Source organism: Neoarius graeffei, chromosome 15 (assembly GCF_027579695.1).
Source record: "Neoarius graeffei isolate fNeoGra1 chromosome 15, fNeoGra1.pri, whole genome shotgun sequence".
Taxonomy (NCBI): Eukaryota; Metazoa; Chordata; class Actinopteri; order Siluriformes; family Ariidae; genus Neoarius; species Neoarius graeffei.
Window position 1 is genome coordinate 46,537,346 of NC_083583.1, and position 139,950 is coordinate 46,677,295.

At 42.9% G+C, this 139,950-nt stretch overlaps 1 protein-coding gene across 3 annotated transcripts; it reads right to left on the reverse strand.

Moving 5' to 3' along the window:
• Positions 1-1,194: 1,194 nt before the first annotated feature.
• tle2a (TLE family member 2, transcriptional corepressor a) lies at positions 1,195-101,350 on the reverse strand. Of its 3 annotated transcripts, none has more exons than XM_060941490.1 (20): positions 100,649-101,350; positions 66,769-66,929; positions 32,433-32,496; positions 25,462-25,506; positions 19,681-19,743; positions 17,043-17,084; positions 10,900-11,116; positions 10,730-10,746; positions 9,896-9,988; positions 9,682-9,726; positions 9,438-9,599; positions 9,231-9,357; positions 8,569-8,768; positions 7,546-7,625; positions 7,195-7,444; positions 6,474-6,721; positions 6,213-6,360; positions 5,939-6,089; positions 5,770-5,846; positions 1,195-2,100 (listed from the first exon to the last, which is right to left on the reverse strand). In XM_060941490.1, exons 1-20 carry the CDS (start codon positions 100,670-100,672, stop codon positions 1,993-1,995), a joined length of 2,322 nt encoding a protein of 773 aa, XP_060797473.1. In that variant the 5' UTR covers positions 100,673-101,350; the 3' UTR covers positions 1,195-1,992. The 3 variants fall into 3 exon arrangements, with proteins under 3 accessions (XP_060797473.1, XP_060797472.1, XP_060797471.1); XM_060941489.1 differs by having other exon boundaries at positions 17,010-17,084; XM_060941488.1 differs by having other exon boundaries at positions 16,980-17,084.
• Between the last annotated feature and the right edge of the window lie 38,600 nt (positions 101,351-139,950).

A 139,950-nucleotide genomic window follows, 5' to 3' on the forward strand; every position in this document is an offset into this window, starting at 1 on the left:
CGGGCTTCAATAACACCTTAGCAGTGCCACAGGCTGATTGCTTCCATGCCACACCGCATTGATACAGTAATTCGTGGTAAAGGAGCCCCAACCAAGTACTGAGTGTATAAATGAACATACTTTTCAGAAGTTGAACATTTCTGTATTGTAAATCCTTTTTTGATTGATCTTAGGAAATATTCTAATAATTTGAGATACTGGATTTCTGATTTTCATAAGCTATAAACCATAATCATCAAAATTGAAACAAAAAAAAAAGACTTGAAATATTTCACTTTACATGTAATGAATATAGAATATATGAAAGTTTACATTTTTTAATTAAATTATGAAAACAAAATGAACTTGTTCACAATAATCTAATTGAGATGAACTTGTATGTTCCACCCAAATCTGGAAATGTTTCTTTCTTTCTAATCCAGCCTTGGCTTCTTGTAAAGATCATGTCGGGTAAGGAGTAAACTTAAACTCTGTTTTTACCACCGTCAGTCTGACTAAAAATATCTAAACCCTCACTGGCCAAGTCTGATTTAATCACACCGTGAATGTCATGCTTTGTTGGATAATTACATGCTATAGCGAAACCGACATAAGTGTAATCAATTCAGTTTGTAATCAGATACCAGCTGTCAATGTCTGCAATGCTCCTGCACAATCATCATCAAAGCAGAGAAAAGTGCTTACACACATATGGAACAAACTTTTGAAATTTTCAAGAACAACGCAAAAGTGAACAGTGAACGGTTTAATCATCATGACTGACTTACCTCGGGTGAAGAGATGAGACACTGAGGTGGATGATGCTGATAACGAATGTGATTACACAGTTATTATCTTCAACTCATTCCTTGATAAAAAGGTTTAACATGTAAAATAACAATAAAATACTGTAAAAATATTAATTTAATGTTAAAACATTACCAATGAATCCCTTATTTCATCTAAACAGTTGTAAAATCAGTTATATCGATCATATTGCCAAATGATAAAGTAGGCCAGTTTTAAAAATAGTCTTAAATGTACAAATAATAAAATAATCTGAAAGATGCATAGAACATGATAAATAACAGATTAAGCCATGACGTTTGCAAAAGTCTACAAGTCGCTGAGAAAACCCATTTGGAGAACAGACGTTTATTTGGATGCACTTTTTTTTTTTTAACTGAGCATACAAATACAAATTTATGTACCAAACATTCCCAGGTCTTATTTAAAAGGATTTTAGAGGAGAAACTACAATTTTTAGAGAGTTTTGCTTTTAAGGAGCTTTATTTACAGTTCATACACACCAAGTATCCAACAAAAGCCAAAATACCAGTCATTGTGAGCAGACATACAGCATACACAAGAAACGTGCTAAATGTGGACCATGTCCCTGAAGACGGTTAAAATAAAAACCAAAAAAAAAAAAAAAAACCCAAAAAACCCCATGACCCTTTGTTAGCCCGAACCTGACATTTCATTATACAGTTGTACTGCTGCTTACTCAGAGATCATTTTTACACGCTCAGGGCTGCCAGTACAGACTGGATGAAAAGAAATGGCAGATATTCTGTCATATTCTCTCCTCTCAAAACCCCCTGTACCTGCTCAGTGCACTGCTGCTCCTTGACTGTCCGTTTCCACATGGAATTATTTTTTCCAGAGGCTAAAAAAAATATTCTCTTTGCTATTTCATTCACTACAGAGAATTCATCTTGTTCAAAAAGAACAAAAGGAAAAACAATAAAGCAAAAGAAGTCTTTGGAGGAATCCTGCATCTCTGAAGCTAGCTTTCTCACAGCATTAAAAAAAGAACAAGGTCAGTCCTCTTCTGGAGCTCCACAGTCCTGCCTCATTGCCTGTCCCTAACGGACATCAAACGAAAAGGCGTAGGTGCTTTTCTCCAGCTCCGTGTCCACCACTCTGCTCCAAAGTCAAAGTCAGATCTCGCTTTCCGCTCTTCCAGCTGCATGGCACTTCTGCTCTTCCGGGATCCAGTCTGCAGCTGGTTTAGTAAATGACTTCATACACAGTGGCCTTCTTGTCTCCTGAGCCGGTCACGATGAACTGGTCATCAGGCGAGATGTCACAGCTGAGGACTGATGAGGACTCCTTTGACTGAAGACAGAAAATGGGATTTGGAGAGTTAGCACACAACCAGGGAGCAAAATTCATTAAACACGGTTAAAACAGCGAAAGCTGGTCAAAGTGATCATAACGAGGACACCGAGGACATTTTTGTGATATCAATATACAAAAGAAACAATCACTCGGAACCCTCATCACCCGATTCAAAACACCTAAAATATTTCAGAATGCTGAATTTAAGGGAAACTGAAGTCATTTTTAAACTTGCCTTATTTCTTAATTAACGTGTTCTTCAGTTACATTTTTGGTTTTATTGTGACTGAGGTCACGACCAGTTCTGATCGAGGGAGTCGAGGTGGAGGCTGTGGATTCCTACAAGTATCTCGGGCTGTGGCTGGACAGCAAGCTGGACTGGACTTGCAATACCAACCAATTGTACAGGAAGGGACAGAGCAGGCTGTACTTCCTGAGGAGGCTGCGGTCCTTCAACATCTGCAGGAAACTCCTGTGGATGTTCTATCAGTCCGTGGTCGCCAGTGCCCTGTTTTACACCGTGGTGTGCTGGGGGGGGGCAGGACATCCAAGAAGGACACATCCAGGCTGGACAAACTGATCAGGCGGGCCGGCTCTGTGGTCGGCATGAAGCTGGACTCTCTGGTGGCGGTGGCAGAGAAGAGGACTATGGACAAACTACTGAACATCATGGACGATGCCAGTCACCCTCTGCACACCGTCATCAGCAACCAGAGGAGCCTGTTCAGTGATGGAATGCTCCTTCCCAAGTGCAGGACTAACAGACTCAAAAACCCCTTTGTCCCTCACGCCATCAGACTGTACAACTCCTCTCTGGGGGGGAGGAGGGGTAACAGGAGGACGGGAAGGAGCAGTAGCCTAGTCTAACAATAAGCAATACATATATACATACACACACACACACACATACACACACATATATATACACATATATATATATATATATATATATATATATATATATATATATAAATACTTCATTTAATTTATCTAGAAGTTTTCTCCATTTTCTATTTTCTGTTTATCCTGTAATGATGCTGCTGGAATTTTAATTCCCCTGAGGGAACCCGCCCAAAGCGATCAATAAAGTTCTATCTAGTCTAATCTAATCTAATCTTATTAACCTTATATCGTGACTCGTATTGGCGTATTATATTACGCTTATCGGCCTTTTCGTTTTTTAGCCATGTTGACTGTAGTTCGTTTGGTCCACGGCAGGCGTTGCTTATCCGCGTGATCTTCACGAGACTTGTGCGAGACTTCAAACATGAAGTGTCAGCACCGCCAATTTGAAAACTGTTTACACAGCAGCCAGATCGCCATATCATTCTAATTTAGATTCATTTGGAGATCTGCCAGCTTCATCAGTGATGGAGATTATTCCATACGACCTCAAACCAACGTGGAGTAGAGAAGAGTTGGAAAGACGACAGGATAAGGACGAGTCCGTCGCGCTGGTATTTATGTTGTTACTGTCGCACAATTAAAACGTGTCAGATCAGGCGGCTGGTGGGTTTTCAAAATAATAAACACGTGCATGTATTTTTGTGATAAATCCGTATTATACTGAGCGCATTTCCCACATAATCCTCACTAAGGTTTCGGACAGCACTACAAAATGGCGTCCACGCTATATAGTGCCCTATATAGTGAGTAGGGGGCGATTTTGGACACAGGGAAAACTTCCGGCTTGATTACGTCAGCATTCGAAAGAGGGTGCGTGCGTCTTTTGACGACATTGGCAGATGTTGGTCACTTTGATTTGTGCTGTACGTTTTACTTCCGTCCTATGACGTCTTGCACAGGTCTCAGCGAATCTTGTTTACAGCCATTGCTTTGACATATGGACTGATATATTACAGAGCATATTCCAAACACTCATAACTTGCTACAGCAACGACAAAATAGCTGTCAGAAATGCATTCCTACATTTTATAAAATGAGATAAACAGAATTTTGATTTTTTTAAAAAAATTACCTTCAGTTCCCCTTGAAGGCTAATCCTATTTTATCACATTTGTGATTTTTGGCTTCCTCGTTTAATCAACTGTCATTGTAGTGAAAATTACATACAACAACAAGTACATTTAATAAGGAAAGGCTCATTCTTGGTTGCACTCTTGCAGCACATTTATTTATCTATTCATTCATTCATTCAATCCAATTTTGCTAATAATTGAATTTTTTCATTTCCGTTTCCGGTTGAGAGTACGTCGTGCGCGTTCTGGCTGCCGCTTCTCACCGGAGCTCTTTATTTTATTTCTTTTTCTATTTTTTTTTCTTTCCTGTGTGTTTGTGTAGTTTGGTGTTTGTTTGAGTGTTTTGTCCGCCGGTTGTGGTGTAGCTCCGGACCCAGTTTGGGGCGTCGGTTCCCTCCAGGCCTTGGTTCACCGTGGGTGATGCCTGTGCTCCCAGCTATGGACTGCAGTGAGCCTGTTGCTCAATTTACATCGTGGTTGTCCAGCGCTCTGTGCTTTAATGCTTGGCGTGATGTTCCGAGCGATGTTGCTCGGTGGCGTCGCGGCAGCTGTGCAGGCGGTTTGGGACACACCAGCGTTCTGCGTGGCGGAGCTTCTCTGCTCGCTGTGTGGATCCACGGCGTGGTGTTCGAGCGACGTTGCTGACGGCGTCACGGCGGCGGTGCTGGAGATGTGGGACTTGTTTTTGTGCGCCTTTTGGTGGGACTGTGGCTGCTACACCACGGGAATTACATCCTGACCCCTACTCGGTGGACTTTTTACTTTTTATTATATTTTTATTTATTTATTTATTTATTTTCTTTCCTTGTCTATAATTGTAAAGCGTCCTTGGGTTTTTTGAAAGGCGCTATGTAAATTTAACATTATTATTATTATTATTATTAATATTTAGCATTGTTAAAATTAATGACAATAAAGATGAATTTAGCTTTTAATTTTTTTTTCTTAAATAAGTGAGATGAAGGGACAAAAGAATAAAATGTGCAAAAAAAAAAAATCCTGTCTGCTGAATTAAAACGATTCAAGTGCATGATGTGTAGTGGTCTGACAAAACCCACTGGATATAGTTGTGGCTGAAATCAGGACCAAAAAAAACCCTCACCACACACAAAAGGAAAATATTTGTTTATGCCTAGAACATTCTTTAATACCTCAGGTTTTAGAAACAAGCAATATAGTTCACTAAAATCACACACAGATGTTAAAAAAAAAAAATCACTTCAATTTTTATTTGTCTACTGCTTTCAACAGCAGACATCTCAAAGTTGTTGTAAGTGTAGATTTTAATCCCTAATGAGCAAACAAGGCGATATTGCCAAGAAAATCTGAGATGACACAAAAACTTAAGAGGAACCAGATTCTCATGGAAACAAACAATCACACAGCTCTAGTTAAGGTTTTAAAGGGGGGCTGCAAAAGAGTGAGCAGTCTAATGCTCAGTGACCCACCATCAGCACCTTCACACCAACAGAACAGTACATTATTCACTTGCTTTTTTTTTTTTTTAAATTACAACTAATGCAGGGGAAAATGTACCTCTCATACAAATTAAATTGAACCTTAACCTTATTTAATTAGTGACGCTTAATACAGATCAGTGCTGCAAGAGTATTACAATTCTGTGTGGCTTGTTTGGATCAAGTCCTTGAAAGTAACTGGTCAGAATAAAACTGAAACATGGCAGTACCTGGAATATGCTGGAGCCATACGGAGTTCGCCAGGCGTTCAGGAGGTTATCTTTACCTGTGCTTACAAACCATTTACCTGCAGATAAAATACACTCATAAGAGACGTACAGCACATTCGAAGAACCCCATTGGAAATGATGTATTATGAAAAATCAAAAGTACTCGTACCACAGTAGGCGAACTTGAGTGACAGCACACAGCTCTCGTGAAGGTGCAGCTGGTACTTGTCTGGTTTGGAGACATGCAGTACTTCCACATTACTGCTCTCCATGCCCACTGCCAGCCACTCTCCTGTAGGACAGTAGCCCAGGGAGAAGATCTACACACACACACACAAATGGGAAACAACTGAATGACCAAAAAACCCCAAAACCTGCAACTGACATATCTTCACTGTTCTAAGTGAAACTTCATTTCCCATGATTCCCTGGTGCTGCAGTACCTGGGAGGTGAAGTCGTGCTGCTGAAGCTGTCGACCCTCTCTCAGGTCCCAGCAGCGCACCGTGTTGTCAAGTCCCCCAGTCCACAGTTTGGTCCCGTCGTTGGAGATGTCGATGCAGCTGGCTCCATCAGTGTGGCCCTGGAACTGCCTGTGGAGTAACACACGCCAAAAACCACACCCACCATCAAACCATCACACCCATAAATCATCAGACGCCACATCAGTGCGTTTAATCACTCTCTGATAATCACAACTCCGTACCTGACGAGCGTCTGGTTGTGAAGGTCCCACACGACGATGTTGCCGTCGCTGCAGCAGGAGAAACAGACCTTGTTGTCGGGACTGATGGCCAGCGCGTAACACGCTGGAGCTGAGGACGTCAACTCCGCCTTGATGCGTGGAGTGGGCGTGGCCAAGTCCCAAATGGACAGAGTGCTGGCTTCACCTCCAACTATCAAAGTTCTCCCGTCTGGGAGGAGCTTGCACGAGCGGATATAGTTGTCCCTGTTCTGATTGGATGAAACGAGGGGAGAATTTAATCATTATTCCATTGATTCCTCTCGTTAAACAACTCGAGTGCGTTTGCATTGATTGTGAACTTGTGTTACAACATGGGAAAGCAGATACACAACTGTAAAATAAGTTAGCTAGTGAATCGGCTGACATGTTAGCTAGCTCAGGTGTAGATTTTCAAACTCTAAAAATACAGTGACGGCAAAACAAAAACTCATCAAGAATTTCGGCATTTCCCTCAGATTTCTTAGGAAATGACTAAGACTTGATTAATATTAGACTGCAATTTCACTTAGCTTTGACCACAAACCCGATCTACGATGGGTCCCACCATACTGAGAAGAGTCAATGTCACGTTAACTAGTGTAGCTACACGGAAATTTCAACTTCTGAAGTCGTAAATACCAGAAGAATCAGATACACAAAGTGTTTTTGTAAAGACGGTAAACACAAACATTTTGAAACTGACCAGACAGTCGAGTTGGGCCATGGGGCTCTTGCTGCCCGGCTGGCTGATGTCCCACACTTTGACGCAGCCTTTGCCGCCAGTGTAGACGTGGCGAGTGGAGGTGCTGATGGTGACGGCACACACCACCTCTCCGTGGCTGAGTGTGTGGATCTGGCGGGCGTGGCGCGGGATGCCTGGGCCCAGGAGAGCATCAGGTGGGAAGGGCACAGGCTGCATCTGTCCATCTGCACTCACGTGGAACGAGTACGCACTGGGGAGGGGACAAAACCAATAAATCCATTCAGGATCAACCATTTAGGATCATTAAAGAGGGAATCATTTGAGATCTAATACAAGAGATGGAAGACTCACGGCTTTCCTGAGGCTGCAGGCTGGAGGCTAGCAGGAAGGCCAGGGACCCTCATGTGTGGGTGAGGAGACTCATAGCCCACCTAAAGGATACAAAAGCATAGTCTGGTTAAAAAAAAAAAAAAGTGCTATGTCACTAGATTTGTGATGTACTGTACTCCTTTAAAAAAAAAACCGACACTTTCCTGAGAAAAAAAAAAATCTGTTAATTGTCTGCAAATGAATGTGTTTAATGGTGTCTCTTGAAATATACGTGTTTATAGACATAACTTAAAATGAACTTTTTCTTTAAAAAAAAAAACCTCAGCCAATCCTAATCAATTGTAAAATATATACTGTGAGCTAGAAGAACCCAGTTAAAGTGGGCAACTTGTTTCAATTATGTCCATGCTGTCTAATAAAGTGAGCTGAAACTAAAACTTACTGCTGTCTGATTTTAGAACATCTCATCTCATCTCATTATCTCTAGCCGCTTTATCCTTCTACAGGGTCGCAGGCAAGCTGGAGCCTATCCCAGCTGACTACGGGCGAAAGGCGGGGTACACCCTGGACAAGTCGCCAGGTCATCACAGGGCTGACACATAGACACAGACAACCATTCACACTCACATTCACACCTACGCTCAATTTAGAGTCACCAGTTAACCTAACCTGCATGTCTTTGGGGGAAACCGGAGCACCCGGAGGAAACCCACGCGGACACGGGGAGAACATGCAAACTCCACACAGAAAGGCCCTCGCCGGCCACGGGGCTCGAACCCAGGACCTTCTTGCTGTGAGGCGACAGCGCTAACCACTACACCACCGTGCCGCCTGATTTTAGAACATTTCAAATAAATTAACCAATAATGTTAAAATATAGGGTGCTCGAAAACTTGTAATTGCACACTGGATTGTCCCCCTGTCTCCTACGCTTAATTTCATAACTAGGCATGTAATGCTCTCTATAAATGCACTAAAATAGTAAAAGTCATTTGAAAACAGATCCAGTATTATTTTTCAAATCGTGTTAAAATGCTGTCTCACCACAGAGGAGCGTCCGTATCCAGCAGCGGCAGCGGCTACAGCGGCGGAGCCATTCATCTGTGGTGAGACGAGGTGGAGTCCAGCGCCGTATGCTGCTGCGGCTGCTCCAGCAAGCTCGCCGTTCACCCCTGGAGGAGGCAGACCGAAAGCACCAGGAGGATACACACCCTGCACCGCCAATGGGTTCCTCACACCCAGAGCTGTGGAACAGGAGACAGAGCAGTACGGGCTTCCGTTGAGAACCATTTATCTTTTTATATATAGTGAGGATGCTTTTAAGTGGCAGGATCTTGTGCTGTTTTAGGATAAAGGATGATTAGGCACTACAGACATTCAGAGTAGGTCTAAATGCTTCAAACAAGCAATGATACTTAACATTTCAGTTCTAGAACATGCTTTAAAATGACAAAATAAAAACTGAAATGAGAAACTCTTTAGCACAAAAACATGTTACACATGACTACAGAAAACAGCCAAACTGTAGTGATGCAGCTGAACTAGCCATCAGACTGCAACCCACAAACAATCATCACTACAAAGAATAGCAACAACAATGAAGATCACTACTGCCCTCTGCTGGTCCACTGCTCCACTAATGAAGACATCTCTGACACATGTATTTCACTCCCTACACCACTACACTACAGCGATTTGGGACTTACCCAGAGGGTCCACAACTGCTTTACCCGGGACAGAGCGGAATTGTGGTGGGCCACTGGGGCCGGGGGTGGAGGAATCTTGAGACATGGGCGTGCCTGGTTTCAGCCCTGGGGTACTAGACTTTTCCCTCTAAGAAGATTGACAGAAAATGATATGGAGGTGTGTGTACTGGAAGTGTGTGTAAATGCTAATAGAGCACGTGTGCTTACTGGGGGAGGCTCTTTGTTGCGAGAGGGTGAGGCGCTGCTGGAGGAGGATGTCAGGGAGGTGGGGCTGGCCTGAGGCAGAGGCTCCTTCCTGGAGGGGGGTAGCTTGTCCAGACCATTCTCTCTGGAGGAGTACGAGTGCACGCTGCGTGGAGACGAAGGGTCCTACGCACACACACACACCTTTACTTCAGCCTCTCAATTCCTGTTCCACACAAATGCAGTGAAAACAAACAGATGATCTCACCTCATCCACTACCAAGTTGTCATCACTCTTGTCAGCGTCACTACCCTGTGGGACGGGCCAAAGCCTTAGAGCTGGATTTACATTTTAATTCACGTTTCAAAAACTTGAACAGTTCATTACTTATCACAAAGGTCCTTTAAAAAAAAAAAAAGCAATGCTTGATGTGCAACACATTCAACAATATAAAAATTCATGTGGAGAAACGCTCTCTCACATAGTCTGTGAATTCCTTCTCATCTGATTTCCTTTTCTTTCCATTACTGAGGTAGTCTGATGGCCGGCCTTTGTCTCCATTTGATAAGGAGCTCTGAAAGACAGAAAGGCAGATGAGGCAAAAATCAAATCAGCTCCATAAGTTCTGGACCCAAGGGCAATAAAGCAGGTTAATGCATGCCTGCCTGCTGTATGGGCTCCAGTGTGAGACAGCAAAGAAGGTGGAGGCACCAAACAAAGCCCTCCCTCCACTGGACACTGCAGCAAGACCGCAAATCCGTGAACCACGTTTTGTTTCCATTGGCCAAGTTACTGGTATCATAACTAGGTACCAGCATTGAATTTAGTTGGCCAGAGTACCAATAGTGCACATGCAATAATCACGGAACTGTGAAAAATACACCAGAGCGCCAGAATCGCTGTTTGTACAGTACAGCACTCTTCAGTAAGTATGTCTGATATCAAGTACAATAGAAAACCTAAAATTTCTGTTTGGTGGGTGGATTAAGTGTCTCCATAAAACCTAAAGCAGAGTAAAGAGTAAATCATACCTTCGAGCTCTTCAGCTGTTGCTAGAGGTGTGTGGGAAATTATATCACTAGCCCAAAACCTACTTTCACAAATACAGAAACTTGACTGGGATTCAAGCTGTATTGCATTTTCCAGCACCAAAGCAACAAGAGAGCACTAGGATGAGTGGAAGGAGGATGTGATGCAAGTAAAAGAAACATGAAAGAAGAAGAGGAGCGGTGATGGCAAGTAGGAGCACAAAGACAGCAGGAAGAGAAAACGAACAAGTGTAAAATAGAGGAAGAAGGGGTGAAGTAATACTCACTGGTCCCGCCTCACGGTCTGGATGAGTCACGGTAGACGCATGTCCCCGCAGCCAATCGAAACAGACACATAGTTACTTATCGACCCAATAATGTATAACAAAGCGCATCAATCAGGTTAGGATTAAACAGAATGCGAAGGAGATACTGTAGCTCGGGTTATGGCTCTTACCTCGGTGGTGCTCGGCAGCAGCCGCCGCCGCTGCTACAGCCTCCAGATGTGCTCTTTCATCCTTGGCAGCCAGCTGTGCCCCAAGTGCCCCCGACAGAGCCAGCAAGCCCGAGCTGCCCCCCAGAGCCAATCCCGGGTGGGGCAGCCCTGATGGGTGAGGAGCCATGGGCAGAGCCTGAGCAGCATGCTGGGAAAGGTGCTGAGCCTGCAGCTGTTGCTGGAGATACAGACAGACAGAAAAACAAGCCAAGAGATTGAAGGATCAAACTGAGTTGAGAGGTGGTGCAGCAGAGGGAGTATGCCCATGGAGAGAAGACGCTGAGGCCAGGACAGCAAGGGTAGCCTCACAACTGGTATAGCGCTACAGACCAAACACGGACGCATGGGTGAACAAGAAGCAGAATCTTAGCATAACTGAATGACAGGCTGAGAAATTAAAATGTCAAAAGAAAAGAAAAGCTGGCAAAAATGTCTGAGACAATTTCTTCTCACCTCATTATGGATTGTGTGCTTCAAATCCTTTAGATCCAAACATGATTCTGGTTTGACGCGTGTTCTGGACTACAAGTGGCATTTGTATTATAACTGCATAAAATGGCTATCTTCAGGATTAAATAAATAAATAAAAAGTGCATGCATGGTTCTTTAGGAGTGCTGCTGTACCAAGCTCATCTTACCATGAGCCGGAAATGCTCGATGCTGCTGCTTGTAATTCACATTAGGTATGACTCAGGCATCACGCAGAGCAGCATGGAGCTTTATTCTTGTGCTTCTTCACAAGCGCTCGCCAAGCAAATGTCTGTCCTGACAGTCAGATTATTAGAAATCTGCATTCCCTCTGTATGACCAAATAAAGTTGATCATCAGCCCGGTGAGATTTTCACTCCTGATTATGGTTACTGCTGCTCTAGTAAATCAAGCGCATGGGTTATTTTGATTATGGGTTTAGACTGAACAATACAGCATGAAGATTGTATTTTGTACCGTTTCTACCTCACTTGGTGTGTAGCATATGGTAAGCATCTCCAATACAAGAGATGATTTACAAACAAGCACACAGCAAACAGAGCCTTAAGTAAAATAATCTTAAGTTTTACAACCCCGATTCCAAAAAAGTTGGAACAAAGTACAAATTGTAAATTAAAATGAAACACAATGATGTGGAAGTTTCAAAATTCCATATTTTATTCAGAATAGAACATAGATGACATATCAAATGTTTAAACTGAGAAAATGTATCATTTAAAGAGAAAAATTAGGTGATTTTAAATTTCATGACAACAACACATCTCAAAAAAGTTGGGACAAGGCCATGTTTACCACTGTGAGACATCCCCTTTTCTCTTTACAACAGTCTGTAAACGTCTGGGGACTGAGGAGACAAGTTGCTCAAGTTTAGGGATAGGAATGTTAACCCATTCTTGTCTAATGTAGGATTCTAGTTGCTCAACTGTCTTAGGTCTTTTTTGTCGTATCTTCCGTTTTATGATGCGCCAAATGTTTTCTATGGGTGAAAGATCTGGACTGCAGGCTGGCCAGTTCAGTACCCGGACCCTTCTTCTACGCAGCCATGATGCTGTAATTGATGCGGTATGTGGTTTGGCATTGTCATGTTGGAAAATGCAAGGTCTTCCCTGAAAGAGACGTCGTCTGGATGGGAGCATATGTTGCTCTAGAACCTGGATATACCTTTCAGCATTGATGGTGTCTTTCCAGATGTGTAAGCTGCCCATGCCACACGCACTAATGCAACCCCATACCATCAGAGATGCAGGCTTCTGAACTGAGCGCTGATAACAACTTGTGTCGTCCTTCTCCTCTTTAGTCCGAAGGACACGGCGTCCCTGATTTCCATAAAGAACTTCAAATTTTGATTCGTCTGACCACAGAACAGTTTTCCACTTTGCCACAGTCCATTTTAAATGAGCCTTGGCCCAGAGAAGACGTCTGCGCTTCTGGATCATGTTTAGATACGGCTTCTTCTTTGAACTATAGAGTTTTAGCTGGCAACGGCGGATGGCACGGTGAATTGTGTTCACAGATAATGTTCTCTGGAAATATTCCTGAGCCCATTTTGTGATTTCTAACCTTTTTATTTCCACTCCAAGATGCTCTTTTTATACCCAGTCATGTTAATGACCTATTGCCAATTGACCTAATGAGTTGCAGTTTGGTCCTCCAGCTGTTCCTTTTTTGTACCTTTAACTTTTCCAGCCTCTTATTGCCCCTGTCCCAACTTTGAGATGTGCTGCTGTCATGAAATTTCAAATGAGCCAATATTTGGCATGAAATTTCAAAATGTCTCACTTTCGACATATGTTGTCTATGTTCTATTGTGAATACAATATCAGTTTTTGAGATTTGTAAATTATTGCATTCCGTTTTTATTTACAATTTGTACTTTGTCCCAACTTTTTTGGAATCGGGGTTGTATTACAAGGATTATAACAGTAACTGGGAGTGTGAGAGAATATAATTGTCCCTGCACGCTGGGTGGGATCACAGCGTCTCTTGCCAATCAGGAGTGACCGTTGGATCACATATACAGAATATGACATTTAGTGCACTCCTATAAACATGCTGAACTGCACAATAATGTTGAGTATTATATCATATAGTAGCATACATGTCTTTCTCCATGGAGACCGAGACAGCATATGATCTGGCAACAACTAAATTTGCAAAAATGGGTTTCCAAAAAAGTGGCCGTTTTATACTGGAATGTGACTTGTAGCAATTTCATTACTTAAGTGAAAGTACAGATCCCACTGGTCAAATGTTACTCCGATACAAGTGAAAGTTGTCCAGTCAAATTTTTACTTAAGTACTTGCTTTTAAAAATACATTAGTATTAAAAGTAAATTTTCTGTCAACGCATTGTTGTATTATTGCCACAACGCTGTTACCAAAGACAGAAATGTGAATTCACAAAATGAACGCATGCTGTGCCATCATGGTGGTTTAATGTTAAGCTAGCTAGTCAGTGAAACTCCACCTGACATGCTAGCAAACTCTTTTCAAACTCAAAATCATATTGGGTAGCTAAGGCCACACCAATTTAATTAGTTGTTTCTCGGATTTTTTCAGGAAAAATATGAAGCGAGCGAAATAAAAATAAAATTTAAAAAATGCTCTGATGGTAAAATTAGCGGTGGAAATAGACCAAACAATACAGTCAAACCAGTAAACAGATAGGCTAAATAAACGACTGAATTACAGTCAATTGAACATCTACAATGCACAGAAAAAAAGATTTGACCAGGAGTAGGCTACTTCTGATGGCTAAATACTTCGAATGATTTTTTGTTTGCCCCTCACATCAATCAATGAAATATATAAATCAAACCCACCTCCACAGAGTTGTTGTCCAAGTTGGCACATCGCAGGGTAACAAGCTCACGGCATCTTGAGTACAACTGTGCAAAGTTTACCCCCTCTTGAATTTCGACACACCTGTCAAAGATTTTACGCTTCTGTTCGCTGAATATCCTAACAATCACAAACACAGGCTTTGCAGGATTCCCCTCCACAGGCATGTTTCTTCCACAAGTCTTTATCAAAAGTGAAAGGGGCGATTTGATTGGTTTTCGATGTCACGTGACCTCAACCTGCAGTCTTCAGTATTTTGAACCATCAGCCACGATGTTTTTCTGTTGGTGGGAGTTTGATTTCGATTTTTTTTTTTCATTTTGCATTTTCTTCAAGCGGCGATTCCGAGAACCAACTAATCGAATTGGTTTGGCCTAACGCTACTAGAAAAGAAAGATTTCTACATTCTGTCTATTTGGCAAGATTATGCTAAAACATATTTCTGAAAGGACTTCAGATAAGTTAACGTTATTCATGTTAGCGTAACTCCGTTTTTACATGCTAACTAACAGTGTCCAAGTTAACTAGCTATGTGTTAACGTTAGCCGTGGACAAGGCTACGGCAACTTGGCAGGAAAATCCATAGAAAGTCATTTGACTAACCAGACTGCATAGCTATTGCAATGTTATCGCTAGCTCTAAAAGCACAGACAACTTCGTTGCAAGCTTTCTCTTGGAATAAAACATTTATATACCTCAATATTCTTCCGCAGGTCAGACGGCGAGTTTTTATAGGCCGTGATGTGGTTCGTTTTTGGCAAACAAAGCAAACATTTAAAACGAAACGAATCTTTAATCCTTTCAGAAAATTGAAACATGGGTTCATGGGCCATGGGTGCGTGCATTCTCCAGAAGAACCGCCTCCTTCCATTCTGCCATCAACTGATCGTGTTCAAATAATGCTGCGGAGAAATCATTAAACTTGATTTTATACAGTCTATGGATGTGACGTGACCCTAGTGATACTGATAGGCTGTCTCAGTGTCACCTGCGAATAAACCGATCACCTTTTAGAAAAAAAAAAAATCAACTTTCAAAGCTGCTTCATAGTAACTAGGACCTTGATAGAAATGTAGTGGAGTAAAAAGTAAGATGTAAGCCTTTCAAATGTAGTGAAGTTAAAGTCATAAGTTAAAAAAAAAATTATACTCAAGTAAAGTACAGATACTCAAAAAGTGTACTTAAGTACAGTACTCAAGTAAATGTACTTTGTTACTGTCCACCTCTGCTTGTAGCCCAGAAAAATATGACATTCATTTGCATAAGACTAAGCACCGTAATGTACTGCTGCTATACAAATAAACTTGACTTCATGTGCTATCAGTTATACTCAATGTTTTCAACTTATTACATATTTCCCTCCAAAATTATTGGAACAGCAAGGCCTTGTTTTTGCGACACACCGGAGACACTGAAGGGTTTGAAATCATTTGAGATATTTGATTGCACATCCCTTGCTTGCAAAAACCGCATTAAGCCAGCAACCTGCTGACATCACCAGACTGTTGCATTCTTCCCTTATGATACTTTACCAGGCTTGTATTGTAAAACTCATCAACTGCTGTTATTTTCCTTGTTTAATGTCTGGTTATTTGTACACAAATGGTTTTTTAGGCCATTGTTGTACTAATGCTTCTACAACGGCCCTGACTGATTTTCTCTCTTTTTTTTCAGCTTCAAAATGGCTCGCTTTTCTCCTACAGACAGCTCCCCGGTCTTTGTGTTGGTTTATCCTTTTTAACAAATACTGTCTTCAAACAAAAAGGTACCAAATAAAAAGCAAAATGGTTGCAAAAGGTGCCAAAAAACAAAAAGTTGTGTTACAATTTCGATGTAAACATCAGGAAATGAAAGCTGACCTTCTGATCCATCATCTATTCATCTTTTGATCTCAAACCCAAATGGCTTCAGTGAAGAGCAAAAACAATAGGATTGGCCTTGCCATTCCAATACTTTCAGAGGGGACTGTATTTCAAAATGGTGGAACAGTTTCAGTGACCGATGGTAGGCGTTAATTTAATCCACTAAATATTACTTGCTTTTGGTAGTCAACAATTAGACCATAAACTGATTCATAAAAGAGTGCATCTGCCCCTGGTGTAAACCCAGCTAGGAATGGGATGGGAAGGATGACCCTTCTACACTCCTGTGCAGAGCTCAGTATCTCCAGCCAATCATGAATGACTGTTAGCCAACACATACAGAAAATGGAAGTTACTGCTCTCCCACAAGCGTGCTGAACTACACTATGAGGTTGAGTCAGCTCAAAACTCTATAGCGGCTTTTTGTGTCTCTCGGACTGATATCTTGTGTGACCTATATTTAGCAATGGCTAAATCTGGAAAATATGGCGCTAATAATTTCTTCCGGTGTATTTTATACTTGAATGCAACTTGTAGTCCAGAAAACATAGCATTCACTCACATAAGACTAAGCTGAAAAACAAGGTGCTGCATTCATGTGCGATCGTAATTATCGAGCAGGTTTGCTAATGATACAGTGTTAGTGGTGCACCTGAACACAGATTTTGCATTTATGACTTCACGTGCAGGAAACAGACTAAATGACAGCACAGCAAAACCCCAACCCACTGGAATCCTGCTGCTCTTGCACCACAATCCATGTCTGATACTTAATCAAGCAACATAACAAAAACAAGCAAAAATAATGCAAAAAAAAAAAAAAGTGGATGAGAAGATGGAAGTACACACTGTGTGAGGCAGAGGGGGGAGTCCACGTACCCCTATCGACGCATTCAACTCCCCCATAGTCACCTGTTTGGCGCGTTCCATGGCCTGGACCACCTGCTGCTGGTGCTGGGGACACAACACAGGAAACAAGACCGCAATCAAATAAAACTTCAGTATATACCAAAAAACCCTGTGCATTAATGAACCTCATTAGAAGAGTCAACTGTAAGTGCCTGTGTGGAAAATATGTGAAAAGGGAAGGGGCTGAGTTCAGACATTCTGGCATCCTCAGAAAATGCACTGCAAATGTGCTGTCATCATTGGGGTGTGTTTGGATAGAGGTTCACGTTTTTGGTTTTTTACCCTTGAATGTAAACACAAATCATTGACACATGGGTCTATGACGCATAACCAGGGAGTCCACAGAAACAGAAATCACAAACCACCATTATCTTACAGTTTTTACACTTGGTCTGTTTGACCTTGAATTTTAAGGCTGTAATCTAAACCTCAGTAGCTCAGAGAAGTGAGCCCTGACTTAAATAACTCAGACCTAATGTGTTCATTTAGTAGAAGGAACAGGAATAAAGCTCTATAACTCTACAACCCCGATTCCAAAAAAGTTGGGACAAAGTACAAATTGTAAATAAAAACGGAATGCAATAATTTACAAATCTCAAAAACTGATATTGTATTCACAATAGAACATAGACAACATATCAAATGTCGAAAGTGAGACATTTTGAAATCTCATGCCAAATATTGGCTCATTTGAAATTTCATGACAGCAGCACATCTCAAAGTTGGGACAGGGACAATAAGAGGCTGGAAAAGTTAAAGGTACAAAAAAGGAACAGCTGGAGGACCAAACTGCAACTCATTAGGTCAATTGGCAATAGGTCATTAACATGACTGGGTATAAAAAGAGCATCTTGGAGTGGCAGCGGCTCTCAGAAGTAAAGATGGGAAGAGGATCACCAATCCCCCTAATTCTGCGCCGATAAATAGTGGAGCAATATCAGAAAGGAGTTCAACAGTGTAAAATTGCAAAGAGTTTGAACATATCATCTACAGTGCATATCATCATCAAAAGATTCAGAGAATCTGGAAGAATATCTGTGCGTAAGGGTCAAGGCCGGAAAACCATACTGGGTGCCCGTGATCTTCGGGCCCTTAGACGGCACTGCATCACATACAGGCATGCTTCTGTATTGGAAATCACAAAATGGGCTCAGGAATATTTCCAGAGAACATTATCTGTGAACACAATTCACCGTGCCATCCGCTGTTGCCAGCTAAAACTCTAGTTCAAAGAAGAAGCCATATCTAAACATGATCCAGAAGCGCAGACGTCTTCTCTGGGCCAAGGCTCATTTAAAATGGACTGTGGCAAAGTGGAAAACTGTTCTGTGGTCAGACGAATCAAAATTTGAACTCCTTTATGGAAATCAGGGACGCCGTGTCCTTCGGACTAAAGAGGAGAAGGACGACCCAAGTTGTTATCAGCGCTCAGTTCAGAAGCCTGCATCTCTGATGGTATGGGGTTGCATTAGTGCGTGTGGCATGGGCAGCTTACACATCTGGAAAGACACCATCAATGCTGAAAGGTATATCCAGGTTCTAGAGCAACATATGCTCCCAACCAGACGACGTCTCTTTCAGGGAAGACCTTGCATTTTCCAACATGACAATGCCAAACCACATAGTGCATCAATTACGGCATCATGGCTGTGTAGAAGAAGGGTCCGGGTACTGAACTGGCCAGCCTGCAGTCCAGATCTTTCACCCATAGAAAACATTTGGCGCATCATAAAACGGAAGATATGACAAAAAAGCCCTAAGACAGTTGAGCAACTAGAATCCTACATTAGACAAGAATGGGTGAACATTCCTATCCCTAAACTTGAGCAACTTGTCTCCTCAGTCCCCAGACGTTTACAGACTGTTGTAAAGAGAAAAGGGGATGTCTCACAGTGGGAAACATGGCCTTGTCCCAACTTTTTTGAGATGTGTTGTTGTCATTAAATTTAAAATCACCTAATTTTTCTCTTTAAATGATACATTTTCTCAGTTTAAACATTTGATATGTCATCTATCTTCTATTCTGAATAAAATATGGAATTTTGAAACTTCCACATCATTGCATTCCGGTTTTATTTACAATTTGTACTTTGTCCCAACTTTTTTGGAATCAGGGTTGTAATAAACAGGTAGAATACTGTTCATATTGAGGTTAATATTTGAAACTGATTATGTTCAGAAAATAAATATGTACTGAGGGGGTCTGTGAAATTTATGTTACAGAGCTCTCTGTCGGCAAACAGTTTGAGTACCCCTGTCCTATCAGCTGGTGAATGGGCACGTTCGCGTTTGTTGCATCAAAAAAAATTCAACTAAGATGAACTTTTTGAACAAATATCAGTGTTATTTTTATATATTGTCACGTATTGGTGCATGCTACCCATCAGTACATTTTCCTCACTGTAATCAATGGCAAAATGTGCGTTTGATAGATAGCAAGATGCCCTAATATAATCAGCCAATCAGAGAAGAGACGTGCATCATTAGGAACAATAATATAGCAAAAAGACTATAAAAATACGAGAGAGAAAAAGAATATGTGAAAGAGACAGAAGAAAAGATGTCAGGAAATGAGTGTGTTTCAAAAAGGAGGAGTATGACTCAGTGGTGGTGGTGGTGGTGGTGGTGGTGTGTGTCTTACCTCCTGTGAGAGAAATGGGATGAGCTGCGCACAGATCACATTCAATCGCTTAGCAATCTCCGTCTGGGGGTGAGGGGAGGGGAGGGGAGGGGAGGGGAGGGGAGGGGGGGAGAGAGAGAGAAAGAATGAGCAATTGTATGCGAGAGAAAAAGGGCAAGAAGGCATGAGGGTGAGGGAGTGAGACAGCCAGAGAAAGATAATGAGAGGGAGACAAAGAGAAACCAAATGAATGTGATTGTGTGAAGAAGAACGAGTGAAGAAACAAGTGTAAGAGATGGTGTTAGGTGTTAATACGCAAGAAGGACAGATAGTGTCCCACTTCCTCTGTGTACACACACACCTAGTAAATATTTCAGCTCTGCACATCTGGTTAAGGCTAATTGCTGCACAGTGAGCAGGGGAGGTGTGTAAAATATTCATGCCCAGCATCTGCTGTCCCTCTTCCAGCACAGAGAGCCAACCTCCTCCCCGAGAGCCTTGCTGTGCTCCAGCTCAGTGTGGCTAGCGTCCATGGAGAAGACACTATCAAAGCTGGCCACCTCAAAGCCCCTTCTTACACTGACTTGCCGCTTATGTAGTGACTTACCGCAGTTCAACTGCAAAAAAAATTGGTTTTGTACACTGCAAAAAAATTTGGTTTTCCAGCGGCCAAAATAAGCTCGGCTTTAAAACAAAAAAAAAAAAACGCTGCTTGTCTGGAAGCAAGAACCAGTGGCTTGTTGCCATGACAACAAGATCAAAGATGGTTATGCTAATTACATTAAAATAAGACCATGCATGGGATTTGAAGATTATTGTTGAAAATAACATGCTACAGGCTCCCATGTGGTGAAACAGAAAAAAAGAAAAGAAAAAAAAAAAGTTCGCCCTACAGCAGGACATTCAAATCCCAACAATACAACAGCTATTCCATGGCTGGAGTCCAGACAGCAAAATTGCCTGTGCTCTGTGCGTGGGAGGGATGAGATACTCCCTCTCGCCCGTCAATCACTATTACACTAGTGAACTGTGGGCATGTGTGAGGTCATGTATGTGGAAGATGGTAGACAGCACTTTCCTCAGAGTGTGTAATGGTGCCCCGATACAGCATGAGCAGCAGTTTGAAAGGATGCCATGGCTTCACATTTCCCAGAAGAAGCACCGCTGGTCATGTGATAGTGGTGAGCTCGTGGGTGAGAATTGGCAAATGACCAAAATTGAGAGCAAATTGTATTTTAAAAACCCCACACAAAAGTTTTACCACTGATTACGCTGAACTTGGAGTTACATTACTAATTCCAATACCAGAAAAAAGCATCCTAGTCAGAGAATAAGGTGCTTCAAGCCATTAAAATGTCTGTTAGAACAAAGAGTCAATCATAAAATGATGGATTCTCAGATTCCAAGCACTACTGAATCAACTCCAAAGCTTTAGGGTCAGGTTTTGATTCCTAAAAGATTTAATTGTACCCAAGTGTGAGAGCAGAATTTTCTGTTTCGCCAACTGACAAATATCTTCTCTCAGTCCACACCCCAATTTTGATCCATCCATCCACCTTCGTGCGGTGTGGAGACACTAAAGGATTTGACGTTGGAGGGTAAAATAGGCTTTAAAAGCCAGAGGTAAAACACTCCAGGTCGGTTGTGTGTTGAGAAATGTCTACATCTGATCATCAAATAGTTTGGGTCTCCAGTGCAGCACCAGCTTCGTGGAGAAAACAGCACATCAGCGGCACTTTACCACAGCGAGAGCAGACGTGCTGGAGACCTGTGTGCGCACAGGCTTTGTTGTTTATCAACAGACTAAACAAGTGCTCCACTTGTTCATTTCTGTCCCTCTATCCATCCATCCTTCATCACCCTGCTTCCCATTTCCCAAAGGACATAATCACTGCTTGTTAGAAAATGGCAACTACCAAAAGCAGATGACGGGGGGGAAGAAAGCAGGAGGGGCTGAATGCCAGAGGAGAGGAGGAGGAGGAGAGAGAGAGAGAGAGAGAGAGAGAGAGAGAGAGAGAGAATGAGCGTACATGCTAGAGGAAGAGTGGAAGGTTTTGATGGTTTTATTAGCAGAGGGATTTGGGTGATGCACTTGGGCGAGCAGAGCGAATGAGCAGGTCAGTGAAGAGAGGATGAGAATATGCGAGTGTGTGAGAGAGAGGGGTGGGGGAAGACACTGGGAGAGCAGTGACCTGATTTAAAGTGAAAATCGGCAGGGGGCAACAAAAAAAAGTCTAGCAAGGTCAGAAAATGCAGATGCACAGCAAGACCTCACACACAGACACAGAGAGACACTGTGTGTGTGTAAGATGCAAGATGCTCTTGCTATGCATCCGCATGTCCTGCAGAAACTCGGAACATAGTATGTCAAACGGATATAACCAGATTTTAACCAAATGCAAAAAGAGTTGTTGTTTTTTTTTTCTGGGGGGGGGATCACATGGCATTTTCATCAAATACCATAGATATCACTAACAAGGTGCACACAATCCAGCTTTTTCTTTCAAAGTGTACCACTATCTGTGTAAAAAAAAAAACGCAAGGAAAAAGAAGCAAAATAAAGCATTCAGTATAAAATGATCGTGAGTGTTTTAGAAACACTAAAGATACCCACAACTAGCACAAGAGAAAACTATTCAACCTATGGCCCAGGATATCAAAAGTTTGACTGCCACAGAGCCATCCGTGGCCGGGAGTCAAGGGATCAAAAAACTGGCCGTGCTCTCTGGGTGGGAGGAATGGCATACACACACTCTCCCCTGTCAATCACAGTGACACCAATCATGGGCGTTTGTGAGCTCATGTATGTAGAAGAGGGCAGACAGCTCCTTCCTCCGAGTGGGTTATGCTACCCTGTGATGCTGCGTGAACAGCAGTTTGTAAAGATGCAACTGGCTAGCTTCACAAGTCTCAGAGGAAAAACGTATTGGTCAGTTGCTGTCGTACGACAGAAGAGAGCTGGGTGGTGAGGGCAACTGGCAGGTCACCAAACTGCCGATAAAAAGCCACAAGAGCACAGAAACATGTTTTGTGAGATCACAATATCAGCCATTCCTGTTCAGAAGGTAAGAACTGTTATACAAAATGTACAAAACTTAAAAGAACCACTGCACAAACAAGCTAAAGTCATAATTTGCCCAAAATAATACCATTTTCCTTTTCCAAACGTAGTCGATCATCCAGGATGTGTGTTAAGGTGCATCAGCTGCCCCCTAAAAATGAAAAGTTACTCTAATCATGATGCATTTTTGTTTTTATGTTCCTTTTGGTAAGAAAACACACTGGGTGAAATATTTTGACAAAATCCAAAACTTTAATGGTGGCACCAGGAGCTCAAAGTTATGGAAAAAGCTGCTATTTTATGACTTTTATGACAATTTCGATCACTTTTCATGAAACATTATGGCACCTTATAGAGTATACCAAATATCTCAGATACACATTTTCAGTACATATTCTAAATATATTATCAAGCACAGCTTGAGTTTTAGCTGTTCATTGAATCATTGTTCAACTACTTTTAAACAATACAAATGTATTATGAATCACATTAATGCTTCTCAATCCCTTGCAAAGGTTCTTAAAGGACATGGGACATGAAACATAAATGCACGCTATATCAGTTTCTTTCCATTAAAAATATGAAATAATTGCATCAACAAATACAAAATTATCTATTAAATTCAGCAAAATCGTTATATTCGTGATGATTATATGGCATTTCTGCTCGAGCTCCGATATGCATATTTTACAACCGGAAGAGCCGCTGTCACGTGATCATACGTCACAAAAACTTTCGGGTACAGCACAAGCGGGTAGATGAAAATGGAGAAGTGTGAATCGTGATGATGACAAATGCGACAAAATAGTTTTTGTGTCTTGGATGACAAGAAAATTTTTTTCGTTTTTAGAGTGTTTAACGTACATTGAACATCATGGTGTATTGCGACCTCCCAGTCAGTCAGACGCGCTGTCACTCCTGTTAGCAATGTAGCTAGGCTCAGTATGGCCAATGGTATTTTTTGGGGCTGTAGTTAGATGCGACCAAACTCTTCCGCGTTTTTCCTGTTTACATAGGTTTATATGACCAGTGATATGAAACAAAGTTCAGTTACACAAATTGAAACGTGGCGATTTTCTATGCTATGGAAAGTCCGCACTATAATGACAGGCGTACTAACACCTTCTGCGCGCTTCGGCAGCGCATTGATACCTTCACTCGGAGTTGTACCATTATTTTTTAGACAGGGCGGACGGACCAGGGCATTCGCCCGCCTGGCCGTGCCCGACGAGGAGCGCTCTCGGCCGGCTTGGGAGGCAGACGGCAGCCCCTCCTGGAAGTGTGGTTTTACCATGGGCCTCATGTGGTAAGGATTAGTATTATAATTTGGGGTGTATCAATTATTGATTATCATAATTCTGACTCGTTTCGCCATTTTGAATGTTTTCATCTCGGACTCTGGAAGCATTGTATCTCAATCAATCTCGAAAAATATCAGCAAAAAAAAACTAGCTTGCAACGGACTTTAGCTAGATCTATGATGAACTTTCAATGTATGATACAAAAATAATACTTCTTTCAACAGATCATTAGCCTTTGAGCAGAATTGTTTTTAACTTACCAGGATGTGTTATCCAGCCGACCGCTTTCAGTTTCATGGGGATTGAATGAACTCTCACTCTCAGAATCATCTGACCCGTCAGAGTAAAGACAAGATCCATGTTCATGTGAATTTCCAGCTATCGGTTCGAATTGATAGGGTCTAACTTCACATCTCTGTGAAACATCGGGAATGTCACTGTCGATGGTGTCCATGTCGGTAACCTGTTTACATTAGATTCCCAAGCGCTGGCTCCTTGGAAAGTTTTTGTGACATCATGGGTCACGTGACCGCCTAGCTAATTAACGAATCATTGTTTTACGCTGATGTATAAAAAAGTTGAATAATGTGATGATTTTCACATTTTTGACGCCCTGCAGTGATTTAGATGGCATTTCTTATGTCCTTTATACATAATTATACCCAGAAAAAAATCCATGTCCCATGTCCTTTAACATGATCTCTGGGTCACAAGAAATCAATAAATGGAGTCCAACATTGTGATTCAAACCTTACGCGAAAACATAAAATAAGCGTTTTTTTTTTGGCAAAAAATGAACCTCATGGTGCCACCATTAGACTTTTGAATATGGTCAAAACATTTTACAGGATGTCTTTATTGGTGAAAAGGAACACCCGAACAAAAATGCATCAGATTTTATGAAAGTGAGGGCCACTGATGCACCCTAATGTGTGTGGTATGTGATTTTGCTGTTGTAGTATTGCACTGGAGCGACCTGAGCTAATGATACAAACACTCAAGTTAAGCTTACATGCACGAGATGAGCACCGTGCAAAAACTCACCATTTAATTCGGACGCTATTGAGGAATGGTACCCGAGTGAGTGGGGTTTGTGCTATGACTGATGTTTAGTTCTATACGTTTTTAATCGCCAACAGTGTGCAACATCGGTAAGCAAATACGCACGTCTAAAATACTGAACAACTTGATACAGGATGAGTACTAGATTACTTATGATGCCAAACTGGTAGTCTTGTTGTTCCAGTGCAAAACTAAAGAAGCACAAAGATGTGGTACCTCACAGTAAAATTTCATTTTGGTCCAAAATGTTCCCTCAAGAAGTAATTAAGCAAATTATTCACACGAGAAACTGAGCAAACGCTACTACCAAGCCAATCTTTAGAACAGAGACTTCCAGAAATTAAGTCACAATATATAAAATCATGCAGCCAAACTCACCTGTTTGTGCATCTCAATGTTCAGGCCATAGGACATTTCATAGTACTGAAAAGAAGAAGGAAAAAAAAATCTATTTAATTAACCCTTTTCCACTTACAGGAGTAAGATCTGACCTGGCAGGAAACATGACTGACAGGCAAATAGACACACCTCTGTCCTGATTGGTTGATTATTGGCTGTCGCTTTTTTTTCTTCCGTTTGTGGATTTTTTCGACTCTGAACAGATATTTTATTGACAGATGCCAGTACGGAAGAGTGGCTGACCCAAACTAAGTGGTGCAAATGGTTCTGACTGTGAAAGAGGACAGGAACAGTTTGTGTGCGCGCATGTGTTGATAGCTCAGACATGCAGAATTAGCATCCGTTTGGTCAGGTGGCTATAACACACACACACACACACACACACACACACACAGAACTGACGTGGGCCAGGAGAGAAGCATGTTTGTATAAGACAGCGAGAGGGGAAAATGGGCTCAGGCAATAAAAGAAGCAGTGTGACAGCTGTCTGTCATACACCCCTGCCTCACCAAAACCCCACACTGTTGCTAGGCAACACCAAGTCTCCAAAAATTATGAGCCAAAGAGAAAGCGCAAGAGAATGAAAGAAATGCTGGAGTTTGCACACAGATCTGTGCTGGACTAGGTTACCATGAACTGCGTGCGATTATAATTATTCTCAAGCAACCTGATGCAAAGCTTCGAGCTGTAAATAACTGTGTGCGTGTGTACGGTTCTGTATTTGTGTGGTTTTTGGGGGCTTTTTTTTTTTATTTGTATGTGGTTTGCTTGCATGTTATATATTTTATATACGTGTGTGTCCGCCAGATTTTCATACCCGATGCTCAGATTATGGATTTTGAGTTATACCTGCTGCATTACACTACCAAGCCTCCGTATGCAGGAAATACAAACCAAAGTGAAACTGGACCGAGGGAAGTTACTGTAAATCTGACATGAAATCATGTACGCGCAATAGGGTGCATCAGTTGCCCCCTAAAAATGAAAGGTTCCTCCGATCATGATGCATTTTTGTTTTTATGTTCCTTTTGGTAAGAAAACACACTGGGTGAAATATTTTGACAAAATTCAAAAGTTTAATGGTGGCACCAGGAGCTCAAAGTTATGGAAAAAGCTGCTATTTTATGACTTTTATGACAATTTCGATCACTTTTCATGAAACATTATGGCACCTTATAGAGTATACCAAATATCTTATGCCGCTTTTCCACTACCAACGCGGCTGAGTCGGGCTGAGCCGTGCCGTGCTGAGTTGGGCTGAGTCGAGCTGAGTGGGGCTGTTGGAGTTGCATTTCGACTACAACCGCGCTGAACCGTGCTGGCTGGAAGTGGGTGGACACATTGGGTGGAGTTAGCGAAAGTGGGTGGACGTCACGTGATGTCGTTAGGCGGCGCAAACAGTGACATCAGTGATCTTTTAAGCGGTAGTCTCACGACCCGGATAGTAAACAATAAACATGGAGGACATGGAGTCGTTAGTGTTGCTGGTCTTGGTTCTGTGGCTTGTTGTCACCGACAACGCGGACAGATACTGGCAAGAGCGTATAGATGAGGCGAGGCACATAAGGCTTCAGAAATTCTCGTAATTCGTAATTATTCTTCTTCCGGGTTTACGGTGTTTACAGATCCCAGCGTGCTCGCGGGGTGTGTGTGGGCATGTGAGGACACTCCTCCTCACCAATCAGTGCACAGGGGAGTGTCTCCTCACGCCCCTAGCCCCACTCGGCTCAGTTTGGCTCGCTTCAGCCCCACTCCAAAACCGTGCGAGTTTTGGGTGCTGAATAAGGCTGAAGCGAGCTGAGTCATGCTGCTCTGAGGTAGTCGAAACGCGAGCCGTGTCGGGCTGAAGTGAGCTGAAAAAGGGTAGTGGAAAAGGGCCATTAGATCCACATTTTTAGTACATATTCTAACTATATTATCAAGCACAGCTTGAGTTTTAGCTGTTCATTGAATCATTGTTCAACTACTTTTAAACAATACAAATGTATTATGAATCACATTAACGCTTCTCAATCCCTTGCAAAGGTTCTTAACATGATCTCTGGGTCACAAGAAATCAACAAATGGAGTCCAACATTGTGATTCAAACCTTACGCGAAAACATAAAATAAGCGTTTTTTGGCAAAAAATGAACCTCATGGTGCCACCATTAGACTTTTGAATATGGCCAAAAATTTTTACAGGATGTCTTTATTGGTGAAAAGGAACACCCAAACAAAAATGCATCAGATTTTATGAAAGTGAGGGCCACTGATGCACCCTAGCGCGCAACATTAAATTGTTCACTTTCCAGGCAGAAAGCTTTCAAAATGTCCATGACGTTTCAGCTAGGTCTAAAGTATATTTTTCGACCAGAAAGACACTACTTTTACTATGGATTTTTTTTTTAACCTAAAGTGAAACAGCTATAGGTAATTTAATTCAATGCCTCACTGATTGGTTGGCATCATGCCACATTCATTTTTGGCACTGTGCCAATTATGTCAGAATATTAGTCACCAATAGTCTGTTTCTAAAATGGGACCAACTTTAACCTGTACAAAATGTTACCGACAAAGCTAGAACTGCTGCTGATACAAGATAGTCAGTCATACAATGTGGTTTTGTTCTTTCGAACCTCTGAGCATGCAGTGTTGAAAACATGGAGACCAGGACTCAGGATCAGTCAGCACATGGACAATGAATGGATGCTGTCGAGTGTTGACTCATTTCCGGTTCTGGGCAGGAACGACATGGTAGTCATTTTAAACGAGTCCCTATCTCAAGTCCTCTAGAAGCAGCCTCAGTCCAACACAGGCATGGATGATGTTAACAGTGGTAAATGCATCCTGAAGGGTCACTATTGAAGTGATTATTCGTTGATCGTTATTGGATCAGCGAGCAAAAATGGTGCAAAATATCGCACACTTTTCAGCGCCATGTGAACGCATTCTGTAAACCGTGCATCTGGTACAAAAATCCCGTAGCACCACACACACAGTACTGTGCAAAAGTCTAAGCCACCCCATTTGTTTTTCATACAAACTTCGCTGTAGATTTCTATTTTATGACTTCTACATTATCGAGTCAGAACAAAAACATTTTAGAGTCCAAACGTTCGTTTTCCAGCACAAAATTAAATGTTACAGGGGGAAAAAAAGTTTGTATCTGAGCAGCATAACAGACACTTTTCAGATGAAAAAAAAAAAAACATAATGAAGGCTGCTGGGTTTTACTGCAAAATGAAGAAGCGAGTGTGACAGTCAGTGTCCAGAAGACCTGTGGCTGGTTCTGTAAGATGCTCCGTAAAACCTACAGCTCATTTCCTTACAAAACTGCACTCACTGTACCTGAGACTGCTTTTGTTTGTTTTTTTAAAGCAAAGGGTCGTCTCACACCAAATATTGACTTTGTTTCATTTATTATAGCTTATTGCTGTTTACTGGGGTTTTTTTCAATGTTGAAACATTTCATTTTATTATTTTAAGCCATTTTTGGTCTACAGCATTTCTTTACATATGCCAAGGACGGACTTTTACTGGGAGATACACCACACGTATTTTTCATACAAGCTACAGCCACATAAATAAATCAACCACAACATAAATCTAGGATATTACACAGCTGCACGAAGATATGAAGTCAACACGAGAAGATAAGCATCATATCTTTGCACCACTGTGTAATGTTTATATTATATGGAAACAGCCACAAAAATAGGGCGGAAGGGCGGCCCGGTGGTGTAGTGGTTAGCACTGTCGCCTCGCAGCAAGAAGGCCTGGGTTCAAGCCCAGCAGCCGACAAGGGCCTTTCTGTGCGGAGTTTGCATGTTCTCCCCGTGTCCGCGTGGGTTTCCTCCGGGTGCTCCGGTTTCCCCCACAGTCCAAAGACATGCAGGTTAGGTTAACTGGTGACTCTAAATTGACCGTAGGTGTGAATGGTTGTCTGTGTCTATGTGTCAGCCCTGTGATGACCTGGCGACTTGTCCAGGGTGTACCCCGCCTTTCGCCCGTAGTCAGCTGGGATAGGCTCCAGCTTACCTGCGACCCTACACCCTGGACAAGTCACCAGGTTATCGCAGGGCTGACACACAGAGACAAACAACCATTCACACTCACATTCACACCTACGGTCAATTTAGAGCCACCAGCTAATATTACATAGATTAGATTAACTTTATTGATCCCACATCGGGGAAATTCACGTGTTACAGTAGCAAGAAAATGTCATACAGATAACAGAATAAAACTGAAATAAAAATTAGACGAACGAAAGATTAAATACAGAGGGCTATTTGCATTATCTACCGTGAAAAAGTATAGAAATATTGCCTTATTGAGAGGCTCGGAAAAAATTGCACATTACAGGTAGACTCTGTGTGTATATATGCATAAAAATAGTTTAAGGCCTATATTATTGCACATAATAATTGCATTGATGAGAGATGGCAGAGGTAGTAGTGGTGAAGTAGTGCAAATATAACGACAAACAGGTTATTGGTGCTACGTTACAAGTTGTGGGTGTTATACAGTCTGACAGCAGTAGGTATGAATGACCTGCGGTATCTCTCCTTCTTACACCGTGGGTGTAGCAGTCTCCTACTAAACGAGCTGCTTAAAGCCCCCACAGCCTCATGTAGGGGATGAGAGGGGTTATCCATGATTGATGTCCGCTTGGTTAACATCCTCCTCTCACCCACCTCCTCAATGGAGTCCAGAGTACACACACATACAAACAATACATAACATACACACTTTATTAGGAACACCTGTATATTCATGCAATTATCTATCCATCCATCCATTATCTCTAGCCGCTTTATCCTGTTCTACAGGGTCGCAGACAAGCTGGAGCCTATCCCAGCTGACTACGGGCGAAAGGCGGGGTACACCCTGGACAAGTCGCCAGGTCATCACAGGGCTGACACATAGACACAGACAACCATTCACACTCACATTCACACCTACGGTCAATTTAGAGTCACCAGTTAACCTAACCTGCATGTCTTTGGACTGTGGGGGAAACCGGAGCACCCGGAGGAAACCCACGCGGACACGGGGAGAACATGCAAACTCCGCACACAAAGGCCCTCGCCGGCCATGGGGCTCGAACCCGGACCTTCTTGCTGTGAGGCGACAGCGCTAACCACTACATCACCGTGCCGCCCTTGCAATTATCTAAATCAGCCAAATCTTGTGGCAGCAGTTTGTACACCCCTACTCATTCATAGGTTTTTCTGTATTGTGACTATTTTCTACCTTGTAGAACAATACCGAAGACATCAAAACTATGAAATAACACATGGAACATATATGGAATTATGTGGTTTAAAAAAAAAAGTTTCATATTTTAGACTCTTCAAAGTAGCCGGCGTTTACCTTGATGACGCTTTACACACTATCGGCGTTATCTTAACCAGCTTCATGAGGGAGTCACCTGGAATGCTTTTCAATTAACAGCTGTGCCTCATCAAAAGTTAATTAGTGCAATTTCTTGCCTTCTTAATGCGTTTGAGATCAAACAGTAAATAATAAAAATACAGTAAATAGTCCTATTCCACATCTATAGTAATCCATATGTCAAGAAGCGCTCAACGAAGTAAAGAAAAACGACATCCATCATTACTAGAGTGCATCAGTTGCCCTCACTTTCATAAAATCTGATGCATTTTTGTTTGGGTGTTCCTTTTCACCAATAAAGACATCCTGTAAAATGTTTTGACCATATTCAAAAGTCTAATGGTGGCACCATGAGGTTCATTTTTTGCCCCAAAACGCTTATTTTATGTTTTCACGTAAGGTTTGAATCACAATACTGGACTCCATTTATTGATTTCTTGTGAGCCAGAGATCATGTTAAGAACCTTTGCAAGGGATTGAGAAGCATTAATGTGATTCATAATACATTTGTATTGTTTAAAAGTAGTTGAACAATGATTCAATGAACAGCTAAAACTCAAACTGTGCTTGATAATAGCCTGGGCCCGCCCATCCTAAGCGTGACGCAACACGAGGGCCTGTTGCGAGCTTAGTCTGGCCAGGCAAGCTATCTACAGCGCTTCCAAGCTCCCGAAAAATCGGGAGCCAATCAACTTTGAGCATCTCCAACGGCCCTGGGTAGAGGCGTGTTCAAGGCACTGACGTAGTAGAACTGCGACCAGAAGCCATAGATTGTTTACAGAATCTATGCCGGAAGCGCTTCATTCACGCTTCCGCATCTATTACGCATAGATGCTGTATTGAAAGCATTCAACGGGAAGTTCTCATTGAAAACGGAGCAAAGAGCAGCCCTGGAGGTATTTATTGAAAGGAAGGCCGTTTTCGCCTTGCTCCCGACCGGCTTCGGTAAGAGTTTAATCTACCAGTTAGCCCCGTCGCGTCGCATACGTCAGAGGAAAGAGTGATGTGATTGGTTTAAGCTTCGTCACAACCTTTTCTGGCTTCGACCAGTAGCAAACTGAGGCATTTCAGGGAGGCGGGTCAACCACGGGCTCTGGGAAACAGTTGGGCTGAATATCTTTGCCAGACCAAATGCTCGCAGAGCTTTGAAGTCGTGTTAGCCAGGCTAGCTTGATAATATATTTAGAATATGTACTAAAAATGTGTATCTAAGATATTTGGTATACTCTATAAGGTGCCATAATGTTTCATGAAAAGTGATCGAAATTTTGTCATAAAAGTCATAAAATAGCAGCTTTTTCCATAACTTTGAGCTCCTGGTGCCACCATTAAACTTTTGGATTTTGTCAAAATATTTCACCCAGTGTGTTTTCTTACCAAAAGGAACATAAAAACAAAAATGCATCATGATCGGAGGAACTTTCCATTTTTAGGGGGCAACTGATGCACCCTAATCATTACTTTAAGACATGAAGTGACTTAATTAAGAAAAATAAAGAAAAAACATTGAATTAGAAGCTGTGTCCAAACTTTTGACCGGTACTGTGTAACGTGTGTGTGCTTGCACCTTACCATGACATAGTGTCTCTGAATTTCCGTCTTCTCTGTGGCCAGTTTCTCACACTCGAGCTTTAGGCTGTAGAGCAACACAGATACGAGTCAGTTTAATTTCCGTTCTCACATGTTACAGGCTAAAGGTACAGTCATTTTATAACATGCTGTCGTACTTCTCCCTATCGCTCAGGTCTCACACACACACACACAAATTCACACAGCACAGACGCACAAAGATACACACGCTAGTAAACTTGCACTACGTTCAGACTGCAACCTGAAACGACCCATATCTGATTTGTTGTGAAATCCGATTTTTTTTGTTAGGCCGTTCACATTACCAATTATATGAGACTTGTATGTGATCTCCAATATGAACGGAAAACGACCCAAAAGTGTCCCGCATGCGCAAATTGACACGTAATAAGCACATCTACGTAATACGCAAAAAAAAAAAAAGCGCACTCTTCAAGTTTAATGATTTCTCTTTTTTTGTTTGTTTGTTTAATTATCTGGTTAAAGTGTGAGGTCTCGTGTGCGTTTTTGTTTCTGAACTGAAATGAAAACGTGTAGCCTGGTAACGAGGGTTGACTCCTAAATGTCTCTCTAATTTCTATATAAGTGCACTACATGTTACTAGGAAGTAATGGATTTTTAAACCCTATATAGTGCACTCGAGCTTCAGTAGGCAGTCATTTGGGATACGGCCGCTGTATTACCAAACTCTTAATTCAGGCTTAATAATTTGCACATATTTATTTCGTCATATTAATAAACTTTTTCTACATTTTTATAAATATTAATTTAGATTGTTTATAGCCAGCTGAATTCTGCAACTTCTCTCAGTGCTGGCTCAAGGTGCAGAAACACCAGTGCAGTTTGCTATGGAGATGAGGCGAGACCTGGCGATGTGGTTTTTGTGGTGGCGGCGGAACTCACACAATAATCTGATTAATGTGGGCAGCAGACTAATGAGACCGAAGGTGTCAAATTACTGGAAATTTCCAGAACAATCTTATAATCTTGCAATACAGGATGGTTTAAGTTATAAATCAGTTATAGAAATTATTTTATTTAATCAGGCTAACAGATCAACATCCAGGTCCCTACCAAATCCACCATTAGCTTGATCAATTCTATAAAAGTCTATTTAAATTCTGAAAACTGTACAAATGTTGTTGTTTTCCACCAAAGAGGCGGGATTAGCCAACGCAGAATAGTGACGTTTGTCTCTTGTTGATGACGTGTAGGTTGCATGAATGCGACCTGTCCGGTCAGACTGCAGTCGCATGTGAAAATATCGGATATGCATCGGAATTAGGACCACATATCCAAGCGGCCTGGGTCGCATGTGAAAAAAATCGGATCTGTGTCGTTCAGATTGTCAATAACAAATCGGATACAGGTCGCATATGGGCAAAAAAATTGGATATGGGTCGTTTCAGGGTGCAGTCTGAATGTAGTCTAGCTTGCATCTGTCACATGTAAACACAAGTAAGATCCATGAACTGATTCCCTCATCAGCATCTTCTCAGTGACATATTTAGTAGTAACCATCAAATCTGTCGCAATCATGACAGTGTTCTTCACCTAGATGGGAGGCTGGCTAGCGTCATGCTCAGGCTCGGTTATAATGCAACATAACTCCGCTCAGATGGAATACCAGTTGTGCTTTTTTTTTTTTAACTAGAGGAGACCACACACACACACACACACACACTGTTTACAGCCTCAGGGCTCGGTGAAGGGCACCTCATACACCAGCCTTGTGTGTGTGTGGTGTGTGCATGCACTGTATAAGGTGCCCTTCATCAACAAGCCCCAAGGCTATTAAAAAAAAAAAAAAAAAACACACCAACCTAAAAACAAGCAAAGTCATCCTGTCAGTGTGTGTGTGACGAGTTAAATGACCCCAAAACCTCAGAGCACAGCAATATCTACACCAGGTGACATCTTATCAATGTCCTCTAAGCCACAAACCCTCACACACACCACATGTGCACACACACTGACACACAGCAGTATTTCAGTAGCTCACTGACTTGACTGCGAGCAGTAGATTTATGTGCGCTGAGTGCAAGGGCTTGGGAAAATTAGAATATGATTAATACTGCGACATTAGCACGCGGCAACAGGTAATAACGGCACATCCGCTCCCCTTCTGCAGGGGCGCACGACTGCCGATAATTGACTCATTTATCACCACCGGTGAGGAGGAGGAGGGCGAGGGGTTGCAGAAGGGAGGAGGGGGGATTAAATTCATTCCCCTGATAGATTTTATTACTGTGGAATTGCCTCGCTGCAGAAGTCACAGCCATCACAGGATTTCTGAGAACTGACAAATCTATCAGTGCGCTTTTACACACGCTGGCTTCCGTTATTTATAACTGTTCCCTGTGCAGTGTCGGAGACTTCAGAAATCCACATAACATCCCAGCTCTAGTCTGTACGCTAGGGCTGGGCGATACAACAATGCAAGATCGACATTGCTGTAATTTACTTCATATTTTTATACGTTAAAAAAAAAAAAACTAAATCTCAAACTGCGTGGAAGCGGACGACATCGTGTACTTCCAAAAACAATTTTTTAAACACATTTCACCCCCTGCGTTTGATGCTTTATCTTATATCTATGTAAATAGCACAAACAGTTTTTAAATACAAAATTGGTAGTTTGTGAGCAAACCTATAAATCATGGTGCAGATAGATAGATAGATAGATAGATAGATAGATAGATAGATAGATAGATAGATAGATAGATAGATAGATAGATAGATAGATGGATGGATGCTCAGGTTGAATATCATTCACCCTTCCAACACACACAATGCTAGGAGTTGCCGATATAATGATATTATCATGTAATATTAATAGTAGGGCGGCACGGTGGTGTAGTGGTTAGCGCTGTCGCCTCACAGCAAGAAGGTCCTGGGTTCGAGCCCCGTGGCCGGTGAGGGCCTTTCTGTGTGGAGTTTGCATGTTCTCCCCGTGTCCGCGTGGGTTTCCTCCGGGTGCTCCGGTTTCCCCCACAGTCCAAAGACATGCAGGTTAGGTTAACTGGTGACTCTAAATTGACCGTAGGTGTGAGTGTGAATGGTTGCCTGTGTCTCTGTGTGTCAGCCCTGTGATGACCTGGCGACTTGTCCAGGGTGTACCCCACCTCTCGCCCGTAGTCAGCTGGGATAGGCTCCAGCTTGCCTGCGACCCTGTAGAACCGGATAAAGCGGCTACAGACAATGAGATGAGATATTAATAGTATTGCGAATATTGTTATAAGACCTTAACACCTTATTCAACATTGAAATCCATCCATCAACTGCATTTTAGCTATTTTGGGAATTTAAAATAAATGGACTTGCAGCATTTTCAGTGCAACACTTCTGCTTTGTTGCTCATGACACACAGTACATCATATACTGTATACGTACTGAATTTTTGCAACATTAATTTCACCGTTTCCGATACGGTATTGTGTGAGGGGGCAGCTATTTCGTTAAGAGATGTGGCGAGATCATGCACTAAAAAATGTTAAAGCTAAACGGCCTTTCGATTTTATGAAGTCGGTGAAATTTGGTTCCCTCTAAAATTCCCCTTAGAGAAAAACCACATGAACTTCACATGTGAAATATGTGGAAAATGTGTTTTGCACATGGGAAACGTGGTTTTGGCCCAATTTTACGTGAATCACATGTGAGAATGTTTTACACATGTGCTCTACATGGTAACACATGTTACAAAATCTGATTCCATGTATTCAACATGTTACCACATGTGGTAACATGTGATCACATGTGAAATACATGTTTTTTCTGTAAGGGTCGGTCACTGTGATATACATTTATTTCTGCAAGATCTCAAAAAAAAAAAACCCAAAACAGGCCATTCTGTGGCTGGGAAGTTCTTTAATTTGAAATGATTCCCGGGCAAATAATGTGCATGAAATCGTTCGCTTCATGCAGTCAAGCAGACAGAGGAAGTCCATGTGCGCATGCGCAGGTTTACCTTCTTCTTCTTTTGGGTTTTACGGCAGCTGGTATCCACAGTGTTGCATTACTGCCATCTACAGGTTTATCTTAACCGTGCACTGACGGTTACATCATTCTGTCGCTACACAAACAGCTGATCACACCGAGGTGCTCGCTGACCGCCGATATTTATTAGTTTGGTCCTGCGTTTCCTTTCCTTCGCAACATAACGTCTTTTCTTCTCGCTTTCTGTTACTGTAGTCGGTCTTTCACGTTTCATTCGCACACTCACGTCCTCCATTTTTCTCTCCTGTTTCAAATTTGTATCCCACAATGCCTTGCGCGAACAGGGAAAGCCTACCATGTGATGCATGACATAGTATCTTGAATTGGGTCATGGTGAAGCAGGAAAAAATAGCGGAGAATTTAGGGCCACGTGGCTCCAAATTCATTAATTCTCATCTCATCTTATTATCTGTAGCCACTTTATCCTGTTCTACAGGGTCGCAGGCAAGCTGGAGCCTATCCCAGCTGACTACGGGCGAAAGGCGGGGTACACCCTGGACAAGTCGCCAGGTCATCACAGGGCCGACACAAACACACAACCATTCACACTCACATTCACACCTACGGTCAATTTAGAGTCACCAGTTAACCTAACCTGCATGTCTTTGGACTGTGGGGGAAACCGGAGCACCCGGAGGAAACCCACGCGGACACGGGGAGAACATGCAAACTCCGCACAGAAAGGCCCTCGCCGGCCACGGGGCTCGAACCCGGACCTTCTTGCTGTGAGGCGACAGCGCTAACCACTACACCACCGTGCCGCCCCAAATTCATTAATTGTTCTATTAAAAAATAAAAAATAAAAAAAATTAGAAGTCTGTGATTCAAATTCAGTAGCTTTCTGTCCACTAAACAAAAATAATTGGGTGTAAGGGAAAATTCTTTTTATGACTTACACTTGAAAAATCTGAAAGGCAGTCGAGCTTTAAGTTGGTGTGAAACTGTAATAAACACTTACCATTCCTTCAGTAAGTGAGCTTAATGTGCAACTTTGCAACTATGCAATATGATGTGTATAACATTACAAAGTGAAAATGCATTAAAATGTGGAGTAATTTTGTTGCAAACACCACTGAAATTAAAACCAAATCGGGGGAAAACATTTTGCCGATATCTGGAACATGTAAGGAATGAAATATGATGCAGCACGCTTTATAGGGAAATGATCCCCAGTGGGATGGTGTGAATGTTTTTCTAAACCGATGCGTTTTATTCCTCTTATTACACAACAATTAGCCAATGATTAATAATAAACTGATCGTTTTAAACACCACACCTACAAACAACCGTTGCCTTACCAACCTCTCATTTTAATTTCTCTTCACAAAAAATGTTGGAATGAACATCTACTTACAGAAAGCTTCACCAAACGGGGCACGTCACCATAAATCGAGTTCAGGGTAGCAAAAGTTTATCTGGAGATATACGCAGTGATTTGAAATAAGAACATGTCAAATTTTCTCATCTCATCTCATTATCTGTAGCCGCTTTATCCTGTTCTACAGGGTCGCAGGCAAGCTGGAGCCTATCCCAGCTGACTACGGGCGAAAGGCGGGGTACACCCTGGACAAGTCGCCAGGTCATCACAGGGCTGACACATAGACACAGACAACCATTCACACTCACATTCACACCTACGGTCAATTTAGAGTCACCAGTTAACCTAACCTGCATGTCTTTGGACTGTGGGGGAAACCGGAGCACCCGGAGGAAACCCACGCGGACACGGGGAGAACATGCAAACTCCGCACAGAAAGGCCCTCGCCGGCCACGGGGCTCGAACCCAGAACCTTCTTGCTGTGAGGCGACAGCGCTAACCACTACACCACCGTGCCGCCCATGTCAAATTTTTTTTTTTTTAAATATTACAAATATCGTTTTTCTAATTTTGCCATAAATACATTCCTTAATCTATAATGCACCAGTCACCAAAATATTATCCTCTAAAACAACCAATAAATGTGACTAAATATGACAGTTGTGGGTGACGCATTCATTTCAATTTACACATCAAAGTTTACAGATGATTTTCTCCAAACTTAATTTTCTGTTAGGCGGTACGGTGGTGTAGTGGTTAGCGCTGTCGCCTCACAGCAAGAAGGTTATGGGTTCGAGCCCAGTGGCCGACGAGAGCCTTTCAGTGTGGAGTTTGCGTGTTCTCCCCGTGTCTGTGTGGGTTTCCTCCGGGTGCTCCAAAAACATGCAGGTTATTGGTGGCTCTAAATTGACTGAGTGTGAATGGTTGCGTGTCCATGTGTCAGCCCTGTGATGACCTGGAGACTTGTCCAGGGTGTACCCCGCCTTTCGCCCATAGGCAGCTGGGATAGGCTCCAGCTTGCCCGCGACCCTGTACAGAATAAGCAGTTATGGATGGATGGATGGATGGATGGATGGATGGATGGATGATTTTCTGTTAAGATGATACCTTAGTCAATCATTTTCACTAATTTCTCTGGATTGGCTTCACCAAATTTACCAAACAATGCCTCGTTTTAAAGATAATTAACTGTAGATTTAGACTCTCCAATGAAACGACTTCAATTTTTTTGATCAACTGGACACATTCTGTAATGACACCCAAATAAATATGCTTTTCCTTGTGAAATGACATTTTATCTGTTTACAAGTCTATGTGGAGGCGTTATTCGTATAGAAAGAATAAGGCATTTGAATAAGTGCAGTAAAATAAACCTGTGATCTGAATCAGCTGGTATTACTGTCAGAACGCTGATATCATGGGCGTAGCAGGCACAGGCTATGCAGGGGACATGTCCCCCGCACTTCCCGTATTTGTGCCCTCTGTCCCCCGCACGTTTTACAGCCATTACAACCACTCAATTCATTTTTAACATGTGGAAACGTGCTTTTCCGAGCCGCCTCTAAACGCATCATGAGCAGGCGGGCTGTCGTATGTGATCAGAGACGCTTTAGAAAATATTGTATGAGTATCTTTGGTGTGATTCAGATCTGGGCAGCGCTTCTGTATGTTCAGCAAACCAGCCAAGAGGCTAAAGACTTTAGACAGTTTTTTCCAAACAAACCGTGTAAGTTGAGTAATGCTGTTGAATGTAGATAATGTTTAGCTAAAAGATGACAAATAGATGTCAATTTGGTTAGTTAAGCTAGCTAGCTAACTTAGAGGCGGTAGTAACTAGTTACATTTACTCCGTTACATTTACTTGAGTAACTTTTTGGATAAATTGTACTCTTAAGAGTTGTTTTGTTGCAAAATACGTTTTACTTTTACTTGAGTAATATTATTCTAAAGTAACAATACTCTTACTTGAGTAACGTTACTATTTTGGCTACTCTAATGCCATGTACACACGTAGCCGGGTATTTTTAAAACCGAACATTTTCCCCCCCTCCGTTTATAAAAATGTTTTATCCACACCACCTCGTCTTCGAAAAAAATCCCTTCCACACATAACCGAACATCTGCGTTTTCAATCACATTCATAAGCATTCCAAACCTGTAGATGGCATTATTTCCCCAAATCCTCCCCCCTAATCACATCGCCTGTGCTCTTGGAGCAGTAGTTGGGCTTCTAAAATTAAACATGTAAATAGCACCTGCACAATAATTAACGCTTTCAAGGCACTACTCCGATCCATTACTCTTTAGCTAGCCGCACACTACGCCGATTTTCAGCGTACCGAGCCAACTGAAGTCGCGAGTCAGGCGTAAAGACTAGTTTTCGATGGTACCGACTCATCTCACAGCCGATTCGAAAAACTAATCGGGAGCCAGACTGATCGGCGAGAGTCGCTAGCAATAGCCAATCATATCTTTCGCATATAACACGTGACATCATTAAACACAATTTCTAGCGTGAGAAATACGTGTTGGTAGCACCTAATGCAGGTATATACTGTAATTCCATAGACTGAAGCTTTATCCATAGACACAGTGGGCTGGAAAGCCACTCTGCTCAAGTTGTGTGGCTGAATTCCAAATCGCTTTAACTCCCCTATATAAGTGCACTATTTAAGGTTGGAAATAATAGCTCATGCAGCCTAGATAGTGCGCTACATATTCCATGTTGTGTCATTTGTAATTCAGCCTGTAGCATCTTCAAGTGTTGGATTTAACAGTAACTATATCCAATAGCCAATCACAAAGCTATTAAGTTGTCACGTGTCGCTTCAATCGCGACTGCACTCGTCAACAGTCGGGGGATATGTGCGTGCCCTGTCGGGAGTCGGCTCTGAAATGGGTCGGTTCGGTACCGCGTGGCTCGCCGTAGTGTGCGGCTAGCTTAACCCTGCATTCATGTGCTATGGGAAGATGATATTTTCCAGTTGGGAAGTGGTATTTACCAGTGTGTTGTGTTCACATGCTTTTGTTGTGGTTGACAAATTAAAGATGGTGGACCAGATTCAAGTTAGCAATAGTTAGTTAGCTATCGTTAGCAATAGCGTCTGCTCTGGATAGGTAAAAACAAACCATAACAACGCATTTTTAAAGGAAACGGATTTCTAATGTATTATATTACACTTGTTAATGACGCAACATTGCATAGACACCAAAAACTACCCACTAGTACTAGTAAAAAAAAAAACTTTAGTAGCGTACAATGTTTAACATTCAAGTGTCTTGTACCGCTCGCCGCCATGTTGAAAAGGTTAAAGTTCATCTCATCTCGGCAACTCGTGTATCAAAATTTTCTACGAGTTGCCCAGTGGAAAATACCACAAGAGGGGGCGTTCATGTGTGTTTTCCATGTCGGCGTTTGGTATTTACCATAATTCCCATAGCACATGAATGCAGCATTAGTCCATGCTTAATCTGGCTTCTGCAGTAAACAAAGGTCGCACGTTTGACGTCAGGGCAGATTTGTTGTCATTTTTTTGGCGCAGATCGTGACGTTCTAAAACGCAAAACTCCGGTTATCTCTGTCTGCACGAAAAGGCATACACGGAGTTTTCAAAAATCTTCACTTTGCCCAGAGTTTTTTTAAATATTCGTTTTTGATGCGTTTTCATGTGGATGACAGGCCAAAACGTAGAAAAATATCTTCGACTTAGCAGATACCCGGCTACGTGTGGACGGGGTCTGAGATTACTCACTTCTGGGTAGAAAATAAGAATATAAATGTATTTGTGTTCCTTTGACTGTTATTTTTGTAAAGATTTAATTTATTTTTGTGGTAGTTAAAGTTTAAAGTACATGAATTTGCTGATTATTATTATTACTGTATTCCTAATTCTATTTCAAAATGTTGCTTTCCACATATTTTTTAATCTTTATTGCCACAATAGAAGGAGCAGGGTGAGAGAGGAGACAGTGGACCAGGGGCCAACAGGGATGATTATGCAGGGTCACAGGTGAGAAGAGAATATAACTAGCTACGTCACTACTACTATTCTTAATTCTATTTATAAATTTTACTTTATAGATTTATAGATTTTGACAGTATATCATTTTAAAGAACTAAGGTCGGTTCCCTGTTGCTGTGCTGTTTGTGGTTATGTGGTTCTTTAGCTGCTAAGGAGAGGTGCAATTGAATGCGAGAGGATAATAAATCACTCAATAGACCTCTGAACAATTTGTCCCCCTCACTTCTAAAATGATGGCTACGCCCCTGGCTGATGTGATAGAAAACAGAGAAACTCCTTTCTGACCAATCAGGATTGAGAACTCTACGTCCCTGTGGCATAAATTACTGATAATTGCCCTTTTTAATAGCAAAAAAATGCAATGCTCTAAAACATTTTCCATACAATCTGGGTTGGAAACTTGGCTGAGCTAAGAACTGTTTTAAAAAGATCATTTTTTGGAATCGCTGTACTTTACAATCATCTTTTTAAAACGCTTTTCTCGGTTTTGGTGATGTTTATATGTATATATGCGTTTGTACCAAACACAAAAGCTCATATGGTGATACATATCCTGTATCATGGACTCCGTTCACTCCTATGCCAGAGTTCCAGAGGACACTAAAGTGCTTTTATCAGCATGGTCAAATCTCTTACACCGGGCGTGCTACCAGTATAAAGTGTACACTCAGTGCTGGTGCAGGTGGCTTAATGCGAAATGAAAAAGGTCAAATGTGCTATAGGACAGAAGCAGCAGCACAACCAGCACAGCTAGATGATAATCTGAAACCAGACGGACAAACAGAGACTGATGAGCATTGGCACTGTGAGTTATAACGAGCCCTGGGGGAAAAAACACTCCTGCATTCTTGCATGGCACGGCCGTGTCACGTTACATTGGTGCATTTGTCACTGTGGGTTGGAGCGGGGAGGGGGGGGGAAAGTGCGCTTCCACGTCCATGTGATTATGTGACTCGGAGAGCGTGAAAAAGGGGAGGAGAGTGAGAGAGGGGAAGAGTTGGGGGTAGAGAGAGAAATTGACAAACACACACACACACGCACGCACGCACACACACACAGCATTTCAAGAAGGAATGATTGCATAAAATAATTAGCCTGGAGGCTCAGCAGAGAGAGAGAGAGAGAGAGAGAGAGAGAGAGAGAGAGAATGCGAGAGAAAACCATTTCCAATCTTTCCCTCGCACTGACAGCAGATAAGCTGATCGCTGGAACAAATCTGTGAGCTGCCAGCACCACGACAGCTCTGTCAGCAGAGCAGTTATCCAGCACACACACACAGAAGGGGGGCCGTCATTAACAACACCTGAATTAAACCATTTTAGGAAACTATGGAGTAATGCCAAATCATCATTTTACCAAATGCAAAGAGTCAATTAATCAGGCAATTTTGTTAATCGGTTACAAAACATGATTTCGTATTTACACTTCTGATAGTCAATCATTAATCACATTCAAGTTATACTCTGTGATTTCACACACATTTATGAGTTAACACCAATTTATACACAGACTTTTGTACGGCAGAGCAATAGGGCCAGGCTTTTATATTTTAGTTGGAAACTTCTGAGAAAAAAACTCAGAATTTTTGAGATTAAAGTCAAAAGTTTCGAGAAAAAAGTCGAAATTTTCGAGAAAAAAAGTCGAAATTTTCGAGAAAAAAAGTCAGAAATCTGTAGAAGGCGGGCTTCCATACGGAAGTGACACTCACTCGCAGCCGGTAGACATGAATGGCTGAGACCAGAGCTATGGAATTCAGAGTTGTGACAACCGGGGTACAGGAAGTCGGTTGGTGATGTGATTCACGTAGATTCAAATACTTCTAGGCAGCGGCTTTCTGTTTGCTAGAGACTAACACAGAACCACTATATAACAAGCAAAACCCAATCCCGAAATAACATTTGATTAAGTCGTCCATTTCAGCAGCACTAAACACAATAGTAGCAGACTGTGGCAGCGGGGGCGTGGTCAAGCGCCGGTCTGTGACAGGAGGGCGGAGTCAGGGAAGGCAAGTGGCAGAATCACTACACCTGATGTCAATTAACCTGTGTTTGTGTGTGTCTTCCCAGTGGCAATAAAAGCCGTGTTTGCGAACCTGATCTCTGTCCTGCCGTCCTCTGTGCTCCACCCTTCGTTAGAACTGTAGTTCTAACGAAGGGTGGAGCACAGAGGACGGCAGGACAGAGATCAGGTTCACAAACACGGCTTTTATTGCCACACTGTTACAGTTCTAACGAAGGGTGGCGCACAGAGGACGGCAGGACAGAGATCAGGTCCGCAAACACGGCTTTTATTGCCACACTTTTCAGTGAAACATCCAGTGACTAACACAGACACACAACCGGCGTCTGGTTCGGAGATGAGCTCCTCTGCTCTCTGCTCTCCCTCTTTAAGTAGGGCGCGGTCACTGGGAAAACACACAAACACAGGTTAATTGACATCAGGTGTAGTGATTCTGCCACTTACCTTCCCTGACTCCACCCTCCTGTCACAGACCGGCGCTTGACCACGCCCCCGCTGCCACACAGACTAAGACCCCGTCCACACATAGCCGGGTATCTGCTAAATCGAAGATATTTTTCTACGTTTTGGCCTGTCATCCACATGAAAACACATCAAAAACGAATATTTAAAAAAACTCCGGGCAAAGTGAAGATTTTTGAAAACTCCATGTATGCCTTTTCGTGTAGACAGAGATAACCGGAGTTTTGCGTTTTAGAACGTCACAATCTGCGCCAAAAAAATGACAACAAATCTGCCCTGACGTCAAACGCGCGACCTTTGTTTACTGCAGAAGCCAGATTAAGCATGGACTTAAGCTAGCCGCACACTACGGCGATCCACGCGGTACCGAACCGACCCATTTCAGAGCCGACTCCCGACAGGGCACGCACATATCCCCCGACTGTTGACGAGTGCAGTCGCGATTGAAGCGACACGTGACAACTTAATAGCTTTGTGATTGGCTATTGGATATAGTTACTGTTAAATCCAACACTTGAAGATGCTACAGGCTGAACTACAAATGACACAACACGGAATATGTAGCGCACTATCTAGGCTGCATGAGCTATTATTTCCAACCTTAAATAGTGCACTTATATAGGGGAGTTAAAGCGATTTGGAATTCAGCCACACAACTTGAGCAGAGTGGCTTTCCAGCCCACTGTGTCTATGGATAAAGCTTCAGTCTATGGAATTACAGTATATACCTGCATTAGGTGCTACCAACACGTATTTCTCACGCTAGAAATTGTGTTTAATGATGTCACGTGTTATATGCGAAAGATATGATTGGCTATTGCTAGCGACTCTCGCCGATCAGTCTGGCTCCCGATTAGTTTTTCGAATCGGCTGTGAGATGAGTCGGTACCATCGAAAACTAGTCTTTACGCCTGACTCGCGACTTCAGTTGGCTCGGTACGCTGAAAATCGGCGTAGTGTGCGGCTAGCTAAAGAGTAATGGATCGGAGTAGTGCCTTGAAAGCGTTAATTATTGTGCAGGTGCTATTTACATGTTTAATTTTAGAAGCCCAACTACTGCTCCAAGAGCACAGGCGATGTGATTAGGGGGGAGGATTTGGGGAAATAATGCCATCTACAGGTTTGGAATGCTTATGAATGTGATTGAAAACGCAGATGTTCGGTTATGTGTGGAAGGGATTTTTTTCGAAGACGAGGTGGTGTGGATAAAACATTTTTATAAACGGAGGGGGGGAAAATGTTCGGTTTTAAAAATACCCGGCTACGTGTGTACATGGCATAAGTCTCCGTCAGCTCTGAATAACCTGGTACTTCCTGGCAGCCTAAATTTGTGACTTTTTTTCTCGAAAATTTCGAGTTTATTTTCTCAAAACTTTTGACTTTTTTTCTCAAAAGTTTTGAGATTGTTTCTCGAAATTTTTTACTTTAATCTCGAAAATTCTGAGTTTCTTTCTCAGAAATTTAAAAAAATATATGTATTTCTTAGTGGCACTATCGCTCTTCCGTACTTTTGACTATCTAGAGCCGCAACTCAAAAAAACCACTTTTTTTAAAAACGCGCATGCGCGCGCACAAAAAAAAGGCCATACAGCTGGCCATATCAACATGGTTGCTCACAGCATCAACAGTAAACAAAATAGAACTTTGATTACATTTAAATGAGCCATACCGTATCTAGCTTTAGATCATTAACCATAAAGACATATTAGCTTGGTAAAGCAACAAACCTGACTGCACACATTACGGTTTTGAGGAGGTAACTGCACCACTCATGTCACAAAGGCTACGTTCACATTACAAGCCTCATTTTTCACTTCCGATTTTTTTGCCCAGGTTGGATTTGCCTGTCTTGATGGGTCACGTTCATAATTACAAGCGACCTGTATCTAACTGTAATGGGAACATGTCTGTCCCTGAAAACGGCACGCATTGATGCGTTTTTGCACAAGTCATCTGAGTCACCAAAAAAAGAGAAAACATACTTGTGAGACGACCCAAGGTATTAAAAGCAACTAAATGGATGCGCCACTAGCTAACGTACGCATCACATTTTGCTCTGGAGAATGACAAATAGTTCATCAGCTAGACATGATTGGGTTGAGAAGAGGGAAAAAAAAACAGCCAGTTTTTGTTGTTTTCACAGCTATTGTAGCTATCCTCCACTGTTGTTTTGTGTCTTTCTGGTGAAGACAGTGCTCAGCGAACGTGTATCGGCAAAAAGCCACATGAATTCTGATCCAGCCGTTCTCATTCATGTCAGACATTTATCCACAAGACCACATATGAAAGGGAGTCGAATCGGATTTAAAGGTCCCATGGCATGGTGGTTTGTTGATGCTTTAAACGGGCTCGTGGAGGCTTCCGGATGTTATATCCGCAGCCTTTCTCGAAATGAACCCTCGGCACGTAAATATAGCCTCCTGGGAGAAAGCCCCATTTCAGCGCTTTTCCCAGTGCGTCGTTTTGCTAATGAGAAGCAGGAGGCGGGGAAGGGTAGAGGGTGGGGGCGGGCCATGGGGGGAGGGGGAGAGGCTTGACCAAGCTGCGCACACACATACTCGCTGCTATCAGCGCCTGTAGCCACGCTGCTAAGACAAAACCCCGTTCTCCCTCGGACTCCTTTCGTAAACTCAACGTGACACAGAGAACAGACAGTGAGAGTGTTCGGAGTGGTAGTTTACGAACGTATAATACCCTAGGCTTGAACACGCACTCCATAACCAAAGATGATAGAAGCAGCAACTACAGCAACATATCGCTTATCCAACAGAAGACATGCATTGCGGAGCAATAGTCAAACATAAGCTCATAAGTTACAGTCAATTTCCAGACTAAAATCAGTTTAACAGAGCATGCTGCATGCTCTTTAGTTTTGTAGCGCAGATTACCTGGCTAACTGCAGGAAGCAGTTAGCTGCACAGTTAATGTAGCCATTGCTAGGCTAACGCACCGATTTTAAAACACGGAAAAATGACCAGTTATACACTTACTTGTTCGGTGTTTGTTGCTGATGCGGCAGGGATGCTTGGTACGGACCCAGGCTTCAGTGACAGTTGATGTGCAAAACCTGCCCTGTACTGTCCCAAGTTGTGGAAACATTCATCAGGAAAATGCTTCCGACAAACATACACCGTCTTAGGTAGACTCGACGGCGTATTATTGAAGTAAATAAAATTAAGCCACTGCGTCTTCAGGGGCTCTCCCGTCGGCAGTAAAAACAGACTCCTTTCTGTGTTGTCACATCCATGTACAGCGCAATTTCCATGTTTCGCTCGCTTAGGTGATGCCATGTTGTTGTGTCCTCTATGGTCTCCTCACTACAACTGGGCGGGGCAATCCATACAGTAGGTGGGAATCCAGAGGGGGGGCGTGGGGATCATCTCCCTTGCTGATGTAGTAAAGGGAAGAGCTTATCAACGCGCCGTTTTGACGCGCCATTCTCAAATGTTGGGCATAGTTTGGTTTACACATTATGAAATTTCTAGCCACTGGGGTGACTTAAGAAGGTCAGAGGAACTCATTTTAACGTTAAAAAACCTCAGAAAGTGAAAATTTCATGCCATGGGACCTTTAAAAAGATCAACTGTGAGCTACTGTTCACTTACATATCCCCCTGCTCTCACTTATATCAGAATGCAAGCAGTCGAAGGAATAGGACACTTATTATGAATGTTGACTTCAACAAATAATTGACCCTGAAACAAGTAAGTAAAGAGCAGTGTTCTCCCCAGGGATTGCAAATAGCATCCTGGTAAACGGTCATTTTGAAATAGTATTTTGCTTCTTTAAATAGCGTCAAAATCCACACTATACACTACCGTTCAAAAGTTTGGGGTCACTTTGAAATGTCCTTATTTGTGAAAGAAAAGCACTGTTCTTTTCAATGAAGATCACTTTAAACTAATCAGAAATGCACTCTATACATTGCTAATGTGGTAAATGACTATTCTAGCTGCAAATGTCTGGTTTTTGGTGCAATATCTCCATAGGTGTATAGAGGCCCATTTCCAGCAACTCTCACTCCAGTGTTCTAATGGTACAATGTGTTTGCTCATTGCCTCAGAAGGCTAATGGATGATTAGAAAACCCTTGTACAATCATGTTAGCACAGCTGAAAACAGTTGAGCTCTTTAGAGAAGCTATAAAACTGACCTTCCTTTGAGCAGATTGAGTTTCTGGAGCATCACATTTGTGGGGTCGATTAAATGCTCAAAATGGCCAGAAAAATGTCTTGACTATATTTTCTATTCATTTTACAACTTATGGTGGGAAATAAAAGTGTGACTTTTCATGGAAAACACAAAATTGTCTGGGTGACCCCAAACTTTTGAACGGTAGTGTATGTTTCGTAAATACATTCAGTTGGTAAACAGGAAGTCGATGTGCGACAGACCTGAAAATGGTATACACGGTATAGAACCCCAAGCTGAAGCTCAGTACCAAGTGGCTATCATTTGTGGTTGCTGAAGAAAAGGGTGTTTCGGACGGACGGAGATACAGACGGAGGTTAAAAAAAAAAAATTACACCCCCCCCACCCACCCCTTCGGAGCAGGGGTATAAAAAGATCTGATTTGTGTGTCTACACAGCCCTGAAAATAGATCTGTGTCATATAAGGTTGGGGAGGGGGGAATCAGACTTGAGTCGCTTCAGCCTGGTAATGTGAACGCAGTCTGTTAGCTGGCCAAATGAAGATGAAAATGGACACTAGGGTGCATCAGTTGCCCCCTAAAAATGAAAAATTCCTCCGATCATGATGCATATTTCTCCATGGCCTCCCCGATTTGAGGATCTCCTCAATCCCACCGTCATGTCTTCCACTGAGGAGACTGAGGCTGATGACTCAGAGGTGGACTCGTCCATTACCCAAGCCGAAGTCACTGAGGTGGTTTGCAAGCTCCTCGGTGGCAAGGCACCGGGGGTGGATGAGATCCGCCCTGAGTATCTCAAGTCTCTGGATGTTGTGGGGCTGTCTTGGTTGACACGCCTCTGCAACATCGCGTGGCGGTCGGGGACAGTGCCTCTGGAGTGGCAGACTGGGGTGGTGGTCCCTCTTTTTAAGAAAGGGGACCGGAGAGTGTGCTCCAATTATAGGGGAATCACACTTCTCAGCCTCCCAGGGAAAGTTTACTCCAGGGTACTGGAGAGGAGAATTCGACCGATAGTCGAACCTCGGATCCAGGAGGAACAATGCGGTTTTCGTCCTGGTCGCGGAACACTGGACCAGCTCTATACCCTTCATAGGGTGCTCGAGGGTTCATGGGAGTTTGCCCAACCAGTCCACATGTGCTTTGTGGATCTGGAGAAGGCATTCGACCGTGTCCCCCGTGGTATTCTGTGGGGGGTGCTTCGGGAGTATGGGGTTCGGGGCTCTTTGCTAAGGGCTGTCCGGTCCCTGTACGAACGGAGCAGGAGTCTGGTTCGCATTGCCGGCAGTAAGTCAGACCTGTTCCCAGTGCATGTTGGACTCCGTCAGGGCTGCCCTTTGTCACCGGTTCTGTTCATAATTTTTATGGACAGAATTTCTAGGCGCAGCCAGGGGCCGGAAGGAATCCTGTTTGGGAACCACAGGATTTCATCTCTGCTTTTTGCGGATGATGTTGTCCTGTTGGCTTCTTCAAACCAGGACCTTCAGCATGCACTGGGGCGGTTTGCAGTCGAGTGTGAAGCGGCTGGGATGAGAATCAGCACCTCCAAGTCCGAGGCCATGGTTCTCGACCGGAAAAGGGTGGCTTGCCCTCTCCAGGTTGGTGGAGAAGTCCTGCCTCAAGTGGAGGAGTTTAAGTATCTCGGGATCTTGTTCACGAGTGAGGGAAGGATGGAGCGTGAGATCGACAGGCGGATCGGTGCAGCCTCCGCAGTGATGCGGTCGCTTTACCGGTCCGTCGTGGTGAAGAAGGAGCTGAGCCAAAAGGCGAAGCTCTCAATTTACCGGTCGATCTACGTTCCGACTCTCACCTATGGTCATGAGCTTTGGGTAATGACAGAAAGAACAAGATCGCGGATACAAGCGGCTGAAATGAGTTTCCTTCGCAGGGTGGCTGGGCGCTCCCTTAGAGATAGGGTGAGAAGCACAGTCACTCGGGAGGAGCTCGGAGTAGAGCCGCTGCTCCTCCACATCGAGAGGAACCAGCTGAGGTGGCTCGGGCATCTTTTTCGGATGCCTCCTGGACGCCTCCCTGGGGAGGTGTTCCAGGCATGTCCCCCCGGGAGGAGGCCCCGGGGAAGACCCAGGACACGCTGGAGGGACTATGTCTCTCGGCTGGCCTGGGAACGCCTCGGTGTTCTTCCCGAGGAGCTGGCCGAGGTGTCTGGGGAAAGGGAAGTTTGGGCTTCCATGCTTAGACTGCTGCCTCCGCGACCCGGTCCTGGATAAGCGGAAGAAGACGAGACGAGATGATGCATATTTGTTTTTATGTTCCTTTTGGTAAGAAAACACACTGGGTGAAATATTTTGACAAAATTCAAAAGTTTAATGGTGGCACCAGGAGCTCAAAGTTATGGAAAAAGCTGCTATTTTGTGACTTTTATGACAAAATTTCGATCACTTTTCATGAAACATTATGGCACCTTATAGAGTATACCAAATATCTTAGATACACATTTTTAGTACATATTCTAAATATATTATCAAGCACAATTTGAGTTTTAGCTGCTCACTGAATCATTGTTCAACTACTTTTGAACAATACAAATGTATTATGAATCACATTAATGCTTCTCAATCCCTTGCAAAGGTTCTTAACATGATCTCTGGCTCACAAGAAATCAATAAATGGAATCCAACATTGTGATTCAAACCTTACGCGAAAACATAAAATAAGCGTTTTTTGGCAAAAAATGAACCTCATGGTGCCACCATTAGACTTTTGAATATGGTCAAAACAATTTACAGGATGTCTTTATTGGTGAAAAGGAACACCCGAACAAAAATGCATCAGATTTTATGAAAGTGAGGGCCACTGATGCACCCTAATGGACATGTCCATGTTTTCTTCACAATTTTGTAGTTGTAATGCACGGAGGTTGAAAATGGCATAGTTCTGAGGAAACAAAGCAATACAGCTAGCCCCGCCCCCTTCAGCTCTCTGGTGCTCCTTTTCCACCAAAGCAGTTCCAGGGCTGGTTCGGGGCCAGTGCTTAGTTTGGAACCGGGTTTTCTGTTTCCACTGACAAAGAACTGGCTCTGGGGCCAGAAAAACCGGTTCCAGGCTAGCACCAACTCTCTGCTGGGCCAGAGGAAAGAACCGCTTACGTCAGCGGGGGGAGCGGAGTTGTTAAGACCAACAACAATAACAAGACCGCGAAAGATCGCCATTTTTAAGCGATGAGAAGCAGCAACTGTACAAACGCGAAGTCATCCATTATTATTATTGTTGTTGTTGTTGCTGCTGCTGCTTCTTCCGTGTTGTTTTTGCTTCGATATTCGCGCCAAGGTTTATGCAAACGTAGCGACGTAATGACGTATACAGCGACGTAATGACGTGGCTCCCCTTAGCACCGCGAGCTATGGAAAAGCAAACTGGTTCTCAGTTGGCTCGCAAGTTGAACGAGTTGTGAACCAGCACCAGCACTGGCCCTGAACCAGCCCTGGAACTGATTTGGTGGAAAAGGGGTATGGGTAAACACAACTGGCCCTTCCATCTCAGCTTGGTTTACGTCTCTTAAAATAATGAAACTTTTCAGTCAAGATCTTCAAGTTGTTCTGTGTTTTGGGCGCACGACCAGTGATCTTCCTGACAGCAATAAAAAAGTGAGGTCAGTATGAGAGATTTGGAAGATTATTATAGAAACAATGAGTGAAATCAAGAGTTCGCTGATGCTAATGTTAGCACAAAGTCCTTCATGCAGCTGCACACTCAGAATATACAGGTTTAAAAAAAAAAAACACCCACACACTCCACCACGTGCCCAATGCCCTGCATGTAATCGTTGCTTGATGTGACTGTGTGGAGATGCTGAAGGATTTACCACTGGACAGTAAAACAGCTCGAAGCTAAAACCGATCCAAGCAATTTCTAAAAATATTTACGGAGTCATGTTTCTCAGGGTAGAGTTAGGGTGTATTCAGACCAGGATAGTTCGATAGTTCACTGCTTTGGTCCGAACCAAATGTTTTTTTATTTTTTCATTTTGGTGCGGTTTGCTTTCACACTGTACATTTTAGTAAGCGGACCAAAATCTGTCAACAAAGCCACGCGGCCTGAGGTCGTTCAGCTATTGGTCAGAGACGACACGCGCACAAAGCGTTAAGTTCAAAAGTAGTCATGGAGGCTTTCCGTGCTGTTATTCTTTTTAATGTCAAAGCTATAGGTTTTTTCCAGTTTTTACTGTTTTCACAATTGTGTGATTACTATGCTGTTGTACAAGTAATTTATCAACGACAACTTCAAAGGGCAAGGTGGCTACGGAGGATAGCGCTGATGAGCGCACATCATGTTGTGACAGTTCTGGCTCTTCACGCTAGACGGAGGAGGTATGTGTCGGGATATTCGCCTTATCCATCGTCTCATCTCATCTCATCATCTGTAGCCGCTTTATCCTGTTCTACAGGGTCGCAGGCAAGCTGGAGCCTATCCCAGCTGACTACGGGCGAAAGGCGGGGTACACCCTGGACAAGTCGCCAGGTTATCGCAGGGCTGACACATAGACACAGACAACCATTCACACTCACATTCACACCTACGGTCAATTTAGAGTCACCAGTTAACCTAACCTGCATGTCTTTGGACTGTGGGGGAAACCGGAGCACCCGGAGGAAACCCACGCGGACACGGGGAGAACATGCAAACTCCGCACAGAAAGGCCCTCGCCGGCCATGGGGCTCGAACCCGGACCTTCTTGCTGTGAGGCGACAGCGCTAACCACTACACCACCGTGCCGCCCCCTTATCCATCGTAATAGATGAATTTCTGTTTTGCGTCGCTAGTACTGCCACTTTTTGAAAGAATGTCCCTGATTTTAATGTAGGTCTGACGGAGTTTCTTCACTTTTAGCCAACATTGTTCTGGGGAGCGCGTGAACCCCTTCTCCTTCATTTTCTCACTGAATACAGCAAACACGTCGGCATTTTTGTGTGTTCTCTCCAAAAGCTCAGATATGTGGACATCTGCCCATATATCCACAAGGGTACGCGTTTCTTCCTCGGCCCACGTTTGCCCCCTACTCATTTTTTGTACTCTGTAGTCGAGCCTACCACTGGTCTGAATGAATGACCGACTGTTGTAAGGTTTCCTTGACAACCGAAACAGTGTTTGCACTTTGCGGTGGAGTGTCAAGACTCTGTTTCCCATAATGCTCGACAAACGACGGAAGCTCCCGAGGTACAAAAAAGCAAAACTGTCAGATTAGGTCCGGTCTGCTTTCACACCTCCAAAAGATCCGCACCAGGGTTCCTTTGGTCCGGACCGAGTCCGACCTTGCAGCTCGGTCTCGGTCCGCTTGTTTGGTCCGGACCAGAGTTCGGTGGTTTGTATTCAGACCAACCCAAAAGGTCCGGACCAAGGGAAATTTGGTTCGTTTAGTCGTTTGGTCCGGACCAAACAACGTAGGTGTGAATACGCCCTTAGTAATGGAGTGTCTTCTCTGGACAATTTCAATTTAAAAAAAAAAATTAATAATAATAATACAGTTTTATATTTTGTCTCCCACAGTGATCAGATTATTGTTGCATGAATGCATTTACAAAACACTATCGTGGTACAGGTGAATAAAACGTAAGGCATTTTATGTTCAGCACCCGTCATTATTACAGCTCGTGCAATCCGTCTGTGGGATCGCTCCTTTGGGGTTTTTTTCTTCTCATAATGCAGGTGATGAAAACTACAGCAACTTTCAAAGCTGGTAATTGCTGGAGAGTTTAAAAAGTTGGTGTGGATTTGACTGCTGGATAAAATACAGGCCTTTTCCATGAGACATGCTTAATTCAGATGAGTAAGTGACCACAATTGTGTGCGGTTTTTTTTTTTAAACTAAAACTTTTTCCTCCGGCACATTTCAAAACAACGTTACGCCCATGTGTGTAAGGAAATTCCCCACATCAGACCACGTCTTACAGTTGACATCTCGAACCAGTGAAAATGCAGACTGCTTTTTAAAAACATTTGTGACCTGAGCTCACACAGTCATGGGGGGGGGATGGATCTGTGATTCATAAAAGTACGTTTTCATCATGCCTTTTACGCACAATTACCTTTGACAGGAAAATAACTCCACATAAAAGAGTGTGAGTGATCAGACTAATCAGATGCTTCATTTTAAGCTCGTCCTTCCTGCCACGCTGTGACCCAGCGCAGAAACGCTCACAGCCTCATTAGACTTTACACCCTCTCTCAGGACAATTATACATTCTCTCTCGCTCTCTTTCTCTCTCTCTCAGATGAAATTGAATGCCTGTTACTTTCTGAAATGAAATGCTCACACAGCTCCACCCATACCTGCCCTGAAGGCAAGAACACGACGACTCTAAACAAGTCTGACACACCAGTGTATATCCGTCAATAACATCTGTACACACACACACACACACCTGACTCAACACTCTCCAGCAGATTAAAGGACATTTCCACAAAACCATCACTAACACATGTTGAAAGCATGCAAGCGCACGCGCACACACTCTCTCTCTCTCTCTCTCTCTCCCTCCCTCCCTCCCTGGGGAGTAACTGGCCCACACAGACGCACTCCATGTGCTGTGCAAACCTCAACCACAAACCAAATCATAAAGTCAGATACACACTGCACGTACAAACTGTGCCAGAGCCTATGGGAACACGTGGCCAGGAAGTCCTGTTGCGTGTCGAGTCTGGAGTCTTTTGCAAGCCAAAAATGCAACATACTGAAATGATTTGATAGTCTGTGCGTGCACACGTGTGTGAGTGAGAGAGAGAGAGCGAGGTTAAGGAATAGAGCAAATGAGGATCATTACAATAATGAGAGCCTCCTGTCTGCAGTCTGTCCCTCCCTGCTGATTAAAAGGCTTCATACAAACATCCAAAATCCATGTGCGCAGAGAGACGTGCAGCAGCGACAGCACTCGGCCTCGGAGGGGTTTCAGAACTGGAGTTCACGATACACCTGTGTGGCTCACAGAATGCAGCTTCCCCAAGGTTACAGACCCTTCTGAGGAACTGATGGCTTCAGGATCTCTCCTCCGTGAAAAGTTTCTGGCTTGAACGTCCTCTTGATGACGGCAACCATGACCGTTATATAAAAAGAGGAAATGAGGCAAACTGTGCAATGAGTGTAGTAAAACGCACACCACCACGCAAACATGGACAACAACGATGAAGTTGTGAACATGGGAGCTTTTATTTAAACCAGCTGTGCATGGACAGCAGGAAGTGTTACACTTCGGTCCTTTCTGCCATTTACCTCAAAGGGTAAGACCCTCCTACAAGGATTCTGACTTGCCAGTCCTGCCACGTCACCCGATATGAAACAAGTGTTGGTAGTCCCACGTTAGCTTAAAAAAAAAAAAAAAAACACACATCTGGCAGATAACTGAGGGTGAAAATAAGAGAGATAGAGTCAAGCTTGCTTTTGACCATTCAGAATTTCAGAAGCTCTTTGGTCAATCAAACCTGTATAACCAACCTCCAAAATCCGTATTTCCCTTATAAAATCCGTATAAGGTGCAAATTAAAATAATTTACCTAAATTTTGAATGATAATCAACAATGATATATCCCAGTTACTTTTTATTCAATATTAATAACAACAAACCTTCAGAATGAATACAAAGCTCCAATGTTTGACAAAACACAAAGTGTTATCAGCGTAGTTACGAAGGAAATACTTCGTTGTTTGGAGACAGGTTTCACCGAGCGGCTATTATGCGCGAGACTTCATATTAGCCACAAAGTCAGGAAAATCTGTTCGTAAAATTACGTTATAATGACCAAATACAATGAAAAGTATTTTTCCAGTCTCACCTGTGAAAGGTAATCCCATGTGATCTCGTTTGGACGGTAAACCTGTTGGTACAGTTAAACGCAGCACATGAATGAGGCATCTTTATTCTCGGGCGAGGATGACGTATGATTCTACGCAGAAGCCGGTGTCTATGACTTCACGGTTGGCGGGATTCTCGCAATGCGGTGTGCGCATGATCAAAAGTGGAACGAAGTCTCGCTACCACAAGATAACGCGCGATTTCATAAGACTCTTTACTGGCTGTCTGTGGTGTACAGTACGTTTGTAAATGTTATGCGCTCTTTTATCATCGTGGGAATTGATTATAGCTCGAAATAAATATTGAAGTTTTTTTAAAGAATCCGTATAACTTTATTTATACGCCCGTATACTACGTTTATTGAATCAAATCCGTATAAAATATGGACATTCCGTATAGGTTGACATGTATGAGCTCTGCTATAAGCTCCTCTGCCTAATAATTCCTTGTCCACAGAAATGCACTTACTCTGGTGCAGGAACAAGACAGTACAGCCCGGGAATTAAAATCAAAGCCCCACCCACTCCAGCAGAAGTTTTGACCAATCCCCCAGTTATTTCTGTTTGCATCTGACTGTGATAAGCCCCCTTTTACACAGCCTGTTCAAGGCAGCTATCTTACACCTTAGTCCACCTCACGTTCCATGTAAAACTCCCGGATGCGGAACGGGGGTCTACGATGTTAGTCTGGCTAACGCGACTTCAAAGCTCTGCGAGCATTTGGTCTGGCAAAGATATTAAGCCCAACTGTTTCCCAAAGTGCGTGGTTGACCCGCCTCCCTGAAATGCCTCAGTTTGCTACTGGTTGAAGCCAGAAAAGGCTGTGACGAAGCTTAAACCAATCACATCACTCTTTCCTCTGACGTATGTGACGCGACGGGGCTAACTGGTAGATTAAACTGTTACCGAAGCCGGTCGGGAGCAAGGCGAAAACGGCCTTCCTTTCAATAAATACCTCCAGGGCTGCTCTTTGCTCCGTTTTCAATGAGAACTTGCTCCATGTTCGTAATGTTTCTAGTGAATGAAGCGCTTCCGGCATAGATTCTGTAAACAATCTATGGCTTCCGGTCGCAGTTCTACTACGTCACTGCCTTGAACACGCCTCTACCCAGGGCCGTTGGAGATGCTCAAAGTTGATTTGTTCCCGGTTTTTCGGGAGCTTGGAAGAGCTGTAAATAGCTTGCCTTGCCAGACTAAGCTCGCAACAGGCCCTCGTGTTGCGTCACGCTTAGGATGGGCGGGCCCAGGCTACTACGTTGTTCCACCTCGGAGCTGGAACAACTGATAGTAACAGACGGGGGATTGAAGTCTGCGTAAAAGGGACAGCCGGCATTGCCGAACAGGGGTATAGTGTTTTTGACATTCTTCTTTCCAAGTCCAGCGTAAATTCTACTGTGCACCTTTCTGTCTCAAATCGCTTCCTACTGCTCTTTACTTTCTCCTCCAGCATAAATAATGTGCACAGGAAAAGAAAAAAAAAAAAGAACGCACCTCACTCAGGTCACCTGCCATTATTGTTTTGAAAGCAACACCGGCACGCATGGGGTATTTGTATTTCCCGTTGTGTAGTGTGTTCTGACGCGTCACCCTCGACACCGATACTCTGTGGTGTTATACATCACGGCTCTTGCTGCAGAAAGCTAGCGCACACTCTGTAAAAACACACTGGTGCGGCTTTTTTTTGTTCAGTGTAAACAGCCAAAGGTGGAATATTAAGGAGGAGTCTTTATAGCAATATTGCAGATCATCATACACACACACACACACACACACACATTCCATGGAATAAAAACATGTACTCTATTCCCTTCTAGCAGGTTTTGTTCATTTGGTTTGATAGCATGCAATATTGTTAGCATATCGCTTATCCTACGTGTATTACATCACTCTATCCAATGGAGAATGAGCGCTGAATATGGTTTACGATGTTGCATGGTTGTCAAGATAACATGACATCACCCGTCGGAGACGTTAAACTTCCGCACTAGCGACTCACTAACAATTTGTAAACAAACATGGCCGCCAGGCGTGCTTCATTAAATACAGATTTTGAGAGAATTTTGAAAGAGAAAGACGTGTTGAGCACCCAAAAGGAATGTGTATGTATAACAATAATAATAATAATAATAATAACAACGGGCGGCACAGTGGTGTAGTGGTTAGCGCTGTCGCCTCACAGCAAGAAGGTCCTGGGTTTGAGCTCCGTGGCCGGCGAGGGCCTTTCTGTGCGGAGTTTGCATGTTCTCCCCGTGCCCGCGTGGGTTTCCTCCGGGTGCTCCGGTTTCCCCCACAGTCCAAAGACATGCAGGTTAGGTTAACTGGTGACTCTAAATTGACCGTAGGTGTGAATGTGAGTGTGAGTGGTTGTCTGTGTCTATGTGTCAGCCCTGTGATGACCTGGCGACTTGTCCAGGGTGTACCCCGCCTCTCGCCCGTAGTCAGCTGGGATAGGCTCCAGCTTGCCTGTGACCCTGTAGAACAGGATAAAGCGGCTAGAGATAATGAGATGAGATGAGATAACAACAACAACAATACCCTGTCCACACTAGGGATTTTGTACCGATACGAAACTACTTTCGTACCGCAACACCTGTCCACACTAGCAACTATACCGGTACTGTAGCGGTATAACTGTATCAGTACGAAACCCACAAATGTATGGGTTTCGTACCGGTACAGTATCGGTACTGTAGCGCTTCGCTGTAGTGTGGACAGATGAAGCGGCTCTGTATCGATACAAATATAATGCGCATGCGCAATGAACCATTCCTACTTCTTCCGGGTTATTCATACAATACAATACGCACGTGCTTTCCAGCTGTAAATAAAACGTCAAAATGGCTCAAAACGACTGTGGAGCTACATGGAGCAAAGACGAAGTTATGTGTTTGTTGGAGCTTTGGGGAGACGAGCGATGCCAGGAACAGTTGAGTGAAGAACGGAGATTTGTTTTCTTTGTTTCTTTCTTAACTGCCTCGCGCGTTTTATATGATTTGACTGAATAAATGACCACCAGAAATACAGACTCTACATTGACAACAAAAAGCACACACACGTTGTTTCATCCGCCATATTCTCGGAAGGAAGTTACTCGGTAACCACGGAAACATTTCGCGCACGCACATTTCAACTACCGTGAAAGAAAACCGCAAACATTTCTCGCTAGTGTGGACAGATGCACTAAACTGTACCGCTATACTTTGTATCGATACAGTTATACCACTTTCATACCGGTATATATGTGAACACAGCTATATAATAGCTTTTTTTTCATGGTATATCAGATATATTCCATTCAGCTAGCATGATATTGAATGAGTCGAAGACGACTTCAAGATCATGCTCACTGAATGGAATATATATGATATACCACTCAACGCCGGCCAATATTATTTAAATCTCTGTGTAAAAAGGGCTATACTCATCACACCTATTCAACTTAGTTGGGTCTCTTTCCTGTGATATAAAGTACAAGGACCCTGACCAGGGTGGAAAAGTTGCTTAAAATAAATTCCTGAACAAGGCATTTACACTAGACGCAGGGTTCATGCTTATCCATTACTCCATTATCCGTAACCGCTTATCCTGTACAGGGTCGCAGGCAAGCTGGAGCCTATCCCAGCTGACTATGGGCGAGAGGTGGGGTACACCCTGGACAAGTCGCCAGATCATCGCAGGGCTGACACCCAACAACCATTCACATTCACGGTCAATTTAGAGCCACCAATTAACCTAACCTGCATGTCTTTGGACTGTGGAGGAAACCCACGCAGACATGGGGTTCATCCTCTGCATTTAACCCATCGGAAGCAGTGAACACACGCACACGCCCAGAGCAGTGGGCAGCCATACGACAGCGCCCGGGGAGCAGTTGGGGGTTAGGTACCTTGCTCAAGGGCACCTCAGCCCAAGGTCGCCCCATGTTAACCTAACCTGCATGTCTTTGGACTGTAGGGGAAACCGGAGCACCCGGAGGAAACCCACGCGGACACGGGGAGAACATGCAAACTCCGCACAGAAAGGCCCTCGCCGGCCACAGGGCTCGAACTCAGGACCTTCTTGCTGTGAGGAGACAGCGCTAACCACTACACCACTGTGTCGCCCCCTACTGTACAGTAAAAACAGAATCAGGTGCTACTGTCTTAGAGCCTTCACACAGCAAAACAGCGTGCACACACACACACACACAAACAGGAGGAGGGCAGGGAAGAAACACCCCCCAGTGTGCACGCACACAGACACACACCTGCTCTCAATTCAGCTCACTAAATCAGTTCGTCTCTTTCCTTTCCACTAATCCAGCAATCACCCTCAAACAACAGAGCTGAAAATTAAAGTCTGAGCCATGCTATGTATAGCAAAGCTCCGCCTGTGCCTGTGCGGGACATGTATTACCTAGAACACCATGAGAACCCTGGGGGGCATTGATTACAAGACAGTTAGAGCAGGCTGACACTGGAGCAGGAACAGAACGAAGAGTCAAAAGCAGGCCGACAGTAATCTGGCACTTTGACCTAAACAGGATTTTGGAAACTGTGCCGTGGTGCTTTGCACGCAACCTTAAGATGCCTTACAGAAAAACGGCACAGAAACTGCTGTGAGCATTATTTTAAAGAACAGAACGAGTTATCAACACCACCAATAAACAAACTGCTGCTTGAGCTGAATTAAGATCTACTGATGCCCCTTTTCCACCAAAGCAGTTCCAGGGCTGGTTCGGGGCCAGTGCTTAGTTTGGAACCGGGTTTTCTGTTTCCACTGACAAAGAACTGGCTCTGGGCCAGAAAAACTGGTTCCAGGCTAGCACCAACTCTTTGCTGGGCCAGAGGAAAGAACCGCTTACGTCAGCGGGGGGCGGAGTTGTTAAGACCAACAACAATAAGACCGCGAAAGATCGCCATTTTTAAGTGGCGAGAAGCAGCAGCTGTACAAACGCGAAGTCAGCCATTATTATTGTTGTTGTTGTTGCTGCTGCTTCTTCCGTGTTGTTTTTGCTTCGATATTCGCGCCAAGGTTTATGCAAACGTAGCGACGTAACTGACGTATACAGCGACGTAATGACGTGGCACCGCGAGCTATGGAAAAGCAAACTGGTTCTCAGCTGGCTCGCAAGTTGAACGAGTTGTGAACCAGCACCAGCCCTGGAACTGATTTGGTGGAAAAGGGGTATGAGAGACGTGCACTTTTGCAGGAGTCCGAGATGCTTTTGTCTGTTCTTTGTCCATGTGATTTAAAAAAAAAAAACATTTAGAGCAGCTGTATATGATGTTTTTGTGCTCATTTCCAACTCGTGCAGTGGTCACAATTAGGGTGGGCTATATAATAAAAATACGTCATGACAATTTTTGAAGACACCTCTAAGATGCACTTGGTTTGCTACGAAATCTCCAGCAATACAGTAGTGATGAGTTGGAGGGGGGGAAAAAAGTTATAAATAATGCATTTATTATTAATATTAAAAACATAATGAATATTTTTAAATGTTATTTTAAAATGTATTCAAAATATTTAAGACAGAAAAATCTAATTTTTATCATTTTTAATATCACGTTTGAAATTTTTTTTAATAAATAATGTTATCAATATTACTGGCATACTGCCCAACCCTAGTTACAGTTCGGGAGGATGCATTTTTATAAAATAAAACACAACAAGACCCAACAAGCAAAATAACTGCCTGCAAGCAGCAAAGCAAGTCTGGCGGTTTTCAATCCCTTTAATCTTTCAGGTCTCTCTGACACCGTCAGGAGGCTACGCTCCTACTCCATAAAGATTAATTTTATGTCTATTAATTAACTGAAAAACTCATTAATTTAAAAAAAACTGACAAGCAGCACTGCTTTCATGATGAGAAGTTAACCGTGTACATTTTTAGCTCATGATTCTAAAGCCATCAACATTTGTTGATAAATAACTTCAACCATTTTATTAAGGGATGCCTCGTTGGCTGAAGGAGCCGACACACCCGGGTCCAAAAATATTTGGACAGTGACAGTTTTCGGAATTTTGCCTCTACGCCACCACAATGAATCTGAAAAGAAGCCGTCAAGATTTGCCTGAAGTGTAGACTTTTAGCTTTTTTTAAGCTTCAAGGGGTTTAGCAAAAATATCGCATTAACCATTTAAGAATTAGTCTTTTTTTTTTTTTTAAACGTCGTCTGTCCATTTCCACAGGCTTAAAAGTAACTGGACAAACAAGCGTTTTTAGTACTTTGAAATAAATCTTTTATAACAAGCATTTGAAGTCTGGAATGCATGGACATCACCAAATGCTGAGTTTCCTCCATTGAGGTGCTTTGCCAGGCCTTTAATGCAACTTCTATCACCATATAAATCAAACCACCAGTGACCCAGTTCCACTGGTAGCCACACATGCCCATGTCCACCACGTTTGACAGATGTCTTCCCATTATTATTATTATTATTATTATAATACCCCCACTCCAAAGGAGGGGGGGTATACTGGATTTTTACCTCTGTCCATCCGTCCGTCCTTATCTCCGTATTTCCATCTGTCTGAAACACCCTTTTTCTCAGCAACCACAAATCATAGCCACTTGGTACCAAACTTCAGCCTGGGGTTCTATACTGTGTGTACCGTTTTCAGGTCTGTCGCACATCGACTTCCTGTTTACTGACAATGTATTTCCGAAACATATAGTGTGGATTTTGACGATATTTCAAGAAGCAAAATGGTATTTCAGAATGACAGTTTACCAGGATAGCCCTGTGATGACCTGGCGACTTGTCCAGGGTGTACCCCGCCTTTCGCCCGTAGTCAGCTGGGATAGGCTCCAGCTTGCCCGCGACCCTGTAGAACAGGATAAAGCGGCTAGAGATAATGAGATGAGTTTACCAGGATGCTATTTGAAATCCCTGGCGAGAGACACTGCTCTTTACTTACTTGTTTCAGGGTCAATTATTTGTTGAAGTCAACATTCATATTGTAATAAGTGTCCTATTCCTTTAATTGCTTGCATTCTGATAGAAGCGAGTGTGTGTGTGTGGGGGGGAATACTAGCCTGGGCCCGCCCATCCTAAGCGTGACACAACACGAGGGCCTGTGGCCAAGCAAGCTATCTACAGCTCTTCCAAGCTCCGGAAAAATCGGGAGCCAATCAACTTTGAGCATCTCCAACGGCCCTGGGTAGAGGCGTGTTCAAGGCACTGACGTAGTAGAACTGCGACCGGAAGCCATAGATTGTTTACAGAATCATGCTGTATTGAAAGCATTCAACGGGAAGTTCTCATTGAAAACGGAGCAAAGAGCAGCCCTGGAGGTATTTATTGAAAGGAAGGACGTTTTCGCCTTGCTCTCGACCGGCTTCGGTAAGAGTTTAATCTACCAGTTAGCCCCGCTAGTAGCCAAATCAATGGGGCTCAGCGAGAATCCTATCGTTGCGTCGCATACGTCAAAGGAAAGAGTGATGTGATTGGTTTAAGCTTCGTCCCAGCCTTTTCTGGCTTCGACCAGTAGCAAACTGAGGCATTTCAGGGAGGCGGGTCAACCACGGGCTCTGGGAAACAGTTGGGCTTAATATCTTGGCCAGACCAATAGCTCGGAGAGCTTTGCAGTCACGTTAGCCAGACTAGGGGAATACATAAGTGAGCAGTAGCTCACAGTTGATCTTGTTCTGGTAGAACTTATGCTGTGTTCACATATATACCGGTACGATAGTGGTATAACTGTATCGATACAAAGTATACCGGTACAGTTTAGTGCATCTGTCCACACTAGCGAGAAATGTTTGCGGTTTTCTTTCACGGTAGTTGAAATGCGCGTGCGCGAAATGTTTCCGTGGTTACCGAGTAACTTCCTTCCGAGAATATGGCGGATGAAACAACGTGTGTGCGCTTTTTGTTGTCAGTGTACAGTCTGTATTTCTGGTGGCCATTTATTCAGTCGAATCGTATAAAACGCACGTTTTGAGCCATTTTACAGCTGGAAAGCACGTGCGTATTGTATTGTATGAATAACCCAGAAGATGTAGGAATGGTTCATTGCGCATGCGCATTATATTTGTATCGATACAGAACCGCTTCATCTGTCCACACTACAGCGAAGCGCTACAGTACCGATACTGTACCGGTATGAAACCCATACGTTTGTGGGTTTCGTACCGATACAGTTATACCGCTACAGTACCGGTATAGTTGCTAGTGTGGACAGGTGTTGCGGTACGAAAGTAGTATCGTATCGGTACAAAATCCCTAGTGTGGACAGGGTATTAATCTTGTTTTCATCTATCTAAAGAATCTGGCTCCAGAACTGGGCAGGGTTTCTAGCAAAGTCTAATTTGGCCTTTCTGTTCTTGAGTGTTACCAGTGATTTGCATCTGGAGGTAAACCCTCTGTATTTACATTCATGAAGGAGTCTCTTGATTGTAGACTTTGCCAATGATAGGCCTACCTCCTCAACAGTGTTCTTGATTTGGCTAGATGTTGTGATGGGTGAAGAAAAACCCAAGAAAAGAATTCGATGATCATCCACTTTAGTTGTTTCTGGGGTCTTCCAAGGCTTTTAGTGTTGTCGAGTTGGCCAGTGCATTCCTTCTTTGTAAGGATGTACCAAATTGTTGATTTGGCCACTCCAAGTTTCTTGTATCTCTCTGATAGGTCTGTTTTGTGTTTTTCAGCCTAATGATAGTCTCCTCCACTTGCACTGACGCCACTTTGGACCGCATATTGAGCGTTCCCATGAACAGCTGCCAAATGCAAATTTAACGCTTGGACTCATCTCCAGACCTTTTATATCTCTTTAATTTGTCATGAAATAACAAGGAAATGGACAACTGGCCATGGAACTGCTCATCTGTCACCTGTCCAATTACTTTTGAGCCTGTGCAGATGGAGACTACATTAAAAAAAATGGCTGTAATTCCTAAACTACTGATGCAATACTTCTGTTAAATGTTTTCAATTAAAGCTTAAAGTCTACATTTCAATCACATCTTAACTTCTTCATTTCAAATCCACTGCGATGGTGCACAGAGACAAAATTATGAAAATTGCGTCGCTGCCCAAATACTTATGAACCCGACTGTACTTTCTGAAGACGGCGTGTGCGCAGGCATGTTAACCAATTGACACATGGAGCAGACATGACGCCAACACCAACGGCCGTGGAAGATATCCACAAACCCAGCAATCATCAGGATGGCAGGACAGCTATTTGGACAGAGAATGTTTGGGTTTATTTGGTTTCATCGCTGGCAAAAAACAAGACCTGACAATCAAGGTTTGGAGAGAGGATGAGTTCTCCCATTCTGGCTTGCAGACCTGAAGCAGCGATTGTGTGAACGTATGCCAGGAGAGAGCTGGCACAGAGCTGTGAGGAGTTGACAGAGCAGGATGAGAGGGGACGCGAGCAATGTCCCGGAGATCTCAGCCAGTCATGCCTGCCCTGGCCACATTCCTGAGACTCAGAGTGCACATCAAAGATCAAACACTAAGCTACAGAATCAAAGCAGAGTGTGTGTCCCACCAGCATCCTCAAATACCTTCTAAGCAAAGAGGTTCCTAACTTGAGTAACACCAAAATATCATTTGCACCAATTATTCGGGGCTTTTCCAGCCTTCAAGGAAACGTGTTTAATATGTTTCATGCTTGATACTAGAACATTTTATCTGGCTATCTATACATCTTTACTGCTATGAAATAATATCTCGATCTTTATGATAATATGCAAACTGAAAACCCTCTCTATGCTTTCCTGCCATCCAAAATAACTACACAACAAGTACCTTAAGTGAGAAACATATCTATAAACAACAGAAAGGGTCTGACTGCACACCTCTTTTGCCCCTTTTCCACCAAAGCAGTTCCAGGGCTGGTTCGGGGCCAGTGCTTAGTCTGGACCCGGGTTTTTTGTTTCCACTGACAAAGAACTGGCTCTGGGGCCAGAAAAACCGGTTCCAGGCTAGCACCAACTCTCTTCTGGGCCAGAGGAAAGAACCGCTTACGTCAGCGGGGGGGCGGAGTTGTTAAGACCAACAACAATAACAAGACAGCGAAAGATCGCCATTTTTAAGCGGCGAGAAGCAGCAGCTGTACAAACATGAAGTCATCCATTATTATTGTTGTTGCTGCTTCTTCTCCGTGTTGTTGTTGCTTCGATATTCGCGCCAAGGTTTATGCAAACGTAGCGACGTAACTGACGTATACAGCGACGTAATGACGTGGCTTCCCTTAGCACCGCGAGCTATGGAAAAGCAAACTGGTTCTCAGCTGGCTCGCAAGTTGAACGAGTTGTGAACCAGCACCAGCACTGGCCCCGAACCAGCCCTGGAACTGATTTGGTGGAAAAGAGGCATCAATATCTTGCCCATACTGATCTCACCCTTCTTCCACAGATCACCAATAACTGCTTCAGAGTTTGGAAGAAAATTAATCCACAAAATCACCACATATTCTAATAATGCTATTAGACGTAATGAAAAGCAAAACATTGACTCGTGTTCTTCACCAGCATTTGATTGATTGATTGATTGATTGATTGATTGATTGATTGATTGATTCCAAACAGTAAAGAAGTTTGTGTAGGTCATACCTGTGGTACTGAGTCTGAAGGAACTGAAACTCCTCTTTAATGCGGTCCAGGGTCTCAGGGTAAGTGAGTTTTAGTGACTGAGCTGTTCCTGATGCTGCAGCCGCTGCTGCTGCCGCAGCTGCGGCCGAGGCAGAGGCCCCAGGGGGTGGCTGGAGAGGTGCCTGCGAGGGGAGTGAGGTGGACAAAAAAAAAAAAAAATGTAAGCTGGTACAGTTTTAAGCAGATGGGAAGTATATATATGCTCTCAAATCACATAGCATAACTAGGGCAGGACTATATATATATATATATATATATATATATATATATATGATAACTGGTACATGCTTCTCATCTCATCTCATTATCTCTAGCCGCTTTATCCTTCTACAGGGTCGCAGGCAAGCCGGAGCCTATCCCAGCTGACTACGGGCGAAAGGCGGGGTACACCCTGGACAAGTCGCCAGGTCATCACAGGGCTGACACATAGACACAGACAACCATTCACACTCACATTCACACCTACGGTCAATTTAGAGTCACCAGTTAACCTAACCTGCATGTCTTTGGACTGTGGGGGAAACCGGAGCACCCGGAGGAAACCCACGCGGACACGGGGAGAACATGCAAACTCCACACAGAAAGGCCCTCGCCGGCCACGGGGCTCGAACCCGGACCTTCTTGCTGTGAGGCGACAGCGCTAACCACTACACCACCGTGCCGCCCCGTACATGCTTCTCATTTAAAAAAAAAAAATTCATTACTTGTTTTACTTTATTGAAAAATTATGAACTTTTTTTGTAGAAAGGAAGCATATCGCAGAACTGAAGTACTCTCATATCTCCTTAACCCACCAATTGAACAAATCTGAAAGTTGAACCCTGTCTATCATACAGTTTGAGTTACGCCCATTTTTTGGAGAGGGGTGTGGGCCCCAACATGGCAGCTGTGAAATCGGACACCATATTCATGCTAATATTGAATTAAATAATAAATCCGGGGTGGCACGGTGGTGTAGTGGTTAGCGCTGTCGCCTCACAGCAAGAAGGTCCGGGTTCGAGCCCCGTGGCCGGCGAGGGCCTTTCTGTGTGGAGTTTGCATGTTCTCCCCGTGTCTGCGTGGGTTTCCTCCGGGTGCTCCGGTTTCCCCCACAGTCCAAAGACATGCAGGTTAGGTTAACTGGTGACTCTAAATTGACCGTAGGTGTGAATGTGAGTGTGAATGGTTGTCTGTGTCTATGTGTCAGCCCTGTGATGACCTGGCGACTTGTCCAGGGTGTACCCCGCCTTTCGCCCATAGTCAGCTGGGATAGGCTCCAGCTTGCCTGCGACCCTGTAGAACAGGATAAAGCGGCTACAGATAATGAGATGAGATGAGATAATAAATCCAGAAACCTGAACTTTTCTATGGCTCTAGACCGACAGGTAGAAATCACAAAATATACAGTAAAATATTATTCTTCGATGTAAATCCTATTATTACAGGGCACACGCGAGGTACGAAGAAGGTCCAGCCTTCAATATGGCCATGTTCAGAAACCGAAAAAATGCTTAAATTAACCGCAAGCACCCAATATTTTTCCTGCTGAAATTCAGAGGTGGACAGTAACAAAGTACATTTACTTGAGTACTGTACTTAAGTACACTTTTTGAGTATTGGGTGCTTGCGGTAAATTTAAGCATTTTTTCGGTTTCTGAACATGGCCATATTGAAGGCTGGACCTTCTTCGTACCTCGCGTGTGCACTGTAATAATAGGATTTACATCGAAGAATAATATTTTACTGTATATTTTGTGATTTCTACCTGTTGGTCTAGAGCCATAGAAAAGTATCCGTACTTTGAGTATAATTTTTTTTGGAAACTTATGACTTTAACTTCACTACATTTGAAAGACAAATATCGTACTTTTTACTCCACTACATTTCTATCAAGGCCCTCATTACTATGAAGCAGCTTTGAAAGTTAATGTTTTTTTCTTTTCTTTTCTAAAAGGTGATTGGTTTATTCGCAGGTGACACTGAGACAGCTTATCAGTAATCACTAGAATCACGTGACGTCCATAGGCTGTATAAAATCAAGTTTAATGATTTCTCCGCAGCATTATTTGAACACGATCAGTTGATGGCAGAATGGAAGGAGGCGGTTCTTCTGGAGAACGCACGCACCCATGGCCCATGAACCCATGTTTCAGTTTTCTGAAAGGATGAAAGATTCGTTTTGTTTTAAATGTTTGCCGAAAACAAACCATATCACAGCCTACAAAAACTCGCCATCTAACCTGTGGAAGAATATTGAGGTATATAAACGTTTTATTCCAAGAGAAAGCTTGCAATGAAGTTGTCTGTGCTTTTAGAGCTAGCGATAACGTTGCAGTAGCTATGCAGTCTGGTTAGTCAAATGACTTTCTATGGATTTGCCCGCCAAGTTGCCGTAGCCTTGTCCACAGCTAACGTTTACACATAGCTAGTTAACTTGGACACTGTTAGTTAGCATGTAAAAACGGAGTTACGCTAACATGAATAACGTTAACTTATCTGAAGTCCTTTCAGAAATATGTTTTAGCATAATCTTGCCAAATAAACAGAATGTAGAAATCTTTCTTTTCTAATGGCGTTAGCTACCCAATATGATTTTGAGTTTGAAAAGAGTTTGCTAGCATGTCAGGTGGAGTTTCACTGACTAGCTAGCTTAACGTTAAACCACCATGATGGCACAGCATGCGTTCATTTTGTGAATTCACAGTTCTGTCTTTAGTAACAACGTTAGGTTTTGTAAGCGTTGTGGCAATAATACAACAATGCGTTGACAGAAAATGTACTTTTAATACTTAAGTATTTTTAAAAGCAAGTACTTCAGTACTTTAACTTAAGTAAAAATTTGACTGGACAACTTTCACTTGTATCGGAGTAACATTTGACCAGTGGGATCTGTACTTTCACTTAAGTAATGAAGTTGGGTACTTTGTCCACCTCTGCTGAAATTCCACCCTAGTAACTTTGCTCATTGCTTATTAGACAATCTAACAACAATGTCATTGTTGAACTTCAGCCCTTCCAAACTGGAAAAAGTGGTGGGTGATCTTCAGGGGGCTGGAACTCAAACGTGGGCATAAAATATTGAACATTTTAATGGCTTCATTTTCAAGTATTAGATATATAGTTTATTTATGCCAAATATTGGGATCTGTTCAAAACTCCTAAAATTATTTTAGAAATGTATTGTGTTATTGGCTTTCAGGCAACACTTCAGGATGTGCTTCTTGTAGAATGGTTTCACACTGGCTGTTGTATGACTTTAGTTAATATTCAAATTTGGACACAAACCTTCTTATTCAAACAATGCCAGCGGTAATAATGCCAGTTCACCAAGCAAGCTGCCAAAAAAGTGGCATTTTCTCTGCTACCACTTTACTTCCTTCCCAGCCATAAAGTGACAAATCTTGCACTTCACAATAAAATTAGTAATGCCTCCTGCACTTCTGGTTACTCAGAAGCCAGATAGTGGCAAATGGAGCGGCATCAAAACCCTTTGTGTGGGGATAATTATGTCTGATGTTTCCCATGTTGCTACGGTGAATGAACGCTTTCTCAAGTGTCCAAACTGAGGTCTATGGTCTAGAACATCAACTGGGGAACACATGGACAGCATAGCTTCTCTAAAAAATAAAGGCACCACAGGTTTGCTGGCGGGGCGGCACGGTGGTGTAGCGCTGTCGCCTCACAGCAAGAAGGTCCGGGTTCGAGCCCCGTGGCCGGCGAGGGCCTTTCTGTGTGGAGTTTGCATGTTCTCCCCGTGTCCGCGTGGGTTTCCTCCGGGTGCTCCGGTTTCCCCCACAGTCCAAAGACATGCAGGTTAGGTTAACTGGTGACTCTAAATTGAGCGTAGGTGTGAATGTGAGTGTGAATGGTTGTCTGTGTCTATGTGTCAGCCCTGTGATGACCTGGCGACTTGTCCAGGGTGTACCCCGCCTTTCGCCCGTAGTCAGCTGGGATAGGCTCCAGCTTGCCTGCGACCCTGTAGAAGGATAAAGCGGCTAGAGATAATGAGATGAGGTTTGCTGGGTGGGGGCAGTACAATTTTTAGCTACGCCCATACCCATGTGTTTCAATGACAAAATAGCCTCCCCCACCCACCCCAAGTCACTTTTCTCGTCCAAACCGTCTTTCCATCTACAGTGCAATTTGAGCAATTAGTTTTCCTTATGCTGATGAAAAGGCAGGTTTAGTCACGCGAGCTACACAGCCATATAATCATCTTGATAGTCATATATTATTTCAGCACTGACATCCAGCCAGCCAGCTACTGAAATTTGGACAACGGCCATTTGCTCCTCAGTGAACACATACACTACCAACAACATTACATTATGCCGTGTTCACACTTATACCGGTACGATAGTGGTATAACTGTATCGATACAAAGTATACCGGTACAGTTTAGTGCATCTGTCCACACTAGCGAGAAATGTTTGCGGTTTTCTTTCACGGTAGTTGAAATGCGCGTGCGCGAAATGTTTCCGCGGTTACCGAGTAACTTCCTTCCGAGAATATGGCGGATGAAACAACGTGTGTGTGCTTTTTGTTGTCAATGTACAGTCTGTATTTCTGGTGGCCATTTATTCAGTCGAATCGTATAAAACGCGCGAGGCAGTTGAGAAAGAAACAAAGAAAACGAATCTCCGTTCTTCACTATTTTATTCAGCGAAGACATCGATTGAGGTGTGTGACTTTGCACATTATATTTGTATCAATACAGAACCGCTTCATCTGTCCACACTATGCGAAGCGCTACAGTACCGATACTGTACCGGTACGAAACCCATACATTTGTGGGTTTCGTACCGATACAGTTATACTGCTACAGTACCGGTATAGTTGCTAGTGTGGACAGGTGTTGCGGTACGAAAGTAGTTTCGTATCAGTACAAAATCCCTAGTGTGGACAGGGTAATAGATTCTGTCAGTAGGCTAGTTAGTTTAGAGTGTGATTAGAAGAACCATGTGTCCCAATTATTAACTCACTAGTGATGAACGTGTAAATGTTAACCACACCAACGTCATCAAAATGACCAGCTCATGTGAAAAAGGTCCTTCCGAGACGCATCTGTATTAATGGAATATCTCCAGTTGAAACCAAGCTCTCTGGATAGCTGTAACGAAAAGAATTTGAGAATGTGTGCATATTCGTCTGATCGGTTCTCCCACTGTACGGTGGAGAAAGGGGGGTGGGCCGACCAAAGGGGTAGGTGTGCCTTCAACTCTTGTCTCAGATGCGCAAATTCCAGCAACGGAAATTCCTGACTGTGCGTACTCCGGCTCTGAAGTTGACAACATGGCGGAGGTATTTTGGCTTCATTTCAATAGCTTGGAAGGCAATGGAAACCACGCTGTCCATGTTTTCTATAGTCGATGATCTAGAATAAAAATCAAGGCTAGCTTAATCTTTTTCCTCCACATTTATTGTAATTTGAGGTCAATTAAAAGATAACAAACCAAGTATTTTCTTTTTAACCAGGACATTTTGTATGCAGGGATCCCAGACGTCCGCTATTTAGCGGAATTCCGCTATTTTCTAGCGAAAGTGTTTTTTGTTTTTAAATCTCTTGTATATCCATTAAAAATATGTTTAAGTAAAATGACCAGCAGAATACGTTCTGATTTGGTTTGCTTGTTTAGCGATGTCGGCTTCGTTTGTTCTTGTTGACATTCGGGAACACTCCTTCTTCTTCTTCTTCTTCTGTCGATTTATTGGCGGTTAACAATCGATGTGTATTACCGCCATCTACCGGGCTGATCGGGAACACTCGGAAGTTAAAATGATGTAAATACCGCGAGACTGTACGCGATAGAACAAGAAAACAATATGGCTGCGCCCATTTGCTAGAAAACATGCTTTAACTCCGTTCGTGCTTTTGTTTCTAATGCGTTGAACTTAATTCAGAGCACTGCAGGAACATCAGAAAAGCAGAAGGAAAGATCAGAGAAACAAAAGCAGAGAAAACTGGAGGAAAGACAGAATGCACCCCAGAAAAGAGCATTAAATTCCTTTGCAGTGAAACCTTTCAGAAAGAATATCTCCAATATTTGCTGTACATATGTATATATCTAATATTACTGAATCATTGATTTCTGCTCATATTCATGATTTTTGAAAAATGAATGTGGCTTATATTATGGCCCTTTTCCACTACCCTTTTTCAGCTCGCTTCAGCTCACTTCAGCCCGACACAGCTCGCGTTTCGACTATCTCAAAACAGCACGACTCGGCTCGCTTCAGCCCTGCTTAGCACCTAAAACTCGCACGGTTTTGGAGTGGGGCTGAAGCGAGCCAAACCGAGCCGAGTGAGGCTGGGGGCGTGAGCAGACACTCCCCTGTGCACTGATTGGTGAGGAGGAGTGTCCTCACATGCCCACACACGCCCCGCGAGCACGCTGGGATCTGTAAACACCGCAAACCCGGAAGAAGAAGAATTACGAATTACGAGAATTTCTGAAGCCTTATGCGCCTCGCCTCATCTATACGCTCTTGCCAGTATCTGTTGGCGTTGTCGGTGACAACAAGCCACAGCACCAAGACCAGCAACACTAACGACTCCATGTCCTCCATGTTTATTGTTTACTATCCGGGTCGTGAGACTACCGCTTAAAAGCTCACTGATGTCACTGTTTGCGCCGCTTAACGACATCACGTGACGTCCACCCACTTTCGCTAACTCCACCCAATGTGTCCACCCACTTCCAGCCAGCACGGTTCAGCACGGTGGTAGTCGAAATGCAACTCTAATAGCCCCACTCAGCTCGACTCAGCCCAACTCAGCACGGCACGGCTCAGCCCGACTCAGCCGCGTTTGTAGTGGAAAAGCGGCAATAGACTAGTTTTGACATTAACTTGAAACAAAAAAATAAACAAATGAGATGAACTATGGGTACTATTGTTATATTATAACAAAATCAGTGGAATATTTAGGCAAGTATATTCTTCAAAGCTACATTTTCGCCTAATTTTTATAAATTTTTTTTTTGCCACTTATGTCATTGATTACAAAATATGGCATCAAATAGATACACATTATGGTTAAATTCTGTTGCTTTTCTATGTTAAATCTATGTCAAAAATGTGTTCTACAGCATCTTTAAATGTTAAAATCTCAACAGCTTCAGGCAGCCCCCTTGACCCCTGCTGATAGTTTCTTACATTCCTCTATTTTTTTCAATTACTGCTGGGATCCCTGTGTATGGAAAAGATACAAGCTCCTGGGTGGGGGGGATGATGATTATGAAAACCTACCAAAAGCCCATCCTTCTTAATACTGATTTGCTTCAATTCACCCCTAGCTGAAATATTTTTTAAACAATTTATCAATGCGTTCCAATAGAAACAGCACAACAAATAACACTAGATCACTCAAATAACAGTCTTCCGTCTTATTATTATATGACATTTATGCATATTTCTTAGCGTGAACGCAATAGAGATTTATGCGAATTCAACTGGATATAGTAGTGCATTGATGTGTGGCAGGTTTAGAGTCAGGGCATGAACAAAGTAAAGCCTGTGTACGTGTCCACCGAGCAGAAAAGGGCTGCGTATCTGCATTAGTAACATGAGCTTTTGATGCGCTTGTTCCTACTCCACCTTGTGGACTTCAGGACGTCATATTGTACGCTACCAAAAGCTGACTAATGCACATTATGTGAAAGCGTCAGTGCATCAGTGCCTGTGTGTGTGTGTGTGTATTTCTACACATATACCCTGTGCACAATGGGAGGAGACACATGAAAGACAAGCTAGCAAGAGCTGTAATGAGGGGGGTAGGAGGAGTGGTGGTGAACTGACACAGGAAGCATTGTTGAGTGATAAAATGTTAGAGAAATGCAAGCGTATGACAAGTGTGCGCTCACACAGGAATGCATGTATGCGACTACAGAAGTGGGGGGAGAAAAAAAATAGAGAGGGGAGACAGGATTTGATAGGAATTAAGATTTTAGCTTCAATTTGGGCAAGGATTAGAACTGAGTGGAAGAAAAGGGACCCCATAAAGGAGATACTCCCAGTAGGATGCCTGACCCATTAGAAGCCCAGGCTCAGGGTAATGCAGAGAGACAGGCAGACAAAAGCTCCACTCAAGTGCTATAAGGTCTGTCCATCCATCTGTCTCTCTGTCTGTCTGTCTGACCACATCTGTCAGTGCCTATTAAACAACGTGGGCGAGTGTTTTGTTTACGGTGGACTGCTTTTAACGAAAGAAACCGTAAGAACAAAAGTAACGGAGACAGTACGAACAAATTGGTGCAATCGACATAAATGAAACTGGACAGTTCTGCCTTGACAGAAATCATATATTCATAACTATTCACTGTCGTGAACCAGGAGAAACATACACAACTACTGTATTGTGTGTGTTTATTAGGCGGTCACGTGGCAGCAGCGCCGTCAAATCATGCAGATAGAAGAAGAAACCTTTATTTGTCACGTGCACGCGTCAAGCACGGTGAGATTCATCCTCTGCATTTAACCCATCTGAAGCAGTGAGCACATGCGCATGCACACACCCAGAGCAGTGGGCAGCCATACTACAGCGCCCAGGGAGCAGTTGGGGTTAGGTACCTTGCTCAAGGGCACTTCAGCCCAAGGCCGCCCCACGTTAACCTAACTGCATGTCTTTGGACTGTGGGGGAAACCGGAGCACCCGGAGGAAACCCATGCAGACACGGGGAGAACATGCAAACTCCACACGTACCCCTTTTCCACCAAATCAGTTCCAGGGCTGGTTTGGGGCCAGTGCTGGTTCACAACTCGTTCAACTTGCGAGCCAGCTGAGAACCAGTTTGCTTTTCCATAGCTCGCGGTGCTAAGGGGAGCCACGTCATTACGTCGCTGTATACGTCAGTTACGTTGCTGCGTTTGCATAAACCTTGGTGCCAACATCGAAGCAACAACAACACGGAGAAGAAGCACTAACAACAACAATAATAATGGATGACTTCGCGTTTGTACAGCTGCTGCTTCTTGTCGCTTAAAAATAGCGACCTTTCATGGTCTTGCGATTGTTGTTGGTCTTAACAACTCCGCCCCCCGCTGACGTAAGCGGTTCTTTCCTCTGGCCCAGCAAAGAGTTAGTGCTAGCCTGGAACCGGTTTTTCTGGCCCCAGAGCCAGTTCTTTGTCAGTGGAAACAGAAAACCCGGTTCCAAACTAAGCACTGGCCCCGAACCAGCCCTGGAACTGCTTTGGTGGAAAAGGGGCAACAGAAAGGCCCTCGCTGGCCGCTGGGCTCGAACCCAGGACCTTCTTGCTGTGAGGCACCACTGTGCCGCCCAGGTCAAAGGCTTCAGTTAATGTTCACATCAATCAGTAGAATCACAAAAATACCATCAGCCACATGGCATTGTTGCTGGCTGGTTAGAATATTTCAGAAATTGCTGACTGACACACAACACACTCTAGAGTTTACACAGAATGGAGAGGGGGAGAGAGGGAAGAAGGGAGAAAAAAAAGGAGTCCAGTGAACACAAACACGAAATTCCCCAAATTCTCCAAACTCCACCTCTGGTGTAGATGTGATCGCCATGGGCAATACTATCTGTACTGGGAAGGGGGAGGGGCAAACCCCCTTGAATCAGAATTTCATATTTACACACTTTCAAATATTAAACACATATTTCAACGCTTTCATGAACTATTCAGTGAGTAGTAGTCATGATTAGGTTAGAGCTGCAACAACTAATCGACAATAAAAATAGTTGGCAGTGAGCCTCATTATCGGTGTGTTATGAAGCATGCTACCGTATCTACAGCGCGTGCTACGTCCCTTCATATTTGATCAGAAACGGTGGAGCGCAGAGAAGCTCTTCGCAGTACACTACCCTGTTAGACTCATAAGTTGTGTTTTAATGCGAGTAGACACGTGATGTCCCTGCTTGAACCATCTGTACTAACCATACTGATTTTTCTGACCTTTTTAGGTTTTCTGGCTGTATCGCACATTCAGCAGATGCTCTTATCCACAGCAACATACATTCCCAGAGCAGCCTGGGCTTAGGTGCCGTGCTCAAGGGCACGTCAGCCATTCCTGTTGGTCCAGGGAATCGAACCAGCAACCTTTTGGTTCCAAATCTGCTTCTCTAACCATTAGACCATGGCTCCCCCAGGCTAGATTTCATGGGCATATACCTCGTAACCAATGAATAACTAGTCTATGAGAAACATTTTCTCAATTCAAAACAACTAATTCCAGTGCTGGGAAAGCGAGCAGTGAAGATATTTGAAAAATGAATAAACTGGTAATAAGTTAAACTATTTTGTTGACCCAGTTGATTGTATATTCTTAGCATATACAATATACTGCATATTAGGGATGTAACGATACACCCAACTCACGATTCGATTCGATACGCCCACGATTTTTTTTTAAATGTTTTTTTTAAAGTAGTAAATTTGACTTATTAACATTTACTTACTTACATTAACTATTTAATAACAAATAATTCAGACCACTGCAGAGAATGAGTAATATGTATGCAAAAATGAACAAATGTATATCCAAAGATTGTTTTATTTCTCAAAATAATACTGTTTAGCCGGAAGCTCTGTTTTTTTCGGTTCTGAAAAAGTCATTTTTCCAAATCGTGTAAATCCGTTAAGATTTTTTTTGGGGGGGGCGGGGGGGTATAGGGGTGGCTCTCTCACTGTCTCACTGTCATAGGGCCAATGATTTTCTGTGATCGCGGAAAACAGATGGAAATTACGGAATTTTTATGGTGAAACATTGCTCGCGTGTCAAAACGTAACTGCCGCAGAAGGCTTCCGCCCAAGCAGACATGCCTTCAGTGTTGCCAGATATTGCTAACGTTTTCCACCCCAAAATATGTTAAAAACCAGCCAAAAAGCACCTAAACCTGCCCAATCTGGCAACACTGCATGCCTTTCCGGTCAAGTGATTGTGATTGGCTTGTGGCACACCTAGCCAGCCAATGAGCTGCTTGTTTACAGACTCGCTCCCCGCGTCGCAACCAGAATGGCGACCGCTTAAAAGAAATGAATGCTCTGCCAGTGGCGAGTGTGGACGTTGCGTGACTCGCAGAAGATTGTCGCAGGTCGGCGAAAAAACGACTTACTAATAGATATAAAAAAAATAATAATTTAAGTAAGTTTAAAATGTAATTTAAATAAAAAGTAAAGTATTCATAAATTGAAGTTTGGAAGCGCCTCTGTTTTTGGGCTGAGGAGAAGTTTGAAAGGGTGTACCGCGATTCTGCCTTCTTGTATCGCGATACGGATCGTGGCTCTGCGTATCGCGATTTCGATTTCGATGCGCATATCGTTACAGCTCTACTGCATATTATATATGTGTGTGTCTCACACACATACACTTTCAATTCACAGTGAAATCGATCCTAAAGAGAGTCACTCATTTAGGTCATTGAAATCTGAAAACTTCTGAGTCGATTCCACACACACACACACACACACCGCTCGCACGCAGCAAGTAAAATTAATTTAGCATCGGTGTGTTTCAGAAACAGCAGATATTTATTTGGACGTTAGTCGGAATTTGTCTGATCAGTATTTGAACAAACGAGGGCTTGAAATACATCACACAGCTGCAAAAAAGTAATAAAGTGATGAGCAGTAAAGGATGTATATTACACCATCTTGTATAATTTGATTGGACGCTTAATTTGAGCGTCCCATTTGGTGCATGTGATAACATCCTCATGCTGCGACAGATCATCTAATAACTGTCAGTAATTTATTGTAGTTAGTGAACTTATTTAATTAAGCCTAGTTTAGAAAGTTCTGTAGTACTGTTGATTAAAAGGCTGCAAAGATATAGTTTTAAAATTCTCTATTTAATTGTAATTTTTTTAACGTATTAATCAATTAGAAAAAGTCTCAAGTCCTTCCCAGGCCACATCTCCGTTTCTGTAGCCCACGGCCTCTCACCTATTACGTAGCTAGGGTTCTACAGTGGGGGGGGGCGGGTCCTCTGGTAACCGCGAGAGTTTGACTCCTCACTCGCATCTGTATTGCAGCGTGCCTTGCCAGACGGCAGTAAGTACCATTTTTATGATGGTCTTTGGTATGACCCGACCATGAGTAGAACTCATTATCTCCTGATCAAGAGGCGGACACGCTAACCACTAGGCCAACTCACGGTTTATCAATCAATTAATCGGAAAAAATTGACCGATTAATTGAATATCAAAATCATTAACTGCAGCCCTGGATTAGGCATTACACCAACAAGTAAACATGGACATTTCCAGAAAATGGTGCGCGGATACCACAATGCCATAAGAACTGTAGCTGCACTTTACTGTATTAAAGGAGAGCTGAAGTTGTTTTTAAACTTGCATTATTTCTTAATTAACGTGTTATTCAATTACATTTCCGGTTTTAGTAACCTTATATCGCGACTCGTACTGGCAACTAATTGCAATTAAATATTATACTTATCGGCCTATTCGGTTTTTAGCCATGTTGAATTTAGTTCGTTTGGTTCATGGCATGCATCGCTTATCCGCACGATCTTCACAAGACTTGTGCAATAGGGTGCATCAGTGGCCCTCACTTTCATAAAATCTGATGCATTTTTGTTTGGGTGTTCCTTTTCACCAATAAAGACATCCTGTAAAATGTTTTGACCATATTCAGAAGTCTAATGGTGGCACCATGAGGTTCATTTTTTGCCAAAAAACGCTTATTTTATGTTTTCGCGTAAGGTTTGAATCACAATGTTGGACTCCATTTATTGATTTCTTGTGAGCCAGAGATCATGTTAAGAACCTTTGCAAGGGATTGAGAAGCATTAATGTGATTCATAATACATTTGTATTGTTTAAAAGTAGTTGAACAATGATTCAGTGAACAGCTAAAACTCAAGCTGTGCTTGATAATATATTTAGAATATGTACTAAAAATGTGTATCTAAGATATTTGGTATACTCTATAAGGTGCCATAATGTTTCATGAAAAGTGATCGAAATTTTGTCATAAAAGTCATAAAATAGCTAGCCTAGTAAACTAGACCCACCCGCCTAGCGGCCAAAAATATTTTTGCCTCGCGAATGGGTCTAGCCTCGCACCATATAAACAAAAACACCCCGGGCATCAAATCGTGCCCGCCAATCACAACGCAAGGTTTTTGTTTGGATTCTTTGGGCGGGCTTTTGCAGGAGTGACGACAAAGCTGCGCGACGCTGGAGAAAGCACAACAGGAAAGATGGCTACGGCTAGTGAACAGCGCACGTTTGACTCCGCTTTGGAATCAGTTTTAGAAGAATTAGACTTGGAGTTTTCGTTGAAACATGAGCAGGAAGAGGCTCTCCGCTCATTCCTTTTCAAGAAGGACGTTTTCACTGTTTTGCTGACCGGCTATGGCAAAAGTCTGATCTACCAGCTGGCTCCGCTCGTAGCCAAAAGGATGGGGCTAGTTTGTGCAGTACGAAGAATTAATAAACAGCTTTGAAACATTACTTTTTGATTGTTTCTTATTTTCCCGTTATGTTAAATTTAAGGGAAATTATTTCACCAAACACCACTAAATAAAAACTCTCAAAAACAGTTTCAGCAAACCCTTGAAAAACACTTGAAAAAAATGAGTGTATGTTAAGTATGTGGTACAGACTCCAAACTTGTGGTCATTATCTCCAAACTTCTTAATATCTAGAACCTGTTTATTAATTAATACGCATTTTGAAAAATTATTTATTTCAAGGCCTCCCCCACTGCTTTCTGTCGCTCTGACTACGTCACAGTCACTGTTGCGCTGATTGGTCAGAGCGTTGGCCTATACGCACAGAGACAGTTTGAAAGACAGCGGGTTGTTCCTCCTACACCCGTCGGAAATGTCTACGGATTGAGGCCAGACTAAATATTCACATTTAGCCTGGCTTGCCAGGCTATAAAATAGCAGCTTTTTCCATAACTTTGAGCTCCTGGTGCCACCATTCAACTTTTGGATTTTGTCAAAATATTTCACCCAGTGTGTTTTCTTACCAAAAGGAACATAAAAACAAAAATGCATCATGATCGGAGGAACTTTTCATTTTTAGGGGGCAACTGATGCACCCTATCGTGCAAGACTTCGAAACGTCAAGTGTCAGCCAGGTGTCAGTGCGGCCATTTTGAAAACTGTTTTCCAAACGAAATATTGCGCAAAAAAGAGAGTTTAAATGACGATTACTGCCAACTTTTGTCAAACTTCCCTGACTGTTATCAAAACAAAAACAAAATTTCCGGCTTGATTACGTCAGCATTCGAAGGAGGGCGCGCGCGTCTTTTGACGACGTTGGCAGATGTTGGTCACTTTGGCTACGTTCACACTGCAGGCTGAAGTGACTCAAATCCGATCTTTTCGCCCATATGTGACCTGTATCCAATCTTTTATTGACAATATGAACGACACAGATCCGATTTTTTCAAATCCGACCCAGGCCGTTTGGATATGTGGTCCTAATTCCGATTCCTATCTGATCTTTTCATATGCGACTTCAGTCTGAACCGCCAGGTCGCATTCATCCGACTTACACGTCATCAACAAGCCACAAACGTCACTATTCTGCGCTGAAGTAGGCGGCGGGTCTCTCAAAAAAGTTACAACAACATGGCGCATAATCACGGGCGCAGATAGAGGGGGGGACGAGTCCCACCCAGATTTAAATTCACTTCGTACGGTCCCCCCCACTTACAGGGAGGAAAAAACGTCTATGCTGTCTTTCTTTGCATAAGGCAAACCTCACGGAAAAATCAAAAGACTAATTACCATTCAGTTTATTGAGGTGAACAGCAGTACATACATAGTTGCAACAACTCACATAAAACAAAGACTGATATTCGGTTGGTTGAGCTGCGCAGACTGCACAGGTTGCGAGCTCGAGCTTGGTTGCTATGGTAACCCACAACAAGTTTGACAGGCATATCGGGGTTGGGGTTGGTTTGCTGGCAGCTTTGTCCCCCCCAGTTTTTTGTCCCCCCCAGTTCAAAAAACGTATCTGCGCCCCTGCGCATGACATCAATGCGAGGGACGCTTCGGGCTGTGAAGGTTCTGAATCTTCTCAATGGAAGGACGCAGAGGTTAGGGAGCTGATTTCCATTTGGGGGGATACAGCTATTCAAGCTAGATTGGATGAGTCATACCGCAACCGGGCGGTTTTACTTCCGTAAACACTGGCCATGCTCACTGCGTGTGATGTCGTCGTATCCTGCAATGCGCATGCGGAACACTTTTAGGTCGCTTTTCGTTCATACTGAGGATCACGTACAAGTCGCATATATTTGTTAATGTGAACGACCTCACAAAAAAATCGGATTTCACAAAAAAATCGGAATTGAGCATTAAGCCTTGCAGTGTGAACGTAGCGCAAGATTTCCGCTGTACGTTTTACTTCCGTCCTACGATGTCTCGCACAGGTCTCAACGAATCTCGTTTATGGCCGTTGCTTTGACATATGGACTGATATATTACATAGCATATTTCAAACACTCAGAACTTGCTATAGCAGCGACAAAATAGCGATCAAAAATTCATTCCGATATTTAATAAAATGAGATAAATAGAATTTTGATAATAAAAAAATTTGCCTTCAGTTCTCCTTTAATGCAGGAAATCTGCATTTATCACAATTTGACATTTTTGACTAACATAATTTAAGAAGCGCCCTTAGAGTTCATATTTACTCCAAACGTCTCCCTCGCATTTTTACTGACACAATGTCTTCACTTCAGGTGATTGTCAAAACTCCTGAAAATGTTCTATTCAGGTCTTATGCAAAATCTGCATAATAACAGGTGAATTAAAAATCCCACTATAGGTACGTATGCAAAATACTGTCAGGGATGTGTGAGGTTCACATTGAGCAGAGAGTTGAGGTGTTGGAGTTGTCAGAGAGAGGGAAGGGTTTTTTTTTGGGGGGGGTTGCATTGGGGTCTGAAGGAAAGGGGGCTGGGGTGCTAGAGCTCACGAGAGGGCTGATGCATTGTTCGAGCCAATAACGAGCTTCTCTCTCTCTCCAACCCTGCAATTCAATCTGCCATCCAGATGCCTGGACTCAAACAGCTCGGGCCTAGCAGGGAGCGCACACACACACATCAATTACTCCTCCCATGCTAAAGAAAGAATCTGAAAAACAAGACGAGGAAGGCTATTTGATGGCGAGGGAGGGAGGGAGGGAGGGAGGGAGGGAGGGAGGGAGGGAGGGATTGAGTGAAGGAGAGAGAGAGAGAGACAGGAAGGGTGGGAGGATGACATTTGGCCCTGTTCCCTTCTTCCTCTTTATCTTCCCATCCCCCTTTTCTGATATTCACCTCCTATTGTGTTCCACAGGTGCAAGACGACTTCTGGAAAAGAATCGTGAGCCTTTTATTAAAAGGCTGTAGAACGAAGGGTCCATTTAAATCGCTTCATACAGGCGAGCACTACTGCAGGACTGACTAGCATCACCGCTATATCATCAATCTTTCTGACTCCAGTGCTATTTCTGCTCATATAGAACTAGGTGCAATTTTAGATCAATGCTTCTTGCGCAGAGCACCATGTACCTGAATGGCTTAAAAGGAAATGCTGTAAAGTATCCAAACCACCATTTAAAAGGATTCATGGCGAGCGTGAAAGACTGACTCCAATTAACTTAGCCTTTTCTTCCCCCGATCACAGATCATAACGCGACAGCTGCCACATTTTTGGTTTCATCAATTCAAGTTACCTGTTTTTAGAGAAGCTTCCAGAAGACCTAGTCTGTCAGAGTAACGTGTGGAGTCGAGGCTAAAATGATCTCCATCACCTGACCCCATTAAACTTCCAAACTAGACATTTCGGCAGAAAACCATGGATTCCTACCAGTTCAAATGCGTTGTACAACAGCTAGCTAGCTAAGAAAACTGCTGATGGGATTCCTGTTCAGTGTGAACATGTGGATCCAATTACTTTCGTTTCCGTTCAGAAGACCATCATGCTCCATCGCATGGTACAGCAGACGCATCTTCAGAAATCCTCTGATGGTCTCCGTCCCTTCCTCCAATCAAGCCTACTTGCGTGTAGTGTGAGACACTGGGTGAGCGTGAAGCCTGGGAGGCTCCGTCATGGTCCATATTCACCAAAATCCCAAAAATGTGTAATCAGCATGCTCATCCTACAACCTTCTGATAAGGTAGTTTGTTTGCTAATTACTGAACATGACTAGTTCTTCAAATTACTAATTAGATGCTTTAAGATAAATCACAACTTTAAATCAACTTAACATGTATAAACAATTATTCGATCCACATTCACTGGATATGAGCAATCGTGCACTCTGATTGGCTACTCTACTACTGGGCTATCAGCTCATATACCATGAGTAGAGAAAAACAAAATGGCAGAGCGTGTTGCTGAACCAACGGAGGATGAAATAAAAACTCTACTCGAAAACAAACCCCCCAAAATTATCATCAAATGTCTCAAAGAAACAGCTAAAAGAATATAGTTCTTTGTTTGGTTGTTGGTTTTTGTCCCCCAATATCTCCTGTTCCACACTCCAGCCCAGTCGGTGGCAGTAATGCACCTTTAAGTTGGTTTGCCAACCACAAAAAAAAAAAAAGCCTAAAGACGACGAAAACTCCAAAAATACGTTCTTACCATCAAATACTTTGGAACCAAAGTATTTGTGGTAAGAACGGGTTTTTTTCAATAATTATTATTATTATTATTGCATTTTTCACAAACTGCTACTGTCATTTCACTGGTTTGTTTACATTCTAAGTGGAAATGATTGTCAGACGCTTTGTATAAAGTTTTCATCTCATTATCTCTAGCCGCTTTATCCTGTTCCACAGGGTCGCAGGCAAGCTGGAGCCTAGTATAAAGTTTTTATTTATCGAATTTGCAATAAATTTTTTAAAAAAATGCTGTTTCTCAGGGCGGCACGGTGGTGTAGGGGTTAGCGCTGTCGCCTCACAGCAAGAAGGTCTGGGTTCGAGCTCCGTGGTCAGCGAGGGCCTTTCTGTGCGGAGTTTGCATGTTCTCCCCGTGTCTGCGTGGGTTTCCTCCGGGTGCTCCGGTTTCTCCCACAGTCCAAAGACATGCAGGTTAGGTTAACTGGTGACTCTAAATTGACCGTAGGTGTGAATGTGAGTGTGAATGGTTGTCTGTGTCTATGTGTCAGCCCTGTGATGACCTGGCGACTTGTCCAGGGTGTACCCCGCCTTTCGCCTGTAGTCAGCTGGGATAGGCTCCAGCTTGCCTGCGACCCTGTAGAACAGGATAAAGCGGCTAGGGATAATGCGATGAGATGAGATGCTGTTTCTCAAAAATCCAGTCAATGTGGATAGAATAAAACCGTTATTCCACTCAATCTCGTCGTACATGGCTTATAGCCGACTCAGTGCTACGCGCCTCATTGGCTATCAGCTCATGTAGGACTCGATTTCGTGGAATAACTTAATTATACATGTACATACAGGGTTTTCATTAGTATAGAAAACAGATGAAATATGAAAAGTAACAGATTAGGCCGGGGGTCATGGGGGCCACTTAGGCCCCCATGTGGGTCCAGGGCAATGCCCTGGTGGGGGAACCAGGAGGGAGCCCCCCGGCCGAAAACGAATTTCGCAATTTCTAACAGCCAATCGTTAAGCTCTCCACGGTCCATCTGAAATAGAAATTCAACAGTCATTCCTGGGACTCATGGCAATTACAGTTTGTACGCCACAAAGCCCAGTCAAGATTTGGGAAATCAGAACATAACATGAACGCTTGCAGAACGAAGAAATCGAATATATAATGACAAACATGCAAAATAGCAATAACTTTTAAAATGTAAACTGGGCAGGGTTCTCCACTTTTCAAAAATAAAAGGTGGTGGAGGGGGCGGGGCCCCGGTGGGGGGCCAGGGGGACAAAGTCTCCCTGAAGCTACGGACTTTGGGCTTTTTTGACAGTGAAACTAGCCAATAAATGGATAGGAAATGCTAAAATCATTGTTAAAATCATTTTACAAAAAATTAACACATTCTTACTGTACATATCATCTTTACTGTCAATGTGAGACTCATTTGTCAGTTCAGTTGAGACTGATGTGCCTGTTGCGCATCCCTGAATTCACGATATATTTTTCTGTGTGTGAAAAATAAATGAACTTCCATGCATAAATAAAATACCCAATTACAATAAATGCATGCATTTTTTATAACACACATAATTAATGTTAATTGGGTGAAACCACTCCAATCAATGCACAAGCTGGTGCGCGCCCGAGACTGGCACTACAAAGCCACCCCGGCCTCCGTAGTTTACGTCCTTTGACCCAGGAACCCAGAAGTCCTGCAGTAAACAACCACAGGGAAGCAACGGGAAAATGCAGCTCTCGCCTACACAATCACAGATACACAAAATAAAAGACCTGAACTTAACTATTGTGTGTGTGCTGTTATATGATTACTGTAACTGTATATGGTCAGAAAAGACGATAGATAAGCGTAACTGTTGCACAATAACGCTACAAACACTCGCAAAGTTATTTAGCTGCTGGCTAGTTATTTTGGCCACTTCAGGTAGCCCCGTATGCATTCGTTTAATGGTCTTCTGCGTGTTAAATGGTTACAAAATTATAATAAAGTGAATACGATTTATTTGGTGTATACTGATCAAGTTACCTTTTTTGGGGGGGGGGTTTGGCCAAGGGAAGGGTGGCGGGCCAGAATTATAACGTGGCGGTGCGCCACTTTAAAAGCACCCGTGGAGAACACTGCTGGGCATTTTCCGTGAGACTTACCAGTTTTTTCCACGAAGCCGAAATTGAACAGCGTTCGCTTTCGTTTTTTCGCGGTTACCATCACGCTATACAATACAGGATAGGGTCGCCATCTTACCATGTGGGAACCCCGTGATATGCTATAATTTAATATGCGCTAAATGATTGGGTGATATAAGAAGGATTAGCCAATCAGTTCCCACCTTTTATCTAGTCACACGTACACAGCCTCAGCAACCAAACGGCGCGCAAGTAACGGCGTTCCTTATCAAATAAGCTGGACGAGAAAGTTCTAACAGTTACGGGAAAATTGCATTTGGCCGTAAAACAACCGATTCAGACGTCATTACAAGCGATGATTTCGATCGGCAATCGGTTGCTAATGAAAACCCTGACATATAGTCAATTATATGTGAAGATAAAAACTGAGTTCAGTGGAGTGTGTTTTAGGAAGGGGGACCGTCATGGCTTTGGCCCACCCCTCAACCGCAATTTAAAAAAAACAAAAAACAAAAACACTGTACATCAAATTTTCACCAATTGACAGATTTCAGATTTACAGATCCATAATGCTGTAAAGCTGTAGGGTGAGGGGTTGATGCAGGAGATGGCATGCAAGACAATTTTACATGGAGCAAGAGACATCATTTACTGGTTGTGCTCCAACAATCAGCTTGAACAAGGAATGAACTTATTATAAAAATCATACTTTTTTGAGGGAAAAAATATACATATAAATCAAATAAAAACCATCAGTGGTAACTAAGGATGGCACTAAATCAGACACCCAGGATGAGTATTGGGTCGAACAAACTCAACCGGATTCTGTACTAAGGCCAAGTTTACATTAGACCGTATCTGTCTCGTTTTCTTCGCGGATGCACTGTCCGTTCACATTAAAATGCCGGGAAACGCCGGGAAACCGCCAGAGCCCACGTATTCAATCCAGTTCGTGTCTGGTCCGGTGCTGTGTAAACATTGAGAATACGCGGATACGCTGTGCTGAGCTCTAGCTGACGTCGTCATTGGACAACGTCACTGTGACATCCACCTTCCTGATTCGCTGGCGTTGGGATCACACACACAGCGGCTCAGTCCCGAATCACTGCTCGTGCGCTTCACTCGCGCGCTCTGTGAGCTGCGCAGGGCCGGAGTACGCACCCTCCAGAGGGCACTCGCTGTTCAGGGCGGAGTGATTTGGAGCGCAGGAGGAAGCGCTGAGCCGCACTGAAGTTTATTTACACATTTCAACTTATTTACCTCCTTCAGGCGCTTAAACTCAGTGAGAACATGAACATCACAGCCAGGTGTGTTTATCTGCTGGAGAAGGTGTTCGCTTGCCATCCTTCCACTTGCAAGTGGTGAGTGACTTGCGCATGCCCGATATGCACTGGGATCATGTGACGTGCTGTCTAATTAGTCATGTGATTAGCGTATCCGTGTATTGGCGTTGCTGTGTGCACGCGAATCGTGTATTGGCGTTGCTGTGTGCACGCGAATCGTGTATTGGCGTTGCTGTGTGTACGCGAATCGTTTTAAAAACGTTAATCTGATGATCCGCTGATTCGAAATAATGTAAACAGGGCCTAAATCTCGCCTGAAACAGACAATGGCTTGCTGCAAAACAATGGTAAGCAGTTTCAAGTAGGTCACATGATAACAGTACCCACATGGCCTAATGTTAACAACAACAACAACAACAACAACCTGTCGTCAACAACAATAAAAAAAAAAAGTGTATACACACACATACACAGTACCAGTCAAAAGTCTGGACACCCCTACTCGTTCACAGGATTTTCCCGTATTGTGACTATTTTCTACAACATAGAACAATACTGAAGGCATCAAACTATGAAAGTGTAGCACATGTATGGAATTATGCAGTAAAGAGGGAAAAAAAATGTGCTTAAGCGTTTTAGATTCTTGAAAGTAGCCGGCGTTTACCTTGATGGCACTTTGCACACTATTGGCGTTATCTTAACCAGCTTCATGAAGTAGTCACCTGGAATGTTCTTCAATTAACATGTGTCTCATCAAACGTTAATTAGTGCAATTTCTTGCCTTCTTAATGCGTTTGAGATCAAACAGTAAATAATAAAAATACAGTAAATAGCCCTATTCCACAACTGTAGTAATCCGTATTATGTCAAGAACCGCTCAACTAAGTAAAGAGAAACGACACCCAGCATTACTTTAAGACATGGGGTGTCTTTTAATTAATAAAAATAAAGAAAAATCACTGACTTAGAAGGTGTGTCCAAACTTTTGACTGGTACTGTATGTGTGTGTGTGTATATTCTATCTACATTAACTGGATATGAGCAATTGCGCGCTCTGATTGGCTACCCTACTACTAGGATATCAGCTCACATACCGTGAGTAGAGAAAAACAAAATGGCGGCGTGCATCAAGTCAGATATATCACTTTCTTATCAAGTATTTAAAAGAAATAGAAATGGCTAAATAAAAGACTATAGTTTTCCCCCCCAATATCTGCTGTTCCACACTCCAGCCCAGTCGGTGGTGGTAATGCATCTTTAAGTTGGTTTGCCAACTGCCAAAAAAAGAAGAAAAGAAAATGGCGGACCACGTTACTGAACCAACCAAGGACGAAATAAAAACTTTACTCGAAAACAAAACCCAAAAAATACAAAAAAGCAACAAAATATGGAATGAAAGTATTTGATGGTAAGAACTATTTTTCAAGAATTATTATAGCATTTTTCACAAATTGCTCCTGTCATTTCGCCAGTTTGTTTACATTCCAAGCAGAAATGATTTTGTCAGACGTTTTGTATAAAGTTTTTATTTATCAAACTTGCAAAAAATAAAAATGCTCCATTTTTCTAAATCCAGTGAATGTGGACAGAATAAAACAGTTATTCCACTCAATCTTGTCGTACATGGCTTATAGACAACTCGGCACTCCACGCCTCGTTGGCTACCAGCTCATGTACGACTCGATTTCGTGGAATAACTGTTAAATATATAGATCATACATGTCAACCTATACGGAATGTCCGTATTTTAGACGGATTTGATTCAATAAACGTAGTATACGGGCGTACAAATAAAGTTATAAGGATTCTTTAAAAAAAACTTCAATATTTATTTAGAGCTATAATCAATTCCCACGATGATTAAAGAGCGCATAAGATTTACAAACGTACTGTACACCACAGACAGCCAGTAAAGAGTCTTATGAAATCGCGCGTTATCTTGTGGTAGCGAGACTTCGTTCCACTTTTGATCATGCGCACACCGCATTGCAAGAATCCCGCCAACCGGGAAGTAACATTTTGTTTGAAACGTGCATTTCCGCCTGAGCGACTTTCACTAGCGACTGAAAAGATTCTGAATGGGCACTCCGGCAAGATCAACACAGACACTTCCTGTGACATGCAGCCTCGTGAGGTATTGGTGCAGAGTGCTAAAAAAAGCTGTCATGGAGTACAATTCAGAACATTAGAATGACACTTTGTGTTTTTGTCGAACATTGGAGCTTTGTATTCATTCTGAAGTAGGGCTGCACGATTATGGAAAAATTGATAATCACGATTATCTTGATCAAAATTGTAATCACGATTATTAATCACGATTATGCTTGATGTTAGGGAAATCACTTAAATTTTATTTCACTATATTCAAACAAACAATATGAACAGCTTTCAGTGCAGAATGAAATTTAAAAGAGAAATTCTGATTTCCAAATGACAAATAAATGAAATTTATCCAAGAAATTACCAAAGGATGAAGGAACTGAAAACTCAATTGCAACAATTACATAGCATTATACTGAGGCCTACAAGTTTTTAGCTAGAAAGACCAGCCTATCAACATGCTCTGGCTTTAAACATGAGCGAAGGCAAGTCACAACATTGCCTCCAGTGCTAAATACACTCAATCTGTTACCTACTCTCACGCTATCGCCCCTTGAAGAAGATACCGCCAGTGTTGCCAGACACTGCTGACGTTTTCCAGCCCAAAATATGTTCAAATCCGCCAAAATCCACTTAAAACCGCCCAATCTGGCAACACTGGATACCGCTGCACTGAAGCTCTGCGCACTTGGCTTGCTTGCTTATTTAGGCGGAGTAATGAAACCTTACATGCGTCGGTTCGCCCCCTAATGGTTTGGCGGAGTACTGGTCAAAAAGTGCTTGATCAGATATGCAGCAGAGCTCGCATTTTAAATTAAAATAAATCGCGATTTTCATTTAATTTAAATCGTGGCAGCCAAAATCACGATTTTCGATTAAATTCGATTAATTGTGCAGCCCTATTCTGAAGGTTTGTTATTAATATTGAATAAAAAGTAACTTGGATATATCATTGTTAATTATCATTCAAATTTTAGGTAAATTATTTTAATTTGCATCTTATACGGGGGCGGCACGGTGGTGTAGTGGTTAGCGCTGTCGCCTCACAGCAAGAAGGTCCTGGGTTCGAGCCCCGGGGCCGGCGAGGGCCTTTCTGTGCGGAGTTTGCATGTTCTCCCCGTGTCCGCGTGGGTTTCCTCCGGGTGCTCCGGTTTCCCCCACAGTCCAAAGACATGCAGGTTAGGTTAACTGGTGACTCTAAATTGAGCGTAGGTGTGAATGTGAGTGTGAATGGTTGTCTGTGTCTATGTGTCAGCCCTGTGATGACCTGGCGACTTGTCCAGGGTGTACCCCGCCTTTCACCCGTAGTCAGCTGGGATAGGCTCCAGCTTGCCTGCGACCCTGTAGAACAGGATAAAGTGGCTAGAGATAATGAGATGAGATCTTATACGGATTTTATAAGGGAAATACGGATTTTGGAGGTTGGTTATACAGGTTTGATTGACCAAAGGTTGACATGTATGATAGATGATGGTTAATAATAACAACAACTGATACATAAGGTTTCATCATCAGTATCAAAATCAGAGAAGAACAAAGTGGCACCCTGCCGCCTATAGTGGAAACATCTTGCTAAACACAAACGCGACCGCCACCGAGATGCAGCATCCAAACATCCACCTTCCTGTATACCACTGATCTTCCTGTCCTGAAGGTGCAAAACTCAAACGCTGTTCAAAACACAACTCCACAGAAACGCACAACACCATGTCCCTACATAAGGGATTTGAAGTTCAAACATCCATAAATCATTCAAACACAGTGTCAACAACTGACAGTTATTTGCATATTAAAGCACCACCCCAGGAATCTGACCCAAGCAGGGTCCTATGTTATTGATCGCAGGCTCCAGCAGCTCAGAGCTCCTAGGAAAGTCCTTGTAATCGCTCACTTAGACAGAAGGGGGGGATGGGATAGCGGGGAGGAAAAGTGCCAGGCACCTGTTTCATTAGTGCCACATCTTTTCTCTCCTGTCTCCACAAACTCGTTATGCAAATTTCCACTGCTGTCAGGATACATTAGCAATGCCGGCCAGTCGGGCTGTCAGCCGTGTTAATTGCTCTAGGTGGCTTCCTTTATAAGGCGTTCTCCAAAATATTTGTTTCCTCCATTTGGAGATTTTATCAAGCCATGCCTTCTGGCAGAACTTGCTCATATACCGGAATGCATAACAAATTCCATAGAGAAGAGACGATGAGTAGCCATAACGCAGATACCCAAAGACATTCCTGTGAGCTGAGGATTAGGAGAATTCAGAGATGTGGAAAATGTCAAGCAAGACTGGGACAATTCTGCAGGCACTCCCAATTCCTCTCATACTTAACTGGAGTTAGTGCGATTTATTCTCGAGATCAAACCTCGGCCGTTTTTCATTACTGCAGTGGACACAGACCACTGATTAGCATAAAGAGCAATGTGGAATCATAATAGCTTACAGAAGTTGATCACCTCCTCCAGCTACCAACTGGGTTCCTTCTAAAAGCTCATCTATAATTTTGATAACTGGAAATGGCCTATTGAGGTATTTCACCCACGTGACCAAGTCATGTGATGCTGCCATTTTGGACGTCACGGCTCGAATCAGTTTGAATGCGAGGAAGGCGACAAACAAAAAACATAAAAGAAAAAGGAGCGAGATGCAGAAAACATCTTCACTATCCAGCGACGTAGAGCATTTACAGGGCGAGCAGAGGGAGAGGTATTTGCAAAAATTGAGGTTAGCAGGCTTAGAGAACGATGTTTACCTGCTTCCACCAGGATTGTTCACTGACGTACGGAAGTACACGAAGCCCTCGTCTTTACCTGACTTCGGCCCACATGATCTGTATACCTATGTCGTTAAAAACCCATCGCCATACACAGGTATTGATCTGAAAGCGTATAAGAGTTTGGATGCCTACAAATATTTTGTGTCAGGCTGGGTAACATGCCTACATCAGCGGGTCGTCCCTGGAGCCGGTGGTCGCCATCTTATTACAGCTAAGGTTTGTTCACATCTTCATTTACTTTCGGTCCTCAGGATAAACAAAATGTTATTAAATGTCATTGAAATAACTTCTTAGTCTGTTGAGACATGGCCCGTTATAAATTTGCTGTTACCAGGCAATGACCAAGAACTGTATTATTAGGGTCGGTGTAGTTGTAGCAGTGCACTAGCAGCTAGCTGTTAGCACTAGCTAATGTCAACAACAGTAGCTGGTATGTTACTGTAGCAATGTTTACGTTCAGTCATTTGGATGACTGTTAAAACCTTTCAGTCTCAAGCTTTTCCTTTACTGGATTTACTAGTTTACTGAGCCAGCGCGCTCGGGCAAGCTGGGAGCTAGCGCACGCTAGCTCACCGGCGGCCGGCGCGCGCTAGCTCCCCGGCGGCCGGCGCGCGCTAGCTCAGTAAACTAGTAAATCCAGTAAAGGAAAAGCTTGAGACTGAAAGGTTTTAACAGTCATCCAAATGACTGAACGTAAACATTGCTACAGTAACATACCAGCTACTGTTGTTGACATTAGCTAGCTTGACGTTCAAAATGGCAGACACCGGGGCGTCACGTGACCCTGTGACGTCAGGTGAAATACCTCAATAGCTCACTAGTCTTCAGCCCTGTTTACATTATTTCGAATCAGCGGATCATCAGATTAACGTTTTTAAAACGATTCGCGTACACACACACACAATTTCTGTGCCCGCAACAAAACCGTTCCCCGTGCACACAGCAACGCCAATACACGGATACGCTAATCACATGACTAATTAGACGGCACGTCACATGATCCCAGTGCATATCGGGCATGCGCAAGTCACTCACCACTTGCAAGTGGAAGGATGTCGTTGTAAAAAATGAAGTATGCCAGTCTGTTATCGGCGGTACTGGTACTACAATGACGCCTTTTTTACACCGTGTACGGCCTTCGTGTTTATGCTAGAAGGATCTAACAGTGTTCGGTACACTCTTCACCTCGCAGAACGGCCGTTTTTTGTGATTACAACAAGACTATTTAGTGCTACGGTAAACAACACACTTCCTGTATTGCTCAGTCACTTAATGACTTCCTCAACACACTTCCTGTATTGCTCATTCACATGACCAACGTGGCATGACCAACGCCAGCGAATCAGGAAGGTAGATGTCACAGTGACGTTGTCCAATGACGACGTCAGCTAGAGCTCAGCACTGCGTATCCTCGTTCTTCAATGTTTACACAGCACCGGATCAGATACGTACTGGGTTGAATACGTGGGCCCTGGCGGATTCAAACTGTTCCGCCTGTGGAGTCGTTTTCCGGCGTTTTAATGTGCACGGACAGTGCATCTGCAACGAAAACAATACGGATACGGTCTAATGTAAACACCACCTTCCTCTCTCCTGCAGATGAGAACCATAATCAGTGACACCTGACCTGGCCAAACAAGAGGTTTGGAAGGTTCTACCAAACGGAAATGTGCAATTGTTTACAGTATAAAACTGCAGTCTTCTGGAGCCACAGTGGATGTAAATGTCAAATATTTATACATTACATGGACACAAGTGTTTTACTGGGAAATACACCACTCATACTTTTTGTACAAACTACATCCTGAGATGAACTACATACACTGAGAACGGCAACTGTGACATATTTCTCAATATGTTACTTGTGAGGAAATTGATGAATTGTTTTACTACAGTGGTGCTTGAAAGTTTGTGAACCCTTTAGAATTTTCTATATTTCTGAATAAATATGACCTAAAACATCATCAGATTTTCACACAAGTCCTAAAAGTAGATAAAGAGAACCCAGTTAAACAAATGAGACAAAAATATTATATTTGGTCATTTATTTATTGAGGAAAATGAGCCAATATTACATATCTGTGAGTGGCAAAAGTATGTGAACCTTTGCTTTCAGTATCTGGTGTGACCCCCTTGTGCAGCAATAACTGCAACTAAACGTTTGCGGTAACTGTTGATCAGTCCTGCACGCTGGCTTGGAGGAATTTTAGCCCATTCCTCCGTACAGAACAGCTTCAACTCTGGGATGTTGGTGGGTTTCCTCACATGAACTGCGCGCTTCAGGTCCTTCCACAACATTTCCATTAGATTAAGGTCAGGACTTTGACTTGGCCATTCCAAAACATTCACTTTATTCTTCTTTAACCATTCTTTGGTAGACCAAGTTGTGTGCTTAGGGTCATTGTCTTGCTGCATGACCCACCTTCTCTTGAGATTCAGTTCATGGACAGATGTCCTGACAGTTTCCTTTAGAATTCGCTGGTATAATTCAGAATTCATTGTTCCATCAATGATGGCAAGCCGTCCTGGCCCAGATGCAGCAAAACAGGCCCAAACCATGATACTACCACCACCATGTTTCACAGATGGGATAAGATTCTTATGCTGGAATGCAGTGTTTTCCTTTCTCCAAACATCATGCTTCTCATTTAAGCCAAAAAGTTCTATTTTGGTCTCATCCATACACAAAACATTTTTCAAAAAGCCTTCTGGCTTGTCCATGTGATCTTTGGCAAACTGCAGACGAGTAGCAATGTTCTTTTTGGAGAGCAGTGTCTTTCTCTTTGCAACCCTGCCATGCACACCATTGTTGTTCAGTGCTCTCCTGATGGTGGACTCATGAACATTAACATTAGCCAGTGTGATAGAGGCCTTCAGTTGCTTAGAAGTTACCCTGGGGTCCTTTGTGACCTCACCGACTATTACGCGCCTTGCTCTTGGAGTGATCTTTGTTGGTTGACCACTCCTGGGGAGGGTAACAATTATCTTGAATTTCCTCCATTTGTACACAATCTGTCTGACTGTGGATTGGTGGAGTCCAAACTCTTTAGAGATGGTTTTGTAACCTTTTCCAGCCTGATGAGCATCAACAACGCTTTTTCTGAGGTCCTCAGAAATCTCCTTTGTTCATGCCATGATACACTTCCACAAACATGTGTTGTAAAGATCAGACTTTGATAGATCCCTGTTCTTTAAATAAAACAGGGTGCCCACTCACACCTGATTGTCATCCTATTGATTGAAAACACCTGACTCTAATTTCACCTTCAAATTAACTGCTAATCTTAGAGGTTCACATACTTTTGCCACTCACAGATCTATAATATTGGATCATTTTCCTCAATAAATAAATGACCAAGTATAATATTTTTGTCTCATTTGTTTAACTGGGTTCTCTTTATCTACTTTTGGGACTTGTGTGAAAATCTGATGATGTTTTAGGTCATATTTATGCAGAAATATAGAAAATTCTAAAGGGTTCACAAATTTTCAAGCACCACTGTAAGTTAGGTTACTTTCTTTTTTGTCAATGTGTCTATATAATAAAAAGAAAAATCACACACTGACTTGAAGATATGAAGTTTATCTTCTCGTATGGAAAGTATTTCACTCGTTCACTTTGCTCACTCGTGAAATATACATTCCCCACTCAAAGATAAACTTCATATCTCCACACCACCATGTAATATCCCCTCTCTCTCTTTTATTTATTATATAAAATAAATCAGGGCTCGACATTAATGGTAGTCCGACTGTCTGGGACAACCAAATGTTTGGGCTGGACACGTCAAACCTGCATCTGATTGTCTGATGGGACAAGTTGAATATTTGTTGAAAATCACCATTTTTATCGTAATTATTCAAGCGTTACATCAATACAGTTCCAACAAAACTAGTTCAGTCCCCTCAGTGATCCGGCGGTGTTATTGTTTATGAAATTCCAGGGAAGCCAAGTGCAGCAGGTGCGAGTGTAAAAAGAACCATGGCGTAATATCTAATTACAGATTATTAGACTCCGAATTCGTCGAAATCGGAGAAATCAAATACCTCGATAAAATAAATATCTGTGGTGAATCTTCATTTAATTCAGACATTTATTGTATTTTTCTTTTGTATGGTTCACATTAACCATCACAAACGTCGTAATATATTTTGCAGGAATTTTTACGACAGTACCGAACTCATTTACGGTTTGTTTTCATTCACAACGTGATTCTGTCACCCTTATCATGCCTAACTTTTTTCTTTTGGTTTCATTTCTTTACATTTATTTATACAAAGTTTTACTGGATTAATCAATATTTAACTTTATTTCCTCCAGAAGCTTTGAATTGGGCGGCACGGTGGTGTAGTGGTTAGCGCTGTCGCCTCACAGCAAGAAGGTCCGGGTTCAAGCCCCGTGGTCGGCGAGGGCCTTTCTGTGTGGAGTTTGCATGTTCTCCCCGTGTCCGCGTGGGTTTCCTCCGGGTGCTCCGGTTTCCCCCACAGTCCAAAGACATGCAGGTTAGGTTAACTGGTGACTCTAAATTGACCGTAGGTGTGAATGTGAGTGTGAATGGTTGTCTGTGTCTATGTGTCAGCCCTGTGATGACCTGGCGACTTGTCCAGGGTGTACCCCGCCTCTCGCCCGTAGTCAGCTGGGATAGGCTCCAGCTTGCCTGCGACCCTGTAGAACAGGATAAAGCGGCTAGAGATAGTGAGATGAGATGAGCTTTGAATTTGGGTGAATCTAACTCCAAAAACTACACATCAGGTAATGGGTTATAACACGTATCATAATGGGGCATTGGAGAGTTTTTGTTTTATTGTGAAAGTTTGAGTTTTATTAAAGCATAATGATCATTATAACTAAACCTGCTTTTTGATAAACTTTGTTCACCACTTTCCTTTCATTGGACTAGTAAATACATAGTAATAAAAAGGTTATGGTCAGGACACGTGAAAAATCATGCTTGTCTGACCGGACAAGTGGATTAAAAAGTTAATGTCGAGCCCTGTGTTTGTGCGTGTGTGTAATATATCAAGTGTCTGTCATTGACAGCACTGACTCGGCATTATGCCGAACATGATGTCCAAAGAATGTTCCTAAAACCTGAATATTGTCGGCATATCCCATGTAATTAGAAAACACGTAATTCAGAATATCCAAACGGCTCTTCACATGACTCGTATCAAACTCTGAATAATAGTGGAATGTGTGTGCATGTAAACATACTGAATGATTTTAGTGCCTTTTCCTATAGCCAAATAAAAATGCTTATTCTCAAGTCGTAGTCTGCAGTGGCTGCATAAGTAAAGGCATATTAATGAAATGAAGGTGCGAATGCATAAAATTATGAATAAAAAATACCAAACAGCTAACTAATACAATTATAAAAACATCACCAGCCACTATTTTTCTCAGGATGTACATAATGCACATTTGCACCAATTGTTTCATGGTTCTTCCTTTTCCTAGTTTATTGTTGCATCACAGCGCGGTTAGAGTCTTGATTCTGATTGGCTGTAATTCAAATGACAGGTTTATATTAACGTGCTCATTCTAATGTTTTGGTTCTATAGTAACAACTAATTCACAGGGATGTAAATGGAAAATGGTGTATATAACCAAAGCCTAATTAAAAACTGAGGCTTGGAGACAGTTAACATTTACCAATGATGTCTCTGGTGTCAGCGCTTTGTAGCGGTCAGAGGCAAAGCTGTAAACTTAAGTCTTCAGGACAGAAAGTCTTATCTTCGAGAGGAAAAAATATATTAAACGTAACTATAAATAGAGTAAAAGGGAAAATGTTGTTCTTTAATTTAAAAAAATTAATTGTTGGTAAATTGTTTCTATTTAAGAGGAAAACATCATGTGTGCTCATTATATAAGGATATTAAGAAAATCACCGATACTACAGATGGTAAAACATTTAAATAATGTTTCTCGTCATCAAGCACTTCTTCACATATGTGAAGGTATTAATTTAATAAAAAAAAGAATTATACACATATTGTGATGTGAATTTTTTTTTTTTTTGCCATTTTTGCTCAATTTGTACCTCATCAGCTAAAGAATACTATACGGTCAATTTGTTCCATACTGTGCATAATGTATCTACAAAGAAGGTAAACAATATGTTTTGCCACGACACATGCTATGGATGTAAAATGGATACTATATGCTCACAACGGAAGGGAGAATACACTGAATTACTAAAATACCAGCCACCAGCACGAGGCTCGGTTGTTCATTCCTTTCTAAACATAATGGATAAGTGGTGGCTGGATGGAGGCCACAGCCCAGCTTTTTCTCTCTGTAGTGTGGATGTTCAGTCTAGTGCAAGGTAGGACTCCATCAAAACCATACATCTGACCTCTTCAGTCAAAGCTCGGAGATGGAAAAGAAGCCACCCAAGTTCCACCCCTTCGGAAATGAGTGCTGGGGGATTTGTGGGGTCGATGGTTAACACGAATGGGTGGGGGATCGTGGGAAGGGTGGAGTGGTGGTGGGGGGATTTCAGTATAGCATTAGCTATACTGAAATCTAAAGGAGGCTCCTAATACATGTTTGTTTTAACTTCAATTAAAATCAAAACCTTTTACAGGAACAATGCTATTGTAAACCCGTCTTCCGCAAACAAATTCAAACTCCTGTATAGCTTTGTATTGAACTTAAAATGTGAAACGGTTCATAAATCAATGCATGACAAAGAAACAGACAATGTGTGAAGATAAGTCTGGTTGATAAGACAGGCCAGAGAAGAAAGGGCATCTTTTATAGTTAGTTGAAATGCTGTGAGAAAGATGAAAGGAAGTCCACTATACTCTCGGGTCTGAGGGGAAAACTGTTGTAGGGGTGGGTTGGGGTGGGAGGGTAGGGTAAGGTAAGGGGGTAGGGTAGGGGGTAGGGTAGGGGGTGGTGTAAGGGGGTAGGGTAAGGTAAGGGGGTAGGGTAAGGGGTGGTGTAAGGAGGTGGTGTAAGGGGGTAGGGTAAAGGTAAGGGAGTAGGGTAAGGTAAGGGGTGGTGTACGCGGGTAGGGTAAGGGTAAGGGGGTAGGGTAAGGGGGGGTAAGGGGGTAGGGTAAGGGGTGGTGTAAGGAGGTGGTGTAAGGGGGTTGGGTAAGGGGTGGTGTAAGGGGGTAGGGTAAGGGGTAGGGTAAGGTAAGGGGTGGTGTAAGGGGGTAGGGTAAGGGGTGGTGTAAGGGGTAGGGTAAGGTAAGGGGGTAGGGTAAGGGGTGGTGTAAGGAGTAGGGTAAGGTAAGGGGTGGTGTAAGGGGGTAGGGTAAGGGTAAGGGGGTAGGGTAAGGGGGTAGGGTAAGGGGTGGTGTAAGGGGTAGGGCAAGGTAAGGGGGTAGGGTAAGGTAAGGGGGAAGGGTAAGGGGTGGTGTAAAGGGTAGGGTAAGGTAAGGGGGTAGGGTAAGGTAAGGGGGTAGGGTAAGGGGGTAGGGTAAGGGGTGGTGTAAGGGGTAGGGTAAGGGGTAGGGTAAGGGGGTAGGGTAAGGGGGGTAGGGTAAGGGGTGGTGTAAGGGGTAGGGTAAGGGGTGGTGTAAGGGGTAGGGTAAGGTAAGGGGGTAGGGTAAGGGGTAGGGCAAGGTAAGGGGGTAGGGTAAGGGGGTAGGGTAAGGTAAGGGGTGGTGTAAGGGGGTAGGGTAAGGGTAAGGGGGTAGGGTAAGGGGTAGGGTAAGGGGTGGTGTAAGGGGTAGGGTAAGGGGGTAGGGTAAGGGGTGGTGTAAGGGGTAGGGTAAGGGTAAGGGGGTAGGGTAAGGGGTAGGGTAAGGGGTGGTGTAAGGGGTAGGGTAAGGGTAAGGGGGTAGGGTAAGGGGTGGTGTAAGGGGGTAAGGTAAGGGTGTACACACATGACCTTAGGACAAACCCAAAAAAAACCCCACTCAGATGGTAATGGCTACTTCTAAGAGAGCCAACCCCAAGGCCTGCGTGTGTTTACAGCTTTGACCAATGAGCTGGTTTACACAAACTGAGAGACAGTGTGTATCGAATTGTGTTTCGAGAGGTTATTTTGTAAAAGTGGTGTAAACTTACCGGTGGTCTGTTCTGTGGAAACATGGTGTGTTGTGGTTTTGCGGTCTTTTTCTTCTTCTTCCTCTTCCAGTGTTTTTGTTGCAGAAGAGACAGACGGAGAGTTTGAGGCTCTCAGAGCTCAGAAGTGCATTTGGTTTCTCGTTTCAGTGTTGGACTAAAGCTGGGCTCATTTCCTTTTACTCCAACTAGCTCTTTGTTCTGTTTATCGCCGAGCAGCAGCACCGTCTACTGTACTGTAGTGTATAGTGTACTGTAGTGTATAGTGTACTGTAGTGTATAGTGTACTGTGTGTATAGTGTACTGTAGTGTATAGTGTACTGTGTGTATAGTGTACTGTGTGTATAGTGTGTGTGTGTGTGTAGTGTAGCAGCGGCGCTGATCAAAGATGCGCCCGAGTCTCGTCTTCACTCTTACTTCGAGTAAAAGAAAGAAAGCTGTTTGTAGATGCTCTCCACCCTGCTCTGCTCTGCTCTGCTCTGCTCAAAGTCGGAGAATGAGAATAAGGAGTAAGATGGCTAACGAGTCTCAGAGCCGCCGAGGAGAAGCTGAGAGTCCGACAGCCAGCAGCGCAGCCGCACAATCTCTTTTGTCTCGCGCGCTGTGTTTCTCTCTCTCTCTCCCTCTCTCTCTCTCCTTCCTTTCCTGAACCTCCGCCGCCTTTCAATGGGACATTTGAGACTTCTTTTCTTGTGGGAAACACGCAAATCCCTCCCGCAGCGTGCAGGGGGGTTCTATCTAATCTAAATGATCTCTCTCTCTCTCTCTCTCTCTCACAGGGAGTTGTGCATAAAAAATTAAAGCGCACCAGATGAATACAAGGCTGTATGATATTCCATATTTATCATTTTATCAGGAGCACTTAAACAGGTCAAGAAGCAAACCAAGCTCTCATTTAAAATCTTTTTAACCACTCGAAATGAAATGAAATGAAATCGCCTCTTCTTGTTGTTGTTGTTGTGAGACCTCGTGTTTTCTCTATGTTGATCAATTGCACAAACATCCTGTCCAGGTTTATACACATCCCTATTCTGCATTTACCAAATTACATATAGCCTTCACACACACACAAACACAACATGCACAATTTCAATAAAAAATCGTCAGCAGTGGAATTGTTCCCTGATTGAATGAAATCTCCACGTGGGGTTTGACCCAGCCACAATCAGCGTTACCATATTTAGCCAATCAGAGCTCAGGAGACCCACGTGGGCTGATATCAAGTGCGATTTGATTGGACGGCGTCATTACTACGGTCCAGAGAAACGTCAATCAGATGCACAAACGACCAACAGTTAACCCTTTCGTCGCACTGTTTTGGATTGCTTTTGTGCAAAAAAAAAAGTAGGTTAGGAGATTTAAAAAAAAAAATATTTATTTGCCTATCGTTGAGAGTCTCATGTTTTTGCACAAAAGCGTTTCAGCAATTATAATCCATATCCAGTGTCAGAACTAGAGATGGGTGTGATGTCCTACTGGATTCCTGCATCAGTGTTGCATTCATGTATACACTCTGTACAGAAGAACCTTTTCTAGAAGATAGTGCTAGATCCTACTACCTCCTGAATGTGTTGACCTTGAAAATCCATGGGATTTTTTTTTTTTTTTATCTAAAATTCACAGTCTCTTTTGATGAACAACATTATCTGCCTCTTTTCAAGCGTCATTGAGCTAAACTGTCTGTACCTTCATCATGTAGATAAAAATGTCCTGACAGTGTTTATTGGTATGCCAAGGGCACAAGCCCTTTAGCTCAGTCCATAATTGGAGACGTTGAGGGGGGAGAAAAGTAATTTTCTCAGTGTAGAAAGAAATCACAAGCCATCCCAAGGTGCTGCACAGAAATAAGAAAGAGGAGAGAGAGAGAGAGAGAGAGAGAGAGAGAGAGAGCGCAGTGTGAAGGAAGAAGCAGAAAGAAAGGATATGGTTAAAAGAGAGAAGGAAATGGCTAGGCTACAGAAAAAGGAGGAGCTGGGAATTATTGCCATTTTCCCCCTATGAATTTTAATGCCAAGTGCTTGTCTTTCCTTCCAGCTTCTATTAGAAATAGTCATAAGCAAGGCAGTGGATTGCAGAGCCATGTTGCAGTGTGTTTCCTGTTACGAGCTGATGGTGTGTTGGGCTGCAGGATGTGTGTTTGCATGTGTGCTGATTATTAAACAAGATAAGCAAAGCAACAGTCTATTTTAGGGACAAAAATGATGTGTAAAGGAACAAATGCCGTAGAATGTCAACATTTCAAAGCGACAACTGGGATTTTATATATATATATATATATATATATATATATATATATATATATATATAATTTTTTTTTCTTTCTCATCAGTGTCTTGACCCCTAAGATAAACAAGGATGCTAATTCCATTAATTCCTGTGTTCACTTTGGATTTGGGTTCCTGGCAGAGCCACAATTGTATAATGAAGATGAGTCATAAAGTGCACAAAAACCTACAATGTCACTGATATCACAAACAGGAGCACAAAGCTATTTTTAAATCCAGATCATAGCAAAAGATGCCAAGTCTTCACTTATTGTGATTCAGTGATGATATATTATCACTCTTCTTTCTCTGTCTCCACACACACACACACACACACACACACACTACAGACGACTCTCATGTCAGCACAGAGACAGTGGGCTGATTTATTGGATTCTTCTCCCCTGAGATCCCCAACCCCCCACACACTCCTTCATCCATCCTCCCCTCCTCCTCTCTCTGCTGCTTTTCCCCAGGGAGAGAGGGGTAATGACCCACATCAGAGTGGCTACATGCACACACATGTGCACACACACACACACAAATACAAACACATTTGCACCAGCGGGCATGTGTAACTGGAAACACAGGAGTTCCCCTTATCCATCCTTCCGCTCCATGCTCACAATCAAGTCCACTTACTTGATACACATGTAAACAAAGAACAAAAAGTCTTCATGGTTTTTATTAAGAACACCATGCCCTTTTTCTTTCTTTCTTTCTTTCTTTCTTTCTTTCTTTCTTTCTTTCTCATAGTGTCATAAAATCACACAATACGTCTTTCTTTATTTCCATGGCAATATCATATTGTTATATGAAGGTGATAAGGCGTATTCAAAAAATGACCATGTGACTCTTTTTCTGAAACAATTGCAAGATTTTATTCAGGTCTCCTCATCACTCTGGGAATTTTCATAAAGTCATAAACGGAGCTGATTAGACAAGTATCCTAATACATACTTATTTTAACCTTAATTTTATTCTATATTTCTCAGAAGGGATTAAAGAATTAACAGACATGCTTGTTTTTTTTTTCTACTCCAGAGACAGTGCATATCAAGAACAAGAAATACATTCTACAGACAATATAAAAATGAATATAGAGGTAAGGGAGTTAGGAAGAGTGCAGACAAAACAAGAATATAGAAAAATAGACATATCAATTGGGGCGGCACGGTGGTGTAGTGGTTAGCGCTGTCGCCTCACAGCAAGAAGGTCCTGGGTTCGAGTCCAGTGGCCGGCGAGGGCCTTTCTGTGTGGAGTTTGCATGTTCTCCCCGTGTCTGCGTGGGTTTCCTCTGGGTGCTCCGGTTTCCCCCACAGTCCAAAGACATGCAGGTTAGGTTAGGTTAACTGGTGACTGGTGTGAATGGTTGTCTGTGTCTATGTGTCAGCCCTGTGATGACCTGGTGACTTGTCCAGGGTGTACCCCACCTCTCACCCATAGTCAGCTGGGATAGGCTCCAGCTTGCCTGCGACCCTGTAGAACAGGATAAGCGGCTACAGATAACGGATGAATAGATGGACATATCAATATGCATATTGTATGTGACATGTATGATTAGGTGCTGTGTGTGTATGAATGTCATGTGCAGAGGAGCTGAAGGGTGTTAATGGTCATAAATTCAGGGTTCTGATGGCTTGGGGAAAGAAGCTCCTGCTTAGTATCTCAGTCCTGATCATGTGATTGTGGAGGTGTTTTCACCAAAACAGTCTGCTTTTGGGGTGTGTGGGATCCTTTAAAATCTTACCTGCTGTGGTTGTGCACTGCCTGGTGTAGAAGTCCGTTCAGCAGACTTCAGTGTTGATGAAACTCTGGATATCTGAGGAGATGTTGAACTTCCTCAGCTCACACAGATGATAGACACTGTCTCGACTTCTGTATTGTAGCTAAGGTGTGCAGAGTCCATGGCAGATCTTCACTGATGTGTACACTGAGGTACCTTCAGCTGCTCATTCTCTCCACTGGGGTGTTATTGATCGTATGAGTTGTGTATGTCCTCTGTTGTCCCCTTGTGAAGTCCACAACCAGTTCCTTAGTCTTGTTGACATTTAGGAACAGGTTGTTGACCTGGCGCCAGTAGGACAGCCTCTCCACTTCATCCACATTATTCTTGAGCATCAGGCCAACTTCTGTGACACTGGGATATACAAAGTTCTCAACGGTAGTCTCCATCAATTAACACATCCTCATACTATTCTACATATTATTATTATTATTATTATTATTATTATTATGAGATACATGTCAAAGCGAATGGAAAACTGAAGCCCAGGACACTGCAGTTAGCTGGATGAAGTTTGACTGCCCCCTGCTGTTCACTAGCGGTACTGCAGCTAAACAGAGCCTGACGTCACCATTTGGAGTGGAGAAGTCGGATGGGAAGTCGTGCAGAGTTGCTTAATTAGTCATTTTATAGAAATGTCTGAAAATGCAAATGCTTGAAAGTAATATTTATGTAAATTTATTTAATATTTATTTATGCAATATTTATATAAATAAATATTTTAAAGAAATACATTATACATACTCATGCACATGCAGACAATAACAGAAATGAGTAATCAGCTGTTGCTATTAGAAATTGTGATCATTTTGAGTTTGTAGGCAACTTTTTGACCATTTCTATTCTTTTCCCCAGATTTTCTTCTTAATTTAGTCATGGCCAATTTCCGCCCACCAGACACAAAGGTGATTACGTGCTTCCTCCAAGGACAGCTTGTCTTTAGGAGCCGGTGCAACCAACACACTGGGAGCAAAGCGCTATCCACCCACTTCTGCATACATGAACTCACATGAATGTGGTTTTATTCAGATATTTAGAACAACACAAATAAATATACATTACACACACAAAATGGGTGGCACGGTGGTGTAGTGGTTAGCGCTGTCGCCTCACAGCAAGAAGGTCCTGAGTTTGAGCCCAGTGGCCGGCGAGGGCCTTTCTTTGTGGAGTTTGCATGTTCTCCCCGTGTCCGCGTGGGTTTCCTCCGGGTGCTCCGGTTTCCCCCACAGTCCAAAGACATGCAGGTTAGGTTAACTGGTGACTCTAAATTGAGCGTAGGTGTGAATGTGAGTGTGAATGGTTGTCTGTGTCTATGTGTCAGCCCTGTGATGACCTGGCGACTTGTCCAGGGTGTACCCCGCCTTTCGCCCGTAGTCAGCTGGGATAGGCTCCAGCTTGCCTGCAACCCTGCACAGGATAAGCGGCTACACATAATGGATGGATGGATATACAAAAAAGAAGACTCAATCAAAAGAAGTAACAAAGACAAATAGAAACAAATTGTAGTATATAAATACAGATAAAAATAATCAAATTATTCGAATAATTGTGCTAGTTAGGTTTTTGCTGGAGGTACAAACATTATCATGATGAAACTGTGTGAAATGATGTCCAGTGTTATGTAAGCTCGTTGGACAGAAAACAGAATATCGTCACCCTATGTGTTACGGTATAGCAAGCAACAGAGCAACACAGGCTAACGAACATGTGTTATACTGTACTAGCCTATTTCATTACATGCATAAAATTACACTCATTAAGTGATGAGATAGCTGCATTCCTTTATCTTTTGTGCATTTCTGCTCTTCTTCTTAACTCTTTTTTCCTAAACTGGGCACCTGATGGCTTATACATTTTCTTATCCAATTGTGTTACTGTGGCACTTGAGCATCACTACGTTACCCATCACCCAACACTGTCAACCAAGAGTCAAGACTAAACCAATTCACCTTTGTGGTAGGCACAATGGTTTTATATTATTCTTCACAATTTTTTGCACAAACTAGGAAAAAATGCAACAGTTTATGTCTCTCTCTCTCTCTCTCTCTCTATATATATATATATATATATATATATATATATATATATAAAAAAGTCAGTAACAGCGTTGAAAACCTGAGTTCGGAGCAGCTTCTAAACATAGCCGCTCTGGACTACATCTCCCAAGCACCACAGCGCCCCTCATCTCCGGAGTACTAACAAGTGCACCTGTCTCCTATTTGCCAGTAATCACTTCCCTATATAAGCTCATCAGTCACAAACACCTGTTGCGAAGTATTGTTCTGTGTCTCCGTACCTGATCATACCAAGTCTTCTGACTTCCTGCCTGACTACTCGTGTTTTGACTCGGTTTACATTTATTTCCTGACTCAGTTTTCTCGCCTGCCCTTTGACATCCCGTTTGCTGATCGACCGACCCATGCCCATCCTTGACTATGTCTTCAGCTTACTGATTTGAATTTGTTAACAGTTCGTGACGCACCCGCTCTCCCCTGTGCTTGCATCCATAAGTGCCTGCACCCTGACAAATATAAATTTTAAACATATGAATTTATAAATTTGACCTTGATGAGCAAGCCTGAGGTGAGACGACCCAAGGAAGAAACCTTGAGAGGAACCAGACTCAAAAGGGAACCCACCCTCATCTGGGTGATAACAGATAGCGTGATTATAAATAGCTCGCCTCTATAACTGTCCTATATGGTCAAAAAGAGTAACTGTATAACCAGGAAATTAATTATTGTTTTAACATGTTCTATTTTGTTCACGTAATCAACTGTTTGATTGCTGATGTAAATGCAAAACTGTTCATGGCAACCGCAGTCCTAAAGTTATCATGGCCGTTGTAGTCCTCAGCTATTGTAACATGTATTAATTGTCCAAACACAGAGAAACACAGATCATTAGGTATGCTCATTGTCATATTTGATCTTGACCTACAAATTTAATAACTGCTGCCAACATTTTTCTATTCAGTGTAATGGTGAAGTGTCCATCATTAATGACCATGAATGGTCCAGTTATTAATGACCATTTTAAAAGCCCTTTAAAGCAATTAAGCAGCACTTCAGTTTGGAATGGCCCTACAAATGGCAGCCAGAAGTGTTCTCCCTCACATGTCCTCCATGAAGAATTCAGTTATTTCATTTTGTTCTCATTGTTCGTTTGGCCATCTGGCATCAAGGGGTCACCTGACAAAGCGAACTTGGGCTGATAAGGTATTAAAACAGCTCATAAGATGGTGACAGTGGTTCCCCAAAATGAAATAGTGAGAGGAAGTTGACAAGGATGTGTCAAAAACAATATAGGAATAATGTTATATTGTTATATATGTTATATCTGTTATATTTGCAGCATCTATCAATATTTGACACCATATCATGGGGGCCTTTCTCTTTGGAGTTTGCATGTTCTCCCTGTGTCTGCATGAGTTTCCTCCGGCTGCTCCGGTTTCCTCCCACAGTTCAAAGGTAAAATACCCAGCCATTGGGACTGAACAAAACAGTACATACTTACTGCCAGTCCCAAGCCCAGATAGACTGGGGAGGGTTGCATCAGGAAGGGCATCCGGTGTAAAACCTATGCCAAATCAAATATGCAGATCCAGATCATGAACGGTGGTGACCCCTAACTGGAGCTGCCAAAAGGAAGAAGAAGAAGAAGATTTGACACCATATCATGATGGTGAAAAAGGGCAAAGTAATCTGCATCTAGTTTGCACTTTTCACCATCATGATCATGCAGATGGCTTTTGATGGCTGTTTCCTTGTTTTAGGAGACCATTACATTACAGGCATTTAGCAGACGCTCTTATCCAGAGTCACGTACAACATATCCAGAGCAGCCTGAGGAGCAGTTGGAGGTTACTCAAGCCGTTCCTGCTGGTCCAGAGAATTGAACCAGCATCCTTTTGGTCCCAAAACTGCTTCTCTAACTATAGATAGTTTTCACTGATGTCACGGCATTCCGGGGAACGCCTTCCAGCCGCCATCTTGTGGAGCAAACAAAACGGACCATCGCCATTACCGGCTACGTTATCTCGGACGAATTTATGAAGTTTTATAGTAAGTTTTCTAAAATAAAGATCAATGTCGGCAAAATCAAGCAAACGGAAGTATATAGATACATTGGACGACATCTCACGACAACGGTATGCAGCCAAACTGGCCTTGATTGGGGGAATTGACCCCTACGAAGTGGACAAAGAAGCATTTTCAAGTGACTATGCAGGGCTGCCATCCATATCGTACCCTGATATTATGAACTATTTCGTGAATAGTAAAAGTGCCTACACACTTGACGACCTCAAAGCATACAAGTCGCTGGAGTCATACAATTATTTTGTCTGTGGCTGGGTCCGTGAAGTCCACCATATAAAAACAAGTGACAGTCGTGTCCTAATTACAGCCAGGGTATGTAAACATTGGAATTTTAGAGCTCTCAACACTGCATAAATACATGTGTGTGTATAATATCGAGTTGATTTAAGACAAATTTTACATCCATTAGTGGTATTACAGTACCATGTCAGTATAAACTTTGTAATATAATGGTATGTAGGCTTGTTACATTTTGTGTTTGTTATGATAAATATGACAATTTATAGGCCAGTAATAATCATATGTTTGCAGCCTTGTACCAAATGTTTTTATAAATACAGTACACTCAGCGGTTCCAGTTAGGCATTCTCCAGAGATTGTTTACACGATGTTTTGGTTTCCAAAAACAAACTTAAACACAATTGATTGTTTATTTAAACAACTTACCACTTAGTATAAAATGATCGGAGCAGACTTTGCTGTGCTTGGAAGGCTGATAATCCTTGCGGTTGATTCTCGCAAGCCATAGATTTCTCCTTTGTATGCTGAGTTTCTTTGTTTGCTCGCCTTCGTGCTCCCGTACAGTGGGAATTTCATAAAAGCTCCGCTTGACGTCATCATCTGACCTATTACGACAGCCGTGAATACAACAGGTGTGCACCATTGCTAGCTTTAAATAGCCTGCTTGGGTTCTTTTGAAGACTTTGTACTCGCACGTTACAATGTGTGCTCAGTGACCCGTACGGTAAGCTTGACCCACAAGATGGCCGCCACTAGGGAATCCCCGACTCTGTGATGTCATGTGAAAACTATGTATTAGACCAGTGCTTTAAGGCCAAATTCGCCCAGTTCTGTCCTTATTCATTTATACGTTGGGATGAAAACTTGCATATTTTATATGTAGTAATTTCCAACAACTAACATTTTAGAAACAAAACATGCTTCTGCCAAGTCACAACTTAGACTGATGGTTCTATTAACAGACTAACAGGCAGTCCCACTATCACAGTGGACAACCACGGAAGCTGTCCTGGGTCTAGGTCGGGTGTGAAGCCCAGAAGGATTTAGTAATCCACTTGTATGCAGTATAAATGAGTCTGAAATATGTCTTGTATTAAATAGTTTGTCCCAGACACAGGTAGTGCGCACTGTGGACCTGTTCACAGGTCATTGACTCTTTAACTCAGATATCTACTGTACATTCCAGTAATTTTTTTAACACACATTGCCTTGAAATAACCTCATTGTCATCGTAAAGGACACTTCTATATCCTGTTTTATTCAAAAATGATTTGTTTTAGATATGAAAGTTAGATATGAAATTAGAAAAAGACTCGAATTAGAAAAAGATCAGGAGTCTGATTACGCTATTGCCATCCTGTGGCATGCAGGACTATAGATGACTTGCAACCATGTGATCAAAATGTGCTACGTCATGAGCGTCCACCATGATGGTGGATATACAAAGCAACTAGGACGGCAGCCGCTGAAAGTGTGTCTGTAAACAATGCTGAATTTTCTCAGTATTACCACGATTTGAACAGTCAAGCAAAGATTCAATACAAAGAGAAGATAGATATGTGTAGTTTTGACCCATATTATTTTAAAAAGCCGGATTTTTCCGAGGATAAGACGCTTCTACCGACCATTGAGTACCCAGATATCGCGTTCTATCTGGTTTGGCAGGCTTTGTGGGTCGAGAAATCTCAAATGAAGGCGTATAAGTCCATGGATTCTTTTGCATTTAGTTTACTTCTATCTGTAAACAACAGACGAAGTGTGAAATTTTGACAAGTCTCTAGCTTTATGGCTCACAAATCACATTTCAATTTATATCAGGTACAATTTTGCTGGCGCTCCTAGAAGCGAAATGGTAATACACGTGTTAACAACGACCGAGTGAACCACGATGAGAGAACGCTCATTTTATAGCAAAATTCTAGCAACAAGAAATAAAATTCTTCCATGATATTATCGAGAAAGCTTTTGAATCTCACCTGAGATAAAATGATTACTGCAAACACGAGCTGTTTTGGTTTTAGCCTCTGTTAGATCAGCCCTGCCGATGTTGTTCAGCCGCGCTCGTCTCCTCTCCGTACTAAGCCTCGGAGTTTCCTCGCCCTCTTTCCGAATCACGGACGGAATTCTAAAAAAATCAGAACGTGCCACGGTCACAAGTACTGTTGTGACCACAACCATATACAGCACAAAGATATAGCATAGCTAAAAGAACGCTTAAAACAGTGGGGAAAAAAGAGAGTTGCGCACGCGTGACTATGTTTTGTATGGAATGTCGCTTGACCCCGCATGTGTATATCCACCAACATGGCCGACATCCGGGTTTCTATTTCGTTTTGACGTCACTTGCAAGTCAAAGATAGCTGAATGAAGGAAGCAGAAGAAGCCTCTTTGGCTTACTGAAGTTGTTTCTAAGTTTGCTACCTGTGTTGCAAATTGAAATTGTAATGAAAACATTGTCAAGTCTTCACCTTCCCTCAAGCAAACTCACTGCAAAACCTACATAAGACTTGGACCTTTGAGAAAAAAGGTCTGCATTCTGCTGAGAGCAGGACCAGATATAGTACTGGGCTTGAAAAATGGACACTGATGCACTGAAACAAAGAAACTAGCCAGATCTATTCCATGCCTAATAGTAAATGACAGGGTTTTTTTTTTAATGGATCCTGAAAATTATGGAATTATTTTGTTACTTTTTAAAATGACAAACCAGACACCAGGCATCCAATTACTGTAAAATTCAGTATGCTCCTGTTGTGTACGATCTCATCTCATCTCATTATCTCCAGCTGCTTTATCCTGTTCTACAGGGTCGCAGGCAAGCTGGAGCCTATCCCAGCTGACTACGGGCGAAAGGCAGGGTACACCCTGGACAAGTCGCCAGGTCATCACAGGGCTGACACATAGACACAGACAACCATTCACACTCACATTCACACCTACGGTCAATTTAGAGTCACCAGTTAACCTAACCTGCATGTCTTTGGACTGTGGGGGAAACCGGAGCACCCGGAGGAAACCCACGTGGACACGGAGAGAACATGCAAACTCTGCACAGAAAGGCCCTCGCTGGCCACGGGGCTCGAACCCGGACCTTCTTGCTGTGAGGCGATAGCGCTAACCACTACACCACCGTGCCACCCCGTTGTGTAGGATCATATGGAATAAATTCAACTCATGTACCAATACACATGCTGGTGGTGTAGCAGGTAGAATTGCTGCCTCACGGCTCCTAAGTTTGCTCCTGAACTTGGATTACTGTCTATGTGGCGTTTCATATGCGTTTTTTTTTATGTCTGTTTGGGTTTCCTCTGGGTTCTCTGGTTTCATCCCACCTCCCAAAGAAATGAATATAGGTGCTTTGGCTATGCTAGATTACTCCTAGGTCTGACTGAGTGTGTGAATATGTGTGTATGGCATCCTGTGAAGGACTGGCATCCCATTCAGTGTTTATTCCCTCCTTGTGCCCAGTGTTCCCAGAATAGGCTCTGGAGCCATTGCGACCCTGAACAGGATAGTGTTTCCTGAGAAGGAATAAAAGAATTCATAAAGCCCTTTGCTGCCTGTTAGTTTAATTGCAAGTGCAAAGAACATATTGACAAGCCTTCCTCTTCCCCCAGACTAATCTCTAAGCCTCTGATAATATTATATATGGCTTACAAGTTGGCTTTTAAGGAAGAGAGGCAGAATTGAACAGTTCTGTGATGACTGGGAGCAGAACTAAATTCAGGGACAGAAAGCATACATTTTCTCGGGAACCTGAAATAAATACTAGTAAGATGGACCACAATAATGAGTGGTGAGTTGAGTATGTCTTTTGCAGGAACCCAAGAGTGTTGCAATGGGCGGCACAGTAGTGTAGTGGTTAGCACTGTTGCCTCACAGCAAGAAGGTTCTGGGTTTGAGCCCAGCGGCCAACGGGGGGCTTTCTGTGTGGCGTTTGCATGTTCTCCCCGTGTCTGTGTGGGCTTCCTCTGGGTGCTCCGGTTTCCCCCACAGTCCAAAGATATGCGGTTAGGTTAACATGGGGCGGCCATGGGCTGAAGTGCCCTTGAACAAGGCACCGAACCCCCAACTGCTCCCCAGGTGCTGCAATATAGCTGCCCACTGCTCTGGGTATGTGTGTGTGCTCATTGCTCACTTACATGCATGTGCATGCATGTGTTCACTGCTTCAGATGGGTTAAATGCAGAGGATGAATTTCAGTGTGTTTGAGTGTGCATGTGAGAAGGCTTCTTCTTCTTCTTCTTCTTTTTCTTCTTCAATAAACCCTATCCCTCCCAGTCCATGAGGTAAAGCATTCAACCCCCTGCCACATGGAATCTAACTGGGCTTGGATGAGGAACACTGGACAATCCTTCATCTCCAGTGGAAGAGATGGCTAAATTCCAGAAACTTATGACACTTTCAATAAAAGAGTTATAAAAGATGACCAAAAGGTGACTAGAATGTTCAAGGTCAAGGTCTTTTTATTTGTCATTTCAACCATATATAATTGGTACAGTACACAGTTAAAACGAAACAACGTTTCTCCAGGACCATGGTGCTACATTAAGCATCACAGAACTACAAGTCTACATATAACATAAAGTGCAAGAGTGCAATGAGAGCAACACTGCAGACAATAAATGACACAATAGACAAACAATAAATGGACAATAAATGACACAAACAATGTAAAGTGCAGACCCAAGCAACATAAGCTGCAGAGTTGAGTGTGCATATCGAGGTAGTATATGAAAGGGAATATCTCATCTCATCTCATTATCTCTAGCCGCTTTATCCTTCTACAGGGTCGCAGGCAAGCTGGAGCCTATCCCAGCTGACTATGGGCGAAAGGCGGGGTACACCCTGGACAAGTCGCCAGGTCATCACAGGGCTGACACATAGATACAGACAACCACTCACACTCACATTCACACCTACGGTCAATTTAGAGTCACCAGTTAACCTAACCTGCATGTCTTTGGACTGTGGGGGAAACCGGAGCACCCGGAGGAAACCCACGCGGACACGGGGAGAACATGCAAACTCCGCACAGAGAGGCCCTCGCCAGCCACGGGGCTCGAACCCAGGACCTTCTTGCTGTGAGGCGACAGCGCTAACCACTACACCACCGTGCCACCCTGAAAGGGAATAAATAAATGTAAACCTTGTGTGTGCGAGAGACATTGTAAACATTGTAAGGCAATAGTGCATTACTGTCCACTGCAAAAGATTGCAGTGTGAGTGGTATATTCAAACGTCTGTGAGAATCAGTCCAGTCCTTCAGAGTCGAGGAGTCCAATGGCATGTGGGAAGAAACTGTTGCAGAGTCTGGTTGTGAAGGCCCGAATGTTTTGGTACCTTTTTCCAGATGGTAGGAGGGTGAAGAGATTGTGTGAGGGGTGTGTAGAGTCAGCTATGATGCTGGTGGCTTTCCGGATGCAGCGTGTGGTGTAAATGTCCATGATGGAGGGAAGAGAGACTCTGATGATCTTCTCAGCTGTCCTCACTATCTGCTGTAGGGTCTTGCAATCTGAGACGGTGCAATTCCAAAACTAGACCATGATGCAGCTGCTCAGAATGCACTCAGTAGTCCCTCTGTAGAATACTGTGAGGATGGGTGATGGGAGATAGGTTTCCTTCAGCCTCTGTAGAAAGTAGAGGCGCTGCTGGGCTTTCTTAACAATGGAGCTGGTGTTGAGGGATCAGGTGAGGTTCTCCGCCAGATGAACACAAAGGAATTTGGTGCTCATGACATTCTCCATGAGTGAGCCGTCGATGTACAGTGGAGAGTGGTCACCCCATGTTCTTCTGAAGTCAACAACCATCTCTTTTGTTTTGTCCACGTTCAGAGAGAGGTTGTTGACTCTGCACCAGTCCGATAGCTGTTGCACCTCCTCTCTGTATGCTGACTCGTCATTTTTACTGATGAGACCCACCACAGTTGTGTCATCAGCAAACTTGATGATGTGGTTTGAGCTGTGAGTTGCTGCACAGTCGTGAGTCAGCAGAGTGAACAGCAGTGGACTGAGCACACAGCCCTGGGGGCCCCCAGTGCTCAGTATGGTGGTGCTGGAAGTTCTGCTCCCAATCCAGACTGACTGAGGTCTCTCAGTCAGGAAATTCAAACTCCAGTTGCAATGTTCTTGCTTACTTCCAATTAATTTACTTTTGACAGTGTTGTTCTTTCTTAATCATTTGCCTCTGTATTATCTATGACCTATCTGTGAGTTATGAAAGATAGTCTGTAGATAATTATATTGGCCAGCAACTCTCAGGCAGTGAATCACTACTGGTTCCAAATTTTTTGTGTGTGTGTTTTCTAAAATCAGTTGTTACCTTTTGGTTTTGGCTGCATTTGTTTCCATTATTTGTCACTGAAGTACAGGATCGTGGCCTTACTCTGCTTCCAACAGGCACAAAATGAAGACCGTATCGTCCCCATATTTGATGGGGTGTGTGTAAAGTAATTTGTGAAGAGTATAAAAATAATGGGTGATAGGATACATCCTTTTTCTTTGTAGAAAAAAAATTAAATATTCCATAGAACAAATTATATTAAGAACATTGTGTTTCACTACAAACTGGGAAGCCATTTGTTGGGTAAAACCATGGTGCGTCGAGTTAAAAGCAGATGAAAAATCCACAAAGAGAAGCCAGGCAAATGTTTTTCCAGACTATAAATGTCCATGTAAGATGTCCATTAAAAATACCTTGCCATCATCCACACCACATGCTGTTCGGTAAGTGAACTCGAGGGGATTTAATGATGGACCTATATTTGATACTTAGTGACATTAGCTACTCTCTAAGGGCTTCAAAACTTGTGGCATTAGGGTAATAAATCTGTAATCATGCAGGTTTAGCAACAGGAACAATGGTTGAAGTTTTCCAAAGTAAGGGATTTGATTTAGCCAGTAATATCAAGCCAATCCAGCCCTGGAGTACTTTTTGTGCTTGTAAGAGTGGCACTTGGCTTGAGGGTTTCATTGAGTTTAGCAATGCCATTGGGTCATGCTTCTCAAAGCTCACATAAAAGGTTCAAAAAGTATTCAGCTTGTTGGGCAGAATACTTCACCCCTTCATGCCTTCACTCAGACTGTTGACTGAGAGCCACTATATTCCATCCTCTTTCAGCTGTCAGGGTGCAGATAGTGAGAACTAAAGTTCCCACTAAGTCTCAACAGCTGCTCACTTGCCTCCATTCCTGAAGTGTAATGATCAAAACCATAATAAAACACCAGGTACAGAGTTATCTTTAGCAGGAATACAAAGGATAAGAACTTTTGCAGATTTGCAAAACATTACAAGAGGCAGTACAAAACCAGGTATACAGTGGTGCTTGAAAGTTTGTCAACCCTTTAGAATTTTCTATATTTCTGCATAAATATGACCCTAAAACATCATCAGATTTTCATACAAGTCCTAAAAGTAGATAAAGAGAACCCAGTTAAACAAATGAGACAAAAATATTATACTTGGCCATTTGTTTATTGAGGAAAATGATCCAATATTACATATCTGTGGCAAAAGTATGTGAACCTTTGCTTTCAGTATCTGGTGTGACCCCCTTGTGCAGCAATAACTGCAGCTAAACATTTCCGGTAACTGTTGATCAGTCCTGCACACCGGCTTGAAGGAATTTTAGCCCATTCCTCCATACAGAACAGCTTCAACTCTGGGATGTTGGTGGGTTTCCTCACATGAACTGCTCGCTTCAGGTCCTTCCACAACATTTCCATTAGATTAAGGTCAGGACTTTGACTTGACCATTCCAAAACATTAACTTTATTCTTCTTTAACCATTCTTTGGTAGAACAACTTGTGTGCTTAGGGTCATTGTCTTGCTGCATGACCCACCTTCTCTTGAAATTCAGTTCATGGACAGATGTTCTGACATTTTCCCTTAGAATTCACTGGTATAATTCAGAATTCATTGTTTCATCAATGATGGCAAGCTGTCCTGGCCCAGATGCAGCAAAACAGGCCCAAACCATGATACTACCACCACCATGTTTCACAGATGGGCTAAGGTTCTTATGCTGGAATTCAGTGTTTTCCTTTCTCCAAATATAACACTTCTCATTTAAACCAAAAAGTTATATTTTGGTCTCATCTGTCCACAAAACATTTTTCCAATAGCCTTCTGGCTTGTCCACATGATCTTTAGCAAACTGCAGATGAGCAGCAATGTTCTTTCTGGAGAGCAGTGGCTTTCTCCTTGCAACCCTGCCATGCACACCATTGTTGTTCAGTGTTCTCCTGATGGTGGACTCATGAACATTAATGTTAGCCAATGTGAGAGAGGCCTTCAGTTGCTTAGAAGTTACCCTGGGGTCCTTTGTGACCTCGCCGACTATTACACGCCTTGCTCTTGGAGTGATCTTTGTTGGTTGACCACTCCTGGGGAGGGTAACAATGGTTTTGAATTTCCTCCATTTGTACACAATCTGTCTGACTGTAGATTGGTGGAGTCCAAACTCTTTAGAGATGGTTTTGTAACCTTTTCCAGCCTGATGAGCATCAACAACACTTTTTCTGAGGTCCTCCTTTATCTGAGGTCCTCCTTTATATGAGAAATCTCCTTTATCCGTGCCATGATACACTTCCACAAACATGTGTTGTGAAGATCAGACTTTGATAGATCCCTGTTCTTTAAATTAAACAGGGTGCCCACGCACACCTGACTGTCATCCCATTGATTGAAAACACCCGATTCTAATTTCACCTTCAAATTAACTGCTAATCCTAGAGGTTCACATACTTTTGCCACTCACATATATGTAATATTGGATCATTTTCCTCAATAAATAAATGACCAAGTATAATATTTTTGTCTCATTTGTTTAACTGGGTTCTCTTTATCTTCTTTTAGGACTTGTGTGAAAATCTGATGATTTTTTAGGTCATATTTATGCAGAAATAGAGAAAATTCTAAAGGGTTCACAAACTTTCAAGCACCACTGTAACGCTACAATTTTACAGTACAACTCTACAAAACCAGGCAGTTCACCAGTGTTGCTTGGGAGACTGATACAAATACATATAATACAATAATCTTTATTTGGTTCCCATAATAGGGTGGCACAGTGGTGTAGTGGTTAGCACTATCGCCTCACAGCAAGAAGGTTCTGGGTTCGAGCCCAGTGTCCGACGAGGGCCTTTCTTTGTGGAGTTTGCATGTTCTCCCCATGTCTGCATGGGTTTCCTCCGGATGCTCCGATTTCCCTCACAGTCCAAAGACATGCAGGTTAGGTTAACTGGTGACTCTAAATTGACCATAGGTGTGAGTGTGAATGGTTGTTTGTCTCTATGTGTGACTTGTGTGATGACCTGGTAACTTGTCCAAGGTGTACCCCGCCTTTCGCCCATATTCAGCTGGGATAGGCTCCAGCTTGCCCGCAACCCTGCACAGGATAAGCGGCTACAGATAATGTATAGATGGATGCATGGATGGAGGGTCCCATAATGGGGTCTTCATACCTAATTTACAAGTGCTTGTATAAATAATTCTAATTACAAGTAATATAGAAATAAGTGAAAGTATTCTATGGAAGTATATAGAAAGGAGTTATTATCAAAACCTAATAAGAGTACTATTTGCAATGTTATCATCAAACTTATCAGAACTAGGTGTGCAGCCACCTCTCGAAATAATGCAACTTTCAGTTATGTTTAAAAATGGATACTGATAGAGACTTGGAAATTGCCTCTGGGAGCGAGTTCCAGACAGAGACCCCTCGATAAAGAAATGAGTTCTGTGCCTTGGCAATATGACACTTTGGGATATTCAGATTGTTACTATTCTTAGTATTATGTTGATGTATACTGGAGCATTTCCTGAACAAGCTAGTAAGATAATTAGGGGCAAGATTATGCATGCATTTATACATAAGAACAGCATCTCTTCTCATCTCATTATCTCTAGCCGCTTTATCCTTCTACAGGGTCGCAGGCAAGCTGGAGCCTATCCCAGCTGACTACGGGCGAAAGGTGGGGTACACCCTGGACAAGTCGCCAGGTCATCACAGGGCTGACACATAGACACGGACAACCATTCACACTCACATTCACACCTACGGTCAATTTAGAGTCACCAGTTAACCTAACCTGCATGTCTTTGGACTGTGGGGGAAACCGGAGCACCCGGAGGAAACCCACGCGGACACGGGGAGAACATGCAAACTCCGCACAGAAAGGCCCTCGCCGGCCACGGGGCTCGAACCCGGACCTTCTTGCTGTGAGGCGACAGCGCTAACCACTACACCACCATGCCACCCACAGCATCTCTTATGGTTAATAAATCCATTAAAATCTGAGCCCGCTGCTGTTGAGAGATACCAACCTTTTTTAAAGTGACATAGTAAATACTGTACTGTGTGAGTTACTAGAAGCTACTGGACCTCATTTATGTAGGTAAACACAGTATCTCTAAAGAATGTATGTACTAAACATGGACTGCGGTGTCGGTACAGCCAGTAGGGCCCTACTTACTTTGAATAAACATGCAAAAAACAAGCCCAAACAAAATAGCTTCTCTTTCTATCAGAAAGCAATAAATTCTCATCTCATTATCTGTAGCCGCTTTATCCTGTTCTACAGGGTCGCAGGCAAGCTGGAGCCTATCCCAGCTGACTACAGGCGAGAGGCGGGGTACACCCTGGACAAGTCGCCAGGTCATCACAGGGCTGACACATAGACACAGACAACCATTCACACCTACGGTCAATTTAGAGTCACCAGTTAACCTAACCTGCATGTCTTTGGACTGTGGGGGAAACCGGAGCACCCGGAGGAAACCCATGCAGACACGGGGAGAACATGCAAACTCCACACAGAAAGGCCCTCGCCGGCCACGGGGCTCGAACCCAGAACCTTCTTGCTGTGAGGCGACAGTGCTAACCATTGCACCACTGTGCCGCCCGCAATAAATTCTGTTATGTAAAAAAATCTATCCATCCATTATCTATAACTGCTTATCCTGTACAGGGTTGCAGGCAAGCTGGAGCCTATCCCAGCTGACTACGGGCGAAAGGCGGGGTACACCCTGGACAAGTCGCAAGGTTACCGCAGGGCTGACACATAGAGACAAACAACCATTCACGCTCACATTCACACCTACAATCAATTTAGAGTCACCAGTTAACCTAACCTGCATGTCTTTGGACTGTGGGGGAAACCGGAGCACCCGGAGGAAACCCATGCGGACACGGGGAGAACATGCAAACTCCGCACAGAAAGGCCCTCATCGGCCACTGGGCTCGAACCGAGAACCTTCTGGCTGTGAGGCGACAGTGCTAACCACTACACCACCATGCCGCCCACTATGTAAAAATGTATTTGATAATTGTGTCATACTATGTTCTGAATCAAATTTCCACGCACCAATTTCACTCCCTTCATATAGTTAATGTAAAATTATACCACCACTTCATTCTTTGGTTGGCCTATCTAGTTAGCTTTTAATGAATAATGAATCAATCACAGATTTTTTTAGGACAGTCATCAGACACAGAGTCGCTCACCAGATTAACACAGGCAGACTGGCTAGCTGGAGCAGCAACAGATATGGAGCTTTCTTCTGAATATTCCTCAAAGGGCTCATGGTTGGCTGGAGCAGCAGCAGTTATTCTTTTGCACTGTGTCAAAAATCTGTTATTTTTAAAAACCCTTTTATATCCTGTTAAACCCTGATTGTCCCGATTGCTCATTCTTAACAGTTGTAGTGTTAATCCAAGGTTTTTGCACCACACCCTGGCGATAACCCTTTACATATGATCCAAAACAGGGCTCTCAAGTTTTGAAGTTTGCTCGGAGTGAGATTTTTTGTTTGTTTGTTTGTTTGTTTGTTTGGTGGGGTGGGGGGTCCCTCCTAGTGTCCCATCGACCCTCCCTCCCTCCCAGTGTTCCATCAACCCAGCTACTTAAAAAAAGAACAAATTCAATTAGATCAATTACACTGTTTGTTTATTCTATAACAAATAATAATACAGTAAAATATGTTCTGTTCTTTATTGTGCATAAACATTTGCATTTCAAATTACACTACTGTTCAAAAGTTTGGGGTCACTTTGAAATGTCCTTATTTTTGAAAGAAAAGCACTGTTCTTTTCAATGAAGATCACTTTAAACTAATCAGAAATCCACTCTATACATTGCTAATGTGCTAAATGACTATTCTAGCTGCAAATGTCTGGTTTTTGGTGCAATATCTCCATAGGTGTATAGAGGCCCATTTCCAGCAACTATCACTCCAGGTGGGGTTTACATTAGACCGATCATCAGATTAACGTTTTTAAAACGATTAGTGTGCACACAGCAACACCAATACACGATTCGCGTGCACACAGAAACACCAATACACGGATACGCTCGGCTCCGCAGGCATCCTGCGCTCCAAATCACTCCGCCCTGAACAGCGAATGCCCTCTGGAGGGTGCGCACTCCGGCCCTGCGCAGCTCACAGAGCGCGCAAGTGAAGTGCACGAGCAGTGATTCGGGACTGAGCCGCTGTGTGTGTGATCCCAGCGCATATCACTTACCACTTGCAAGTGGAAGGATGGCAAGCCTAAAGACAATCATAACTACACAATGGGCAGTATTTGCATCAGTATTTGCAGTATTTTCATACTTTTATACTCTTTAATGAAAGGTGATACAAGGCGGAAGTCCGTGCCGTTTTTCAGCAGTCGCGTCACATGACCAACGCCAGCGAATCAGGAAGGTGGATGTCACAGTGACGTTGTCCAATGACGACGCCAGCTAGAGCTCAGCACAGCGTATCCGCGTATCCGCATATTCTCAATGTTTACACAGCACCGGACCAGACACGATCTGGATTGAATACGTGGACGCTGGCGGATTCCCGTTTCCCAGCGTTTTAATGTAAACGGACAGTGCATCCGCGAAGAAAACGAGACAGATACGGTCTAATGTAAACTTGGCCCCAGTGTTCTAATGGTACAATGTGTTTGCTCATTGCCTCAGAAGGCTAATGGATGATTAGAAAACCCTTGTACAATCATGTTAGCGCAGCTGAAAACAGTTGAGCTCTTTAGAGAAGCTATAAAACTGACCTTCCTTTGAGCAGATTGAGTTTCTGGAGCATCACATTTGTGGGGTCGATTAAATGCTCAAAATGGCCAGAAAAATGTCTCGACTAGATTTTCTATTCATTTTACAACTTATGGTGGGAAATAAAAGTGTGACTTTTCATGGAAAACACAAAATTGTCTGGGTGACCCCAAACTTTTGAACGGTAGTGTAAATAAAGGCAAAAACCACAAATATAGCCCCAAAGGGCCCCACTGAACAATGGTGGATATTATGCGTGTGTGTGTGTATGCGTGTGTTTATGAGTGAAAAACGCCTCTCTGTTCATGATAGCTCCTAGGCGACTTAACCAAAGTTATTCATTCTATAATCCCCAGAAAAACAGTCTTTGACTAAACGAACATTTAAATTGTCGTCAGCACAGTATGCTATTTTAGCTGGTTTATATCTAGCTAATTAGTTAGACAGTTATCTACGATAGCTTGAAATGGACAGGTTTTCGATACTGAACAAGGTGTAGACCAGAAATATTGGTCTATAGAGTAAAACTACAAAGTAACTAAGTAAATATTGATATAAATTAAGTTATTGCCTGATGGTCCTGAGTCCCGACAGTTCTCCAGTTCTTTCAGTTCTCTCGTTCGCTCCAGGTCGTTCTCTAGTCCACTCACAATTTTGCAGGTGCAGCGCGCGCTTGTAGCTGAAACTCACGTCTCCCCGACAACAGAACAATCTATTTTCTGATTGGCTGATGCTGCTCCGAGCACACGGGCGAGTTCAAGACACATGAAACATTTCAATACAGTTGCAGAACGGTGCACGTTTCGGCCAATCAATAAGGAACAATTAGAAAAATGTAGCAAACCGTTGCAGCGGTTGAACTCGCCCCAGGAGCGCTGTGACCTACGGCTGTGGCGGTTGTACATAGCTTGAAGGAATTTCTGTGCGATTATTGGAGAAGCTCAGAGTGAGAAATGCCATGTGTGGCGTGTGAGCGTGTGAACTCGTTGAAATGCGTGTGTCTCACTCTCAATGCGTGAGGCTTGAGAGTCCTGTCCAGAACATGGTTCCGTGTTGCTTTAGAAACATCACTAGACATTGTGTAAACGCTTCAGAACATTATTTAGTCCACTGTGTAGTGATGGAAAGGGAGCAAATAGTTTTTATACCAACAGCTCTTCCTTCTCACCATCCTGTCTTCTCATGGGCAATGTGCCTTATATGGCCCTTTTCCACTACCCTTTTTCAGCTCACTTCAGCTCGCTTCAGCTCACTTCAGCCCGACACGGCTTGCGTTTTGACTACCAAAGAACAGCACGACTCGGCTCGCTTCAGCCCTGCTTAGCCCCTAAAACTCGCACGGTTTTGGAGTGGGGCTGAAGCGAGCCAAACCGAGCCGAGTGAGGCTGGGGGCGTGAGCAGACACTCCCCTGTGCACTGATTGGTGAGGAGGAGTGTCCTCACATGCCCACACACGCCCCGCGAGCACGCTGGGATCTGTAAACACCGTAAACCCGGAAGAAGAATAATTACGAATTACGAGAATTTCTGAAGCCTTATGCGCCTCGCCTCATCTACACGCTCTTGCCAGTATCTGTTGGCGTTGTCGGTGACAACAAGCCACAGCACCAAGACCAGCAACACTAACGACTCCATGTTTATTGTTTACTATCCGGGTCGTGAGACTACCGCTTAAAAGATCACTGATGTCACTGTTTGCGCCGCTTAACGACATCACGTGACGTCCACCCACTTTCGCTAACTCCACCCAATGTGTCCACCCACTTCCAGCCAGCACGGTTCAGCGCGGTTGTAGTCAAAATGCAACTCCAACAGCCCCACTCAGCTCGACTCAGCCCAACTCAGCACGGCACGGCTCAGCCCAACTCAGCCGCGTTTGTAGTGGAAAAGCGGCATTAGTCAAATCAATTGCTAAAGAAAACGTGATTTGAAACAAGCAAGCAAGTGTTACAGTTCACATAACTGTTCTATAAGCCAATCAAATTTCACTAAAAATGTTACGATTTGTGGAGGGGCTGATGGGCCTGACCAATTTGAAAAGCATTCTGTGGTCCATGGTACTTTACACAAGTGCTATTTTCCATTAATTTCATAATGCAGTTTTACTAGTTACCGCACTCCCTCAGTGTAGGCTGCTGTAAATACCTGAGCATAATAATGTCTGTGGTGAATCGCGGAAGGAGGAGTGTCACTGTTGGAAAAAATGAAACCTTATGAAATCAAAAACTGAGGAGGCTATGAGATTTGTTGGTGTGTATCCATGAAAATACCTTCACCGGTCATGCATGCTGCAAGTTTTGACAAGTTACATTTTATTTAACATTATTTGTTCAGGGAAGAGTAATCAGGGAACAAAAATAGCACCAAGCCTCCATTCATGCCATGGTAGGTGATCTGTCAAGCCATCTCCTGCAGCGAGTTCACACCTCTTTCTCCACCAGTCATCAAAGCTGGCCAATGATAGCCCATTACCTGAAATAAGATGGAGAGCCCATGAAGTGACAAGGTTTCTTCCTTTTAATGTTTCCTGTAGGCGGCACGGTGGTGTATTGGTTAGCACTGTCGCCTCACAGCAAGAAGGTCCGGGTTCGAGCCCCATGGCTGGCGAGGGCCTTTCTGTGCGGAGTTTGCATGTTCTCCCCGTGGGTTTCCTCCGGGTGCTCCGGTTTCCCCCACAGTCCAAAGACATGCAGGTTAGGCTAATTGGTGACTCTAAATTGACCGTAGGTGTGAATGTGAGTGTGAATGGGTGTTTGTCTCTGTGTCAGCCCTGCGATGATCTGGTGACTTGTCCAGAGTGTACCCCACCTCTCACCCATAGTCAGCTGGGATAGGCTCCAGCTTGCCCCCAACCCTGCACAGGATAAGCGGTTGAGGATAATGGATGGATGTTTCCTGTATTTCTCCATCCAAGTTCTCAACAACAAAATCGATCATTGACAACCCAAAAAAGTCTCTTCTGCAACACTTTCTGCTACCCTTCTGAAGGCAAAGAGTCTGAGAATGTCCAATTATCATAAAAATAAAATTAGCAACACCACTGTAGAGTTTGCCCAGAACACTCACAGTCCTCTACAAATATCTTATAATGCTACATGGACTGATCACTGCCCCCACCATCCATCTGGTATTTATGAAGGATATTTTTCAGGGACATTCTAAGAATATTTTCATAGCATACATTGACAACACCCTGATCTACTGGAAGAATACATGCAGCACATTAAGATACAATACTGTGCAAAAGTCTTAGGCATATGTAAAGAAATGCTGTGGACCAAAAATGGCTTAAAAATACTGAAATGAAATGTTTCAACTTAAAAAAAAATACAATAAACAACAGTAAGTCATAATAAATGAAACAAAGTCCATATTTGGTGTGAGACGAACCTTTGCTTTAAAAAAAAAACAGTCGTCTCAGGTACAGTGAGTGCAGTTTTATAAAGAAATGAGCTGTAGGTTTTACTGAGCATCTTACAGAACCAGCCACAGTTCTTCTGGACACTTTGACGGTCACACTCGCTTCTTCATTTGCACGAAAACCCAGCAGCCTTCATTATGTTTTCTTTTTTAATCTGAAAAGTGCTTTCTTATGTAATATTGGGTGACCAGACGTCGGTCCCGGTTTGGGGTTGTGTGTCCTGAGTCCCGACAAAAGTCTGTTGGGACACGGATATGTCCCAGTTTTTGCCACTCGTGACGTTTGCGACTGAGCAGCGTGGGAATCATTAGCGGAGAAATGTCTGCATTTACTATTTTGATGAATTGACAGGAATCGCAAACTTTCCTGGTTACTGCCCCCTGGCCCTGTGGCATGGGTGTTTATTTAGCCACATTATTCCAGACAACAGAACGTGTTGCCATGCAGCAATAAAATAAACATTAACTGGCGCGAATGTTCTTTGTCTAGCAGCTAGCAGCAGTAATGCCGCAGCAATTATGCCGAAAAGAAAATGTACCTTTTCCAAAGATTTACAGGGCACCTACCCCTTCCTCCGAGAGGTGCAGAACAATGCGCACGAAGCCTACTGCACACACTGTAAGTGCTTTGTTCTTGTACTGAGTTGGGTAGCCTATGTTGCAAATGCTGTGCGCTCCTGTGGGGGCTTTCTTCAGGCTGTCGCCCCTCTCCTCCTTTACTGCTGTTTTGTTTGAGTGTATATTTACGGAAGCCACGAGAGGCCCTTCATATAATCTTTTTTTATTCACCTTGTTATCCCGAGATAACGACATAATTAATTCAGGATCTCGAGAAAACAACACAACTAATTCGAGATCTCGAGAAAACAAAACCGCTATTCCGAGATCTCGAGAAAACAAAACAATTATTTCATGATCTCAGCTGGATCACTGTATCTCCGTCGGTAGAGACGAAGCCGGGCCAGTCTTCTGCGGAGGTGCCGCGGACTAATTTTGAAATGATCCCTTATTAAAAGACTTAATGCAATCTCTCCCTGTGTCAACCCCTGATCAAAATATTGCCTTATTAGGTGATCGATTATTCCAGACATTCTAATGACCAAAGTTGCGTCTATACAGAATGAGAAATAGCCCCAAAGTCAGCATATCACAAGTCTCTTGGCGCACCTGAATGAACCATTTCTCAGCTGTTTACTCGAGATCTCGGAATAACGGTTTTGTTTTCTCGAGATCTCAAATTAGTTGTGTTGTTTTCTCGAGATCCTGAATTAATTATGTCGTTATCTCGGGATAACAAGGTGAATTAAAAAAAAGGATTATATGAAGGGTCTCTCTCGGCTTCCGTAGTATATATTCTCAAATCACTTGTATCTTTTTTGTTTCTGTTTAACATCCCATTCTGACAGCAATATGGCCAAACTGTGTTGAACAGCTTGTTGCACCTTCCATTAAAGTGTTCACTTTTGTACACATCTTGCTTTATTCATTCAGTTGTGGGGAATGGTTAGTAAGGTTGATCCTGACCTAGGCTATGTTGAGGTCACATATCTACTTTTTAAGTTCATGCTATAGTGCATACAATTTTAGAGATATAGCCTACATGTGCATATGCATTCTTCTTGGTGTTCTCACAAACAGGTGAAATAAACCAGTTTAAATTTGGCCTATGGACACAGCCTGGCCTATTCTCAGCCATTACAAAATCTGTTGTCTGACCATAATTTAACTGATCTGTATACCACTATGCTACTAGATAACAAAATGCCTGTTTGTTTTATTTCATGTGAGATGTTGATAAATGTGAGCTTCAACGAAATGATAAGAGCACCTCTCTGAGTGTCACGTTTACGTAAAAAAAAGGTGTGCGTGCACGAGCACGGTCGCGCGCAAAAGTGTCCCGGTTTCAGACTAGGGAAATCTGGTCACCCTAATGTAATATGCTGCTCAGATATGAACTTTATTCTGTAACATTGCATTTTGTGCTGGAAAACGAACATTTGGAACTCGAAAATGTTTTTGTACTGACTCAATAATGTAGAAATCATAAAATAGAAATTTATAACAAAGTTTGTATAAAAAAAAAAATAGGGTGCCTCGGAATTTTGCACAGTACTGTGTATTATGTCATAAGAAATGAATGGGCTTTCATGGATATGTGCACCATTTTCATTATATGTGCACCATCACAGAATGGTCAATCCCCAAAATGTCAGCCCTGCAAACATTCCTGGACTTTGTCAGTTTCTATACATTTTCCATTACTGCTCCTTTCATATCAATAGCACACTATTACACAGGGCCCCCACACAAACTCATTTGTACTCCACTAGCTGACCAAGCCTTTCATACTATTCAAGAAAGTACACCACTGCAAAAGGAGGATAATCCCAAGAGGAGTCAAATGAATAAGCAAAGGCTAAGAATATATCCAAGGTTAACAGCGATGAACAAGACTTAGAACTTATGGAGGTAATTAATTATATACATGAAATGGTGACGTGAACCAGATATTATGCTCAGAGGATGCACAAGAACCCAGGAGAATGAAAATCTCTGCTGCCGAGGAGGAGTTACATCCTGAGCTAGTATTAGACCTCATCTACTTATCAGGGCACCATGTCTTACGTAGAGCTAGACCACAAAAACACTCACAATCAGCTCCCAGACAGCAACGTGTTTTCTTTCTCTCTCTCTTCCCCCCCCCAATCTGCCCCTCTGAGTTACATGTTGATCCTGGGATTGAGATGCTGGCCTCTTCTGCCCCTCGGACCTGCTTGATCCATCCTGGTGCCCTGTGTCTGGTCGGAGTTTTATCGCACCGCTCCTGTGAAGGACGGCCCCATGAGGACAGTTGAGGGTTATACCTGTTAAAACTGTTAATATTATAGTCAGGCTGTCTGTTGTTGCCCAAATGAGGATGGGTTCCCTTTTGAGTCTGGTTCCTCTCGAGGTTTCTTCCTCATGTCATCTGAGGGAGTTTTTCCTTGCCACCGTCGCCACAGGCTTGCTCATTGGGGATAGATTAGGGATAAAATTAGCTCATGTTTTAAGTCGTTCAAATTCTGTAAAGCTGCTTTGCGACAATGTTTATTGTTAAAAGCGCTATACAAATAAACCTGATTTGATTTTTGATTTGATTTGTGCAGAGAGAGGGTTATGTATTAGTTTCACCTGTTTACAATCATACATACAACTCTAAATAACAGCGTTTATTCAACAATTGTGAAGTCTTGCTCCTGGTTTTCACTAGTGACATTAGTGAACCTTTTAATCTGCACATCACACATCCTTGGTTTGCCTTTGCTTTGTTCTGATTTCTAATTCTGTCCCTGTCTGGTCGAATCTGTTTGATGATTGCCTCACCTTTTGTATGCATTATGGTTTTGAGGTTGCGTTGCCTTTTCAACATGTCTGCCTCAGTCATTAAAAAACAAAACAAAACCCCACCTGTATTTGCATCCAACCCTGTTCCTGTCTCGCACAAACCTAAAAGACCAAGGCAACTAATACAAACAACATTATCAAGGTTCTAGACCAGTGGTGGCTCTGGGCTACTGATCTGAAGGTCAGGGGTTCAAGCCCTAGTCCTGTCAAGCTGCCACTGTTGGGCCCTTGAGCAAGGCCCTTAACCTGGGGCACTGTCTCATGGCTGACCCTGCGCTCTGACCTCAGCTTCCTTATGTGCTGGCATATGTGAAGAAAAGAATTTCACTGTGCTGTAATATATGTGTGACAAATAAAAGGTAGATTCTTCTCCTAACAAGAAAAATGCTGAATAAATCAATGAACTAATGAAGGTACATTGTTAACCATGGTTCATGTAATAGGAATAATATATTCATACACAGTTTGCATATTTTTGGTATAAATAAAGAGCACAAAAATATCTGAAACCTTTATAAAATCTGTGATATTAAGTAGGGTTTTTTTTGTGGTCCGGTTTCCATCAAATCCTGCACTCTGATTGGCTGGTGAGTGGGTCCGTATCCTACAATACAGACCCCAGTTACGGACCCCAGTTATGGACCTCTAGTGACTCGCTTGTTCACAACAACAACAAACATAGTAGCATTTTATTGTCAACATTTATCTTTTTTTCATACGATTTATTTATAAGATTATAAAAAGTCTTATAAATTTTTGCCAGCATTTCTCAGGAGAATAGCATTAATTTTATAGCATGGATAGTGATAACGACAGTCTTCACAGCGAAAGCGAGTTTTACTACCCTGAGGAAGAAGAAATAAAAGAAAACATTTCAGGAGAAAGCTAAAAACCTGTAACTGTTGCTAACGCCGAGCAAAAACATGGCTGAATCCTGAATGACTCAATTTTGTATAAATAGGGGACTACATAGGTGGCAAAATGTAGTTTTTTTCCTACCATGGAAGTGCACTTATATACCGAGGAGGAAGCCACTTGCATTACAGCCGTGAATGAGGATTCAAAATGGCAGCTCGGCTCGGTTTTCCCTTTCGAGCGCTCTCGTTTTCTGTTAGAATTTGGTAAAGAAAAAAATAAATATATTATTTACCAGCTTAAGGTCGGTCCGTATGGGGAAATACCGTGACCTCGGCCTTGAATACTGACCTCGGCCCAGAGGGCCTCGATCAGTACTTTCAAGACCTCGGTCACGGTATTTCACCATACGGACCTCCCAGCTGGTAAATAACATATATATTTTGTCCGTCTGGTTGTGTTATTTTCCCTGTTGTCTGTAGTGTTTCACTGCTTTTTTTTTTTTTTTTTAGAGAGAGAGATTTGTGTAAACCATTCAAGCAAAATACCACTTTGTGAAATCATTCATCATTCATTCTTCAGTAAGAGCTTTATCTTAGTCAGGGTCATGGTGGATCCAGAGCCTATCCCAGGAACACGAGATGAGAATACATCCTGGATGGAATGTCATTCCATTGCAGGGTGTCATATGCACACACGTTCACACACTCATTAACACCTAGAGGCTAATCCACCTACTCAGATGTTTTAGTGGAAAGGAGGAAACCCATATGGACACAGAACGAATGTGTAAAAGTCCACGCAGACAGCAATCTGATTTCACGATCTCACTGTGGACCCTAGATGTGTGAGACAGCAAGGTTATTTGGTTTGCTTCTACGTCATACCTTCGTGAAATCAGTGCTTTTCATTTGTCCACAGCACTTTTATCTGGTCAAGCCAAGAAGACATGTATAGAGCTTTGGCATATTTCATTGGCCAAGCACATGACAGGTCTGATATCAGGGACAGCAATACAAAAGATAATACACATCAGTAGCTACTTCATGATCTAAAAATGTAGCCAACAGCAGTAGATATCAACATAATATTTGACCCAAGGTAGTTAGAGTCAACATTTTTGTCACTGGCGAAAACTTACGGGGCACTAAAATATGATTCATTTTGCCACTGCTAGTAACTCGGGGTTGCTGAAGTGAAGAGGCCAAACTACAATAAAACACTGTAAGGATTAGAATATGTATTCATGATTCATGCAATTCATAATTTTGTTCATATAATTTTGTTTATGCAATTTTTTTTTGTTCATGTCATGTTCATAAAATAGTTAAATATATTTTTTTCCCAGGCGGCACGGTGATGTAGTGGTTAGCACTGTCACCTCACAGCAAGAAGGTCCGGGTTCGAGCCCCGTGGCCGGCGAGGGCCTTTCTGTGCGGAGTTTGCATGTTCTCCCCGTGTCCGCGTGGGTTTCCTCCGGGTGCTCCGGTTTCCCCCACAGTCCAAAGACATGCAGGTTAGGTTAACTGGTGACTCTAAATTGACCGTAGGTGTGAATGTGAATGTGAATGGTTGTCTGTGTCTATGTGTCAGCCCTGTGATGACCTGGCGACTTGTCCAGGGTGCACCCTGCCTTTCGCCCGTAGTCAGCTGGGATAGGCTCCAGCTTGCCTGCGACCCTGTAGAACAGGATAAAGCGGCTAGAGATAATGGATGGATATTTTTTCCCCATTTTATTTTATATAGCTGGATCCTGTGTGATTCTTAAAGACCAGTTCCTCTTGATTCTGCCTTATGAGGTGGAAAAGAAAGTTTCAACTCACTCAGTGATTTTTCTCGAAGAACGTACACTATATTGCCAAAAGTATTTGCTCACCCATCCAAATGATCGGAATCAGGTGTTCCAATCACTTCCATGGCCGCAGGTGTATAAAATCAAGCACCTAGGCATGCAGACTGTTTTTACAGTTTGGATCTGGCCCCTTCCTCTTCCAACATGACTGTGCACCAGTGCACAAAGCAAGGTCCATAAAGACATGGATGGCAGAGTCTGGTGTGGATGAACTTGACTGGCCTGCACAGAGTCCTGACCTCAACCCGATAGAACACCTTTGGGATGAATTAGAGCGGAGACTGAGAGCCAGACCTTCTCGTCCAACATCAGTGTGTGACCTCACACATGCGCTTCTGGAAGAATGGTCAAACATTCCCATAAACACACTCCTAAACCTCGTGGACAGCCTTCCCAGAAGAGTTGAAGCTGTTCTAGCTGCAAAGGGTGGACCGACGTCATATTGAACCCTATGGATTAGGAATGGGATGCCACTTAAGCTCATATGTGAGCAAGGCAGGTAAGCAAATACTTTTGGCAATATAGTGTATGTTCATGTGCACATATGTCTATGTAGACAGCACAGTATGGATGTAAGAGGGTATTAATTTGTGTGTGTGTTGGTGTTTATGTCATCAGGGGAAAACGTCTTTGAAAATTGAGTGCCCTGTTGCTGTTTTATGCTACACTGTCAGAAATAGGGGGACAACCGGAGTCCATTTCTCTCTCCCATGGTACAATCTACAACTAGGGCTCATTATTGGACCTCAGGGTAACTATGTGTACCTTTTTAGGGCAAAAAAAAAGTTACATATACGTTTCCAAGCAAAAGGGTACAAATATGTGACTTAGAGGGTACTGCCCCAGTAACAAGCCACTGTGTATCCCTAAAAGTACAATAACATACTTTATTTTCTGAGAGTGTATAGGAAAGGAATAAGCGTGGGAATATTCAGGCTCTATTCCTAATAAACAGGTTCTCAAAGGGCTCACACTTGTTTTTCCTGCAGGCGCAGGTTTTGATTGAGCCTGGCAGGAGGTGAAAGGATTATGCAGGTCTCTGCATGTTGGAGAAAGTGCTTTGAAATAACAATTACACAGGTCAGAAAAAGCACGATGTCTGTCTTTTCTGTACATATTCATGATATGATGATATGCCAGTGGTGCAACAGGTTCCTCCTACCACGCCAAATTAAAATTCTGGAAGGCATCGAGTGTTTATAATCTTAGCATTCAATCAACAGTATTGAAAGCACCCGTAAGTCCTACTACATCGTGGCAGAATGTGTAGACATTGTTCAGTTCTAAATGTTTTATTCAGTTTATGGTTTCACATCATGCACAGTAATGTGAATTTTGATAGCTCACAGGATGTGGTTCAAAGCTCAGACCACAAAGGGATAAGAATATATTGTGTTGTATGTATAAAAAGTTCCAAACTCATTTAAATGCTGCACATGGAAGAAAATGATGTTCTGACAATGCTAACAATTGTGTAATATGTAGTGCGTGATTTTCGATGCACTGCGTCAATTTTCCGAGAATGTAGTGATCTACCTAATGGAACTACAGAGACAACGGGCTGGTTCTTCATTTATTGGTTGCGTTATACATTTATTCATCTGCCAGATACTTTCATTCAAAGCAATTTATAACTATGTGTGATGCCAATTGTTGCTTACACGGCATCACAGGGTAGCTGAACCCACACGGAGGAACGTACCAACTACCTTCTTCAGCATACATGAGCTCACAAATGCCCACAATTGGCTACTGTCACTCTGATTGCAAGGAGAGAGAGAGAGAGAGAGAGAGAGAGAGAGAGAGAGAGAGAGTAATATCACTCCTCTTATCCAGAGAGCACAGCCAATTACGTTCTCTGAGACTACTGGCCACCAACAGCTATGAAACTGTCAGGATTCAAACTCTAATAGCTACTCTTACATTCTCTTTGCCCTGATTTTCACCCTTCCACCAACACTGCCTGGTCCTCAGAAACCTCTGAAGCCAAACAGTTTGGGATTTGTTGTGGTATTAACATTTAGGTCAGATGAGAAACCCATTCTTGATCAAGAAACCCATGATCTAATAAACAGAACCCAGTCGTGGTTGATGAGTTGTACGTATGTATCGTAACGATGTCTTCATAACCTGCAGATTTCTTGTTTCAGACATTGGATGGTGGTGAAGTTTACTGGTCTTCAGTACTGAAGCACACACCTTGTTTCGCTTAGAAAGGCAAGACATCCTGTGATTTAAATCCACCACGCAAGGCCTCATATGGACACAAGGTGGTGCTTCATAACAAAACATTGGAAATCAGAATCAGAAATTCTGTATTTACCAAACGTGCTGTGCATACAGTTACAGTGGTGCTTGAAAGTTTGTGAACCCTTTAGAATGTTCTATATTTCTGCATAAATATGGCCTAAAACATCATCAGATTTTCACACAAGTCCTAAAAGTAGATAAAGAGAACCCAGTTAAACAAATGAGACAAAAATATTATACTTGGTCATTTATTTAGAGAGAAAAATGAAAGAAAGAAAAAGAAAGAAAGCACAACAATTCATCACACACTTGTGAAATTTCCTCTCTGCATTTAACCCATCTGAAGCAGTGAACACACACACACACACGTGAGCAATGAACACACACACACACACACACACACACACACACACACCCAGAGCAGTGGGCAGCCATGCTAACAGTGCCTGGGGAGCAGTTGGGAGTTAGGCACCTCGCTCAAGGGCACCTCAGCCCAAGGCCGTCCCATATTAACCTAACCGCATGTCTTTGGACTGTGGGGGAAACCGGAGCACCCGGAGGAAACCCACGCAGACACGGGGAGAACATGCAAACTCCGCACAGAAAGGCCCTCGTCAGCTGCTGGTCTCGAACCCAGGACCTTCTTGCTGTGAGGCGACCGTGCTAACCACTACACCACCGTGCCGCACCAATATTACATATCTGTGAGTGGCAAAAGTATGTGAACCTCTAGGATTAGCAGTTAATTTGAAGGTGAAATTCGAGTCAGGTGTTTTCAATCAATGGGATGACAATCAGGTGTGAGTGGGCACCCTGTTTTATTTAAAGAACAGGGATCTATCAAAGTCTGATCTTCACAACACATGTTTGTGGAAGTGTATCATGGCACGAAGAAAGGAGATTTCTGAAGAGCTCAGAAAAAGCGTTGTTGATGCTCATCAGGCTGGAAAAGGTTACAAAACCTTTTTGTCGATGAGGTCACAAAGGACCCCAGGGTAACTTCTAAGCAACTGAAGGCCTCAGTTGCCTAAAGATCAGACTTTGATAGCCACCCTCAATGAATAAATGACCAACTATAATATTTTTGTTTAACTGGGTTCTCTTTATCTACATTTAGGACTTGTGTGAAAATCTGATGATGTTTTAGGTCATACTTATGCAGAAATATAGAAAATCCTAAAGGGTTCACAAACTTTCAAGCACCACTGTATTTGACAATGTCCAAATAACACTGGTACCAACATACAACATGCAGTATAACCCATGCACATATGCAAAATATAAGTATACTACATGACTACACAAATTTATTCTATCTAAAAATGGAAACAGTTCAGTGTCAGTGTAATAGAATATGCTGAAAATAGCAACTTGGCCTGTTGCACAGTAAGCATAAGAAGTCTGTTGCGCAAAGTGAGCATTTTTAGAGATTGAAACATAAAAGTGTGTTGTAAGACTGGAGAAAATGTGAAAATTGTTACTGCTGAGGTTTTGCCCCAATTTTTAAACACAGACATATCTACTTTGCACTCCAGGGAACAGGGAGCTGAAAGCCTTTACTGCATTAGTACTGAGCACATGACAACGAAGTGGTATTGCTTCATAAAATATTAACATTTATTCTTATTATGTTTTACTAGGCAAATGTTTTTCTGTTATTATGCTTATTAGGGGTTTGGTGTTTTGTATGAGTGCTTTTTAATTTAATGGTTCATAAAATCTTTCTTTGTTAATGAAGTTCAAAGTGTCGGCATGCTTCTGTGCCTTTTTCTGTTGCCTAATGCCTTTTTTTGTGATAAACTGATGTTTATTATTTTATTATTCAATATAGGAAATAATCTCATCTCATCTCATTATCTCTAGCCGCTTTATCCTTCTACAGGGTCGCAGGCAAGCTGGAGCCTATCCCAGCTGACTATGGGTGAAAGGCGGGGTACACCCTGGACAAGTCGCCAGGTCATCACAGGGCTGACACATAGACACAGACAACCATTCACACTCACATTCACACCTACGGTCAATTTAGAGTCACCAGTTAACCTAACCTGCATGTCTTTGGACTGTGGGGGAAACTGGAGCACCTGGAGGAAACCCACGCGGACACGGGGAGAACATGCAAACTCCGCACAGAAAGGCCCTCGCCGGCCCCGGGGCTCGAACCCGGACCTTCTTGCTGTGAGGCGACAGCGCTAACCACTACACCACCGTGCCGCCCCATAGGAAATAATATTCTTTAAAATAAAATTTGTGTCAATTTAAGGACATCATTTTTACATCTATGGTTGTGTTGGCAGATGGATGTTTCACTGTACGTGCACACACACACACACACACACACACACACACACACACACACACACACACACACACACCCCAAGTTACTTTCCTTTTTGTTATTTCTAAGCAAACAGTTACAGCTAAAGACTATCTGGTGCAAAAATGACTCATTCACAGAGGATAACCTTCTTCTGCTGTTTCTGGATATCATTCCATCACTGGTCACCCCCCCACACAAAACAACAACAATAACAACAACAACAACAAGTTGAATTGATATAGCGCTTCTAACCAACCCAATGACACTTTATAGAGGAATGATAAACACACACAAAAAACCCTACCACACAAACAAAACAGAACCATCAACAACCAAACAAAAGGAAATTTCATCTCATCTCATTATCCCTAGCCGCTTTATCCTGTTCTACAGGGTCGCAGGCAAGCTGGAGCCTATCCCAGCTGACTACGGGCGAAAGGTGGGGTACACCCTGGACAAGTCACCAGGTCATCACAGGGCTGACACATAGACACAGACAACCATTCACACTCACATTCACACCTACGGTCAATTTAGAGTCACCAGTTAACCTAACCTGCATGTCTTTGGACTGTGGGGGAAACCGGAGCACCCGGAGGAAACCCACGCGGACACGGGGAGAACATGCAAACTCCACACAGAAAGGCCCTCGCCGGCCACGGGGCTTGAACCCGGACCTTCTTGCTGTGAGGCGACAGCGCTAACCACTACACCACCGTGCCGCCCAAAAGGAAATCATTACAAATAAGATGGACAAATAGCGTGGGTGAAAAGACAGCAGATGAAGACTGGCTCAACCCATGGAATAGACAAAATGAGTCAGTGATCAGGAAAGGAGGGATAGCAGAGAGAGAAGAGAGAAGACTTGAGTTGAGTTTTGATATGGAGAGAGAAATAGCTTCACGAAGGCACTGGAGAGGAGAATTCCACTGCTTGTGGGCTGTGACCTTAAATGCCCTTGGAATCCATGATGGTCAGTCTAAATTATGGGACAGAAAACAGACCAGAAGAGGAAGATCTAAGATTGCAATGAGGAGAGTAGCCATGGAGTGCTTTAAATGTAAACAGAAGAATTTTATATTGGATGCGATTGGAACAGGGATCCAGAGGTTATGGAGGATAGAGGTGATGTGTACTGAGTGACCCATTCACATACTCGTTTATACCACATAGCCAGTCCAATTACATTCATGTTTTTGGGAGGTCAAAGGAAACCAGAGAACTCAGAGGAAACTCATACAGACACTGGGAGAACATGCACAGAAACTCCATACAGACAGTAACCTGAGCTCAGGATCAAACTGGGAAGCCTGGATCTGTGAGGCAGCAACGTTACCCACTGTAGGTTAAAGTAATGAAATAATATGGGGTATTAAAGTGGCTTAAGTACGATACAATACATTTCTATTATGTGCTGTTATTCTAGGTGTGTCTCTTCAAATATTTAACAAGCACAAGTATGCTCTAGCAGCATGGTGATGCAGTGGTTGGCACGATTGCCTCACAGCAAGAAGGTTCTGGGTTCGAACCTCATGGCTGAGCCTTTGTGTGGAATTTGCATGTTCTGTCTTGATGTGTTTCCGTCCAAAGACATCCGGATTGGGTCAACTGGTGACTTTAAACTGTCCGTAGGTGTGAATGATTGTTTGTCTCTTTTAGTCCTGTGATAGACAGCCGACCTTTCCAGAGTGTACTCTACCACTTGAAGTCAGCTCCAGGTTCCCTGATGGATAAGCAGTACTGATAATGAAAGGAAGAATGCTCCATTTGCTAAATTTGACCTGATTGAATCCAAAACTGCACATTTTACTGATTCTCGCATTCACTCACTCACCCACTCACTCACATTATAACAAGCCCATGATAGTGTATGATAGAATAGAATAGAATAGAATAGAATAGAATAGAATATCTTTATTGTAATTGCAACATGTACAACGAAACTGGACTGCAATCCTCATCAGTGCAAAACAAAGTAATAAAAGGATTTAAATGAAGCTAAAACTTAAACTATATAAAAATTATAAAAACAGTCAAACTCACAGAGACAACAGTAAACTAACAAACTAATAAAATCATCTCATCTCATTATCTCTAGCCGCTTTATCCTGTTCTACAGGGTCGCAGGCAAGCTGGAGCCTATCCCAGCTGACTACGGGCGAAAGGCGGGGTACACCCTGGACAAGTCGCCAGGTCATCACAGGGCTGACACATAGACACAGACAACCATTCACACTCACATTCACACCTACGGTCAATTTAGAGTCACCAGTTAACCTAACCTGCATGTCTTTGGACTGTGGGGGAAACCGGAGCACCCGGAGGAAACCCACGCGGACACGGGGAGAACATGCAAACTCCGCACAGAAAGGCCCTCGCTAGCCACGGGGCTCGAACCCGGACCTTCTTGCTGTGAGGCGACAGTGCTAACCACTACACCACCGTGCCACCCTAACTAATAAACTAACAAACTAATATTAAAAAAACCCTAAAACTTAAAAACACTGTAAAAATTATAAAAACAGTCAAACACACACACACAACTACATTCAACAGGAAACAGTGCACAAATCCCTTATTGCACAGTATAAAAAGACATGGACACTAAGAGCAGGTTAGTGAACCCTGACCTGATGTTTCGAATTTAGAGCTCATATGGCAGTTGGGTAGAAGCTGTTCTTGAGTCTATTTGTTCTAGCTTTTATGGCCCTATACAGTCGTGCTTGAAAGTTTGTGAACCCTTTAGAATTTTTGATATTTTTGCACAAGTATGACCTAAAACATCATCAGATTTTCACACAAGTCCTAAAAGTAGATAAAGAGAACCCAGTGAAACAAAAAATATTATAGTTGGTCATTTATTTCTTGAGAAAAATGATCCAATATTACATATCTGTGAGTGGCAAAAGTATGTGAACCTCTAGGATTAGCAGTTAATTTGAAGGCGAAATTAGAGTCAGGTGTTTTCAATCAATGGGATGACAATCAGGTGTGAGTGGGCACCCTGTTTTATTTAAAGAACAGGGATCTATCAAAGTCTGATCTTCACAACACATGTTTGTGGAAGTGTATCATGGCACGAACAAAGGAGATTTCTGAGGACCTCAGAAAAAGCGTTGTTGATGCTCATCAGGCTGGGAAAGGTTACAAAACCATCTCTAAAGAGTTTGGACTCCACCAATCCACAGTCAGACAGATTGTGTACAAATGGAGGAAATTCAAGACCATTGTTACCCTCCCCAGGAGTGGTTGACCAACAAAGATCACTCCAACAGCAAGGCATGCAATAGTTGGAGAGGTCACAAAGGACCCCAGGGTAACTTCTAAGCAACTGAAGGCCTCTCTCACATTAGCTAATGTTTACGTTCATGAGTCCACCATCAGGAGGACACTGAACAACAATGGTGTGCATGGCAGGGTTGCAAGGAGAAAGCCACTGCTCTCCAAAAAGAACATTGCTGCTCATCTGCAGTTTGCTAAAGATCACGTGGACAAGCCAGAAGGCTACTGGAAAAATGTTTTGTGGACAGATGAGACCAAAATATAACTTTTTGGAACACTGCATTCCAGCATAAGAACCTTATCCCATCTGTGAAACATGGTGGTGGTAGTATCGTGGTTTGGGCCTGTTTTGCTGCATCTGGGCCAGGATGGCTTGCTATCATTGATGGAACAATGAATTCTGAATTATACCAGCGAATTCTAAAGGAAAATGTCAGGACATCTGTCCATGAACTGAATCTCAAGAGAAGGTGGGTCATGCAGCAAGACAACGACCCTA

Coding starts and splice junctions, on each gene's coding strand:
- tle2a (XM_060941488.1), bottom strand. CDS start 100,672: ATGTTTCCACAGAACAGACCACCG. Junction 7,445..7,545: donor CCTGCAGCCTCAGGAAAGCC/GTGAGTCTTCCA, acceptor TCCCCTCCCCAG/TGCGTACTCGTTCCACGTGA. Junction 6,090..6,212: donor AGCACGACTTCACCTCCCAG/GTACTGCAGCAC, acceptor GTGTGTGTGTAG/ATCTTCTCCCTGGGCTACTG.